General features: G+C 41.1%; 1 protein-coding gene and 1 non-coding gene across 9 annotated transcripts; both read left to right on the top strand.

The window, feature by feature from the left end:
* The first annotated feature begins 5,194 nt into the window (after positions 1–5,194).
* On the top strand, positions 5,195–98,355 carry KDM6A (lysine demethylase 6A). 8 transcript variants are annotated; one of them, XM_075263996.1, is made up of 30 exons: positions 5,195–5,806; positions 6,034–6,097; positions 31,623–31,731; positions 38,519–38,568; positions 48,424–48,482; positions 48,993–49,113; positions 57,345–57,399; positions 59,323–59,357; positions 61,104–61,197; positions 61,978–62,104; positions 64,952–65,050; positions 66,001–66,220; positions 66,742–66,876; positions 67,325–67,480; positions 67,809–67,901; positions 73,105–73,209; positions 73,309–73,704; positions 78,247–79,022; positions 86,979–87,108; positions 87,196–87,301; positions 87,961–88,166; positions 88,316–88,380; positions 89,297–89,371; positions 90,423–90,571; positions 90,817–90,931; positions 92,519–92,706; positions 92,828–92,969; positions 95,352–95,478; positions 96,345–96,515; positions 97,793–98,355. In XM_075263996.1, the coding sequence occupies exons 1-30, from the start codon at positions 5,640–5,642 to the stop codon at positions 97,820–97,822; spliced, it is 4,365 nt and encodes a 1,454-aa protein (XP_075120097.1). In that variant the 5' UTR covers positions 5,195–5,639; the 3' UTR covers positions 97,823–98,355. The 8 variants fall into 8 exon arrangements, with proteins under 8 accessions (XP_075120097.1, XP_075120098.1, XP_075120101.1 ...); XM_075263997.1 differs by having other exon boundaries at positions 73,312–73,704; XM_075264000.1 differs by lacking the exon at positions 67,325–67,480.
* LOC142196353 (U6 spliceosomal RNA) lies at positions 37,459–37,563 on the top strand. Its single transcript, XR_012715197.1, has one exon. It is a non-coding gene; the product is annotated as a U6 spliceosomal RNA (small nuclear RNA).
* Positions 98,356–118,092: the final 19,737 nt, after the last annotated feature.

Genomic DNA, 118,092 nt, shown 5'->3' on the forward strand with positions numbered 1-118,092 from the left:
ACGAGCATCTTTGTCGTTTCAGGGGTGAGGAAGGAGCGGATTCAGTGAATGTTCTTGAGTTGGAGGCGGCAGGAAGTGTTGAGGGTTTGAACGTGTGACTTGAAGGATGGGTCCAGGGTTACCCCAAAGCATTGGGCCTGTGGGACAGGGGTAATTGTGGTTCCATTAACTTTGATAGATGGGTCAGGTGGAGGGACCATAAAAGGTGGAGTGAAGATTATGAACTCTATTTTCTCCATGTTGAGTTTGAGAAAGCGGAAGGAGAGGAAGGAGGGTACAGCTGCTAAACAATCTGGAACTCTGGTCAGCAGGGAGGTAATATCTGGTCCAGAGATGTATATTTGGGTGTCATCAGCATAGCAATGGTATTGAAAACCATGAGATTCTATGAGTTGGCCCAAGCCAAGGGTGAAGATGGAGAACAGGAGGGGTCCTAGGACGGAGCCTTGGGGGACACCTACAGAGAGAGGGCGAGGTGAGGAGGTGGTGTGCGAGTGGGAGACGCTGAATGTGCGGTCGGTGAGGTATGAGGAGATCCAGGAGAGGGCCAGGTCTGAGATACCAAGGAATGAGAGAATTTCTAACAGGAGGGAGTAGTCAACTGTGTCAAAAGTTTCTGTTCTAACTTGAACATAATTTATAGGGAAAAAACATACATTTATTAAAAAAACATATTTAACCATTTTAGGTCAACAGAAAATGTTTTCAAATAAAAAAAAACAAAAAAACCCCTTCTTTTCCCCACCAATTTACTGCTGAAACAATGGTGTTTAACCAGGTTTACAAGCAGCTGGCACGTGATCCCTGTAGTCTATGGCCTCAGCAGCCATATGCCATACTACAATCATCATGGCTCCCATGTGCAGTACTGTCAACAATGCTGGAGATTGTATATGACAGCTGTAGCCAACCAGTGCCATCTTCTTGTGAACAAGACTGGGGGACTTATGCAGCAGAAGTGCTGAACTGCCAAGAGAAATAATGTTAACATTTTGGGCTGTTTTTCAGAATTTTTTTTTTATAAACCAAATTATACTTTTAATTATAATGCAATTACAATAATGTATATTATACACCGTGTGACTATAATATAATTATAATGTGAAGAAAGACAATTTAAGTTTCCTAACGACAAAACAAAACATAGATTATATATGTAGAGTATGACTAGACTCTATCATAGTGTCCGTTGAAAATCACCAGACGAAAAATTCCTGTAAGCCCTACTTTTTGCTTCGGCGATTTTGATTCCACTGGAATGGAACAATGGAAACCCACCGCTAGTGTGAACCGAGCATCACAGGTATAAAAGAATCTTGCCTGGATAGAAAAATCAGTGGATAGGAATCACTCATCATGTTGATATTTGTATATTAATAATGACAATTTTTCCACTCCAGTCTTTCCAGGACATCACTTTCCAAATCTGCTTTGGAGTCTCCATAGGAAACTCCGCTGCAAATTCTGCCTAAAACTGGCAGAGAGAAAAGGACTTTTTTTTTATATACTGAAATTGGGGGAAACTCAGCAGACCCCATTAAAGTCTATGGGGTCTGCGGTTTTCAGCGGGTAACCACTAAGTAGACAGGGTCTCCGTCCTTCAGATCCTCATGTGGACCTGAACAACAGAGACCAGAACGCTAGTGTGAACCTAGCATAAGCAGCTACATTTCTGGGCAGTCACATGTAAGTGGAAGGTTTGTGTAGAGCAGTATGAGGGATGTGTATGCACACTGAGAACAAATACAGTAGAAGTCAAATGTTTGGCCACATCTTTTAATTCCATGTTTTTTTTTCTACATTGCAGATTTGTGCAAAAAAATAATATAAAAAAATTCCAGCATGCCATTATAAATTGTAACTTTTAGGGTCCATTCACGTGGAGTAAACGCACGCTCATTTTGGCAAAATCCACATGTAAAAAATACAGTGTAAAAATAAGACTCCCATTGACTTCGTAAAAAAACATGTCAAAATACACGTGTAAAATGTCATTGAAGTCAATGGGAGTCTTATTTTTACACATGTATTTTTTACATGTGCATTTTGCCAAAATGAGCACACGTTTACTCCGTGTCAATGGACCCTTACTTAATCAGATTAAAAAAACATCCAATTGACGAGGATCCAAGACATAATGAAATCAAATGTACAGCAGATGTGATTAGCATCTGTAGTCTGAAAGTCATTGTACAAGGAGGGGAAAGAGGTAAAGTATGATCAACATCTACTATAAGTGATGGATCATGTGTTATTTATCTACAGGTGCTACCTATTATTGTAATCCTAGATGTGATGATAACAAGATGAATGTGATCTCTACAGAACAGGAAGTGTCAGCCTACTGTTTAGAGGCTTAGCAATTTTTCTTAAAGGGGCTCTATCAGCAAAATCATGCTGATAGAGCCCCACATATGCGTGAATAGCCTTTAAAAAGGCTATTCAGGCACCGTAAATGTTATATTAAACTACCCCCCCCCCCCCCCCCCGTTTTACAATAAAACCCTAAAAAAGAATGTTATCTACTCACGGATCGTGCACTGTGGGCGGGCATTCAGAGTGTGTCTTCATTTTCATCCACGCCTCTTCTTCCTCATACGTCCTCAGGTCCCGTCCTCCCCCGGCGCTCGCGAGCGGACACTGACATAAAAAAAATGGCCTGGGTGCCTGCGCAGTAGCCGTAGTAGAAGCCGCATTCTACTGCGCAAGCGCCCAGGCCATTTTTTTTATATCAGAGTCGCGAGCGCCGGGGGAGGACGGGACCTGAGGACATCGGAGGAAGAAGAGGCGTGGAAGAAGAAGAAGACACACCCTGAATGTCCGCCCAGCGTGCACGATCCATAAGTAGATAACATTCTTCTTTAGGGTTTATTTTAAAACGGGGGGGTAGTTTAATATAACTTTTACGGTGCCTGAATAGCCTTTTTAAAGGCTATTAACGCATATGTGGGGCTCTATCAGCATGATTTTGCTGATAGAGTCCCTTTAAGTATAAATAGATGCATGGTGAAAAAACACATGCAATTCTGTTTGTAACTAAAATAAAAACTTGTCAGAAGGAGATGATATGAGACTGCTAAGGGACAGTATTTTTTGCCTCCCATTCACTTCATTGGGAGTTATCAGGTAGGATATGCCTGAAAACTGACACTTATTTTTCCTGCAGCTGAAAAAAATCATCTACAGCAAAAATCAGCATCTGACTCCCTTTAAAATTAAGGGAGGCTGCTTCCACCGCACAAGTGCCGGAGGTATGGGGCATGTGCACTGAAACTGAGGTGTACTCTAGCTTCGATGAAGAACTGCACTGTGTGGGGAGTAAAGCGGCTGGGTGAGTATAAAGCTTTTTTTATTTTTATTGCGGGCATAAATGGCTTTATTACTGGGCCTGTCAGTGGTTTAATGTTCCAAATCGACCTGAAAGATTCCCTTTAAGGCTAAGGCCTGGTTCACATCTGCGTTTGGTATGTCGTTCAGCGAGTTTGCTTTGCTAGTGATGGCGAACCTTTTAGAGTCAGAGTGCCCAAACTGCAACCCAAAACCCACTAATTTATCACAAAGTACCAACATGGCAATTTAACCTTAATAATGTGCGGATTCACAATTGCACACAATTAAAGACCTGCAAAATATGGTCATACGAATGGAGCTTTTTTTTAAATGTAGATTGTAAAACCCATATAGGGATCACAATGTACATTTTTTTTCCTATCAATATGTCTTTGTAGAATGGGAGGAAATCTACACAAACACAGGGAGAACATAGAAACTCCTTGCAGATGTTCCTGGCAGGATATGAGTGGGGCTTCATAGAACTGTCTGCTCCACTGTGACCCCCACACAGTATAATCTGCTGCACAGTGGCCCCCACACAGTATAATCTGTTCCACGGATGGGTGCCCAAACAGAGGGCTCTGAATGCTACCTCTTGCACTCTTGCTATAGGTTTGCCATCACGGCCATAGACTATAATAGGGTCCGTGTGTTTTCTGCATGAATCCTGCGGAGAGAAAAGTACTTCAAGCAGCACTTTTCTCTCCACATGATTTGTCCGGACACCACACAGACCTCATAATAGTCTATGGGGTCCGTGTGGTTTCATTGCTCACTGCTTTTTAATGAATTTGATATTCCATATTATTTGTTCTACTTAGGAGATAAATATGGAGTCACCTATCCGCCCTTCCCAACTAAAATAACACGTACGCTTCTTTTTTTAAGGGGGCGTTCATACTACCGTCATTGTCCGACAGGTAGTGTCCGTTCAAAATCTCTCACGGACATTAGGAGCGGACACTAGCTGTGTCCGTGACACTTGTCATTCATTTAAATGGCGATCGGGTGCGTTCTTTTACACTCCGTGCCCTTCCTTCCCTGTCTGCATGTAAAGATGTCCGACTTTTCAAGCAGACAGAAAAAACCTACATGTCGGATTTTTCTGTCCGCTTGAAAAGTCGGACATCTTTACAAGCGGACAGTGAAGGACAGGCACGGAGTGCAAAAGAACGCAATGTCCGTGCGAGATTTTGAACGGACACTAGAAGCGGACACTACCTGTCGAACACTGACGGTAGTGTGAACGCCCCCTTAGCCAAAAAGTTTAAAAAAGAATGAAGACAAATAGGTGGTGAAGGCAATGGTTCTCATGTGTACAGACAACTTCCCTCTAGGGCCCTTTAATTGGGGAGGGGACAGAAGTGACAGCAGGAAGTCCAGAAAACAATCCCTTCCCCTGCATGACTTTATCTCCACAGGTGACACATGCCACTCAGCTCTATTGTACTAGGGCCGCACTACAGCCCGGGTCTTCTTCTACGCCTATAAGTTTTGCACTGTCCATTGACAGCAGTGATACCCTCCCACATGCTGTACATACAACTCACACCCTAACATGCTGCCTTTGGCTTCTTTCCATTGGCTTTTCTAGTGATGGACAGCACGGTCATCCAATAGAAATAATAAACGTCATGGCCACGCCCCAAAGTAAAAAACAGCAGGAGCCTAATTAGAGGAAAAAACGAAGAAGTTGCTTGAGTCCCGGGAACCTCAGCGGGAGGGAAGGAGGGGGCTATGACGTAAGTCAACAAAGGTCACGTGTTAGCAGCGCCCGCACGCTAGTGGTTGCGTGAGGCGGGGCGAGGCCTTTGGCAAGAGGAGAAAGTGGGCGGGGCGAGAGAGGAGCGGCGGTGGCGGCGGCGGGTTGTGAGTGTGCGTGCGCGCTGCTGAGCTAGAGAAGTGCGTGTGTGCTGCGGGCTGACACCATTGCCACAAGTTTGTGCTAATAATCCCGGGGACTCCGCTCTCAGTGCGCACACTCCCGCGCCCGGCCACTACGGCCAGTGTGGCTGCACGCACTATGTAAAACTACACAGAAAGCACAGTGTAAACAAGACCTTAGTGATGAGAGGTCTCCAGCATGAGGCGCCCCGCTGTCTCTAGTCACGGCTAGCTCTAGGGGGATGTGGAGGTAGAGCCACAATAAGGCGGTGTGTTTACACGGCCGGGCACACACACACCCGCCCGCCTTCATCATTGACACGCACGTTGTGTGGTCTCCGCTGGAGGAGGAGGAGGGGGTGGCTGGAGTGCGGCTCCTCTCCCGCTGCTCGCCGTGTGACTGCCAGTGACGCTGCGTTTCCATGAAATCGTGCGGAGTGTCGCTCTCCGCCGCAGCTGTGCTCTCTGCTGCTGCTGCCTCCCTCGGTGATGAGGAAAAGAAAATGGCGGCGGGAAAAGCGAGCGAGAGCGAGGAGGACTTCCCTAACCTGACAGCGGACGAGCGAGAAGCCCTGGCCGGGCTCGACAGGTTGGCGGCCTTCTTGTCTACTTCTCCCTCCTTCCCTGGCTCCCCTAAACCCTGGCTGACCCTTCCCCCCGCTTGCCCGTGCCCCCCGCTTTCCGCTGCCCCGGCCCAGCGCTGTCCCCCGTGTGGCGGGGCTTTGGCTTTTGGCTCCTGTCATAAGTTTATTGGTGTTTATTGTGATTTCTGTTGCTTTTTCCCCCGCTCCGGGATGTGCCGTCCTGCTGCTGCAGCCGACTCTATGGATTTCTGAGGCTTCATGAAGATGGCGCCAGAACGAAGGCCTTGCTTTCTAAGGTAAGATGACAAGAGGGAGGGCGCGGGGTCTGGAGAATAAAGTGGCCGGGCCGGGGGCTCGCTGCTGTGCGGGCACTTTGCACAAGTGTTGTGGAGTTGGCATTGTGCCTTTGTCATTGGTTGTGCGGTGACACACGAGTGTGCGGGCCTGTGTGTGTGTGTTTTGTTCTCTGCTTGGCCTGTGGGTAACAGCATATAAACAATACTGAGTGAGGCTGCCCCCTGTGTCCTGTGCGCTGCCCACCCTGCTCCGGCCGGGCACTGGGCTCATCTCCCCGCCGCTGGGCTCTGCACGGGGTGCAAGTTGCTTAGTTTTGGGGGTGAGCGCAGCCCAGGATCGGGGTGGGGGTTGGGAAGCAGTAGCGCTGCCAGTCTCTCCAGGCGACGCCGCTGCCGTGTTGTTCTCCTAGCGCCATTCTTATCATTGCATTCAAACTTGGCTGCGGCTCTTCGCCCTGTTGTACATCCCCCTCCCTCCTCTGTCATTTAGTTTTTAAGTAATGGCTGCTCCTCCCGGCCCAAGATGGCGGGACAGGGAAGAGAGAAGAGGGGAGGGGAGAAAAAGAGAGAAAGGAGTCACCAACAATCTAGTGACTGTGACTGTGGCTGTACGATGTGTACAGGGGGAGATGAGCGCCTTGTGGGGGCCACATCTGCCATCCCCTCCATCAACCTGTAGCTGCCCGGGGAACAAAGCTCCTGCCTGCCCGCTGTGTGCACCAAAGTCCTGACGGAGTTTGACACATGTCCGAGGCTGCTGTGGCCAGGCCTGGGCTCGGGGTGTGGGGCAGATCTGTCACCATAGCTAGTACTAGTGGGAGATCTGTCAGTGTGCATGCTGAGGCCATGCTCACACTCACAGCTAGCAGTGCCACATGTTATGTGCTTATAGTAAAGGACATGAGATCTCCTGTCTATTCTCCTAAAGCAGGAGTGCCGCCTTCACCCTCTTGTTTTTGGGCATTACTTTCATGACATTGATGGTTAATCTACCAGGAGAGTGCCCGCTCAGTGCTTTTGCAGACTTGCATATTACATAGGACAACTCTTCCGTATCTCCCTACTGTCTCTCCAACTGCTATCATGTGCTGTGGCCTTTCCACACTTTTTCCCAGTGCCGTAGTGTTGCATCTTTCTGCTCTAGAATTTAATAGTTCATAATCACTTCTTTCTCTACGATTGACAACCACAAATAATGTATTTGGTTTAAATGTCTAAGCAGAACGTACAATAGCTAAAGTTGTCACTTAAAAAAAAATAAATGGCTGACACCCACCACCACATATCAGTAGTTCTTTCTAGCATCATTCCATCTCAACTGCTTACCAAGTGCCATATTGTTATTAGAATAGGTTGTCAGAGTGTGTAATAAGTGAATTTGTGGAGCTACAAATAATATAAAATGAAAGCTACTCACCAGGGGTTTGCAGGAATGATGACACATTAGCCATGACACCAGACGTACAAGGTGTGCTGTCTGGCTGCAGCTCTGTACACTGTGCCATTCTAGAGCAGTGGACTGTTGTGTGGTCACCTGGTGTCAGCCCCCCACAAATCTAATATGGATGGCCTATCCTAATGATCAATAACCTCTGTGTAGATAAATCCCTGTTACCTCTAACACCAGTGCTGCTATGGGGCCTTACTTTCTGGTAACCTCACCTGACTTGGTGCTGATAGTAGCATGTACAGTACATTGTCAGACTTCAATGCTCCAGGCATTAGACCACTGGAGTGTTGCTGCTGGAGAGATTGAGTTTTTAAAAGGTGAGTAAAGATGGGTTTGTTTTTTTATTTTATTTTAATAAATGTGTGTGTAGTCCTTATAATTGTACATGGTAAGAAAGTGACAGTATCTTAACATTCGCTGCACTTGTAACCTCCACTTACTCTTCTAAAATTAACAAATACGGCTATCTCAATGGCATACTAAAATTCCAATATTTCTATATAAAAGTGCATTGTTCTGTATTTACCTATGGTTCTCACTTACTTGGGGCGCTGCTTCTGGAGTTGGCTTATATTGGACTCGTATATAACCATATCCATTGGTATGATGACTCTTCAGGGTTCTTAACACCATTTATAATGGGTTTTGTATCTTGACCTAAAGTTTTTGCCACAACTTGAGTGGGCGAGTTAATATGTTGTGTTCCGTGCATGCTGAAGAATCTTCCTATGGAAAGTTCTCTGCTGGAAATTTTTAAATGTGTTGAAACTTCTGTGCATGAAAATGGGCTTAAATTGCAGTTGCATCACTCTATGCAAAGAAAAAAAGAATCTAAGTTGTAAGATCACGTTTTTTTTTTCCCCTAACAAATAAAGTTGAATGACACACTGCCTGTTTGAACCCGTTACTCCATCTTAGTAGCACATCAGTAGATGTAAGCTGCCATAAGTGATATCTGTGTCATGCTGTGATATCAGTGCGTATAGAGCAGCAGAGGTGAATGTGCAGGATTACATGGTCACTATATGTACAGTAAGGGCATTATTCTACTTGCCAACCAAGTGGGCTATTGATTGGGCATGGGCACCCTTATGTGACCCAGTTATCAGGATCTGCAGTTCCTAGTAATTGTCCTGTGGGAAAGGGCCTGGCCCATGTTATAGGGGACTTCACCTTCATGTGACCCTTTTGTTTTTCCCAAACAGGGTCAGGTATGTGAATTGTTTTACATTTCTATAGTCTTTAATTCACATGTTGCTATTCAGTCTTTATACAGTACGTGAGATAAAATGTTGATTGGAGTTCTTGTAATTAGCAAATCGGGACTTTGCTCCCATAGAGAAAAATTAAGTCATCATGAAGCCTTATCCTAGAACAGCTGTTGGGTGCACGTGCCATTCATTGTGACGTCACTTTGCCCTAAATCTTCTTTACAAGCCCCTTTTGTTTATAATCGTAAAGGCCTGAAAAGTGCAAAACTGAGAAAGCTACAACACAAAGGGGTTTCCTAATACAGACGTATACGGCTTAGGGTGCATTCACATCATGGTTTTTATATCTGTTTAACTGATCCAAATATTAATGCACACGGATGACCATCTGTTTACAGTGTCAGTGCAAAAAAAATCAGTTTGTCATTTGTTTTTTATCGATACGATATGAGGTATGTTATGTTACTTTTTTTGTACTTGATAAGCTTTGTTTTTATGTAAAGAAATGGCCATCCATTATTTTTTATTTTACATCCGTTAAACGGATGTAAAAAAACCAAAACCCCCCAAAACATGTGAATGAGTTGAGTACAATCGTATTCACTTTGCTAGGGCTGTAAAACATTGCGTTCTTTTCTGTGACATTTGGGCCAATTAGAAGTCACGATAGCACAGAATGATGTCAATGAGGTTTATATACAGTATATAGAAATGGAGTGGGGGTATTGAGATGTGAAAAATGGGAAGCTTCATAATAGATCCATCAATTCTCCTTGTGGGATAGCAGCGGAATATGTTGGCGCTATATAAATAAATTAATTGATTAATTAAACCTATGCAGACTTTCCAAAGGTATATAAATATTGGCAAAGGAGAATAATAGGAATTGGAAATTACTTTTAAGGTAGAAAAATAAAGTATATGGCTTTATTCACACATCAGTGTTTTTGTCAGTGGTTTGCATCAAGAGTGGGTCGAAAAACACTGATGCAAATCCATGGAGTTTGCAGTCCTGTAGAATTTTGCACCAATTTGTTCCACCACTGGAGAATGGAGTATAGAATACTCAACTCGCGTACATTGGCTGCTGATCGTCAGTGGATAATAGAAGAGTTTGGGCACAGAATCCTAAATGTACGAAATTGGTCGAATACGCTATTATAGTGATTTTTTTTCCCCCCTACATTTCCATAGCATGTGATAGCTTGATTTTTTTCAGGAACAAATTGTACCTCCTGTTGGCACCATTTAAAATTTTATATGATGTACTTGCAAGCCGGAAAAAATTCTGAATAGGATGTTTGTTCTTTTTTTAATAAAAAAAAAAAAAAAGGCAGAACAAAATATTCTTTGCATTGCAATGTTCTGACCGCATACCTTTATTGATATTTCCATCTACAGAGCTGTATAGGGGCTCGAGTTTTGCTAGATAAACTTTCGTTTTTATCGGTACCAATATGGGATACATACATGGCTATCACTTTTTATTCACTTATTTGGGAGCTGGAGAAATGACCGGAAAATGTTGACTTGATTCCTCACAAGACCCCCCTCCCCAGTTACAGTGTTTCAGTGTATAGGATAAATACTTTAAAGGGAAGCTGTCACCCGGGTGAAGTATATTACACCAGCAGCACAGTCAGACAGGTCTGGCTCCTCTGAACATGTCACTCTTTTCCCCATTAAAATTTTTACCTCCATTGCCGAGAGATTAATTTATTTCATAATATGTAAATGAGCGATCTGGGGCACTGAGGGCGACTCCAAACCACTACATTCCGCACTCCCCTAATATGTTCGTCTTCCTTTCTCTTTTATGAGTGACAGTACTAGGGAGTGTTGGTGAAATCTTGCCTGGCCTTGTCTTCTCCTTCATGTCAGTGTATTAGTTTCTGTGTTTTACAGTATTTAATCTGCCTATAATATGGTTGTTACAAATTGTCAAAGCTACCGCAAAGTATCAGTATCCAACATTTTGTGTTTGTCACTGGGGGTGTCTAAACATATATTTTCAGGTACATGTGTATATAGCGATGTTGTATTACAGCAGCTGTTGGTTGGATTGAAGGATCTGTTTGTAGTGTTGCTTGTTACTGCTCTTTTATATATGGTGGACACATTATTTTTCCCAGCTGTTTGGTTGACTGTGGAAACCATAATCTGGATCCAGGTAGAGTGGCAATAGTGGAATTATATAGCATAGTTTCATCCCACCGTTGGGTCTATGCTCCAATCATGTAGAGCCCTGTTCCCTAGAGATGATATCTCCCTCCCCATCTCTGATGTTCCCTGTATTAGGTTTCTCTGCTGGTCTGTCTCCTGGTTCTTTCAAACAGTGGCGAGAAGCAGGTAGACAAAGGGCCGTGCACTTATGTTCTGCTGGTCACTGGTTGACTCAAGGTACCTACTCAATACATCAGACCTCCCCTCCTTGGGCCCATGGAGAGTCCTTCAGCTCACTCACTTCCTGTCCTCTTCCGGATTCTCTGGGGTTTGCCTGACCGCTCACTCTCCCAGCCTATATGGTACAATCCATGTTGTCTGAGATGGTGACCCCCCCAACCTTGAGAGAGCAGAGGTCAACCTGAGATCACATTTTCAGATAGAAAGTAATTGTGTGTGTGTGTGTGTGTATAGGGGGAATAGATACACAATGAATAAAAAAAAATACAAATCTGGAGTACGTCTTTAATTGTAATTAAGACAAGATGTTTAATATGATTTTTTTCTAAGTCTTAATCACCCAGTTCTGGTATATTTGGGACTCTGTTGTATGGTAGTATTAAAGAAATGGGAACCTGCTCTACATTAAAATTAAAAATATTGTGTTAACCTAGCTTACGTACATAAACAATCCAATAACTTTTATTACACCAAGACATGTTTTTACTTTTAAAGTATTGTAACTATAACTATCCCTTGTCATTTTTGACAAACTTGATCATGTCCAGCTTTTGACAGTAAAATAGATATTTAAAATGACACTTCTCACCAGACAGAAACCCAGGGGTGCCTCGGAAATCTGGCAGGTGGCCGCGGCACTTTGATTGGAAAGATGATCACATCCCTTCATTCAACATTATTTGTGTTGTCAGTTCGATTGTTTCTCTTTTGGTGAAATGATTTGGTAAGGGTGTCCTAAAGAATTTTTTTTTTTTCTAAATTATTATTATTTTTCACAGAGGTTACATAGTAGATGAGGTTGGATAATGATTAGTCCATCAAGTCTAACCTATAATCCCTACAGTGTTGATCCAGGGGAAGGCAAAAAAAACAAACCATGAGGCTCATGCCAATTGCCCCATTTCAGGGGAAAAAATTCCTTCCTGACTTCAAATCTGGCAGTCAGTATAAAAACCCTGGATCAACGTGTCCTTAAAATCTAGAGTCCATAATCTAAAAAGGTTGGAAACGCTGATCTAGATTAACCACAGCAAATATGTCATGACTTGGCTTTGGCTCAAAAAAACGGAGCAAAATCTGCAACAACAAAAAAAACAACAAAATTTTCTGTGACAACGGGCCTCAGATATTTATTTTAACCACTTCAGTACCGAGCCAATTTGTGGTCCAGGACCAGACACATTTTAGTTTTTTTTTGTATGTGTGGTTTTGAGGGCTGTAACATTTTTCTCGCATGTCTTATTCAACTAATTTTTGCGTCTTTTTTCGGGAACACATTGGGCTTTATTTTTATGTCTTTATTTTCAAATGTGTTTCAATTCTATCCGGGAAAATCTAAACATAATAGGAGGGAAATTGTGTCTGGTTTTCACTTTATTTTATTTTTTTTATTTAATAACACAAAGTGCTACTGAAAAACGTTATAAAATTTTTCCTCTCAGTAACGGTAATTTTTATTTTGTATGGTGTTGTCAGGGGTGGGGTATAACCTTTAATAATGGCGTTTTATTAGTGTATTTTATTTTATTTTTTTTAATTGTCCCCATAAGGTCATAAGAGACCTTTGGGGACATCTGATCACTTTTTTTTTTTGTTTGTTTTTTTTGTTAGGGAGGCTGATTTCCCCTATAACTGAGGCTGCTACATTTAGCCTCAGTTGCAGGAGGAATCCAGCCTCCTGCACACTGTTCTTTACACTTACAGAGCTGATCTGGGTCCTGTAGGACCCAGCAGCTCTTGTAAGACACTGAGCCCGGCGGATCACGTGACCACTGGGTCAGAGGGCGGCCGCATCATTGAGTGATCGAGAAGGCAGGGAAAGGAATAAATCTTTCCTGCCATCTTTCTGGGAGCTTCGGCTGAAGTTCCAGCCGGCTCCCAGCTTCAGCAGCTGCACAATCTCCGTGCAGCTGCTGTGTTCTGATTGGATATACCGGTACGTCCTGTCAGAAATAGACAACCACTTCCCGGATGTTTATAGTCTATGGGCGGTCCGGAAGTGGTTAATGCAAGGTTAATCACACATGCGCCTTACTACTCCATTCAACGTATGTATGGCCTGTGTAAACCTGAATAACTTTGCTAAGACTAATTGAAATACCCCTCTATAAAAATTCTGAGCTTATTTTGTAACAATTTTTTTTGTTGAAAAAACTAAACAAAACCCCCCCACCAAAATATGTTCCTAAAAGAAATCTTAGGAGCTGGGTCGTAATTGTCTAAAATGCTTAATCTTTCTTTTTCATTTACTGCTTTTTTTAAATCTATACAGTCAATTGTACGCTAAGTCTGTGCTAGCATAAGAGAATCTGAAACGCTCTATTGTACGTCGCTACAAGAATGCGCAAAGATGATTGTGTTTTTAATACTTTTCTTTCATTTGTTTTGTAAATTCTGTTTGTTACAAAAATGTTAAATTTAACAAATCATTATAAAGTGAGCAATAACCTGTTTATGTAGCATCTGTGACACAGCTTTGGGATAAATATAAAACCAGAATGTAAACTGTGGCAATTACTTGTTGGTTAGTATTTGTGCTGTATAAGAATTAAAAAAAAAATCAAAAAAAAAAAATCCATGACCGCCTTTCAGATGTGGCAAAATATTCCTCTTACATCTGAAATTGGGAGACTCAAATAGGTAGTAATATTATGTAGCGGAGAGTGACGGAGGATGGAAGGTTTCTCTTTGGGGCGAGCAAAAAGTTGCTAATTCTAGCTTCATATTAGAATGTTTTCTCTGCAGTTATTAGTATGGTGGAATTGATGGAGTTTATCTCTGCACCATAGGAATTCTATTACTGGCTTTTTAATCAGTTAGATGACTTTTACTGCTCTTGACTGACCATAGCTGCCGTTTGATTTGCTTGGCCTACTGACTTCACAGTCCTGCCCCTTATTTTTGGTGGATGCATGCTGTCCTTGTATGGATTGCCATTCATGTTAATGGTTGACAGGATGCAGTTACAGAGAAAATGCCAATTATCTACTGGTAAAAACAGGTGGGGGGGGGGCGCAGGACAATTAGCTCTTCCCACTGGTGTTTTCGCAAAACGGCTCCTTTACAGCCACAGTCATTATTTGGGTTTTAATTTTCATTTCACTCCCCACCTTCCAAATGTCATAACTTTTTATTTTACTTAATTTTTTTGCAAGACAAATAGTACTTTATAATGATACCATTTAATAAACTGCATTGTCCTGGGAAAGCTGGAAAAAAGGTGGACTGAGGTGGAATTGGCGAAAAATGGCATTTTGTGCGATTTTCTTATGGGCTTTGTTTTTACAACATTCACCTGTATTTTATGGTTTGTACGATTCAAGGGTTACCAAATTTATTTTGGGAGGGGGGATAATAAATTTTAGTCTCCATATTGTGACACTTTTTATTTTCCTGCGGGGTCAGATATCATCTTATTTATAACAATTTGCACATTTTATCTTCTTTTGATATTGCTTGTCATACCAATGTGTGCCTGCCAAACCTTCAATAGGCGTCCGTTGTTTGGGTATTTACCGTAATAGGAGCACTGCAGGTACCCTATATTCCTGCTATACTGAATTCCAAGTGGGGGGAAAACTCCCCAGTCCTCAAGCTCAGGGAAGGGGCAGACAACCAAAACACCCCCTCCCCTTACCCAGCACCCAGCATCTACTGCACCTAAAAATTCCGGCCATTTTAATTTTTGAAATTTTCCAGTAGCTGCTGCATTCCCCCTAACCGCCCCCCCCCCCCAACCCCTCCACCCCAGTTTATACTCAAGTCAATAAGTTTTCCCAGTTTTTTTGTGGTAAAATTAGGGGCCTCGTCTTATATTCGGGTCGGCTTATACTCGAGTATATATGGTCCTTCTGCACATTGGTTAAAACAGAATGACCATGTATAATTGTCCTAGTTCACGGGATCGGTATACGGAAAAGCTGCTTGTAGAAACCTTCACATTTGATGGACATTTCTACCAGTACAATTTCCAAATGTAGGTTTGATGGGACTTGGCTGGTCATTACTCAAATAACTATAAAACCTGTATTTTGCTGCAAATTTCTTTGAGAATTTCTTTGTTCCCTGAGAAGAAAGCAAATGGTATGCTGCTCCTATGTGTACATTTGGCATACACTCAAGCAGTTTCCCAACCCATGGGCTAAACTTAGTGGTAAATTGTTTTAATTTATATAGCGCCAACCAGAGGTTGCAATAACTCCTCTTCAGGTGGTATACATATCTATACGGGCAATTTAATGCGTTGAAAAGCGTCTCATTTGTATCAATATGGAATAGAATTTTCCTTGCACTTGTTGAAATTTGTTTTACATGTTTGGTGGGTGCTGGCACTCTTTAACCACTTCAGTGCCTAAAGTCACTCATTTTCCAAGTTGGAATAAAATGTCTTCTTACACAGGCTCTGTACATGGAAATATATAAAAAATTACGGGTATCCGAGTATGCCGACACAAACAAATGTCGTTCAAAGTCTTTTTTTTTTTTTTTTTTGTATTAAAACATGAAATAACTTAAAGTAGCATTGCCATGATTGTACTGTGCAGTTGAAAAATGTTCAGAATGGCTGAATCTCTGGTTATAGAATTGGCTGAATTAATAGGCTATTTATGTAGAGAGAGACTGTTTTAGTAGTGATTTCCCTGTGTAAACTGCATCCTCTTATTATTATGCCCATGTATTATTTATTAGCAATTTTTTAATTTAATATTGCACCTCAAAATAGAGTATTTTTTACACAGCCTTAACCCCCCCCCCCCCAAAAAAAAAAAAAAAAAAAAAAAAAAAAATGGAAAGAAACTTCTATATACGGTGCATACCAAACGTTTCAGGGCTGTGCGAAGATTTTCATCAGTTTCCTTGGTCCCTGTTTTCTTTGAGGTTAACAATCTAAATTGCAGATGAACTCATCATTATGGTTTTTTTTTTTTGTTTGTTTTTTTTTTTTTAAAATGTAGATTGTGAGCCCCATATAGGCCTCACAATGTACGTTTTTCCCTATCAGTATGTCTTTGGAATATGGGATGGAAATCCATGCAAACATGGGGAGAACATACAAACTTCTTGCAGATGGTTGTATGCCCTTGGTGGGATTTGAACATCACGACTCTGCAGTGCTAACCACTGAGCCACCGTGTGGCCCCCCATTATGTTTTCACATGTGCGAGAACAGCCGAGTACCTGGAGGAAGCTCACACACTTTTCAAGCACTTTATACTTCATTTTGTACCTTTCTTCAACATCTAGGCAGAAGTGAATGTTCCTCTTCACAGACAACAAGGTGATCTTGGATACTGGGAAAGAAATATTCTTATTGAGTAACTTTCCGGAGAGCTTTGTAGGAGCGCTGCATTGCTTCATCAGTTTGTTACACAGCAATGTTATTTCTTTGAGGGCCATTTGGACCTGCCTAGGGACTCTTATATGGGCTATTATGTATTATGATTTTTTTTTAACTTTTAATGGCCCTAAAAAAAAAATCTGCAAATGCATCCACAGCAGTGCTCAATACTCACTTTTCTTCTGCACCCTTAGCTTGGCTTTATTTTACTTGCTGCCCCTAGAATCACTGTTATTACATGTAATAACTCTGTGGAAAAATAAATTTCCCTTGATTCCTCTGCCTACTCTCACACTGTACCTCTCCCTTTTCCAATCTGCCCTTTGTGGGGACATCCAAGTGAACAAAGAAGGGAGAGATGTCTCTATCAGTACAGCACTTTTTCTGGGAGTTAGAGAAATACAATGTACCCTTTAATTGAGCTGAGCGGACATAGGATTCCTAATAATTTACGAACTTTTTTTTTTTTTTTTTTTTTTTAATACAAATTAGTCAGTTTTCCATTCCTTATCAATCAGATGTTAGATCATTTTGCAAAATGTTGTAAATAACAGACTTTCTTGCAGTAGAAGTTTCTGTATGTTTTGTATGTCACTTTTTTTTTAGTTACACTTTGGTGCATTTCTTCTGATAAATGTGCCAGTCTATAAGTTATTTTTTTTCCCTAGTTATAATTTTAAAAAATATAATTATGTAAAAAAAACAAAAAAAACAACCCAGTCTGTTTATTGATCTTAATGTGTGAGATTTTAGCTCCTAGCTATAGGGCCTCCCATCATGTAAGAGCTATTACGTCATGGTATTGTTGGTTTACGTTTGAAGTCTGAAAGTCCCATACAGCAAATATTTTATTACCACTATAGTATTGCAATATAATTCCTTCACAGTATGACCTAAATATACAGCATATGCCAGGCAAGCCTGAAGATGGCTGAAGGATAACAAGTACCGTATTTATAAATCTGATAGCAAGTAAAACTTGTGAGCGGCTGGAGGTAACCAAGTAGGTAATGGCTGGAGGTTACTTTCTCTCCTATTGTCAGACTTGATTACATTACTTTGTGCTTACTGTATAGCTGGCTTCTAATAAATGGAAGGGCAATAGTCCGTGCTCTTAACACTTTTTTTTTAATTTTTTTATTTTTATAGACCAGTAGTAATCTTAGTCCCTTTAAAGGTATTTTGTGAAGTCCAAATTTCCTCCCAAGTAATTGTGCCATGTTAGGGCCTTTATTAGGAGCTGAAACATCCCTCTGTGGCCACAAGCCAATGATGATCATCTTTCTATGCCTACAGACGGCTGCAAAGGCTTCCTCTCTGGAAATCCATGCCCAGTTTCTCTCCTTTAGCCTTGAGTGATATTTTCATTCTCCGTCTGCGTCACAATTATCTGTAGGAAAACTTGGTAATTGTGACTTGCCCCCGATGCACTTGCAGGCAGATTTGTATATGTACAAATATGATTAGAATTGAGGCAACACGGTGGCTCAGTGGTTAGCACTGCAACCTTGCACTGCTGGAGTCCTGGGTACAAATTCTGCCAGAGACAACATCTGCAAGGATTTTGTATGTTCTCCTTGTGTTTTCGTCAATTTCCTCCCATACTCCAAAGACATACCGATAGGGAAAAATGTACATTGTGAGCCCTGTATGGGGCTCACAATCTACATTAAAAAAATATATATATATGATTAGAATTGATTTGTGGCTCCAATTAAAGGCCCCTTACATGGCACTATTTGCTTTAACCTCTTGTCCTTCTAGGTAGTTGGCGCTCGCCGCCATGCATGTACCACACATAGTTAAGAGGCTGTAGAGATTCACTGTAGTAATACTACCATCATAGACAGCAACTAATTGGAGTGATCCCTGGTGGCCGCTGTGATTGGTTAGTCTCATTGAGACAGCATGAAAGACTGAAGAAAACAGGATCACACAGTAGTTCCTTCCCACTTGCTTGGAGAGATGGCAGAGAGCGGGTTCTATAGTAGACAGAACCCAATCTGTAATTTTACTATTAAAAACTTACACTACTAATTCTGCCGTGATCATCCTCTATCGTATTCCCTGAGACCCCTCCCATCATCAGGCTGTGATTCCCCCCCCCCCCCCCCAACTGTACCACCACGCCCAAAAACACCCCCTTGTGTGTAGTGAGTTTTGTGTAGCATGTACTGTATAATGTACATTGTACACAATTCATATATGATTAACTCTTACTTTTCAGTACTCTATGTAACTGGTAGTATGACTTTCTCTGCATGTTGGCTTTCAGTGCGCCATTACATAGTTGGTAGTGCATATTTTTGTGCTACAAAATATTGCCTCCCTGTGTGTTTCGATTGGGGCACCCCAATAATCCACATCTTGCCCGTTGAAGTGATCTTTACTTTCTTATATTTGTTATACATCTCAATTTGCAGTGACCAGGGTTCCCACCTCTATCTGGATAATTATACCAGTATACAACTCTTCAAGTCTCGCTATCAGAGATACTGAGGCTTGTGTCACCATTAGAAACTCCCCTCCACCACCACATTGTGACATAGATGACAATAGGGACATGGGAGGAGTGGGGAAGGTGTGGTGTAAACTGGCATCATACATATGGCACTGTGCAATGCATGTGTTACATTGATGTGCAGGCCAGACTGTAACTTTCTTGGAATTTGAGGAGGTGGATATGACTATTTGGTAATCAGGTGGAGGTAAGTACTTCTGGAAGCAAGGACACACTCGTAGCGAGAATCTTTATTTTCTGAAATGGCCAGGAAGTGAAGAACCGTGCTCACAGCGATATAATGAAGGACTTTATATACCACTGCAAGACCTGCCCGGGACAACCTTGACCCAGATATTCCTCATATCCCTGGAGTTTATTTTATTGAGTACCCTGATGTGCTCTGTACAGTGTAAATAAAGCTGTACCTTCCTTCCCCAGCCTTCTATGTGCTAGTAAATTGTCACCCACATGTCTCTGGAATCAAAATGCTCAATATAACCCTTGGCAAATTTGTTGAGGGGTGGATTTTCCAAAACTGCATAATTTCTTATGGGTTGAATTGTTCTAGGATGTTTGGGTCTCTACAAATATTGGGGTAAACTTTCAAAAATTTTTGTAAATTTAACTAAATTTAGAATTCTTTTTAGTAAACACAAAGCTCAACAATCAAAACTGGTAATAAAGTACAGTGTATTACAACATACAATCTTAGAATTACTTGGATATGTAGTTGCATTATGAAGTTGCTGCATAAAGTGAAAGATGTCAGATATGTAAAAATTTGAGCTTTAAATCCCAAACTGTCTATAGGCCATGGCTCCACGTGGCGGAAACGCTGTGGCAAAAATCGCAGCTTTTTACAGCCACTGCAAAGTAGATGGTGTTCAAGAGAATCCCATCAACACAGCGGGAAACGCTGCAAAATCGCAACATGTCAATAATACCTATGGAAACTCTTGCTGGTTTCCCTACAGGTATAATGGACGCTGCATTTTTTTAATTTTTTTTTTTTTTTTGCTGCAACTCGCAACGTGGGGCCTTAGCTTAAAAAAGGGTTAATGGGAGCCTGTCTTAACCTTGTCTTATTTTTTTGTCTTCTTATCTAAGCAGCCATAACTATCATTTTCATGACATGGCATGTTATTTCATTTTAGAGGAATTTTTTTTCATGCTGTTTCAGAGCGCATATTAATCACAATGTAATTTACCTAATTTTTTTTTTTCCTGGTGCAAAATGTAAAATAGCAATTTTCATTATAGTGTTTTTTTTTATTTTTTTTTAATCTATTTGCATTTTGCATTGAATAGCACGTTAAATTTACTCTTCAGTTTATTATGAATATGTAGTTGCCTAGTTATCAGAGTTTTCTGTAGTATATGCAAAATAAAATTAATTTTATACTAAATTGTTTATCTTTTTTCATTAAATTTTAAATCCCATTAAGAGATTTCTCAGTTTATATATTTTATACTTAGTGGGGCATTAGCTAACTGTGCTAGCTCAGTGTTCAGTGTGTCCATTTTACTATGGTCTAGCTGCTATAGACAAGCTTAAAGGAATTCTGTCATTAAAACTGCATTTTTTTTTCTCCCTAACCTTGCAGGCTATGTGCTCTGTTCACTTCCTGTGGGTTTTTTTTTTTGGTAAATTGGTGGGCGGGGTTTCACTTGCTGTCTCCCAGACAAAGCCAGCTCTGCTATCTCTCTTCATAGCAGTACATGTTTGCAGTCAGTAATGAGGGATGGTTGTAAATAAATTAGCAAAGTATTACTGGAAGATGTACAATATGAAGCTGATGTAGCAGAACTGGATTTGTTAGGTGATGTGAATCCCAAACTTACATGCTACAAGATCAAGAGTCAACTTGCAATATACTCACTTTTAGGTCTGTGTTTAATGGACTCCCTGTCTCAGCCCTTATCATCAAAACTCAATTAGCCGACTTTTAACTGTAAGAGCCGGAGATAAACAGCTCAGAAATACAAGCACAGCTCCCCCTCCCCTCCCTGAGGGCAGGGGGCTACTTCACTTGTCCTGAGCGGAGAGTTAGCCCCGTTCACGTGGGGCATAGATGGAGGATTTTGGTCCTGATTCTAACACAGGAAGCCGCGTCAGAATATGGACAAAATCCGCCTGCCACGACTTCCGACAGTTGCGGCACTCCGGTCCGGCATAGGCCCAAATGAATGAGTGTGCTACCACGAGGCAGACGCCGTGGCTGAATCAGACACTGATTCCGCCCGAAGAAAGGGCAGCTCGTTTCTTTTTTATGCTAGCGGCAACAAGAACGCTAGCGGTCTTCATAGACCTCCATCGTGAGGGGGCAGATTATGACGTGGATTCCGTGCCAAAATCCGCCCCATCTGAACGGGGCCATAAAGAGCTCAGAAATACAAGCACAGAGCAGTCAGCTCTCCCTCCCTCCCTGAGAGCAGGGAGCTATGTCACTTGTCCTGGGCGGGGAGATAAGACCATCCCCAGGTCCATGGTTATGGAAACACAGTGTAAACAATGAAGTGAATAAATTAAGATAGTGGCCAAACAAAGCAGCTTTGCTTAAAGAGGACCTTTCATAGGTTTGGGAACAGGCAGTTTTATATACCGCTGAATTCAGCGCACTGTCGGCTTTCACGATCTGTGCCCCGGGTGTAGAGCTATCGGTAACGGTACCATAGCTCTTCACAGTCAGAAGGGCGTTCCTGACAGACTGTCCTTCTTCACAGCAGCGCCTATAGCTTGTACTGTGTGAGTGGGGAGGAACACCCCCTCCCTCTGCTCATAGTGCTCGTCCATAGACGAGTATTATCAGGAGGGGTGGAGGCGTTCCTCCCCACTCACACTATACAGCGCTATAGGCGCTGCTGTGGAGAAGGATGTTCCTGACAGACTGTCAGAAACGCCCTTCTGACTGTGAAGAGCTACGGTATCGTTACCGATAGCTCTTTACCAGGGGCACAGATCGTGAAAGCTGACAGTGCGCTGAATTCAGTGGTATATAAAACCCATGAAAGGTCCTTTTTTAAGCAATGTATTTAGGAAAAGTCTTAAATCCACATAAACTAGCAGTATAGATAGGATACTTGAGGTGGGACAACCCCTTTAAGAAAGGCTATTCCTCTTCTACCTTTAGATGTCTTCTCCGTGCCACCGTTCTGTAGAGATCCCGGTTTTCACTGGTGCTTGCAGTCCCCAGTGCTGCAAGAGAACTCTCCAGAAATGGCCTCTTCTTTCTCTGGAACTCCCTCTCTGCAACGTATTCTTCAGATGGATTGCTCTGGCTTTAAATGAAATGCATGATAGAATAATGATAGAATCCCTTTAAGATCAATGTGCAATGCCAGGCACTGGAGAACTGTAAGACACTTCAAATAGACTTCTGAAAACGAAGGGCCTGTGACTGGAACTTAAAAGCTTATTCTAGGTTTTATTTTTTAATTTGTCTGTAGAACACAATTATTCAATTTACTAATGTACATGTATTTAAAATTCAGCTCGTATTTAATAGCGCAGACTCCTTTTCTGTGTTGTTGAATGGTATAACCCATGATTTAGTCCTGTGTAATGCATTTGTGTGATAACACAATAAAACTAAACATGGTGTCAGTCGTGACTTCTAGTGCAGGCAATATGTTGAAATAACTAAATAGGAATAATGGTGGAAACACATCTATGTTCTAAGTAATTCCCTGGGTGCGTGTTTACTACATGGCTGGGCTGTCTCTAGGTTATTTGTAATATAACACATTCTAGGTGGTGGTGTCATGTTAAAGCGAGCCTGTCAGCAGGCAAATATGTCAAGTCAATGACAATATCTTGTAGGGCTGCTTCTTCACTTACCTTATGGGCGTCATTGAAACCATTGAAATCTCCCGACCCTGATAGCTTCTCGGGGATTTATTATAAAAAATTCTCTGATATCTTGTCTCCTCATTTTGTTGACGTGTTTTGGAGAGCGGCGGAGGACCAACAATTCCCGGAGGAGATGCTTTCCGCAACTATTGTTACCCTCCGAAACCAGGCAAATCTCCCACCGCCCCCGCTAACTTTAGACCCATATCACTTTTAAATGTGGATGTCAAACTATACGCTACAATTCTAGCTGGACAGTTGTTACATCTTCTCCCTCAGTTGATCAAATCTGACGAAGTGGGATTTGTCTTGGGTAGGCAGGCCCCGGACGGCACGCGCAGATTTATAGATCTCATTCAAAAAGCTGAACGTGATGGGTCACCGTCCCTGCTCGTCTTAGCCGCTGAAAAGGCCTTTGATATAGGGTCCATTGTCTCTACTTGGATAGCCTATTGGATAAATTTGGTGTGGGCCCCGCCTTTAAGTCGGCAATATTGGCCTTATAATTCCTGTCCATCTGCTTGCGTGCTGTTCTCAGGCTTACTGTCCGATCCATTCCCCATCCCTAACGGTACCCGCCAGGGTTGTCCCCCTCTCTCCCATAATATTCGCGCTTGTAATGGAGCCGTTGGCGGAGTACATTAGGTTAGATAAGGACATTGCGGGTATCATGGTTGGTCACAGTCAGCAGAAGATTGGCCTGTATGCGGACGATGTAATTTTGGCATTGACTTCTCCTGGCCCTTCTCTACGGGCTGCCACTGCCACCTTAGAACGATTTGGCAGAATATCTTATTACAAAGTGAATCCTACTAAATCCCAAATTTAGCTATCATTATTCCCCCATCTCTGTGGGAGGATCTCTGACTTAACTTCGCCTACTAATGGAAGGATGATTGTATCACATATTTAGGCATCACCTTGACTGCCCCCAGTTCTAATTTATTCTCTGTGAATTATATCCCGCTTGTATCTAAGGTATCCTCCCTGCTGGCTAGCTTTGCTAATTCGATCCTGTCCTGGGCGAGCAGGATCGCTATTGTTAATGATGGCACTGCCTTTGATTTTATATCTATTCCGCACTGTGACCATCCCTATACCTGACTCCTGTTTCTCTAAACTTCAGCGCATACTTTCACAGTTTATCTGGGAGGGTAAGAGATCCAGGATCTGATTTCAGGTGATGTCTAGGCCCTTGTCTTCTGGGGGCGCCGGAGTCCCTGATATTAAAAAGTATTACGCGGCGGCGACCTTTGATCAACTCCGGGTTAGCTGGAGTGATGTGGCTAATTGGAGGTGGGCGGAGATTGAGGAGTCTATGCTGGAGGCTCCACTCATGAGTATATTACGCCCCAGGGACCTAGGCCCGCAGTTTCATCAGGCCCCATTGGCGAGTATAAAAGCGTCTGCATGGGCGTGGCGATATTTCCTGTCACATAACCCCTTAGAGGATTTGGTCCCCCTAGCGAAACTCCCACTGTTGTACGCAACCGCGTTTCTCCCCCAGTTGAGGATTCGCAGTTGGATAGCGAAAGGTCTTTCCAAAATCTCCCATCTCTATGAGAACGATCACTTTAAATCCTTCTCTGTATTGCGGGAGCAATATGATCTCCCTCACAAGGATTTTTTTAAATTCCTGCAACTTAACCACCACCTTCAAACCCACGGAGCATCGAGGCTTGTTTTCCCAGGCTTGCATGGAGACTGTGGAGACGAATTGCACCTCCTAAAGGTGGCATCTCAGCTTTTTATACTTTTTTTTTCTCCACCCCCACAGAGCGGATCAAACCTCTATGCCTTTCAAGGTGGGAGGTGGACCTTGCCTAATCTATTTCTCTGCCTGAGTGGTATGAGGCCTGTGGGTTTGTTAAGCGGGTGTCGATGGGTGTGGCCCACTGGGAGAAGGCTCAAAAAATCCTTCTACGCTGGTACAGATCTCCTGTACAGTTGGCGCATATTGATGCCTCCTTCTCGAGACTCTGCTGGCGGGATTGGGAATGCCCCCCGGTTCAGGCCTTTTGGACCGTTGTCTTCGGCTTCATGTCCTCTGTAGCTGGTCTCCCCATCTCCCCCTCTCCAGGGCTAGCATTATGCTTTCTAGACACTGGGTCTTTCCCCATGGGTATGCATGTGGTGCTGTGTCAGATAATTCTAGTGGCCAGATCCATGATAGTGAGGCAGTGGAAGTTTACACCCTGTATAACAATAAAGGAGCTGATCCATCCATCATTTTTTGCTTTCACCCTGGAGCGGATGTTGACTACCAAAAGCCATACCTTCTCCAGTTTCTGCTCCAGATGGGCCCTCCGGTCCGCTTTTATGGAAGATAGGAGAAATCCCCGGGCCAAGTTGCTCTTAGATACTTATTGACTTTATTTTGCCAAATTTGTTTTCATTTTTAACAGTTTGTTTTCATCCCCGCCCTATTCTTCCATGCCTTCCCTGTCCCTCTCAACTGAGTGATCAGACCTCCTGATATGTATGTGTGTATTAAAGAATAAAAAAATGTAATAAAAATATTAAAGAATTAAAAATTTGTATCATTCTTCTTTCCCTAGAACAAACATAAAAGTGCATAAAATACTGTGAAATGCATCACAGATATTCCTAATCCTTCCTGTCCAAAAACACCTGATCTAATGCTTGCAAATGTTTTTCCCGTGCAGTGAATGCAGTAGTGGGGGGAAAAAAAATGAAAGGTGTCAAGACTTTTTTTTTTTTTTTTTTTTTTTATTCAGGATTATTTTTTTTTTTGGCAGTTTCACCCCTGATGAAATTTTTTTTATAAAAAGTGATAACAGTACATTCTTCAAAATGGTATAACTAAAAAAAATACATCTGGCCTAGCAAAAAAAAGCCCTATACATCCCTGTAATAGAAATACATTTAAAAAAAGGTTATGGGTGCCAGAATATGGTGATTTATAATTTCGGCTGCATAGTGAACGCAATAAAAACAGCCCATAAGTAAATCACACAAATGCGCTTTTTCTCCAATTGAACTCCCATTCTGAATTTTTATTGCAGCTTCCCAATACATCATACAGAATAGTAAATGGTACCGTTACAAAGTACAATTTGTCCTGCAAACATTAACCCCTTCCCGACATCCACTGTAATAGTACGGCGGACGCTGGGTGTTTAACTATGGCGGCCGCCTGACTCCCGACGGGAAGGGGTTAAACACACATACTTCTCTGTGAAAGGAAAATTAAAGAAGTTATGGGGTTTCGAAGACTGGAAAAAAATAAAATTGAAAAATTCCTGCGGCGGGAAGGAAGATAACTGCTACCCAACTCCACCCACTTCAGTGACATCTTCCACTTTGTCACACTTGTAGTTAGGGATGGTTATCTGGAGTGGAGAGCAATGGCCACAGCAGGAGAAGACCCGTTCCGAAAGCCCTTCGTAGCTAATTTGCATGAAAATATAATACTGGTTTTCATTAAAATGGAGTTGCAATGTTATATTAGAAAGACATCTTTGGAACGTTTAGAAGCAGCCCTACAAGGTACAGTCTTTAGTTTGATTGTTTTGCTGACCGACTCCTATCGACTGAAAAAAAATAATAATAATAATTCAACTAAAGAACTCTGGAGACACTGGGTGACTAGATATGATGCTGTAGTAATACTTTGTGTTCTGCTCTTCAATATACTTCTGGACACTTAACCAATTGCCAGGTGTCATCTGACTTCTGTGAGGGTTACATGACTGACACCATGTTAGTCCTATAAAATATATTGTTTGGGAAGCTGAGTGGACATACTACTACCATGATAAAATAAAGATGTTGGAGCAACATACATATGTTAGAAAAGTATATGATACAAATCGACTTCTGAACGCCAGAGGACCTCTTTAACTGAGCACACGGCAACCCTCTATGCAGGAATCTGCAGCACTGGTGCCAGTGCCCTGCGTAGCCAGTGGCTCCCTGCTCCACACTGCAGTGTTATGGCTTCCTTCTCAGGACCAATGGGGGATGGTGGAAGTCTACTGTATATAGCTTTGCCCTCAGCCCCTTCGAACACCTTTTAAACAATCACTCCATCAGAAACATTTTTTTTTCTCTAATCCATATTCACACTTCAGTGTTTTGTTCAATGATTTGCATCAATGATTTGTTACCCAAAGCTAGGAGTGAAGACTGAGCAGAAGTAAGGAGAAGTTCATATAAATATTTGCACCACTTGTGTTTTTCAGCCCACTCCTGATTTTAATCACTGATGCAAATTATTGACCAAAACACAGTTATGTGAATAAGTTTTTATCTAGTCAGTGAGTCACATGACCTGGCATAAGGGAGATTCTGATGGAAAAGAATACTCGGGAATGGGTACATAAATAAGTATGGTGAGCTGGCCAGGGTGAAGACGTTGGATATCTTTGGTGTAGTCTTCCTTGACCTTCCACCAAGCCTTGATTGCAGTGATAAAACATGATCATAGCTTGTGATGGGGGAGAAGGCCGGGGTAACATATTTCAGATTCTGGGGCGTTGCAAACATCAGTTTCAAGATTTTGATTAAAATCCAAATTGTACTTCTATGGAATGGCAATGTAATTGATTGAATTTGATGAGTGGACTGCTGCCTGAGGCAAGTTGGGATGCAGACCACCTAATCCAGCGTCACGGTCTGACCTCACAAATTCCCACAGACACATTTTAAAATCTTGTGACACGGCTTCCAAAATTAGCGGAGGCTGTAAAAGGGGGGCTGACGCCATATGAACTGCCTGCTTTTGTAACTGGATATGCAACAAGTTTACGGGATTGTCACACATTAGATGTGGCATATATGGTGTAAACAAAGTCTGAATTGCCAATAAACTTTATTCTAATATCCTTGGATCTTTCTTTTCTAAAAAATGTGAAAAACACATCACAAGTTTGGCGCATAGTATGTAGTCCACTAGTCTCATCAGAAGTTAAAAAAATAAATTCACAACTAAATAGTTTTGTGTGGCATTTGGTGTGTTTTTTATGTGTCTTTGGTAATCTTTTATGTTTCATTGTATCCCAGAGGGCAGAAACACATTGGGAAAACATTAGCTGATGTCACTTACCAAAGGAAAATAAAGCTTAGGCTGGGCCTTGTCTAATCTCATGACTGGGGGGGGGATAATTTGATTGCCAGTATCATTAGATATGGTGATATTATTGTATACACCATTTTCATTGAGTTCTTCTTTTTGTGTTATTTGGGCATTTGGTTATCTCTGACCGCCAGGTACTGTTCCAGGTTATAGTGGTGGTGTGCATTAAGCATCTTAAAGGGCCACTGTCATTTCAGTTGACAGTATGTTGACAAGCAAGTTGCTACTCATACTTCATGCTTCACAATATTAGATGAAATTCTATTCTATTTCCCTTGCATGGTTTGTGGGCTTCGTCCAGTCTTCTGGTGTGTGTGGTGCTGCTTTGTCCCAGACATTGTCAGTCATGTCTGGAATAGAGCTTCTCCATCGCTATCAGCACACACTGTATTGGCAGAAAGTGCAATGTCACCTCTGTTCGCTACAAATTTTGAAGACAGGAGGGCAAACAAACTAATACTGCTTTAACTGTTAGTGCAAAGTTATACTAGTCAGTCTTGGACACTTTGGAAATTCGGGCACAGTTTAAAGGGGTTACCTGGGCAAAAATGGGCAACCATTTTAATGTATCAAGCACTTGGGGGGGGGGGGGGGGAGCATACTCTCCTGTCTGTCCCCAATGCTCCAATGTGCTTCCACGCGTCCTGGATCTTCTGCTTTGTTGCCATCTCCCAGATCTCTTCTGGAGTTTCTCTGATTGGCCTTAGCGGTCACATGGCAACAGATCAGCAAAGGACCTGCAGTGTCACTACCTGTGACATGACTGTTCCTCTTTCCGCAGGCCTCTGATTTGCCTCCGCAGAACTCCAGGAGAGACCGCTGGGGCATAAGAATCTGGGCATGCCGGGAGGACAACTGAGCATCAGCTCCTCCCCCCATTTAACCACCTCCACTAACTTCTACTAGTCTATTGATGAGTACTGTCAGGGGGAGGGGGCGTTCCTCACCGCTCAGCGTCATGGCTGGATGATAAGGAACACCCCCTCACAGTACAGAGCTACAGACAGACTGTCAGGAGGAACGTTCCCAGTTACACTGTCAGGAACACCCTTCTGATGGTGAAGGGTTATCGGTAAATGAACAGTTACTCTTCACCCGGGGCAGATAACTGGAAAACAGTGCGCCAAATTCAGCGCACAGTCGGTTTTCTAGTGGTATATAAAACTGCATGTGCCCAAGGACATGGAAGGTCCTCTTTAATAGGTGCCACTCCTCAGATTCTAGCACAGTTGGAATTTTCTCTTTGGCTCCCACCATTCTTGAGCAACAAGCGCAGTTAGTTTTGATGCCTGATGTGCCATTTAAGCTCTGTAATTTTAGAAGGGCAGTGTAAGGCCGGGGGATGTGATTCAGAGCCCCAATCAGAGATGGGCAGAATCTCACCCCTTGTCTTCTGCCTGACACCACCGTTCTGATAGTGTCTAAGTAGCAAATTAATTGCCAAAACTTAATGGCATTGATTGCTCAGGAATGGATTAGGCTGTGCCAGAATCAGTGGAGCAGCAGCTATTAAATGATGTGAAGAGCCGGAACTTGTTGGGGGTGGTGAAAGGTCCTCATAGAACTTTAGCGCAATTTGTAAAATTTTGACATTGACCGTTTTAGGCTCGGCTTTGAATGTTAAACTCCACCCTTTACAACGGAGCGAGACGCAGAAGCGATTAGTGTCAAACACAAAAAATTTAATACTTTTTTTTTTTTTTGGGGGGGGGGGGGGGGAGACAAATTACACTAGAATTCTGGTGCGTATTTATTAGTTTTTCTGCCTCAAAATATTAGACTGGCTTAATGCAACAAAGCTACAGCTCTTACAGCGTATTAGTTATTCAGAGCCTCTTATTAGTAGCCTGGCAGAATGTGGCAACTCCAATTTTTTTTCATTGTTACAATTGAACTACCATAAAAGTAAGTTTCACAGAGGGTGCTCAACCATTCCACCTCAAAGCAACTCAGAGAATTGAATGGTGTAAAAATTTGGTACAGTCATATTTGTAAAGACCCAAAGAATGCCGTAAAACCTACTCTCAAATGTTTGAGGGTCACATGTTGACATTAGTTTGGAGCTGAGGTGCCAACAAAGTATACCAGCGATGTGGATGACCGGGTCAAGAGGACTGTATAGACTGGTTCAATAAACCCTGAATGTGTTTGACTATAGTCTAAAAACCAAAATCCTATAACTGGATTATTTCAAGATGCAAAATAAAAAAATTCTACTAGTAAATTGAAGGCTTTTGTACACAAGCTGCAATTCTTAGTCACTGTACATTTAATATTGCTACAGCTTATGTCAGCATAGGGATATGGCTGATCTGTTTGGATTTAGCACCAACATCCCCCACTGCACTTTACAAATCAGAAGGTTCTTGTACAGACAAAATCAGACATTACAGCCTAACAAAATAATTATCATGTCAAACAATAGCAGTGGGCTCAGACTATAAAACTATACCGCATGGTGACTGCCGAATTGTTGCAGAATGATGACAATTTTTGTTTTTAACTCAACTTGCATTTTTTTTTAACACAGTAAAATATGAAGAAAACTATAGAAGCCAGCTCTTAGAAGGTGTAAAGTTAGACTAGGCAGTAAAAACATACGGCAGATTTGATAAATCTTGTATAATGTAATACAGTGTAATGTAAGTTTGCCCTGTCTGCTTAACTGCTGTGAGCAGCAGAATCCAACAACCCTCTCAGTTTGAGGAGAGTCCTTCAGCCTCCCACCCAGGCAGTGGTTACAATGTGTTGGGGTATTATCCTGAAGGGCTTTTCACCTGGTGGAATTTTATTTCAACCAAATTTGTTCTCCCATTGAAAATGGTGAGAGACAATTTGTTACAGAACTCTGGGAAAAAAAAACGTCCTGCTTTATCCAGCTTGGTCCATGTTTTGAGACTCTCCGCTGAATAGACCTTTTCGGTGCATCAGCATATTGCTGGGGAGTTGGAACAGTTTTCCTTTTATTTTCTGCTGTGTGAGTATATGGTGGCTCAGTGGTTAGCATGGCAGTCTTGCAGCACTGGAGTCCTGGATTCAAGTCCTGCCAAGGACAACATCTGCAAGGAGTTTGTATGTTATCCCTATGTTTACATGGGTTTCCTCTGGGTACTCAAGTTTCCTCCCACACTCCAATGACATACTAATAGGGAATGTAGATTGTGAGTCCTATATGGGACAGTGACTGTTAATGTCTGTAAAGTGCTGTGGAATAAGATGGCGCTATATAAGTATAATAATAAGGCGGCAACTCTGAGGCTGCTGCCACACAATGTACTGAAGAAGCTGTAACTGCATTCAGTTTTGGGGAACACCAGTTGGAGGGTCATAATAACTTGAAATTAAGTTGCACACTTTTCATTGCTGAGTAACGTGTAGGCCAACAGTCTGATGTTTATGGGTCATTGTGATTGTTCCCAATAGAATATATCGCAAGTGTTGTACCCCTAGAAGTTTCTGGCAATGGCTGGTCACCTTCTCTCTAGAAATTAGCATGCATGCTAGGGCAATGTGCAAATTTATGTGGAAGCCAAGACATATGACTAAACTATCTTGCATATGGTCAGCAAATACTCTTATTTGGAAAAAGTATAGGGGTCTGATATAAATTGCAGGGATGTGGTAATGTGTATGAAGTCCATTTAAGAACTTTTTTCTTTTATTGTATTTTAGGCTGTCCGTTGCTACGAAGCTCTAATCCTGAAATCTGAGGGAAAAGTAGAGTCCGATTTCTTCTGTCAGTTAGGCCATTTCAACCTGTTGTTGGAAGACTATCCAAAAGGTAAGAAGAATTTTTTGTGATTCGTCCATACTATTATACATATTTCCTGCTTTGTTACTGGGTCCAACATGCAATAATGTATGCAGTTCCTTGAAGGTTTGCAGCAAATAGAGCACTCTTGTTTGTCTCCATTCTATTTATTGAACGTCAGTCACTACTGTCTTCTTAGTAGCACGGCTTATTGAGTACATCTCAAGATTTATAACCAAAATTTAGTTTACTCTCCTGTAAGGTAATGGATTAATAATGACAAAATAAAGGTTATAATAAAGATTTTAGATTTATAGTATATATAGATATAGTCAAAGATAGACAACCAACCAAAAATAAGCAACCTAAAGTATATGCGTAAATGCATGGGTTCCTTTAAACTATACCAAGCCCTAAAGAAATCTGTGTCCTCACCATACACATAAATATCCACAAGAAAAGCAATCGTGAGTATGACACTTAGTATAAAAGGAATATATTACACATCCAGTCTTGGTCAATAAACTTGTCATAATTTTATTTATTACATAATACACATATATAAAAGATGGACATTAGAAGGGGAATCTACAAATACAAACTGACTGGGTAAAAGTGAAGTGCAGCAGATGGTATGTGGTCCCTTTAAGTATTTACATACAATGGAATGCACATGGATTAAGCTAATGCCAGAAAGGACCTCAGCATTGGAGTCCTTTATACACCACATGTGGACATTATATACACACAGAAATAGTATCAATAGCCGCTGAGGTATATATCATGAGTGGCGACTAAGTTGTACACATTGCCACAACAGCTCAAAGAAAATGCTAGAGGTTTAAAGTTACCATGTGGTCCAATATATGTCTCCTATCCATTAAAGTAATAGCATTGATACACACACATTGGTGACTATAACAACATAGGTTCACATGTATCCTATACCACTATATACAGGTTTAATAGCACTGTGGCTTACCCATGTTGCCAATAGGAGGTATACAAGTCAGGACAGGCACTCACTCCCCAGTACCTGACGCGCGTTTCGGCTATGCAGCCTTCGTCAGGAGGTCCTGGGGGGGGGGGGGGGGTATTGAGGAGCATATAATACAGTGGGTGGTGGTGGTACTGAAGAGTATATAATACAGTGGGGGTACTGAGGAGCATATAATACAGTGAGGGTGGGACTGAGGAGTATATAATACAGTGGGGGGTACTGACGAGTATATAATACAGTGGAGGGGGGACTGAGGAGTATATAATAGTGTTTTTGTTTTTATGATTAATCACAAAGTTTAATTTGTTTGATTTGTAGCAGTTAGAATACATGATGCATATCAGGTATTTACATTCCAAATCATAACTGTAGCAAAATTACAGTTTTGAAGTTGCCACCAAAATTATTATTTTTTGGTTTGGGGTCACCACAACATGAGGAACTGTATTGCGGAGTCACGTCATTAGAAAGGTTGAGAACCACTGACGTAGATGGTTACTCATCATGCAATACCATCAGTGAAGGAGCCGACTCGCTACAAACGTATTCTGTACTAGGCAATAACCCAAAAGATTAAGATGATATGAAGAACTATCTTCAACGTAAAGAACAAGTGGTCCTGAAAGTGCTAAATAACAGGTGATTCTACAGTTTCCAAGTATACTTCTGTTGTTCAGACTAGGAGCCCCATTTTCACCTTTTTATTCATGTACAAACAAGTATTTTAGAGTGTTCCTTAGCCTTAGGGGGCTTCTGTCCCTGAATCAGCTTAAAAATTGTGGGTAGAAACGTCCTGCAAACAGTATTTTTCTCTCTGAATTTTTCGGGCAGAAACCTGACAGACCTCATTATAGTGTATGGGATCCACAGGCAACTGTAATACCGCCCCTGCTACCTCTTGTGTCACCCTCTCTACCTCATAGATTGTAAGCTCTTGCGAGCAGGGCCCTCAGTCCCATTGTGTGAAATGATTTTCTTTGTAATGTATCTGTCTGTATTTGAACCCTACAAATTGTACAGCGCTGCGGAATATGTTGGCGCTATATAAATAAAATGTATTATTATATTAACTGCCTTTTTAAGTAGATTAGAATTTCATTCATGTGGAGGGGACCACAATTGGATCCTCCAAACAGAAACCTGAACGCAGGTGTGACTCTAGCGTTAGCTTGCTTGAGCTTTGTTCTTAGCTCTAGAGTCCCGTGCGAAAGCACATTTCTCATTATTTGCATATGAATAAAATGATGATTTGCAGGTAAATGCGGCTTCAATACTGAATTACAGATGTGTTTGGAAACGCGAGAATCCCCTCCTCAAGGTCCTATAATTTAGGTTTATAAGAATGTAACAGATTTCCTTTAAATATCTAATTTAAGAAATGTCTCCCTTTCCTCTTATTGGTGGTATCCCTGCTCTTGCTGTAAGACAATTTTTACAGTGAAAATCACTGCTATAATAATCACATTACTCAGACTTCTCTCTATACAAGGCTATGGAGAGAGGGAGGGTGGAAGTGAGGGAGATAATGCAAGAGAAACAGGGTTTATACTGCAGCCTGGACCCTGCATGATGATCCTGGGGACACAGATATATAAAGCAGATGCCTCCTTTATTCACTGTATAGGGAGTGTGGCAGCTAGTGTCCACCCACCTGCTCAGGGAGAACTGCAAACCCCATCTACATCATGCCGAGGGGAAACTACTAAAAACTGCACAATGTAGATCATATAATGACCTGCAATAGTAGTATTACTAATTATGTACAAATATTGTACCTTATCCTGAAAAGATAAATGATATGACAGATTTGCTTTAAGGATAGTGGTTTTGTTTTTTTTTATTATTAATAAACAAACCTGTGAGTACAGAAAAGCATAGGGCACAGAAATGTGGAAGGGCTGAATTGCTGGTTCATAACGACTTGTGTTCAAAATGCACTTAACAAGTTCCCTTTAAAGCAAACCTGTAACATTGTTTGTGAGCATTCACACGGAGTAAAGTGGCCCTGATTCTGCCACGATAACTCGCGGCAGAATCAGCCCTGATAAAGACTCCCATTGACTTCAATGTGTACCGCACGGAAGACAGAATCCCTTCATCTCTAAACTCTTGGAACGCCTGGTTTATTCTCGTGTAATCCGCTATCTCTCTGCTAACTCTGCTTGACCCCTTACAATCTGATTTCCGCGCTCTGCACTCTACTGAAACTGCTCTCACAAAAGTCTCCAATGATCTCCTGACGGCTAAATCCAATGGCGACTTCTCTCTTCTTATTCTTCTGGACCTCTCTGCAGCTTTTGACACTGTTGACCATCATCTCCTCCTCACTATGCTCCGCTCATTTGGCCTCAATGACACTGCGCTCTCCTGGTTCTCCTCTTATCTCTCAGACCGCTCTTTCAGTGTATCATTCGCAGGCTCTATTTCCTCCCCTCTTTCCCTTGCTGTTGGGGTTCCTCAGGGCTCGGTCCTAGGCCCCCTGCTCTTTTCTCTCTACACAGCCCCCATTGGACAAACCATTGCCAAATTTGGCTTCAGGTACCATCTTTATGCTGATGACACCCAATTATACACATCTTCCCGTGACATCACCCCTGCACTCATACAGAACACCAGCAACTGTCTCTCTGCTGTCTCAAATGTCATGTCCTCACTCTATCTGAAACTAAATCTCTCCAAGACTGAACTACTACTGTTTCCACCATCTAATAGATCTGTCCCTGATATATCCATTGTAGTCTCAGGCCTTACTATAACTCCTAGGCAGCAGGCCTGCTGCCTCGGGGTCATGTTTGACGCAGACCTTTCCTTCACCCCTCATGTTGAATCACTCGCACGTTCATGTCACCTCCACCTCAAAAACATCTCCAGAATACACCTTTTCCTCACCAGAGATACACTAAAGACACTTATTGTCTCTCTGATTCATTCTCGCCTTGACTACTGTAACTCCTTACTAATCGGTCTTCCCTTCACTAAACTCTCCCCTCTACAATCTATTCTGAATGCAGCGGCCAGGCTCATCTACCAGGCTAGACGCTACAGCGATGCCTCGGGTCTGTGCCAGTCGTTACATTGGCTGCCTATTCATTATAGAATAAAATATAAAGTTATCACTTTCATCCACAAGGCTCTCCATAATGCTGCACCTCCATACATTTCCTCCCTCATCTCTGTCTACCGCCCAACCCGTGTTCTCCGTTCACTCAATGACCTAACACTTACATCCTCTATTATCAGAACCTCCCACGCCATACAAGACTTCTCCCGAGTTGCACCACTTCTCTGGAATGCTCTACCCTGGACCATCAGATTAACTCCCAATTTCTACAGTTTCAAACGCAAACTAAAGACGCATCTTTTCAGACAGGCCTATCACAATGTCTAATGTAAACCCTTAACCCTCCTCTGTCCCCGCTCCCACATTTCCCCACATGATATGTCATCATCTCATGCTAACTTTATAGGTCCAAGCTCCATCCACATGTTACAGGACACGACTGTTGACGGCTCATAAAGTCTTATGTCTATGTAATGACAGTCACCTCTATTACAGAAGTGTCTGACCTCTGCATAAGCAATGCCGCCCCTGCTACCTCTTGTGTTACCCCCTCTACCTCATAGATTGTAAGCTCTTGCGAGCAGGGCCCTCAGTCCCAGTGTGTGAAATGACTTTCTTTGTAATGTATCTGTATTTGAACCCTACAAATTGTACAGCGCTGCGGAATATGTTGGCGCTATAGAAATAAAATTTATTATTATTGTCAATGGGAGTCTTTTTATCATCGCTGATTCTGCCGCGAGTTATCGTGGAAGAATCAGCGCCACTTTACTCCGTGTTAATGCCCCCTTACGTAGCAAGAGTTTGTAGTCCCAAACTGCTATATTCTACTCTACTGATACCCTCAACAGTTGAAGATCCCTGGTGTCTAATGAGGGACTTCGGCACATTCACATTGCTGACAGTGAAGCCAAAGTCTGTACATTGCTTTGTGTCAGAGCAAGTTCTTCAACCTTTGACTGTGGCGGTAGGTTATAGTGGTTTGAGACCCTAATCCGCATAAGCTTAACATCATGACATCATGCTGGTATTTTAGTAGTCCCAAACAACCTGAGTGGTTCTGTTTAAGTCATTCATGTTAAATACAGAGCACCCCCCCCCCCGCGGCCATCCCATTCTAGAGATATTGGTGCTGTTAGTTTGGGCTACCAATATCATGTGATGGCACACTGCCTCTACTCTGAAGAGCTGTTGAGCTGTAAGGCCATCCCTTCTGACAGTACAGTGATATTGGTAGTTAAAAGCAATGGTACTATTACCACTAGAGAAGAGATCTGCAGGTTTGAAAGTGTACTCTGTGTGGTGTATCCGCAACTTTGTAATGGTGCATAACATACTCTGTCTTAGAGGATATGAAAGGTCCTCTTTAGAGATGAGTGAATACTATTGGAAACAGCCGTTTCGAATAGCACGCTCTCATAGAAATGAATGGACGTAGCCATTCATTTCTATGGCAGCGTGCTATTCGAAACGGCTGTTTCGAATAGTATTCACTCATCTCTAGTCCTCTTCTAAGCAACTTGCTTAGGCCTAGTTGCCCCCCTTTAATTGCAGGATGGTGTGGGGCCATATTCCCAGGTTTCAGCACCAGGCACATTTATTTTATTTAGTGTTTTTTTGTTTTGTTTTTTATATGGTTTAGTTGGCTTTTGGATTATTCAATCATTTATTTATTTTTATAAGTGATAAATAAGGTGTGCTCGCTACGACAGCACATATACTAAAATTGGAACGATACAGAGAAGGTTAGCATGGCCCCTGCGCAAGGATGACACACATTCGTAAAGCGCTCCATAGAAAAAAGACTTAGTGACAATTATTGTTGCGTTGGAAAGTGCAGGGTTAGAACCTGTGATGTGGGCATGTTAGTGTTTATTTAAATGGAAGAAACAAACATTGTGTCCTTCCTTAATGTCATCATAGACTATGGTGTAGGGGAGGTGCGTTTTAACTTTTTTTTTTTCTTCATAATTTTGTTGATTTCTCCTGTCATCAGGAAGGCAGGGACAGTAATAAACAGATTAAATAATAATTTAAAAAAAGCTGCAATTTTAAATTCTGCAGCCAGCTTTTAATTTAAAGGGGTTTTCCAGCCCCCGCACAGATCTGCTCTAGCAGTTTCCAGTTTTCTGGTCCAAAAACGGCTCCCATTGACTTCAATGGGAGCTGCTTGCTTTTTTTTTCCCACTAGCTAGTAGCGGAAAAAAGAAGCGAGCTGCCCTATCTTTCCGCAGCTGACTCAGCTGTAGCGCGGGGCTCCTTCCTGATTTGGCCCATTCTTCAGGCCTAATCCGGAGCAGAGTGCCGCGATAGGATGTTGGTGCACTGCATCGGCGTCACGGCTAGCCACGCAAAAGTGTTCACACACGGATTGCAAATTCCACCGTGTGAACATACCCTTAAATGCTTAAAATCCATTGTAGAAAAAAAACAAAACTGCAGTGTATGACAGAAGAGGGTCTAAAGAGAGGAGCGCACCTACTGTAGTGTGTAGGAATATCACACTTAGTGTTTGTCCACACAAGAGTTGTAGATGGAGAAATTGGCACAGGAAAGATGTGCGGACACGAGAGCTGGTGAAGATGTGCAGGCCTCACACCCAGCATGTGTTACTAGGACAGACTTGCCCATATGGGAGAAGATCTTGAGTTAGAAATACTGCACTGTCCATTGTGTGTCTAGCCTTTACACTTGTTTGTTTAGCATCTGATACACATTGTGGAACATGCCTGTAATATATGCTTGCTTGTTTTCAGCATTATCTGCATACCAGAGGTACTACAGTTTACAATCAGACTACTGGAAGGTGAGTAGAACTTCAGCCATTTATTTCAGAACTTATCTTTAATATACCTATGCTTTACAGTTTCTTTGAAGTGCTCCTTGTACTGTAGCATTAAATATAACTTGATGCTGTTGCTGAATGAATCCATTTGGATGCACTGTATTTCGGGGCGCTGTTGCAATGGTTAATTACTTCCTAGCCATCCATTATTCAGCTGTGTTGTGGTAACCGTGGTATATATACATGTATTTTCATGACCTTATGGACACACAATGCATAAAAGGAGAATAAATAAAGAGAAACAACGCTTCAACTTCTAGCTCCGCCCTCTTTGATTTTTATAGTTTATCAGGACAAAAAAAAAAAGTCCTAAACTTAAATAAATACAACCTCAGATGAACAACACATACACAACTGGGCCATTATTAAACAAAACATGCAGAAGCAGCTTGTGAAGCATTAAAGGTGGTGGTGGTGGTGGTAGGGGGGTGTCTTGGGAGATATAGTTTACCTTCATAGTTTACCTTTTCGTGATAGATCTGTGGGTTCCAGCCTGGTTCCAATCCCTGGACCGCGTGACTGGATCTAGCCCCTGACCCCCAGGCTGCTCTGCCTCCTCTCCTGAACTCACAAGTCCTGCCGACTATAATAAAGGGGTCAGGAGCTTGTTCTGATCACATGACTGGGTGGGTCGGAACCCAGCTGTGACCATTGGGTCCTTCGTGATGAATCTGCCAGAATTAACATCTTTAATTACACCGTTCCTGCCTCCATGCGGTTTTTAATTGCAGTAATGTGTAGCATAAGCAAAGTTTACATTTCATGGCCATAAGCATGTGGGTGATATGCATTGTAATATATGCTACATCTGGTGAGTTCTGAATGCCTCCAAAACCACTAATCGTGCCATATAGTAATCTTTATAGAACTAACAATAAACCTTTGTGGCCATAAATTATGAGATAATGATTTTATTTTTTTAAGCCTATGTAAATCATCCTGCAAGTCCTTGGCTGCGGGGTCTGACATACAGCTGAAATACAGGGGGTGGAAATATTATATAAACGAGCACCAATACCTGTATGTAAGCAAGTGTTGCCGATTAGTCCCTCACCCATCCACTTGCAGCCAGATTTGCATATTCATAAAAAGATGATCTCAGTACAGATCATCTCTGTATTGATTGGTTTGAGAGGTGTTTGGGATCTGCCGGACTTCTTTTAAGAGGGCAGGTAGCAGCCAGGTGCTGCCAATGAAATTCACTTGATTGATCATCAGCAAATGTGACCACTGCTATAAAGTCAGAAGCTTTAGCAGTTTGCTAGTCTGGGATATTCAGGTGTGTTAACATCATGGCAAGAAAGAAAGACAGACATCGGCATGGATTTTGGAGAGGTAATTTTTGAATCTGGAAAGGATTTAAGGCCATTTTCAAAGATTTTGAAGTTATTCATTCTACAGTGCAAGAGCGTATTCACAAATGGAAAACATTCAAATCATTTGAGAATCTTTACAGGAGTAGATGTCCCAGCACATTCACTCCAAGGTCCAACTGCAGTGCTCAGACTAATTGCAAAAAAGACCCCAAATCCAAAAGCTACATCTGATGCTCTATTGGTTGCAGTTAAATATTAGCACATGACTATTAGAAAACTGCTTAACAAGTATGGCTTGTATGGAAGGTTGCCAGGAGAAAGCCTCTCCTTTTGGAAAAGAACATTTGTCTAAGTAAACGATAGGAATTTTTGATCAATTTTTTTTCTTTTTTCTTGATCAATTCATCAATCCTTTGTTTTCTGCTGTTGTGCTGCACATTTGGAGCAAGACCTTGCTTGCCTCATTGTGTGAATATGAGTGGTCCGGCCTGGAAAAGGGATCCCAACACTTTCATTATAACTTGTGCCAGTTTTCTGATGTGAGTGATAATGGAAATCTATGCCAGTTCTTAACTGACTTAGATTTCCATTCTAGCGCAGGAAACATCCAACTGATTTATGAAGAAGCTGCGCCGCCTTCATAGATTTCTTGGTCCCTGTGCCAGTCAGACCCTTTATTAAGGTTGGAGTGAGTTACGCCGGTCTTGATAAATCTGCCCCACGGTCTTTGGACAGGCCAATCTTTAAAGAGGACCTTTCACCACTTTTGGGCACATGCAGTGTTATATACTGCCAGATCGGGCTTTCCCGATCTGTGCCCGGTGTAAAGAGCTTACGGTGCCGGTACCGTAGTGCTCTATGGTCAGAAGGGCGTTTCTGACCATTAGCCAGAGACGTCCTTCTGCCTCGCGGCGCCAATCGCGCTGTACTGTGGAGCCGGGAGGAACGCCCCCTCCCTCTCCTGATAATGCTCGTCTATGGACGAGCTGTGTGAGCAGAGGGAGGGGGCGTTCCTCCCCGCTCCACAGTACAGCGCGATTGGCGCCGCAAGGCAGAAGGACGTCTCTGGCTAATGGTCAGAAACGCCCTTCTGACCATAGAGCACTACGGTACCGGCACCATAAGCTCTTTACACCGGGCACAGATCGGGAAAGCCGACAGTGCGCTGAAATCAGCGCACTGTCGGCTTTCTGGCAGTATATAACACTGCATGTGCCCGGATATGGTGAAAGGTCCTCTTTAATACACAGCACCAGAGTTAGGAAAAACCTTGTCAAATTGTAATAATACATTTATTAGAGCACCAATTTATTCTCCAGCATTTTATAAAACGTAGGGTACAGACTAAATGAGTCACTATAGTAATAAACCAATTCACCTAAGGGCTAGTTCACATGGGGCGTGGATTGGCGGATTTTGGTCCTGATTGTGCTGCGGCAAGCCGTGTCACAATAGAGCCAAAATGCACCTGCCACGACTGTTGCGGCCTCCGACATTCACGGTTTCCCGCTCCGGAGTAGGACCAAATGAATGGGCCTAGTCCGGAGGGTGCTGTCGCGAGGCAAATGCCAGGGCTGAATCAGCGGCAGAATCCGCCTGAAGAAAAGGCAGCTCGCTTCTTTTTTCCATGAGCGGGAGCATGCTGCTCACTGAAAAAAGTAAGCTAGCGGTCTACATAGCCCTCCATTGTGAGGGGGCGGACTCTGACGTGGGTTCAGCGCCAAAATCTGCCCCTTCTTGCCCCATGTGAACAAGCCCGAATAGGAATGAGGGCCCTGCTTGCAAGAACTTATCTATGAATCCCTATACTATGCTTGGTAGCCTGTAAGTAAAGTAATGACAAGCCTGGGAGCGAGATTTCCATAGACTTCCCTGCTTTCATGTTAATGTATCGTCTCTTATAGATTTTGTTTTGGTAAAATGGGGTCTCAGCCAGGTTTGACCAAGGCATCTGAAGGGTTAATGCCTGTGATCAAGAGTTGCCGACGGCCTTCATTGTATAATACAATGGAGACCCTGTGACTGACTGGCTGCTCAGCTCCCTACTGGTCACCATAGCTGACATCCATTGCATAAGTACAGCCAATATTGGGAAAGGGTTACTAGCTGGACATCCTAGCGAAAAGGCAGGGACTGTTTTACGATGCCTAATATGTGGACACTTTGTATAGCTATGGAAGTCTCCATGATGCGGCTTTCTCACAGTCCTAGAGGACCAAGATCAGCCCTGCAGTAGGCCATATTCCTCCTGTAACTGGGGCTAAACAGGCCCAATAAAAAGTTAAAATTCCCCTCAATGCCCTACTATGGGAGATAGAATATGTAAAAAAAAATAAAAATTAAGATCCAAAAGTACTACTGTCACCCCTATATCGCAGTCCTAGTCCTGCCCCTGTAGGCAGGACAACTGTGTCGCCTACATAAAAAAAATCTTTATAGTGGAGAAGTAAACTAGTTCACAAATATTTTAGTACCAATTTAAAAGTAAAAATAGAAAAATAAAGCCCTATGTTATCACTAAAGAAAGACGTAATAATTAATTGTGAAAAACCCAAATAAAAAAAAAAAAATCCTTCAAGGCGACATTTACTAAAAAAATAATCCAGGATAGCGTTTAGTTGTAAACCAGGGAAAGTAGCTTGAATATCAGCCTTTGCGGGGTAACACATTGGTGGTCTATAATGGGTTAAATCAATCATTTTAATGATGTGCTTTAATGAGTTGAGCGGTGCAGTGTTTGTAAATGTACCTAATATCCAGGAATTTACTGATTAGGCTTGAATTCAGTTTGATTTCCCATTGTTAGCTGGAGTGCGAGCTCTCCAAGACATAATAGTAGAAAATCAGATTTCCAAGTCTGTAAAATAGCAGAACGGCGAACGTGACATAAGCGCGTCTAGTGAAAAGGCTCCTGATTACTAGTGTTGATTATTGACAGTGTGAACCACATGCCAATTACTGCTCGCACTTCTGGGCTCCGTCACCTTGCTAGCAGATGACTCCTTTATTGGGTGAACTCTGGGGTCCACTTTTACTTGCTTTTTTGTTTTGCCTTTTTGAGAGAATGTCAGTTTTGCACTTAAATGTTATTTGAAGTCCACCTTCAGACCAGGTTTACATGTTCAGGCTTTTAGATGCAGCTTTTAGAGCCAAAATCAGGAGTGGATTTGGAATAAAAAGTAGATTTTGTCCTTTTACCTATTCTCTACCTTTACGAACCTTAAAGGGGTTCTGCCATCTCAGTGTATCAGTCAGGCTGTATGCCGTGTCTGCTTCTCACTTCCTGTATTTCTCCCTCTCCCCCTCCCTTCTGCTGAACGGGCAAACACTTCTGCAGGCCAGATAATCTACAGATTCTTGTACAGAAGGACTCCGTGTTATCTGTGTGTTTACATAGAGAGATAACAGACCAGGCTTTATCAGCAAAGTGCAATTATCTGAAGGGATTGTCCTGCTGGCACTTAGTAAGTGACGTCACTTGTCCTATATCCCAGGTCCGTGGTTATAGCAATCCTGTGTAAACAATGGGAGGAATACATTCACATAGCAGGCAAACAAAGCAGAATTGCTAAAGCAAGGCTTCAATGTACATAAGCTTCCAGTATAGATAGGATCCTTGAGATAGAACAACCCCTTTAATCAGTTTTGACTTCAAAACTACGTTAAACCTGAGTATAGAATCCTCTTCACTTTCCAGCTTGTAAACCTACCCTTAGGTTAGATTCACAGCACCGAGTTTTACCCATGAAACTTGGTCCGTAAGTGTGCCGGATTTACCAGTCTGAACATCATGCCGTGAGAAGAATTCATAGTCCCCCTGAACTGAAACCCTAACACAGATGTGTATGGAGCCTTAGTAATTGTGTTCACTGTTGTACAGTTCTTGAGCAGCTTGTCATACTCTTGTACTGTTTCACTGTCGTACAGCTGGCCACATAGCTGTTACACTTTTCTGTGTCCCCACACTGTGTTTGAGTACTGATTTGGATGGTCTATGCCAGACCAGGGCAATGTACGGGCCACATTCAGCCGTCTGACTGGTTCTGTCCGGCCCGCATAGCTTGTGGGATAAAAGTAGATTGCGAATAGTAACTTCACTAAAGGACCTGCGATGAAGTTATCACAGGTCCTTTAGCTCCACTAGGATAGGCTAAGACTCGTTAGTGGGCAGCGCCAACAGGACAGTGTGGTTGCTGTTACACAGAGCAAGCTGCCATGAATGGAGAGAAGAGACAGCATGTGGGAGTAAGAGGAAGGAACTGGGGACAGATGTAGGGGCAGTTACACTGAAGGCAGATGGAGGGGGTACATTCAACTAGGGGGCAGAAGGAGGGTGATATTAAACTGGGAGGCAGGTAGAGGGGGACATTAAACTGGGGCAGCTGGAGGAGCATATTAAACTGTGGCGAGTAGCTGGAAGGGGACATGTCTGCCTCTATTTGCCCCCCAGTTTAATGTTCCCCTCCAACTACCCCCACTGTTTAATGTCCTCCTCCAGCTGCCCCAGTTTAATGTCCCCTCTAGTTTCCCCCAGTTTAAACTGTGGCACTAGTAGAAGGACTTAATACTGTGGGACATTTGGAGGGAAACGTTATAATGTGGGGAAATATAATATACAGGTGACTGTAGGAGGATTATACTTTGTGGGGGCACATGGAAAAATGATTGAGCGGAGTCAACGTAGAAGTGAGTGGAGCTAAACTTTCCGCGGCGCGCATAGCCCTCTAGGACGGGTTCAATCTCTCATGCGTCTTCATGGGAAAATTAATTTCCCAACCCTGGTGTATGGGCAATTTCCCTAGCTGGTGCTAATTAAAGGGGTTGTCTGGGATAAATTAAAACTTTTCCACTAATCTAAACCCCCTCTCCCCTGCCTAACTTCTAATTTACTTCCTTTAAAAAAAAAAAAAAAAAAAAATGTATATATAGCCATTTGCCTGGGTTGATCGTTTGACCGCCCCGGGCACATTTTCTAATTTCTTGGTGACGTTCCGTTTCGGCATTTCTGAAGACGGGAGGCCACCAGTACTCCTCTCTACCCCCTTCCCCCCCGTCCCCCTCATACTCACCAGTGCTCACTTCCTCTTCTGCTGGGCGTCGCTTCCTTCACAAGGAGCCGGCGTTTGCACAATAGAACGCCGGCAGAAACAAAAAGAAGCAGCGTTCTATTGCACAGGCGCCGGTTCCAGGGCAGAAGAGGGGACAACGGCTCCTCAAAGTAATTTCCGGGACAAGAAGACAGGTAAGTATCATGGGATGGGGAGGGGGTTGGGCGAGACTGAATTAGGTAGGTAGATAGAGCTAGTAGTCTGCAGTTGTGAGGGAGGATCTGAGTGAACTGCAATGCATCATGATAGTTGTAGACTAAGACAATAGGAAGCTGCACATGCAAAGAAATGCAGAGGATACCAGGAGCTCCCAGAGAAGGCCAGAAATCACTCAAAACACTGCCAGTATTTGGGCTCACATATATTAACCCATTGATAGCATGAACAGACGTTTTTTAAAAAAAATATTTTGCCTTGAAAACCCCTTTAATAGATGTGACAGGGTAATACCAGGAATGGCACAGATTAGATAAGAATAAGATGCTCTAGATTAGTATTATATTTTACAATTATTTACTTGTCAGTAAAGGTGACAGGGTGCATGCAAACTGCTGACTATGGCAAACTGTTGTCTACCTAACAATCTCTGGCTTGGATTGGAAGAATACATGCATCATGGCCGACTGAATTTGGTCTATTATTGGCCAGTTTGCACTGACTAGATATATGAATGATCACACTCACAGCTGGTTTTTATCCAGTGTGTGTGACTTGCCTAGGTTTTGGTTTTCAGGTTTTTGTGTTGTCACACATGTAAAAGTTATGGGGCCTCAGAAGTGAAATCTAATGCAAGTGGAATCAGGTCACCAGTTTCATTTTCTAACCAGTACAAAAAAATAAAAGTTGTCGTCTGTTGAGTTTCTCTTCTGAAACCTCCACTTGATAGCAGCGGTGAGAATGTGTATGCCAGGCAGTGATCAGAGCCAAACGGGATGTTTTGTAAGTTTATCAAAAACCATTTTGGCAAGCTTGCTTTGTGTCCCAGCTTTATAACCAATACCACTGTTGAAACTATGAAACACCATGGTGATCTTCCAGACCTGTAATGGAAAAAGAGCTTGGTTTACATGTAGTGCCCTCCTACTCGGTGGATATGGAATGGATCGTCCATTCAGATGTGCACACACTGTGAAGAAATCTTTTGCAGATATTCTCAAGCGACCTCCAGATATCCAAGCAATGATCCTTGGATTCACTTGGTGGGGGTGTTTACCTGGCACATTGGACATGCCTTTTACAGAGAGTCTGTCAACAGTAAATTGGCTATCTACAAGGGGAGTTCGTAAAAGATTTCCCCTCGCCCACTTCTGTTTATCACAGGATGCTTAAACTGCACAAGGAATGATATACACTCACCGGCCACTTTATTAGGTACACCATGCTAGTAACGGGTTGGACCCCCTTTTGCCTTCAGAACTGCCTCAATTCTTCGTGGCATAGATTCAACAAGGTGCTGGAAGCATTCCTCAGAGATTTTGGTCCATATTGACATGATGGCATCACACAGTTGCCGCAGATTTGTCGGCTGCACATCCATGATGCGAATCTCCCGTTCCACCACATCCCAAAGATGCTCTATTGGATTGAGATCTGGTGACTGTGGAGGCCATTGGAGTACAGTGAACTCATTGTCATGTTCAAGAAACCAGTCTGAGATGATTCCAGCTTTATGACATGGCGCATTATCCTGCTGAAAGTAGCCATCAGATGTTGGGTACATTGTGGTCATAAAGGGATGGACATGGTCAGCAACAATACTCAGGTAGGCTTTGGCGTTGCAACGATGCTCAATTGGTACCAAGGGGCCCAAAGAGTGCCAAGAAAATATTCCCCACACCATGACACCACCACCACCAGTCTGAACCGTTGATACAAGGCAGGATGGATCCATGCTTTCATGTTGTTGACGCCAAATTCTGACCCTACCATCCGAATGTCGCAGCAGAAATCGAGACTCATCAGACCAGGCAACGTTTTTCCAATCTTCAATTGTCCAATTTCGATGAGCTTGTGCAAATTGTAGCCTCAGTTTCCTGTTCTTAGCTGAAAGGAGTGGCACCCGGTGTGGTCTTCTGCTGCTGTAGCCCATCTGCCTCAAAGTTCGACGTACTGTGCATTCAGAGATGCTCTTCTGGCTACCTTGGTTGTAACGGGTGGCTATTTGAGTCACTGTTGCCTTTCTATCAGCTCGAACCAGTCTGGCCATTCTCCTCTGACCTCTGGCATCAACAACGCATTTCCGCCCACAGAACTGCCGCTCACTGGATGTTTTTTCTTTTTCGGACCATTCTCTGTAAACCCTAGAGATGGTTGTGCGTGAAAATCCCAGTAGATCAGCAGTTTCTGAAATACTCAGACCAGCCCTTCTGGCACCAACAACCATGCCACGTTCAAAGGCACTCAAATCACCTTTCTTCCCCATACTGATGCTCGGTTTGAACTGCAGGAGATTGTCTTGACCATGTCTACATGCCTAAATGCACTGAGTTGCCGCCATGTGATTGGCTGATTAGAAATTAAGTGTTAACGAGCAGTTGGACAGGTGTACCTAATAAAGTGGCCGGTGAGTGTAAGTCTCTATAGGTTACGTGCCAATTTGCAACTCGGAACTGATAACGGTCTTGATTTTTGAGGTGCTGAAGTGGTGTGAGGTTTGATAATGGACCTATTGGAAAACAGAGCAGTCATAAATTTCCTTTACAGGAAAGGCCGCACACCAAAGGAGACATTCGATGTGATGAAAGAAAAACATAATCATTTTTGGGGAAAAAAAGTCTAAAATTTTAAATTGCTCCCAAAATTCCCAAACTATAAAAATTTATTCCATACAACGGACACCATAGCAGAGGAATTTTTTATTTCCTTTTTCATGGTTTTGCCTACCCTGTACCCCCAAAAAATCAAATCAAATGGTCAAAACACATTCTCCAAAATGTTAAGAGTTAAAACTACATCTCATGCTGCAAATAAATAAATAAATAAAATCACTCAGTGAATTTCAGACACTTGTGGTGCTGGAACATAAGGATCCACACAGCACAGGAGTGACTGCAAGTAAGTGGGAGACCTGAAGCAATCCTATGTTTGCACTCAGGATATAGGGTAACCCAACACAATTGTAGCTCTTTCATTTTCTCTCTCCCTGCCCAGGTATATATTGAAAATGACTGGTTTGTTGTGTGTATGGGCCACATGGTTTCTGTAATGCGTTTTTCTAAATGTAGTTAGCAACGCCTCTGGTAAGATGGCAGCCCTTATAAACATGTACGGGAAATAAAGTTCACAATTATCAAAATGACATCATTGGTTAGAATTGACAGAAATCTGTGACATGTTCTGTTTAATGAGATGTTGGTTTATATCCTCTTACAATAAATCTTGTCCTTTTTCAGAATGCTGCCTTTCTTTATGGCCTTGGATTGGTCTACTTCCATTACAATGCATTTCACTGGTAGGTATCCTATCCTTATTGCTTAGCATTTGTATAAAATACGGTGCCATGTGACAGCTGAAATGTTTAGACGTACGGTATATAGAGGAAATTTATTGCTGTAATTCTGGGCATGAATCTTAGCAAATAAGGTATGTAAGTGTGCTCGCATCTGTAATCGGGCTGACGTGGCTTTATGGTAGATGAACTAGAGCCTATGTGCTCTGCAGTTAGATAGGGAGCTTCTATTAGATAAATACAATTTACAAGTGGGTCTCACTTACCCCCCCACCCCGTCCAGCTTCAGTAGATGCCAGAGATGCTCTGAGAATCTAGAATTACTTTTTGGTTCACTTGTCTATTCAATACGGGAGATATAATTGCTAGTTCACTAAAGGCATCACTGACTTTTTATTTTTATTTTTTCTATATATTTTTTTTTCATGTAACTCTGTTTATGCTGACTTCATCATGTGCTGTTTTCAATATAAAGCAAATTGAAAATGTCAGTGTTTCATTCTGTTATTTTAGGGCAATTAGAGCATTTCAGGAAGTGCTTTACGTCGATCCCGGCTTTTGTCGCGCCAAGGAAATCCATTTACGACTTGGACTTATGTTCAAAGTGAATACGGACTATGAGTCAAGTTTAAAGGTAATAACCAGCCTTTGTGGAGGTTTCCAGTAGTGCTGTAAACAATGCATACTCTGTGTGTATGATTGGTTGCATTGGGTTAGTGTCTGTGCTATTTCATTGACCCCTTTATACTCTGGTGGATTTGATTTTACCAAAACCATGTTCATAATGGACTAAATAATTTTAAAGAGCACGAAGTGTTCATACAGTATTTGTGACCAAAGATACCGGGCAGAATAAATAATCCATGTAATGTTTTACCTACAGCTGACCTGTCTATTAGGGTGTTACAAAAAAACCTGCCATTTTGATTGAACTTGTTCTTAAGTTTAACACAGATTTTTTTGTGGCCTGGGCTTTTTTAATTGATATAATCGTTTTGCACCATGCTTCAAACAAACATCACCTATCCACCGGGTAAAAAGTGATTAGTGGTGGTCTGACGGCTAGACTCCCACTTGTGAAATATGTTCTGGGCAGTTTGTTCTGTGACTGTTTAAGCCTTCATACATTACTTCTTATCATTTTTTTGCTGCTGCTATATATTTTCAATATGGCAGAAACACATTTTAAATTTGTCTCTGAGGCTGTGGGCGTGTACACTAAGAAGCCGTCTGCTCCCCTATCCGTTACTGATGCTACTGGTTTCTGCCAGTAGTAACTGTACAATAGCAAACAAATAGCCAAGCGACCATAACATAGGAGTTTCAGGAACACTGGACTGCGAATACAGGACAAATACACACACAAAAACCCAGGAATAATATATATATATATATATATATATATATATATATATATATATATATATATATATCTCTAGCTATATATATAGCACCCTTTATCTTGGACTTGGGCCTTTGGCTTAATGTGGTCATTGCCGGCCACTCTACTGCACTGATGAATGTAGTCCAAGAATCACATCTGTTTACACCACACCTTGATCAATAGTGAGGATTGAGATTTGTGATTTCCTCTCTGGTGTCAGCTGTTTTTTTGATATTGCATGTCTGGGATGGTATGCCCCATCAAAACCTTTTTATTGCATAGGGCTCCTCCGTGTGGGGCTACTCGCCACGGTTTCCACACTGATGCTACCTCACAAATTGATAGGTCAGCCCTGTGATTTGGTTTTCAATAGAGTTACAGAAGCCCAGGTTTTATGTTGTGCATGCAGAATTGAAGATTTAGGGATGTCTCTAAATGCCCATAAAATGCATAATTTTATTAACTGTGATTTTTTTAGCTGACTAACACTGATGCAGAGTACTGATGAAATCTACATTGTGTGAATGAAACCTAAGGACATCTTCTGCTTGTATAAAAGTTCTTTGCTGATTCTGTATTTGCTGTACCCTTTTGACGCAAGCATTGGCCATATGCTTCAAGAGGACTGTTCATGTCCACAGAGATGTGCTATGTGATATTATACTTCTACAAAGTCAGTGTGCTGATTTAGCGCTTTGTCAGTTTTCCTGGTATGCATGCACTGATATCTCTCCACTGTCAGAAAGGCAGGCCTTAGAGTCTAGCGTTATCACAGGACTCCCCTTAACAGTACAAGGATATAGGGGTGGGGTTCCTGACAGTGGAAAGATATAGGTGCTGAAACAAATGGCACAGATATCAACAGAGCAGGTGAATTCAGCATGCTCTCCACTTTCTAGTGATATGTAAATAGTGCACCTCAAATAAAATTTGAAGGGATTTTCCGGGCATTTTTTTTTCTCTTTTAGTGTTTTTAGTGTTACTAATGGGTTAAAAGTATGCATAATTTTAGCAGTGTTTTGAGTGATTTCTGGGTTTCTGTGGGAGTTCCTTACATCTTCTGTATTTGTTTACGGGTCATTCCGTGTCAAGTGAACCAATGATTTTTCCTTCTATATTTTTAATTCTTTTGAGATTTTGTTATTTGGTAATAGTGTGTCAGAGAATGCAAAATGTGAAGAAAAAAAAAAATTCTAAAAATTTTTTGGGATTTTTAATTGATTTTCAAAGTTCAGAAAAAGTGCGAATTTCTGTGTTGCCTGCCTTTACATTTCTCCTTATAACTTAGGCTAGAAAAAAGATAGAGAAACAAAATAAACGCCATTCTACTCAGAACTATACAGGCTTTCACCAAATATGTCACAAGAGTATCTTTGTTAATATTTTACCCATGTGAACGCAAACGCAAAATTTTAAAACGCATTTCCGAAAAAAATGTTTTATTTAAAAATTTCAAAAAAATGCACATGGGCCTGCTATGCCCTTAGCCACATCTGTACCAAAATTCAAGTTGGGATCGCGATGGGATAATATTTTAAAATATAACTATTACAGTGTCATTCCGAAAATCTTGAATTCAGATCTGTCCTTCTGATCTGAAGGAGAGTTTAGCAGAACCCATCCAAGGGACTCAGCAATACCACACTTTCATTCCACATAGTGAAACAGAAATAAAAACAAGGATTTTTTCATTCAGCAATGACAGTGAAGTCCATGAAGTGGTAGAAGGCGGCACAAGATTGGCAATGGATGACATAACTGGTTATGTGACCTGTGAATATGATCGGCGCTGGTGGCTGGCCAAAGATTGTGAAAAGGAAGACATAAAATTGACTTTTTTGCATCCTTCTGGTCCAGCACCATCATTTGTGTATCCAAGAAAACCAGACATTTTACAAGTCAACAAAAATCAGATATTAACTCAGGTGGAGCCTAACACCATGACAGGCCGTACATACTCTTTGACACAAAAGGAAATGGCCATTGCTAGTAAGCGCGTATGGACAAGATTACATTTCACTCACTAGAAAGGACAAATTGATGATAAAAGGCCAGTAGTTTAAAAATGTCCTATTAATTGTTTGATTAGTTCATATTTTAGAGAATGAGGATTTATCTACTGGTCTATTTTTCTTAATAAATTACATGTTTAGTGATATAATAAAAAACAATTGTTACATGTAGAAATAGGTGTTAGAAATATTGGTTCTTGTACTCTCGTTAACATATAATTTAGAAAATCGCACTTGAGGATATGAACAGCTTTTTTCTTTCGGTTTGTTCAATGCATTCAGGTTGAAAATGCTGAACAAGTCGTGTTCTGATGATGACGCTAGGTTCACACCTGCGTTCATGTCTCCGTTCTATGGTTTCCGTCTTCTGCATGCCAGAAGACGCAAAGCACAGACCGAGTCCGGCTGTGAGCGGCGGTGAGCGTTTTATGGTCTTCGCCGCGAAACCAGATTTTTTAATCCGGACACAGAGTACTGCATGTCCGACTCTGTGTCTGGATTATAAAACCCGGTTTCGCGGCGGAGAGCGCAAAACGCTCACCGCCGCTCACGGCTGGACAGCTTTCTCACCCAATCAAATGAATGGGTGAGAGAGACTCCTGCAGGTTTCCGTATCCTGCTCTGTTTTATGCAGGAAACGGAAACCTGCACAACGGAGAGGGCAACGCAGATGTGAATGAGCCCTAAGATGTATTTGTTCTTTGCACTTACAGTATTTGTTGTTTATGTTTTTTTATTGTTGCATATAAATGTTGAATTCAGCAAGTTGTAATTTGAAAAGAAAAAAGTTAGAAGCTCACACAAACATAAAATCAGATGATTCAAGGCTTAAAAAAAAATTGATCCCAATTTGGTCCCAAGTTGAAAACCTGTACAAATATAACCAAGAACACAAGTAACACAAATGCATTTTTTCCACAATTTTAAAACATACGATTTTTTCACAATTGCGCATCAAAATTTTGAATTTGATTTCTCCAAAACAAAATATAAAGAAACATCGTCTTGTAACATATCAAATGAAAGCCGGTACCGCTCTGAGAAAAATGATGCCTCTCCCACCTATTTATCTTAATTCTAGCCCAAGATATGTTAAAAAATGTAAAGCCATACCAGGCCAAAAATCACACTTTTTCAAAACTTTAGAAGTCTATAAAAAATTAACTGATGAAGAAAAAAATTCAAAACTTTTTATTTGTAATTAACTTAAGTTGTACTTCATAAAAAAAAAATCTAAAGACGTCAGGTAAAAAAAAATATTCCTATTTGGATCACTTGATATGGAATGACCCTTACTTGGTGTTGGCTTCTTGCTATGTAGCTTCCTGTGTACCTTCCTGTCACCGCTCCCCTTCTTCTCTCTCACTCCTCCCTCCCCCCCGTCTCCCTAGCTAAGCTATCCCGCCCACTACTAAGTATTATTTACTATCAGATCCCGGACACCCCCTTTAACTTACTCAGAGCAGCCCCCCCTCCCCTCCTCCATAGATGTGAAATACAGAGACAATAAACAGCCCTAGTAAAGTTAGAGAGTATCTTTCATGCCCTCATGCGGTTTTATATAGCACTCGAGTCGACAGTATACTGAATTCACTTAGGGCTAGTTCACACAGAGGGGGCGGGGAGCCGCGTCTCTCTCGGGTCAAAACCCGCCTGTTGCGGCTCCCCCGTCCGGAGTCGGTTCAAATGAATGGGCCGACACCAGAGGTTGCTGCCGCCAGGCGGACCCGCGGAACCCGCCTGAAGAATAGGGCAGCTCACTTATGGAGAACGCTAGCGGTCTCCATAGACCACCATTGTGAGGGGGCGGATTATGACGTGGATTACACGCCATAATCCGCCCCCTCTGTGCCCGTGTGAACGGGCCCTAAGGCTTTTCCGTTATGTGCATCAGGGCAAGACATATCAGTGCCGTTACCGATCTTTGCCCACCATCAGAAGGGCATTCCTCACCACTTAGCGTCATCACTGGGCGGTAGGCAATGCCCCCCCTGATACTACAGTGCTATGGACGAGTTCTGTCAAGGGGCACTTCCTCACTGCCCAGCTAGACTGTCGGGAACGCCCTTCTGACGGTGGGCTGAGATCGGTAATGACACAGATATGTCTTGCTTCGGGGCACATAACGGGAAAGACGACAGCCAAATTCAGCGCACTATCGGTATATAAAACCGCATGTGCAGGGCATAAAAGGTCCTCTTTAAGGATTACAGCAATTTAGTAAGTGAAGGAAACCAATATCTTTAATGAATATTCTAAAGTCTAATATTCACCTGTACTATTGAATTCTGAAAGTAAATTACATTTTGGTAATTGGGGGTATATGGTACGCCTGAGCCTCAGCTGGACTCCCCCAAACGTGGGCTTGTTCAGCGTTTAATTAACCCCTTTGTTCTCAGCAAGAATTGTACTAAGATATTTGTCAGGGCGTTTTAGGAAAATGCTGCAAACTGACAAACCGAGAGGGCAGCTACATTTCTTGCTTTTAGCATTCATTTTTAGGTTTAGTGTTCCTTTAACTGCTATGTTCCTCACTGCAGAGGAATTTGTTTCGGCAATTAGACGATTGCCATGGAAACTTGTGCAATGAGTGATGTCATGGGATACCCTGCAGCAGAGGTATCTGGAAAGCCATGTAGAAGAGACATGATCCGTGTACAGCTCATTGATAAGTGATCCATTGGAATATTTCTTTGACGTCGCTATGACATTTTTGCCGATAAGAATATATATATATGTATTTATATGCATTACTATTCTGAGCCACAGTGCTGTACAGAACAGTAAGAGAAATAATGTAAAAAATAAAGTGTATCACTGTTTTGACTGCATATAGTTCAGGTTCTGGAGAGGATGAGACCTAATTCCCGGACACACAGAAAACTTTAGTCATTTGTGTTAAGGCTACACGCACATGAACGTACCCATCTACAGGTCTGTGGGAGAAAGGCATGGCTAGGCACATGAATAATATCGGTGTGCCATCTGTGCCCTCCTCAGACTCAGTCATTTCATGTAGTGAGCCTGGGCAGTATAACATTGCCAGTGCACTGAGGTGTGCATGGAGCATGCATATGTCATTTTTTGCACTGATTTGTGCACATTTTGCTGTCTTTACTGACCCACCAAGCTTCTGTTGTAAAATTGTACGTTCATGTAACCATCTTATCTCCGTCCCTACCCTCTTGGCTGTGCCAGGTCACCATTGATCGTTGTGTAGAAAAAGACAAGACCAAAATACAAATGTACTGTAGAGGAATTTCACAACTTTCCCAGGATTAGACAATATGCCAGTCTCTTGGCCACAAACTGCAAAGGCTCTCCTATACTTTGCTGTGTGGTTAATGCCCCAACCCCTGGTGTGTTTGCTTTGCTTCAAGCTGCACTCTGGCAAAATGTTATTCTTTTGTCTGTTAGTATAGGGTAAGTGAAATGTAAAGGACATTGAATGTATTCACCTGTCTGATAAAGCCTTCATGTATGGCCGCTCCCCCCATATTTGATCTGGCGTGCAGATTCACACATTGACTGTATGTCACACATACTTTGTGAGTCTATAGCTCCTCAAATCAGGGCACTCATAGACTGGCATATAAAAGTAACTTCAGGCTGCTGTGTGAATTGATACACCTATCACAGGACTGGGCTTTCAGTGTTGCAATGGGCACCAAAAGGAGCATGTAAATTTGATTCTGCCAAAGGGGCCAAGCCATTAGCCCATTATCTTGGTGGTGTGGGTGGAAAGAGTTTAAAGGGGTATTCAGGAATTATTATATTGGGTCTATTGTAAGAATAGGTGATTGGTAGGGGACCAACACTTGTGACCTCCACAGATCAGCTGTTTGACCGCAGTTTTTGAGTGCGTGTATAGGGGCAGTGTCTAGTATTCCAGCTCACCTTATTCTCTGATTATATGACAAATGGGCATTCTGTCAGTGGCCTGTCACGTGGGCAAGGGGCTCACATGAGTGCTGACATGTGCAGTTTATCTGTGACGGTCCCAGGCATTGGACCACCACTGATCAGATATCGATGACCTCTCGTGTTCTGCCATATGGCGTAGATGTTGTAGAAATATGATAGGGTTAACAGACTTTCTGTAACTACATAGGAGAGAGCTGTACATGTTTGTCTGAAATAGATGAGGCATACAAGGAATTCTAGTGAGTCCTTCATCCCATGGATAAGGGAACGCTTTCTGTCCTGGTTTTAATGAGTATTAAAGTGGTAAAAATAGAAATGAAAATCTAGGGGAAGTAGCAATGTGGCGGCATGGATCCAGCTGATAACATGCCCCTTTGTATGATGGAAACGTATATCATTTCTCAAGACGAGTGCTCTTTAAGATTCAGGGCAGCGCTTTCTAGGTAAATCCTCTTACTGTGAATTAGAATTTCTATAGACTGCTGTCTGCCTTGAGGTATTGTGTGTCGTCTCTGAACTGCAGTGGCCTCTCCTGCATAATAACCATTTCACACAGCAGTAGCCAGCTTCAGTACCGCAATATTTGTATGAGGTGCAGATGTTTCCTCGCCGCCGCCGCTGCTTGTTGCAGACATCATTCTCAGATTAGCCCGGCTTTTTTCTTATTTTTCGCCATTGGTGAGTGTCTTTCTCGATTTCTCTCTCTCATTGTGTTGCCGTCTCTCTCATTACATCTACCTATCGCTTGGTTTTCTCTGTAGCATGAAGATATCGAGCAATATGCCCGGTAACGGAGCGCAGACAGGGTTGCTGCTTTTTATTGCTATTTTTGGGCTTTACTGTTAGCTTTGGGTGGAAATGTCTAATTGTCTCTTTGCACATGATTAGTTTGTAAGTAATGAAGTGTTATTGGGGTTGAATGGGTTTTGGGGCAGCATGTTTTATTCTCCGTGTAATTCCTTCATCCTGGGTGTCTATTTAGGTCACTTGTTTGGAGATAGAATTGGATGAGGGGCTTCTCACAGCATTCATGTCACCATTGCCTACTCTTTGTAATTGGGGCTAGATTGTGTACTGTTCGGTGCGGCGGGGGCATTTACATAATGGGCTGCCATTATCTCTGCTATTATTTATTTCATATTTAGTCATTTTCAAATTCCCCGAGTAACATTTCCATGGTAACGGCCCCTTGACAGCCCCATCTAGTCATGTGCATGAATACACAAAGGAGGGGATGAATTTATACAGGTGTGTGCGGTGAATCTGTATGGAAATGATCCCAGCCACGTCCTAATGCTGCCGTAAATCATTGCTAATGGTAATATTATATACATGTCCCTGCATCTATGAAATCAGCTGAATATTGCAGCCACGCTGTCTCTTCCAGTATGAATCTTTATTGTTGCCTTTTCTGTTTTTTGCACATCTATATATTGTTTGCTTGCATTCAGAAATGGCAGCATTGTTGTTCACACTCCAGTTTTGCAGTTTTTAGGCCGTCAGTGCAGCCTTTCTAAACTTGACTTATTTCTCTTTGTTTTGCAGCATTTTCAGTTGGCTTTGATTGACTGCAATCCCTGCACTTTGTCCAAAGCTGAAAGTAAGTACAGTAAGAACAAGGTTTCATTTTTTTTTTCATGCATTTTTAATTCTATTAACCTTATGTGATGTCTTTGGTGCACACTCTTTCTATGACTTATAGCACCCCCGAAGTGTGTGTGTTTTTATAAATACTTGTATTACCCATGAATTTGTCCTGTTCCTCTATTATTATTGCTACAAGTGTCTGAATCAATAGACAAGTGGGTGTTGCCTTAGTCAGATGTGTGTCCCTGTGACACTGATCAGTCATAGTATTACACGCTATAGTAGGCATAGGCAACCTTTTTTGTTCGGCATGCCGATTTAGGTTTAAAAAAAAGAAAAAAAAAATCACAGATGAGGTCCTCGGAGTGCCCCCCGCTCTATAGGGATGCATCCATTGAAATAAGGTAACTCTGACTTAATTTATTCAGAAATTTTTAGTAAAAGAAAAAGGGATGGCACAGTGTAGAGTTATAATAAGTGTAGATTATAGATTAGGTATTATATAATCTGTTCTGAATAGAGGTTTAATATCTATGGTTTTTTGAGTCTTGAATATTGCTGACCTGTTATTACGATATACCAGCAGTATCAGACCAATAAGGGGTCCAACACCTGGCACCCCAACTCATCAGCTGTTCAACATGGAAGTAGTTCTTGTGTAAGTGACATCACTTTCTTTGGTCACATGGCCTGTCTGCAGCTCAGTTCTGTGTAACTGAATAGGGCTGAGCCGTAGAACTCGGCATAGCTGCCATAGTGTGCTCATCTGAATGCTGTGGTCTCTTCAATCATCAATATAATCCTGGGGGGAAATCCTTCAGTTTGTGGTTGGAGAGCGGTTGAGTTCCATTTTCTGTCCCAGTGTTTTTTTTTTGGACTTTTAAATTTTATTTTTTACTAGTGTATAAAATAATGGGATACTAAGGCTTAGCAATGCATTCCCTGCACCTGTTCCCTGGGTCCTGTTTATTACTTTTGGGTAGGGCAGCATATAGAGGCTTGTTCCTCTCTCTTATGCCTGGGGTCACAGACCCTTCTTCCTTCGCCCGCAGATCCATTGATTAGAGTAAAGTCGGTTATGTGACTGAGTCGGAGCGTCTTCTGGGGAGCCAGAGGAACGAAAGTTCCTGTGCGCCCCATCATCTTTCCGCAAAGGTAGTACATGGGACTCTGGGGCATTGGGGTATACATTAGTAATAAAGTTTATAACCACCTTTAAACATAGTCTTCAGATCTTGCAGACTCTGGATCCTCTGGCGATTTCCTTTTTCTAGGACTGTACATGAAGGTTAATGAGGAAATAAACTTTCATGGCTATGTCCTTCTTACACATTGCATCAGTGTGTACTATGACCACGGTCCAGGAAGAGCTAGCTAGCTTAAGACGGCCATACACTAGTTATGTGAGGGGGCAAAACTAAAGAGAATTTATATCACTCATTCAACCACTTTTGTGAAATGATAATGTTACAACTTGTCAATTTTGAATAATGTGTGATCGTGAATGGTACTTAAGACTTTACAGAGCTATTGTGTGTATGTGACCAATGATTTGGTAGGTACATGGACAGCCTGTGACATATACAACTATAAAGCCATAAAGTGGTATTTTTGCTTTTCACCTGATGTTGATAACTCCTATAGTACATGGTGTGTGTTTATGCATAGATCTATATAGTATAGACATGTGTAGGCCAATGACAGAACACATACTACAGATAGATAATGCCACCAGTTGCCATTGTTTTGGTGAGAAATCAGCACAGGTCTATTACATTAACCTAATGTGCCCAGTGTCCATGTATGAGGGACTATCAGTCATCTATAGAGTGTGGCCACTTTGTTGGGACAGCCCCTAGGCTTCTTTCATTTTTTTTCTACTCTTATTCCATCAGATTAACGGCCTCTAATATTATTTTTTTTCCTCTTTAAACAGTTCAGTTTCACATTGCTCACTTGTACGAAACACAGGTAAGATGACTTTGTTCCCTATGAGAAACTTCTTACAGCTTTAGCCAATAAATCGGATGTGCTTACAGCTTTTGGATCTACGTTTATGGATATTTTGACGTTAGATAAATTATAGTACCTTGCTGTTCCTCCCTGTCTGTGGCCAAGAGCTTAAAAGCCTGCCTACTGAATGCAATGTTAGTTTCTTCAACTATAGCGAAAAAGTCTGTTATTTCGGAGCATCTAATCTAATGAACAATACCATATATTTTCATTTTAGTTTATTCTTTTGGGTGATGCTTATGGTAGATCATGCCATAGTGTAACTAGTTGGATGGTATGTAGATGAAATATATATACCCTTTTATATGGCGATGTACTCACCCACTGTACCGGTAAAGGTATTCATTTACCACTAGCGCGAAGTACATACTTACATATAGGCTGGTTCATACACGGTGTTCTACTGCCATTTATGTGTTTTACCTTGAATGAATTGTAATGTATGTAATATACTTTATTAATCTAGCAAACTTGCTTTTAATAGAAAAAAAGATAAAGTGCCTATAAGCAATGATTAAACTAGGCAATGCCAGAGACATTGTCCGTACACATGTGGCACATACAGATGAAGCATTTCCCAAAGGCGATGGTCATGTCAAATGGCTACGGTATACCTTTGGTTTTATACCACCTAAAAATGCTTCTGGTATCTTAACGCTGAGATATAAGAATTACTGCATATTAAGCTGGTTCCTGACTCTGCCTTTCACTAAGGATATCTCAGACTGTTATAGCTTGAGAATCTCAGCTTTCTTGTGATTCCAGAATCCTTGTTCTATGTAGTATAAAACTGAAGATACAGCCATTTGAAGGGATTATGCCCCCTTAAGGAAATATGAGCTGAATAATTTGCCGCTTTCCATCTCAGTTTTAGGGTTGCCAAGAATTACAATATGTTTTATAATAAAAAATTTAGATAGCGTTATAGAGTATATTGCAAAATTGGTCACCAAACATCCCCTGACACAATAGCAGGGCAGAAAGGGGAGTTACACTTTAAAGTAAAATACAAATATCTTTTTAGGTGATAAAAGAATGTTTGATCTCCATTTAACATAGATACCAGGAAACTTCCCTATGTCCCCTTGTACTGAACATAACCATACGGTTATATTGGCTGGATTTTTGTTCCTGGTTCATGAAACATCTGAGGTGGTTTCTCAGCTTCCAATACTGCACCCACTGCAGGAACATTGCCTCTTAGGGGGCGTTCACACTACCCTCGGTAGGTTTTTGCTGTCCGCTTGAAAGGTCGGACATCTTTGGGAACGGACACATAAGGATACCCATGGACAGTAAAAGAACGCACCCGATGTCCATTTAAATCAATGCAAAATGTAACGGACACAGTTAGTGTCCGCTGCTAATGTCCACACAAGATTTTGAACGGACACTAGCTGTCAGACACCGACGGTAGTGTGAACGCTCCCTTACCTCTCGCTGAGCCCCCCGGACCCTAGGTGACATGGGCAGTCCACTGATATCTGTCCATATGTAAACTGTTACATCACTAGAGCTCTCCTCATAGTTCCTGTGACAGGTCCATTTGTGTACTATTTTCTCTGGAGCATAGGAGAATCTTGGAATGTTAAGATTTAGAGAGATAATGTATACCAACAGAAGGTATTTCTTGCCATGTGAACATAGCCTTGCTATATGTATCAGACGAGTTTCAACAACTTTAACTTTTGTTTCCATTAACAGAGAAAGTACCACTCTGCTAAAGAAGCATATGAGCAACTTTTGCAGACTGAAAACCTTCCTATTCAAGTAAAAGCAACTGTTTTACAGCAGTTGGGTAAGTAAACCATTAACGCTGGATTGTGGCTAAAAGCTTTCTCTTATGTGTGGCCATAGGATTTGTTGAAATGTTTCCTCTTAATACACTTGCAATATCCAACAAGCTATTCAAGCATAAGTATATTAGTGGCAATAAATGTGTTGGACCATAGTGGTCACCAGTCTGAGACCGCTGTGGAGGGGACACATCTCATTAATTGACTCTTGTTGCTGTCTCATCGTTCAGGTATACAGCATTCGTTTGTCTGTAACACACACACACACACACACACACACACACACACACACACACACACAGCTTAACCACAGATTCTCACTAAATGAATTATATCAGACATCAACAGGTTTTGCGCTAAGATCCAGTTACAAATGCTATTTTTTGGTAACGGGATGTGTTCCAGAACCGTATTTCCAAAGTGGTCTTAACATCCCTGACTTAAGAAAAAGTCTTTTGCGACGAAATTGTGTACCATTTCCGTGCTGCACTCAGTAGTTGTATTATTTCAGAGGACAGCAGCCATGTCTTACCCAGCAAGTATTACCCATTCTACATAGTAGGTGTGCTATGAGGTGGTGTTTATGCAGTCTGGACTGTGGGGCTTGTGCTGGATAAAATGTAACTTGGGTCATTTAATGTCTTATTGGCATAAGTTATTGGATCAAAATATTCCTTTGAAACGCTAAGATGGTTTTTACTGTGCTTGGAAATTGTGGCCTCTATATATTTTCCATATTTTGCTTGGGCTCTGATTTTTTTTTGTTTCTTACATTTTACTAGGATGGATGCATCACACTGTTGATCAGTTGGGAGATAAAGCCACAAAGGCCAGCTATGCTATTCAGTATCTGCAGAGATCGCTAGAGGCAGATCCCAACTCTGGTCAGTCCTGGTATTTCCTTGGAAGGTAATAATTTATTTTAGATTCTTATAAATGCAATAATTTTTGCTTGTTTTATTTCTACAATTATTGTGAACAGAAAAGAGGTGTTTCATGAATAGTAATCGTAGTATAGGTAACCATAGGAATTACGCTTTACTATTATTGCACAACGCTCCAATTCAGCTTTTTCCCCTTCATGGATATTCTGTTTGGTTCTATTCAAATCAATGCAATAATGGAGGGCCAGGAGTCAGTGGTCAATTATTACAGTTCCCTCTTTTATGTAAACTTTTTTTCCCCCATGTTTTTTTTTTTTTTAATTTTTTTATTTATTAGTAATTACAGGAGTTTATTGCATAGATTTTTGTATCATATTGCTAGGTGAACAGTACAGACTACCATGATATTCACAATAAAGAAGTCGCAGCTCTCCCTTAAAGGGGCTCTATCACTGGGAAACGTCATTTTTAACTAATCACATCCTTGCATAGGCTTTAGAAATGCTACTTCACACCTACCTTTAGTATGTAGATGGCCTCAGTGGTCTCTGAATAAGTCCGTTTTTATTCATATGCTAATGAGCTTCCAGCCAGCACAGGAAGTTCCCAGCAGCACTCGTCTCTGCTATTATCTCATATGTGTGTGTGTGTGTGTGTGTGAAAACAGGAAGCTGAGTCATCAGCAGCAGCCTGTGCATAGGAAACAATAGCGAAGGGGGTGCAAGATGTATTTTTGCACCAGTCTAATTAGCATATGCATAAAAACGGACTTATTCAGAAACCACTGAGGCAATCTATATACTAAAGGTAGGTGTGGAATAGACTTTCTAAAGGCTATGCAAGGATGTGATTAGTTGAAAATGAGTATTCCCAGTGATAGTGCCCCTTTAAGCCAGGTTCACACAGTGAGTTTGGGCTGAGAAACGGTCCGTACAGTCATGGCCAAAAGTTTTGAGAATGACACAAATCTTCTATTTTCACATGATCTGCTGCCCTCTGGTTTTTGTGTGTGTTTGTCAGATGTTTTTATCACATACAGAAATATAATTGCAATAATATTATGAGTAACAAAAGCTTATATTGACAGTTAGAATGAGTTAATGCAGCAAGTCAATATTTGCAGTGTTGACCCTTCTTCTTCAGGACCTCTGCAATTCTCCCTGGCATGCTCTCAATCAACTTCTGGACCAAATCCTGACTGATAGCAGTCCATTCTTGCACAATCAATGCTTGCATTTGGTCAGGTTTGTCCACCCGTCTCTTGATGATTGACCTCAAGTTCTCAATGGGATTAAGATCTGGGGAGTTTCCAGGCCATGGACCCAAATTTTCTATGTTTTGTTCCCTGAGCCATTTAGTTATCACCTTTGCTTTATGGCAAGGTGTTCCATCATGCTGGAAAAGGCATTGTTGATCGCCAAACTGCTCTTGGACGGTTGGGAGAAGTTGATCTTGGAGGACATTCTGGTACCATTCTTTATTCATGGCTGTGTTTTTAGGCAAGACTGTGAGAGCCGATTCCCTTGGCTGAGAAGCAACTGCACACATGAATGGTTTCAGGATGCATTACAGTTGGCATGAGACAAGACTGGTGGTAGCGCTCACCTCGTCTTCTCCGAATAAGCTGTTTTCCAGATGTCGCAAACAATTGAAAAGGGGATTCATCAGAGAAAATGACTTTACCCCTGTCCTCAGCAGTCCACTCCCTGTACCTTTTGCAGAATATCAGTCTGTCCCTGATGTTTTTTCTGGAGAGAAGTGGCTTCTTTGCTGCCCTCCTTGAGACCAGGCCTTGCTCCAAGAGTCTCCGCCTCACAGTGCGTGCAGATGCACTCACACCTGCCTGCTGCCATTCCTGAGCAAGCTCTGCACTGCTGGTAGCCCGATCCCGCAGCTGAAACACTTTTAAGAGACGGTCCTGGCGCTTGCTGGTCTTTCTTGGGCGCCGTGGAGCCTTTTTGCCAACAATGGAACCTCTCTCCTGAAGTTCATGATGATGCGATAGATTGTTGACTGAGATGCAATCTTTCTAGCTGCGATACTCTTCCCTGTTAGGCCATTTTTGTGCAGTGCAATGATGACTGCACGTGTTTCTTTAGAGATAACCATGGTTAACAGAAGAGAAACAATGATGCCAAGCACCAGCCTCCTTTTAAAGTGTCCAGTGGTGTCATTCTTACTTAATCATGACAGATTGATCTCCAGCCCTGTCCTCATCAACACCCACACCTGTGTTAATGGAGCAATCACTGAAACGATGTTAGCTGGTCCTTTTAAGGCAGGGCTGCAATGATGTTGAAATGTGTTTTGGGGGATAAAGTTCATTTTCTAGGCAAATATTGACTTTGCAAGTAATTGCTGTTAAGCTGATCACTCTTTATAACATTCTGGAGTATATGCAAATTGCCATTAGAACAACTGAAGCAGTAGACTTTGTAAAAATTAATATCTGTATCATTCTCAAAACTTTTGGTCATGACTGTACATCTGCTGGAGTTTATTGTACTTAGTACAGCTTAAAGGAACTGAACAATATGCAGAGCTGAGCCAGGTTCGGGCCAAATAATCCAGCTGATACAAGAATAAATTCCCTAGCCCAAATTTGCAGGTTGAAAACAAGCTTACTGTTTACCTGCACAGCAATGCTTCTGCCAACTACTGTCTATTCCGTGTTGTATTTCTCCTGCACAGCAGTGCTATTACATGTGAGTTGTAACCCAGGATGGACCTTAATTCTTGTTCTTGGGTTTGGTTGAGGCCTAGTGGTTAGACTACTGTAATCCCTTTGGATTGATAGAAAACTTTATTTATTTGAAGAATGTGGATTTCTTTTTGTTTTAATGACATTTGTATATTTCATATGTTTTGATAGGTGCTACTCCAGTATTGGCAAGGTTCAGGATGCCTTTATATCCTACAGGCAATCTATCGATAAGTCAGAGGCGAGTGCGGACACATGGTGTTCCATAGGGTATGTGCCAGTTGTCTCTTGCTTCTATATGTAATTTACACAATATGTGTTTTGCTGCACATAGCACTCTTACAGTGCTTTTCAAAAATGAATTTATTATTGGTTGATATGAGTAACATATCAACCTTTAACCCCTTTTCACCGCGGGAATTTTTCGATTTTTGTCTTCTGTTTTTGACTGCGCTCTTAGAGCCACATGAGGTCTTAATGTTTACGGGACAAATTGTTGTTCATGATTAATTACTCTGTAAACTATACTGGGAAGCTTTTTTTCTCCAAAAGTCGCCATATTCTGACACCCGTAACTCTTTTATACTTCCATGTATGGATGCATAGGGTGTATTTTTTTGCGAGACCAGGTGTACTTTTTAGCGATACCATGTTGGGGAATTGCTATTGCTTAGATCACTTTTTATTAATATTTTTTTATCATAGATTTTTAGACCGAGTGTTTTTTTTTTTTTTTTTTTTTTTTTTTTTTTTTTTTTGCATTTATTAGACCCCCTAGGGTGTAATGTATTGCAAAATATCATCATTTCTATTGCAGACTACATGGAGCAGCCTGCAATAGAAAGTATAGAATGACAAGCCTGAGAGCTTTCACAAGGCTCCCGGCAGTCTAAGGGCACAGGCCCCGGATCTTGCTCAGAGTGCCTGCGATCGCCGGAAAAATGGCGGTGTCCAGGTACCGCTGGTAAAATGGCGCCTTGGTCAGCTTTGACCAAGGCGCCAGAGGGGTTAATGCCCATGATCGGTGCGGACACTGACTGCGGGCATTAGCGCTTGGTGTTTGCTGTATAAAACAACAGACACTGGGAAGCTCTGGTGGCCGCCATAGTTAAACACCCGGCATGCGCTGTACTAGTACGATTGATGTCAGGAAGGGGTTAATGTTAGAATACAAACCATAGTCTTGTAGAAGTCATTCTAATGCCGATCTTGTTTTCCAGTGTGCTGTATCAGCAGCAGAACCAGCCTATGGATGCACTGCAGGCCTATATATGTGCTGTCCAGTTGGATCATGGCCATGCTGCGGCTTGGATGGACTTGGGCACATTGTATGAATCATGCAACCAGCCTCAGGATGCCATCAAATGCTACCTAAATGCCACACGGAGCAAAAATTGTAGTAATACCTCTGCACTTGCAGCACGGATTAAGTATTTACAGGTATACCATTTATTATCACACCTCTCAGCTGCTTTTTGGGGGGGTTTTTTTTTTTTTTTTTTTTTTTTTTTTTTGAGACCTTGAATCATGTCCATTCACCATAAGAATGTAAATCAGAATGCAATCTCCTGAATTATCTGCCATAACATCATTTCATTGCACACTTCATTCTGAGGCGTGCACTAAGAAAGTGTGGCCTAACTATTCCAGAAGTCACTTCATCCATTCTGTTCCCGTATCTTAATGTGCATTGTTTTTGTTCAGTGTATATGTAATTGCCATAGACGTGGAAACCACAAGGCAGGCTTTACTGACTTGTGTTGCATTCTTAAGTCTCATGAGTTAACTTTCCACCTATTTTAATTTCTACTCACAAAGGTTATGTCCTGGTTACCCGATTTAATTTCTAATTTGTGATGGTTTGCTGCCGGGAATCACTCGGCACTTTAGGAAGTTGTAGTGGACATGCTCGTGATAAACTAGGCCTGTGTTAAATTTCCTTTTTACATAATTTTTCCTAGGCTCAGTTGTGTAACCTTCCACAAGGTAGTCTACAGAGTAAAACTAAATTGCTTCCTAGTATTGAGGAGGCATGGAGCCTACCAATCCCCGCAGAGCTTACCTCCAGGCAGGGTGCCATGAACTCAGCACAGCAGGTGAGAAGTTGGGTTATTTTCTGCAAACGCCCAGCTTGAAAAGTTACTTTTGCTACTTAGCAAGTTTCTTTTACTTGAGCATATCAACTGGTTGTGTACATACGCACGTAGGCAAAGGCAAACACACACAGGGAGAGATTAGGTTAGAAGCCCAGGTCATTTTGGGTACCAACTAAGAACCTTTGTGGATCATCTTTGAACCCATTACACCCCCGTCACATTAGACTTTTTTTTTTTATCACATCGTGTCATTTTTTTTTTTTTTTCTTTTTGTCAATGCTGGTATTCACTAACCAGAGCCAGCAGTCCTGTATGTGGAGCGATATTTTTGTCTTTTACTTTTGTCCAAAGGTGGTTTAAAAGGTAAAAAAAAATAAAATAAACCCAGATTCCCATTGGGAAAATAATACGTACTGTACAGAACTATATTTTCTCTTATAATTCGTAGGCCTGTAAACCTCATCATCAGAATGCTGAATCTGTACTAGGCCTCAGTCAAACACCAATTTCACAGCAGTCCTTGCCACTACATATGATTCCTTCTAGCCAGGTAGATGAACTGTCAAGTCCTGCCAAGAGGAAAAGAACTTCTAGTCCTGCAAAGGTATTTCACATGGCAAAGCAATGTATGTGGCTCATGCTGTGTTTTTATTTTTGTTTTTGTTTTTTAAACCATCGCATTCACATACAACATAGAGGATGTTTGCCTTTCCATGCTTTTACATGATAGTCCTACATTTACTGGTTCAGTAGGGAGGGGATGGCAGGCCCAATTGTTTTCTTTCTTTTTTCTGCATATGTTTTAATATATTAATATATTGCATTTGTGTAGTTTGTGCATACTTTCCATGTTTTCTTTATGGCATAATGTGTGTATTCTCATGTTTGTTTTTTTTTGTTTTGTTTTTTTCTTTTTCCTCCTCCGTGCATAGAACTCTTCTGAAACTTGGAGTGGTGGCCATGTAGTGTCACATACCCCAGCTCAACAACTACATTCATGGTCTTTGCCCCCACAGAAGTTACAGGTATCAAATCCTTTTCTAAATTGTAATATGAAGCATGCCATTTGGTTCATATATTTTTAAGGAACATTGTTTAATAGTGTTTTTCTTCTAAAGAGTTTTCCAACCAAACACCACTATTGCCTATCCATGTGACCAAGTAAATGGGGTCCTCAACTACACATTACTACATTGCATTAGTTGGAAAACTTCCTTTAGGCCAGGGCCCCACGGGACGTAAACGCTGCGATTTGCCCGAATAGATGATTATTCAAATAACAGGGTTGTCCGCCTGGGCGCAGACCATTAATGCAACGGTTAGCACGAATCTGCGTGACTGACCCGTTCAGAAATAGAACTTGCGTTTTCATGTCTTTGAGAGATATGTGAAAATGTATTACACTCTGATGTATGCTCTATTGTGAAAAAGTACTATTTTTCACGGTCAAGTGCGTAGCAAGGTCTAGCGAATATGCACTAAAAGGGTCCCCAGTGTCTTCCTGATTGTACTCTTTATAATTGATGTACGTTATAAAATTGACTTACTGGAACTGACTCCTACCTAGTGCACGGCTTCTATGCAGGGTCTCTAAAATATTTTCTGTAGTGCAATACCAGGGCTTTGGAGATCGTAAATGTTTTAACCTCAGCCTCAAATAAAATATAAAGTCACAGAAAGAGATCCCATTCCATGACATTCTATTTTTCTCGCATATTTTCATAGCACCTTGAGTATAGACCTGGTCACTAGCAGACAAACACTAGGAAAACGGATGTGGTTGACTCCACCTACACAGTCTATATCCTCTCACTGCACTCAGGCAGTTTTGAACCTAATGTCGTAGGAGGCAGACACGACCTGAGTCAGGTCTTCCTGTCTTAGGGTGAATTCACACTGAGTAAACGCTAGCTTATTCTGAACGTAAAACACGTTCAGAATAAGCGGCGTCTAAAGCAGCTCCATTCATTTCTATGGGAGCGGGGATACGAGCGCTCCCCATAGAAATGAATGTTCTGCTTCTTTCACTCCGTGCAGTCCCATTGAAGTGAATGGGGAGTGCCGGCGTATACGGCAAGCTCTGCTCATGCCGGAGCGTACACGCCGGCACTCCCCATTCACTTCAATGGGACTGCACGGAGTGAAAGAAGCAGCCCATTCATTTCTATGGGGAGCGCTCGTATCCCCGCTCCCATAGAAATGAATGGAGCTGCTTTAGACGCCGCTTATTCTGAACGTGTTTTACGTTCAGAATAAGCTAGCGTTTACTCAGTGTGAATGCACCCTTACATTGTTTTTATTTTTTCTTCTTTTTCAGGGGCAGGGGGCTGTCAGTGTACATGCCACAACCTATAGGAGGATGACTTAGTCCGCTTGTGAGAATGGCCCCCTTGCAAGCGTTCTTTTATAGAGCGCCTCACAGTCACCCAATCCCCATCCTTTACTTGCTGCATCGGCGGCTGGAGATTCCGGTGACCGCACTACTATGTGCAAGGTATCACCGATGTTTTGACCCTGCTGTGCTTGAAGACACCAGATAGGTAAGTATGTCAAGGTGGGCTCCTGCTGGATCCTCCATGGTGTTTTTGGCGGCGCTTTTTTTTTCAGTCTGTGGCGATTTCTGTGGAGCGGCTGTCTGCCCAGATTGTGGCGCAGTCAGTTGCTGTTTTTGAAACTATCAGGGGTCGTTGCAGTCCCAGGGGCTGTTCTCACAAGCGGACTAAGTCATCCGCCTATAGGTTTCGGTCTTCTTCTCCCTCTCTTGGGCATTCTCCAGATAGAGGTTCTCCACATGGTTCCTCCAGGACAGGTGGATCTAGGTCGCCTCCTGCTTACTCCGGTTCTTCTAGGAACGCCTCTGACTCCAAACCGGAGCTTCAGTCAGGCACATCAGTAGCAGCTGCTACTTGGGAGCTTGTCCATGCAGTACGAGATACCCTTCAGATATAGGAGAACCCGGATGCTGTTGCTCAGGAGGACATCTCCTTCCGCCATAGCAGTCGTCCACCTTTGGTTTTTCCAAATCATGGGGTGTTTCACCATATTTTGAAGGAACAGTGGCTTCATCCGGATCGGCCCTTCTTCTACCAGGAGGTCGGATGTTCTTTTTCCGTTTCCTGAGAAATACATTTCTAAATGGTCCGAGCCTCCAGCTGTTGATCCTGCCATTGCCAGGCTCTCCAGAGCCACCATTTTGGCTTTTTCAGCAGCTGACTCTGCCTTGTGCCCCTCTATTGCTTCATCCTGGGTTAGTTAGGCCTGCATTGCCTGGTACAAACAGCTCAGGGCTGGTCATTCTGATAAGACAGCTTTACAGGACAACCAGCTTCTGGTGGATCAGATTATAAATGCTTCTAAATACTTATGTGATGTTTCTTTTGAAGCAGCTCGCTGTTCTGCTAAGGCCACGGCTAATATTGTGGCTATGCGTCGCACTGTTTGGATCCGTTCCTGGAACGCTGAGCCCATTTCTAAAAAGGCTGTGGTTGCTCTTCCTTTTTCTCAAGGTGAGCAGGGAAGCTCTTCGGTAGGGGCTTGGAAAGGCTCATTTCTGAAGCTAATGGGGGTAACAGTCCTCTTCTTCCTCAGAGACGTTCAAGGCGTCAGCCTGCTGCTTTATCTGACCGTTCTCAGCATTTTTGGGTTTTTTTCAAGGTGGTTCTTCCCATTCTAGATTGGGATCTTAACCTCGTTCTTGAGGTACTTTAGGCTCCCCCTTCTGAGCTTCTAAAGGAAATTTCTCTTTGTTTTCTTTCCTGAAAAATTGCTTTTCTTCTTGCTATCACTTCTATTCGTAGGGTTTCTGAGCTGGCGGCTTTGTCGCGCTAGTCTCCCTTTTTGGTTGTTCACAAGGACAAGGTTGTTCTTCGTCCTCCACCATCTTTTCTTCCTAAGGTGGTGTCCTCTTTTCACATCAATGAGGACATTGTCTTTCCATCTTTTTGTCCTGAGCCTAAGCATCCTTGTGAGTGTTCCCTTCACTGCCTGGATCTTGTCTAGGCGGTCCAGTCTACTTAGCGCTCACGGATCCTTTTCGCCGCTCTGATGCTCTTTGTTCTTCCAGAGGGCTCTAGGAAGGGCTTGTCTGCTTGTAAAGTTTCCATCTCTAGATGTATTCGATCTGTCATTAAGGAAGCCTATCGGCTTAAGGGTAAGGATCCGCCCTTCTATGTGACTGGTCACTCTACCAGGGCTGTCGGTGCCTCCTGGGCTGTTCAGCATCAGGCTTCTGTTTCCCAGGTCTGCAAGGCTGCCACCTGGGGTTCTATGCACACTTTCACAAAATTTTACCAGATCCATTCTGTTTTATGCCAATGCCAGTTTGGGTCGCGAGGTTCTGCAGGCGTCAGTGCGGTGATTGTTTGCATGGCTGTCTGTTTTTACCCCCCTCGGGGACTGCTTTTGGACGTCCCAAGGTGCTGTGTCCCCAGTGAAATATGCAAGAAAAAGAGATTTTTGTACTTGCCCTTTTCTCATTGTTTCACTGGGGGACACAGGTGGTGTTGTTTTTCTGCACTGGGTTTTTTTGCTTCTTCACAAGTTTAGGATTTGTTGGTGGTTGTTGGTTCCGTACTCGTTTTTCTTGTTTTTGAACTCTCTCCTACTGCTGTGGTACAAAACTGCCTGAGCGTACTACCAGTGAGAGGGTATAGCCTGTGTGGGCGGAGCCAACTGCCTTCGTTTTCCTAGTGTCCGCCTCCTAGTGACCAGGTCTATACCCAAAGTGCTGTGTCCCCCAATGAAACGAGAAAAGGATTTTACGGTGAGTACAAAAATCCCTTTATTCAGGATCCCTATATATACCATCTGTGATTTCTGAAATTAAATATAGATTTTAATGAAAAGCCTTATATTTCCTTTTACTACAGGAAATTGTTACACATGAGCAAGTTACATTGGAGTGTGAAAAAAAATATTCAGTAGGAAGTTCGGTTTACTGACTCCAGTTACTATCACTTTTTTTTTTATATATATATATATATATATATATATATATATATATATATATATATATATATATATATATATAATGAATTTATGATTAGACTGTGAAGATCAAGGTTTTGCCCAGTGAAGGCGAAAAATCCCAAATTGTGGAAAAGCAGCTTTATTTTTTTTATTTTATTTTTTTTTAGTTTTTGCTGCAGTTTTTTGAGCCAAAGCCAGGAGTGTATTAAGCAGAAGGGAGAAGTACCTCCTCTATATTTCCCATTCATTTTGTAGCCACTTCTGGGTTTGGTAGGTCTCTTGTTAAACTACAGTAATCTCATAAATAGTGCAAGGAAGTGAAATAATCTGCTGTAATCCATTTATCTGCTGTATACTTGCTGCTACACTAATATTTTTTCAGTTCTTCCAACTAGCTTAAAGAGTAAACTTTAGCACATCTTGATTTTTTGGCAGTATTTGTGGTGTTAATAAATATTTTGTAATATACTTATTAATGCATTTAGGATCCCTTCTGTGAAATCCTGCATTTTTTTTTCATTTTCCTTTGCATCTGTAATAAGAGCTATCCTTGCCTTTCACTGTTACTTGAATGGAGTAGGGGGCTGTATAAGTTGTAAAGATTATGAGGGGAGGGTCACTTCAAACAGTTATATCTCAATTATTATAAAATGTTCAAACCTGGTGTCATATGAAAGAGGAGATTCTCCTCTTTCATATGACTCTAAGGTTGCAGTGCTATCTACATTATTTCCAGAGATATCACCGGTTGAAAACCTGTCAGGGAATAAGATTTTGATATCCCAGTCTCGGCATCAGTGCCTTGTCCCCTTTTCCACCTATTTGCATAACTACTGTCACGTTCAATCTTCCAGTTATTTAAAATAAAAATAAAAAACTGAAATATTTACAGTAGATACATAAGGTCATGTTATTTGCGCTTTATTTTGATCGGTATTCATAAGCTAAAATCAAGTGTGGAGCATAAATTGACAAAAAGTTTAATAGAAAGCGGGGCCACACGGTGGCTCAGTGGTTAGCACTGCAGCCTTGCAGCTCTGGAGTCCTGGTGTTCAAATCCCACCAAGAGCAAAAAAAAAAAATCTGCAAGGAGTTTGTATGTTCTCCCCGTGTTTGCATGGATTTCCATCCCATATTCCAAAAAGACATACTGATAGGGAAAAATGTACATTGTGCGCTCTATGTGGGGCCCACAATCTACATAAAAAAAAAAAAGTTTAATAGAAAGCTTATTTAGTTATGATGCTCTTTTAATTCCAGCAATTGGAACAGCTTCGAGCAAACAGGAATAACTTAAGTCCTGCACAAAAAGCGTTGTTGGAGCAATTGGAGGGTCAGTTTGTCTTAATGCAGCAGCACCAGCAGGTACGGACCATGTTCATGTTTTCCAAGACAATACAAAGTATATAACTACTCTGTGGTATACACATTTGTGACTGCTGGTTTTTTTTCTTTATACTAAAGCAGATAAGACAAACAGGAGTTGCACAGGTACGACCTACTGGAATTGCTAATGGGCCAACAGCTGACTCATCACTGCCTACAAACTCTGTCTCCGGTCAGCAGCATCAAGTTGCGCTAACCAGAGCGCTCAACGTCACTCAGCCTGGAATCCGTCCAGCTTGCCCTGTGCAGCCTGTGGCTAATGGACCCTTTCCTGCAGGACTAGTTTCCTGCAATACCACAGGGACGATGGGTAGTACAGACACTATGTTAGGCAATAATCACATAACGGGAAGTGGAAGTAATGGAAATGTGCCTTACCCACAGCGAAACGCACTCGCTCTACCTCATAACCGCACAAACCTGACCAGCAGCGCAGAGGAGCCGTGGAAAAACCAACTGTCTAACTCCACTCAGGTAACTGGACATACGTTTTTTTTTTTCTTAGCTGATACACTAGCTTTCATCTTGTATTGATATCAAATCATTATGGATTGTGAGTTAGATCTGCACATTAGTTTACTTATGTGTGACTGTCTTTGGGCGCGTTGTGCCGTGTTTTTCATTATTCATGCTACATGCATTGTGTACAGATTGATTTATATGCATCTGTGTATCTGATGGTTTACAACTGTACATTTAGGCTTCCCGTCCCACTGGGCACTTACATTCTCACTTTTCTCTAGATGAACTTCTTTAGTCTGCAAGTCATTACCTACAAATTCACCCAATACGTCATTTAGGGATCATTTTCCTCATACAACTTTTCAGTAATTCCAAGGGTTCATCATCTGAATGTAGTTTATATGTTCTCTTTGTGTTTGTGGGGATTTCATCTGGGTGCTCCAGTTTACTTATCACAAAAATATACTGATGGGTAAATTGGCTTCTTGTAAAGCAACGGATCCTTGTGTATGTTGGGGGTGAGCACCCGTAGGGCAGCCACTTACACCCCACTCCACCATACTCCCTACTTTTTGAGTGTGTCTGTGAGAAAAATGCATTACAGATTTGTCAATGGGAGCATTTCACTTTGCAAATCCTCAGCACAAACTGTAACAATAAAAGTGCAAGTCTTACACAATTATTACACCTTCCGGGAAAGTATTGAGAGGTGTGGACATGAGGAGGAGTTGGTTATTAAATGTGGTAACGTTTTTAATTAAAATATTGATCTTTAAGAATGCGAGCATTGACGTGTAGGATTTTATAAAATAATATACTTATCTGAATGGTATGAAACTCAGTACTTCTGTCACTTTCATCATCTTAGATCTTCATGGTGACTTTGGCCTAAGCACATGTTTTGAAGCACAAGTAAATGCGGTCACATTGTAACTCACAAGTTACTGTAACCTGATGATGGCCATGGGATCTACCCCAATGAATTTTCTGCATTTCTGTCCATATTGTAGCAACTTGCAAGATACAACCTAGATGACTAAAATACAGGAGCTGTTTTTACTTCTGGAGAATGAGTATGTGTGTGAATAGAAGGCTTCCACTGCTTAATAATAATGAATAATAATATTTCTCTTGGTAGTGCTGATATATTCTCCAGTGCTTTACAGATAGTCAGTATTACGTATAAAAACTCATCCTGGATGATACCCTGCCATATTACAACTTTGAAGAGGACCTTTCACGTCCTCGGGCACATGCAGTGTAATATACTACAAGAAATTCCACAGTGACCCAAATACAGCACATGATCTGCTTTCCCGTTCTGTGTCCCCGGTGAAGAGCTATCGGTGCCGGTACCGTAGCTCTTCACTGTCAGAAGAGCATTTCTGACAGTCAGTTAGGTATGTTCTTCCTCACAGCAGCGCCTATAGTGCTGTACTGTGAGAGCGGTGAGGAACGCCCCCTCCCCTCCTGATAGTACTCATCCATAGACGAGTACTGGGGGTAAGAGAGCACGTTCCTCACCGTTCAGTGTCATCGCTGTTATACATTTTTGGAATGAATATATTTCAAAGTAACCCAAGTAGTGACAGGGAAAAGGAGCAGCCTCTGCCTAGTCACAATGTCCACTTGCTTGCTCATACCTCCTGGCCATGACTGACATCTCCCTCAGTCTTCCAAACGTCACAAGGGAGATGTCAGTCACACCCAGGAACTTCATAGTCTAGTGAGTTTGCTTGAGGCTTCCGTCGCACAGCTTTATCAGGCCATTTTTTTTTTTTAAATTTATTTATTTATTTTAATAATAAAACCCCTATATTTCTTAGCATATTGTGGATGTTATTATGAACGCACTGTTTTTATGTGTTTTCATTTATTTTTTGCTATAATGAAATCTATAAGAAAATGCGTTTTATAAAAAAAAATTCTGCACTTCCAATATACCAGATAATGTGAGTGTCTTCATAATGTGTTAATAAATAGCATATAACATCTGGCTATGATTTTTCTCAATGAAAAGCGCAGCTAAAACACCAAAAAGTACTGTAGTGTAAAATACCCCGAGGATGGATTTCTGACCGAGTCCGATTTATGATTTTGCTCAAGGTTGTCTGTGGAATTCTTTTGCATAAGGAAGCCATAAATTCACCCATGAGTTACGGTCATGCTGTATCATTACCACCATGTGTAGTCCCTGGGTCCGTATCCTTATCCTATGTTGTGGTTATTGACAATATGAGGAAATGAATGCTGAAGGAAGATCTGGTTGTATAATCGCTCTGAATTACATGGTTGGGCCCCATAGAAGTTGTTGCCTAAGAACTGGGTTTGTTTTGTTTTGTTTTTTGTTTTTTTTGTGGAGCAGCTTGTAGAATGATCGTAAAGTATAAATCGTGATCTAAGACGTTCACATCTTACGTTCATATTTGTAAATTTTACTTGCAGGTTGAAGAAAAAGATGAAAGTGATTTTATAACAAAACTGCAATTTATTGGGCAAAATTATAGTGACCTTTTTCTCAGCAATCTTGTTTTGTGTGAACGCTGCTGGTTATAATGTTTAATGCAGCACTAAGTCTTTATTATTTTCTGAGGAAAACTGCTAAATACTTTATGTGGGCAACAACATGACTGCAACTGAGATGATTATTAACTACTTCAGTACCGGGCCAATTTGTGGTCCAGGACCAGACACATTTTAGGTTTTTGGGGACACATAGGACTTTATTTTTATGTTTTGTTTTGTTTTTTGTTTTTTTTTTCCCTTTTTTTTGAATGTGTATTAATTTTATTATTATTATTATTATTATTATTATATTTTTTTTTATATCCGGGAAAATATAAACAAAATAGGAAGGAAATAGTGTCTGTTTTTCACTTTTCTTTTTTTAGTTTAACACAAAGTGCTACTGAAAAACTTTATAAAATAGTTTTTCCTCTCCGTTACAGTAATTTTTATTTGTATGGTGTCATCGGGGGTGGGGGACATCTAAATCTAAGAGACCTTTGGGGGACATCTGATCACTTTTTTCTATGATGAGACTGATTTTCCCTGTGACTGGGGTTGGTACATTTAGCCCCAGTTGCAGGAGGAATACAGCGTCCTGCACGCTACTTACATCTTATAACGCTGATCTGGGTCCTGTAGGAGCCAGCAGCTCTTGTAATATGCTGACACCAGTGGATCACATAACCGCCACATCAGAGGGCGGCCCCATCATGGCGGTGCGCATAGCTCTTTGAGTGCTGTATACACAGCGATTGAGAAGGCAGGGAAGGTAATAAATTTCCCTTCCTTCTCTCTGGGAGCTCCGGCAGAAGTTACAGCCGACACTCAGTATCAGCAGCTGCACGATCTTCTACTGGTATGTCCTGTCAGAACACGGCAACCACTTTCCGGACATAAATAGTCTATGGGCAGTTCAGAAGTGGTCAAAGGCTATACACACCAGGGACATTCTGCAGCATGTATTGTAGGGCAGGGGAGATAATAACACAAACTATCTCTATTTTTACATTGGTTTGGCTATTGCAGCGGTACTATAGATATCATCTTTGTGCAGTTTTCACTGATCCTAGTGCCCTTGAACTTGCTTTCCGTTCTGCAGTAATTTGAAAGGCCATAGAGTTCATGATCTACAATTTGATAATGTGCACTTCTATCCCCATGTTAAGGGTCTGACTGCTGAGCCCCTCACCCTGTCCTAACATTCGTGTGTGTCCATGAATGGAGTGGAGGTTGAGTGTGCTTTGCTGCCTTAGGCATTTCTTTGGGACAGCCAAAGAGGAGCTGAATAGAGCTCTTGGGTACTATCAGTGGTTACATAAATATGAATGGAGAAGCATTGCACATGCTCAACCACAACTCCTTTTATACTGAGTGATATTTGAACCCAGATCTGTGTATAGGCATTAGCCATTAAGCACATGACAGTGTGCTGGCTGTGTTTTTCATGGCTAGCACACTGGTCCTTTTATTTCTATGGCGCCCTACACACGACCGTGTATGAGACTAAGAGCTGGGAACAAAACTCAGGAAAGTTATGGTTTCTGTCTGTATTGCAGCCTACACTCAAACATCTCAATGAATGGGGCCATGGAGGCACAGGCCCAGTGACACACTGTAATGTTGCCTTGAAGAGAATCTGTCAGCAAGAAAATCCGTATTTATGAGTATCTTGTATGGCGCCTTCTATATTTCCTGAAGATGCCTTTGATTCTGCATTGCAGTTCCATTTAAGGAAAATCAATGTTTTATCCTTATGCAAATTTTGCTACTTTTTTTTTTTTTTTTTTTTTTTTTTTTTTTTGAGCCAAAGCTCCTCATTGCTTAACTTAGTCTGCAGTTAAGGGCTGTGATCTGGAGTGGAGAGGGGGAATAAAACAGTGATTTTCATGAAAATGGAGCTGCATTGCCGAATAAGAAAGGCATCTGTGGAAAACGTAGAAGAAACACCACTCTCAATGGCTTTTCTGCTGACAGACTCCCTTTAACACCCTTTTATGCATATTTTAAGTCACTGTATTGCATTAATGTGTGTTGTTTTTTTTTCAGGGGCTTCATAAAGGTCAGAATTCACATTCGGCAGGTCCTAATGGTGAACGACCTCTTTCTTCCACTGGGCCTTCCCAGCAACTCCAAGCAGCTGGCACTGGTATACAAAATCAGGTTGGACATCCTACCATGCCTAGCAATTCAGTAACACAGGGGGCTGCTCTCAATCACCTCTCCTCTCACACTGCTACCTCAGGTGGACAACAAGGCATTATTTTAACCAAAGAGAGCAAGCCTTCAGGAAATGGATCAGTGCCTGACACAAGCAGGCTTTCTGAAGGGACACCTAACAGCACTGCCGGTATAGAGGGACTTCCTAATCATGTCCATCAGGTGACGGCAGATACTGTTCCTAGCCCTAGCCATGGAGATTCTAAGTCACCAGGTTTACTTAGTTCAGACAATCCTCAGCTCTCTGCCTTGTTGATGGGAAAAGCCAATAACAATGTGGGTACTGGAACCTGTGACAAAGTCAACAATATACATCCAGCTGTTCATACAAAAACTGAGAATTCTGTTGCCTCCTCCCCTTCTTCAGCCATTTCCACAGCAACACCTTCTCCGAAATCTACTGAACAGACTATGACCAACAGTGTTATCAGCCTTAACAGCCCCCACAGTGGACTTGACACAGTCAATGGAGAGGGAATTGAGGACTCTCAGAGCCCCACAAAAAAGGACCCTCCTTTAACTACCCACAAACCAAGTCCTAAGACCATACCATCCATGTCAGTCTCCATATACCCCAGCTCGACAGAGGTTTTAAAAGCTTGTCGGTAAGTCCATTTTTGTTGTAACCCCTAATGCAACATATACCTTGTGTAAAGAGATGATTTCTATGTTTGTGATGTCACCTGTGTATGTTTGCTGGCTACAGTGCATGTTCACATGTGAATTTATCTCCTGCATTTTTGCCTGCAATAGTTCAACCTGTGTTGCCTGCTAAGAAAGGGGTGTGGGGCGGGGGATTATCTTGGATTTAATTTTTAATTCCCTTTTTCCTTTTTGAATATATCCGCAGCAGTATTCTGTTTATTATTTTGCCTCGTATTCATTTACAGATAGAAAGAGTAGTAGAGAGATTTATTTATCTTCAGATACTGGTGCAAGATCTGAATTCTGCCATGTGAACGTATGCTTATATGCTAATCCATTGGAAATCTAAACTGTTATATGGCCACAGTAGGGTACAGAGTTGTTGCTGTACTTTTATATGTTTTTCATATTGGGGTTTTTTTTTGTGTGTGGGATTATGTAAAATTGAGAACACACTTTACTATACCCCGTATTAGAGAGTGCTCCAAGATGTATACGTTCTATTGGGAAATATATTAGATACATCATACACCTCCAAGGAACTCCTTCTGCTTCCTAGTTTGCTTCTGTCCAGCGCTCTGCACACTGCCATGTCATCCAGCCCCAGCACCTGTAACTAAAGAGACACAAATGTTTCCTTAATCTCAAAGACAAATAGTACAGTTTCCTAATATATAATCTTGTGTACCTCATAAATGGAAGCTCTTTGCTACATTTTTCGAACAATTCAGAAAGTATTCTAAAAATGTCCCACTATTTAACCATTAAAAATTGTATTTATTGCGATAATCTTATTATACAGGATAAAAATGAACATTGTATGTTATTTATGTGATATACTGCAATCTCATCTACTGAAGAGCTTTGGCATTTGCTTATAGTTTTGCTCCACCTGGTGGTCAGTCTGCATAGCGATATGTAGGTCCACATGCTAAGCTCCAGTGTTATAGTGGACACACGCGGAGTCATCCTGCATACAGCCGGGGGAGGGGCTATAATTTCAGAGGGGACCGGTAGAAGAAAAATGCTCCAAATACTCCGTTAATTTAACCCTTGGTATTAACAGCATTTTAGATTGGTTTTTGTGAAGACGTGTGAGTATTCTTTCTTTCTTGCTGGTTATAATAAAGTTACACTTTGGTACAAGTATTAGTACGTACAATGCATGCGGGTACCATATTACTATTTCTCAATAGTGTTCCAATGAGCATTTTATGTATTTAAAAGACTGAATGCTTTTTTTCCCCCACGTTTCTAGTTCATACGGCTGCCTTTGCAGCATGGTTGATAAGGCTGGTAATATACATTACATAGCTAAAAGATTGTTCCCCAATACTTAGTTCACACCGGAGAGGGGTACACTTGCTTATTTCCTGGGGGAGCATTAGAGCAGCCAGGCCAGCCAGCTGACATTTATCCATCTCCAGATGGATCCTTTAGTTGCTTTTCCAGTGCTTTGATCTTGTTTGGTAGCTGTAGTAAAAGCAATAACACAACGCCTTTTTGTATTCTCCATGTACCAAGCCACTCTCTTATGTAGATTGTCAAAAGCCACCTCCAATTCATTTACAATGTGCCGGGTGATGTGGTCATGTGACATCGGCAGCCAGTCGTTGGCCTCAGTGATGACATTTCCTCCAATGGCTCTGCTGTGGCCATTCAATCACGTCATTGCCGAGACGTCATCACTTCTGGCAGGGGAGGCACAATGGGGGGCATTTAGAAGGTGACCAATGTTGGGGCTCTTTAGAGCTATACCATTTTCTGCTGCTTTGCCATTTTTAAATGTGAGGGGAAAGACGTTCCTAGCCTATTACTGCCTTGTACAATCCCTGGTGTCCCTAGGGGAAGAAGCATGGACTTTAGATGAGATGTTGCTAAAGAGGGGTAAAATGTGCTAATGCATTAAAACACTTCAAAAGCCATCTTAAAAGGAATTAGCAGATGATTATCTTCATATGACCACTGGCATAGCAAATTAGTATGTTGTTAAGGTGTGTGTGAGCGTTTATAAGGCTCCGTTCCCACGGTGTAACGCGCTGCCCATTCAGACACGTATGCACGTGTCAGAGTGTGAGCGCTCAAAACAGATCCCATTCACTTCAATGTGTGCCGGATTACGGGCGCTACACATTGAAATCAATGCGTTAAAAAGCCTCCCATTGATTTCAATATGTAGCACCGGTAAGCCGGCACACATTGAAGTGAATGGGATCTGTTTTGAGTTCTCACACTCTGACACGTGTATATGTGTCTGAATGCACGGCACGTTACTCCGTGGGAATGGAGCCTAAGACTGGGTTCACATCTTCATTGTCTGTTTTTCTGTTCCATTTAAACAATTTAACCACCCATTGGTTTGTGCGTGTTCAGACTGCTCAGGTATCATCCACTTACCAGCCTACCCCTGGCCCCATCCCTGCTCATTTTCAACTTTGACTTTGAGGAGGATTTGGGAATGTAAGATTCTACCAGGACTGTGGAGTCAGGAGGCAGAGTCAATATGTTTCCACAGCCTGACTCCAACTTCTTCGTACGTGGTTGACAGCCATGGTCAGTGGCGAGTAACCATAGTAAATGTGTAACACATTCTGCGTCTAATTATACAATACTTAGTTATATAATATTTTAAATAATAGTTTACATGTCTGTAACTTTATTCTATCACAGACTCCACCCAAAATTGGCTCTGACTTTCACTGCACAACTCGGACTCCACAGATCCTGGTGTCTATATTGGTTATATTTTTAAATAGAAACGTGGATTTATTTTTTTTTTCCATCTATTAAAAAAAATCCTACTAAATCCTGCAGTTTTATTTTGACCAGTAAGCCTAATAATAGCATGGCACTTCCCACTTCTGTAGGGGTATACTTAAGAGCAGTCACCTCATTTACATCACAGGACAAGCGGGATTACAATAGAAGATAGCACCGCTATAGATACCAGTGACTCATTAAAATAAAGTGACAGTAGGTGACAATAAATGTCATATCTTATCTTCTCCCTCCCTCCCTGCATGCCTAGAAAATACATCCATAGACCTCAGTGATTTTTTTCAGTCTGCTGCTGCCTATGGCCACGAGACTGCTGCAAACTAGATCACTAAATGCTCACAGATCAGAAACCACAAATCACCTGAAACTGGTTTGTGATGGTCGTTGCTGTGTACTCTTTAGATGCAACTGAGACATCTAAACAGTGATGGGGAATGGGCAACCGTACTGGACTGGAACATCATGAAGAGCGGGGGTCTGGCACTATGTATTGTAGGCATCTTCATTTCACGTGCCTGCTCTCCTAAATCTCAGCATATTCTGAAGTGGAGTATATTCTATAAACAATGGACAATCGGACTCCCTAGGGTTCAAAATATATACCGTATTTTTCGGACTATAAGACGCACTTTTTTTCCCCAAAAATTTCGGAGGAAAATGAGGGTGCGTCTTATAGTCTGAATGTGGGTTTGCAGCATGGCCGCGCTACTGCCACCGCTGGTTTTCTTCAGCGGCAGTAGCGCGGCAATCCGCAGGCCCCGGCAGCTAAGACAGTCCCCGGCATCTGCTGTAATATCTGTTCCGATGACAGCCGGGAGCCTAATGAAGGCTCCCAGGCTTGTCATAGATATATATTACTATCGCGGCTGGTCTATGACCCTCCGCGATAGTAATGTATAGAATCTCCCATAGACGGCAATACACTTGTATTGCCGTCTATGGGACTTGCAATCAAATGATTGCAGGTTCAAGCCCCCTAGGCGGGGGATATTAAAATAGTAAAAAAAAAAAAAAAAACACTTAAAAAAAATATAATAAAAAATAAATAAAAGTTCACCTCCTTTCCCTAGAATACATATAAAAGTATAACATTACTGTGAAACATATACATTAGGTATCCCTGTGTCTGAAAATGCCCGGTCTACACCTGGCCCCACAAAAAAAACGCCCTATACGTCCCCGTACAGCTGCAGGGTCACCTGTCAATGTGGCCTTGCAGCTGTTCCAAAACTACAACTCCCATATATTAAATATTTTACCATTTTTTTGCCTGAAAATTTTTTTCCCTATTTTTCTCCTCTAAAACCTGGGTGCGTCTTATAGTCCGAAAAATACGGTATATACCGTATATTCTCGCGTATAAGCCGAGGCCCCTAATTTTACCACAAAAAAACTGGGAAAACTTATTGACTCGAGTATAAGCCATGGGGGGCGATGCAGTAGCTACTGGAAAATTTCAAAAATTAAAATGGTCGGAGTTTTTGGGTGCAGTAGTCCTTTTTGCAAGGTTTTTTTTTTTTTTTAAATCCTTTCCTGAAATGAAATTTTGCAAGATAAGTAGGTGGGACAGTGACTAAATTTGGATTACGAAAATGCAAAGTTACCATTAAACCAAGCAGGAAAATGTAGAAAAATTTGCACAGATCCTGTTTGACAGAAATACACTGTGTAAGGCTAAGACCCCATGAACACGACATATGTTCTTCTGCTGTGAGGGTGAGTTTGCAGTGGATGCATTTGGATGATATGCAGTGACATGTGACTGTAAGCCATGATGCATTCATGTCTATGGGGCTTCTGATTCACTATGTTCCAATTACATGGAACAGGACTAGGACTTGATCTATATTCATCTTTTGATAGTGGAATGGCACTAATGCATTAAAGTCATTGTGGCTTGTGTAGCTGTATCCCACTAACATACAGCAAATGTACGTTTTCCCTACTAAAGTTCCTGCTTGCCCTGTGAATAGTTACCAAAATAGCATGTGTCATTTGTGTGTTACTAAATCTGCTGTATAAAGCCTGAGCTCCACAGCGCCATCTGGTGGCCTGATCTGCAGTTATCTTACACAACTTGTATCGATTTCCATGGTATAAAATAAAGGACTGTAGCATTTAGTTCTGCTGTAAATGTACATTCCCATTCAAGATCTTGCTAAAGATATGCCAGGGGAGACATTTAGAGATGTGTAAATGGTGTTCTAGGTATCTTTTGGTGAATTGCTGTGATGCATATGTTGTATTAGAGGCTTGTCATGTTTTTCAGTACTAAAGGCATGGCATTACCAGCCTGTGCCCAACATAACCAGGCAGTTTACTAAGTGAAGGCTGCAGAATAGGTGGATATTTGTGCGTCATTGCCTGGTATTCATGTGGAATATACATTGTGCTCAACTGCAAAATGAGAATATATTCTATGCCTGCAATTGTTATTGCTGCAGGTAGCTGAAGTGGGTGCAGTGAAATAAATGCTTCAGAAACCACATCAGAAAATCCACATGTCCTGCTTTCATATCTGAGCTGCTGCTTTACCCAGTTTTATTGGTCACTGTAGAAGTAAAACAAATATATCTACAGGCTTGCCCAGTAATGGACTTTAGGGTTTTATTTATTTACTTACAGAAATCTCTATAAATTGACTGTCAATTTACATGTTTGATTTGCAGTTTCCCCATCAGGGTGTTTGCAGGTTTATGCAGTTTTTTTGTTTTAATTGTTTGTTTTTTTTGTTGTTTTTTTTTTTTATTTTTAAATCAGGCTACGTTCACATAAGCACTTGCTGTACGTTCAGGGTTTCTGTTCCTGAACCATCTTAAATAAATGCTGAACAGCACTTTTATGTTCTATGGGGTCTGCAAGTAACCACTTTACCGCTTCTTAACCACTTCAGTACCGGGCCAATTTGTGGTCCAGGACCAGACACATTTTAGGTTTATTTTGTATGTGCGGTTTTGAGGTCTGTAAAATTTTTCTCGTATGTCTTAGTCAACTAATTTTTTTCGGGGGCACATAGGGCTTTATTTTTATGTTATTTTTATTTTCAAATGTGTTTTAATTTTTTTTATATCCAGGAAAATATAAACAAAATAGGAGGGAAATTGTCTGGTTTTGAATTTTATTTTATTTTTTTTTTATTTAATAACACAAAGTGTCACTGAAAAACTTTATAATATAGTTTTTCCTCTCCGTTCCGGTAATTTTTATTTTGTATGGTGTTGTCGGGGGGTGGGGCTATATCCTTTAATAACGGTGTTTTATTAGCGTATTATTTATTTATTTTATTTACAGTTTTAAAAAAAACTTTTTTATTATATTTTTATTTTATTTTTTTTTTCCAGATGGTGTCCCCATAGGGTGATAAGAGACCTTTGGGGACATCTGATCACTTATTTTTTTGTACTTGAGGCTGATTTCTCCTATAACTGGGGCTGTCACATTTAACCTCAGTTGCAGGAGGAATCCAGCCTCCTGCACACTGTATACACAGCTTACTGAGCTGATCAGGGGTCCTGTAGGACCCAGCAGCTTTTGCAAGACTCTGCTCCCAGTGGATCACGTGTCCGCCGGGTCAGAGGGCAGCTGAATTATGGCAGCGTCCATAGCTGTGTATACAGTGCTCATTGAGCGCTGCGATTGAGATAGCAGGGAAGGGAATAAATCTTCCCTGCCATCTCTCTGGGAGCTCTGGCTGAAGTTACAGCCGGCTCACATTGAAAGCAACTGCACGATCTCCATGCAGCTGCTGTGTTCTGACTGGACGTACAGGTACGTCCTGTCAGAACAAGGCAACCACTTCCCGGACGTATATAGTCTATGGGCGGTCCGGAAGTGGTTAAGCAGATTAGCGCTCCATTTTTTGGCTCTCCAAATGGACCCAAAGAACAAAAAGCCAAAAACTAGTATGAACCACTATGCAAAATAAAGTTGGTTGGACATGAAGTTTTAATATTGTTTGGTTCCAGGGTGGTCATCGTAAAATGAGAACGTTGTAACACTTCATGTAAAACTTGTAATTGGTTCTAAAGTTCTGTAAGGTGTCGTGGTCCTTCTTCATCCCATAAAAATGGAAGAAAAATAAACATAACTAGCACCCTCATGTCAGAAATGGCTGCTGAATGCTGTGTTAAGGACTGGAGCTTCATCAGGGTCTCTCTTCCGTATATAAAATGGAGCTGCTATCACCTGGTGTTAAAGGGCGCCCCCATCTGGTGTAGAGCTTTACAAAAACATGGTGTTGTATGCTATTCAGTGTGTGTCCGCTGCTTTAGAGAGCCGCCTGTTTGTGCGTCGGGTGCTCTGATGCACCAACAATCAATGCTAGGGTGTACATGGCAAGATACAGGGGTTTTGCTAGTACCAGTGCCCAGTCAGATTCACCAGAAATTCCAGTAATGCACCTGAGCAGCAGGGCAGGTCTATGGAGTCGGTAGGCCAAACGTCTGACTCCTTGATGAGCCAGAAGCAGTAAAAATCCTCTTCATTAAAAAGCAAGTGAATGAATTTCTATGAAATTAATCCTATAACAAACTGTACATCAAACATGAAAAAGTCAGGTTTGCGGTTGTATTTGGTCTGACGATTCTGACAGAACTGTTTCAGATGGACACTGCACAGATATGACCCCGCCTGACAGATGCAATGTAATTTGTTACATTCCACTTTCTCTCTGACAACAATTACCTTATGTTTTCTAAATGATATGAAATTCTGATTAATTATTGGTGAAAGGGGATTCTTGTGTGCAAGTGTCTTCCAGAAAAGACTTTGTATTGCTAGTGTGTCTCTTTTCTACAAGTTAGACCACAAATCCATGTTTGTTTATCCCGAAGTGGCCTAACCTACCTCCACATTTCTATATACATCCATTAATGACATATTGGTTGTGCCTTCAGTGCTCTGTCTTATAAAAGCCCAATACTGGTCACTTTGGCTAGCCGGTATTATTGGTAGGTCTAGAGATTTACATTTTCATTACTGGTTTCCCATATGGCAGAAACTGAACAGCCTGATCTATAGTTTTCTTCTAAAATAGAAGATTTTGTTGTTTCATCTGTTTGGTTTTCCTTGTAAGTCTTTATAAACTGCCTTCATAGTAACAGGTCTTGTAGTGAGATAATTTTGTTCTATTCCATCAGGAATCTGGGTAAAAATGGTCTATCAAACAGTAGCATCTTACTGGACAAGTGCCCACCTCCTCGGCCGCCTCCACCACCATATCCTCCTTTACCAACAGATAAACTAAATCCTCCAACACCAAGCATCTATGTGAGTATGGCTACGGTGGACGAGCCCTAAGTGTATCCTCCCAGTATCACTTGCTGTGTCTTATACGCTTATTTTTTCTTTCTACAGCTGGAGAATAAGAGAGATGCTTTCTTCCCACCTCTTCATCAGTTCTGCACGAATCCGAACAATCCTGTTACTGTTATCCGTGGCCTTGCTGGAGCACTTAAATTAGGTACATGCACTTGTCTTGTGTGTGTTTTTTGTTTTTCATGCAAGGTTGCCTGATATTGTTTGCCATATGTTCTTATTCCATTCCCATATATGTTTTTTCTGGGAATATATCTATGTAATAAAACCTTGCTCCTTCCCCAGTGGATTCAGAATCTTCCTTAAGCTAAGGCCCCACATTGCAGAAATGCAGCCTTTTTTTGGTTGCATTTTTTTGAGCCAAAGCTAGGAGTGGCTGCATCAAAAGAGTGTATTTCCTATACAAAAAACACAATTAAATCTGCAACAGAAAAGCTTTGTTTCCACAACGTGGAATCTCAACCTTATGTTTAGTTTGTGAAACTGCTTCCATATTGTTGTGGCATTATATGACGTGGCCATGTGTAGCCAGCCCTCACTGCGGATAGTCAGTGCACAAGCTTTGAACATGAGGTTTACTATAGCCTTAAATCTCTGATCCATGTAGTCATTGCAATCTCTGCATTATCCTACAGCAATTGCTTATTGCTACTCATGGGGAAGTGGTTTGTGGATCTTGGACATATTGTTATAAAATATTAATGCTTATATTTTGCGATATTTTATATTGCGATTTTCTATATTTTATACTTGGCTAGTATAAAAGCTGTGGAGTCTGTCACACTGGTTTGTGCTTTTCTTCAGACCTTGGTTTGTTTTCTACTAAAACACTGGTAGAAGCAAATACCGAACACATAGTCGAAGTGCGGACACAGTTGTTACAGCCTTCAGATGAGAACTGGGATCCAACTGGAACAAAGAAAATCTGGCGTTGTGAGAGTAGTCGCTCACATACTACCATTGCAAAATATGCACAGTATCAGGCTGCTTCATTCCAGGAATCACTAAGGGTAAGTAGCATATATGGGAATTATAAAGAAAGCACGAATACTTTTCCCTACAGCCAAATCAAAATACCTACAAAAATCTGCTACAAGAAAAGCAGCCTTCCAGCAATGTGGGGCCTTAGCCTTAAAATGTTTTCATTATTTGTTCTTAGGAGGAAAATGAGAAGAAAAGCCACCACAAGGACCACTCAGACAGTGAATCCACATCTTCAGATAAGTGAGTAGTAACATGTATTGTTTTTATAACTTCTAGGCTTCTTGTATGACAGGAAGACCTGGGTGAATCCATGGAAAAAGAAACAGACCTGCATGTAGATGACATCCGTGTGCACTTTGTGTGTTTCTCATGGACCTTGTCATTAGACTAGATGAACCAAGCTGCAGGTCCCCACACTCATCTATGTCTATATGAAGCCATTGAAATGTATATGTCCATCTATTATCTGCATTACGGGTCCACAATTGCAGATATTGTACGCTGAAAAAAAACAGTCAGCTTTTGTTTGATCTTCGTTCATTAAATTTGATCATTTAGGGCAGATCACATCTGCGCCCAGTGTCCGGTTTGGCCAATCCGGCTGCTTTCTGTCTTCTGCCCCAAAAAACTAAACGGGACGGAAAACCCGGCGGTCAGTTTTCAAACCCATTCACTTGAATGAGTTTGCAAAGTTACCGCCTGTGTGCATCTTCTGCCCGTCCGCGGGGAAACTGTGTTTTTTTTTGGTTTTTTTTTAAACCAGACACAAAGTCCTGCTTTCCGCACGGTCTCTGTACAAGTGGTCAGGAAAGTAGATCGTGAATTACTTTTCTGCCCGCATGTTCTGTGTGGAAAGTACATGGACCCCATTATAGTCAATGGGGTATGTGTGCTCTCACTGCACACCACTTGCCAATGTGTTCGGAAGTCCGTTCTGAAAACCTCTTACTGACCTTCTTTGTAGGGTGGTATTTCGCATTTTTGTATATGCATCTATTCTACTTTCAGCCCCCCAAAAACAAAACCTGCTCATTATTAGAGCCAAGGAGAGGTTATTCTGTGATAGTCTTACTATTTGACCTTCTGTATAGATGTAACATGGTAATATTTGTAATACTGGTATTTTAATGTACTTTGTTTTTTTTTCCTTCCATAGTTGTGGTCGGAAAAGGAGAGGACCATTTAAGACCATTAAGTTTGGGACCAACATTGACTTATCCGATGAAAAAAAGTAAGATCTTATATCAAAACCTACAAGATACTACTTGGTAGTGAATCACAGAGAATCTGTGCCTAGAATATTTGAGTATATGTGAGCCTGTGTTTGGGAGTAGTACAGTATTTCATTTATTGTGGTAGATAACTGTAGGTAACATTTGTTTTCTATTAATGCTGGTTAGTCTTAGTTAACGGTAAAGCTTCATTAGGAGTTATTCATGAAGTTCTACATTTTGCTTTGTTAAATGCTAAATATTTTATATATTTAATATTTAAATAATGGAAATAATTTGTAAAAAAAATGTATAAGGGTATGTTCACACAGGTTTTTTTTGCAAGCTGAAAAAAATCTTCAGGAATTAGGAAACTTTTGGGTTTTTTAATTATGCTTTTTGGGGGGTCACTGTTTTTGCGTTTTAAAAACACTTGCAGTGTTTGCAAAAAAAAAAAAAAGTCCTCCCATTGATTTCAATGTGTTTATCAAGGTTGAAACAGCCTGAAGGAGTCTTTTATTTCCCCTCCCCTGTAGCTGAAAAAATCAGCTAGAGGGAAAAAAAAATGCTACTAACTCTTATTGAAATGAATGGAAAGAGCGTGAACAACCCTAAGTATTATTTACTTCATCACTAAGGGTTCGTTCACATCTGCGCCCGGGGTCTCCGCTTTCAGGTTTCCGTTTCCTGCAGGAAATGGAGACAAGCAGGCATTTTTCAAACCCATTCAAATGAATGAGTTTGAAAAGTGTCCGGCCGTAAGCGCTGGTGAGTGTTTTATGCTCTCTGCAGCGAAACCGGGTTTTTTTTTTGTTTTGTTTTGTTTTTTTCTTAATCAGACACAAAATTGGACATGTGGGGCTTTGTGTCCGGTTTAAAAAAAACACAAAAACTTTCGCCACGGAGAGCACCAAACGCTCACCGGCGCTCACAGCCAGACACAGTCTGACAGGTTTCCGTCTTCTGCCTGCAGATGACGGAAACCTCAGAACAGAGACCCGGACGCTGGTGTGAACCCAGCGTAAATATTAAATACAATCTAAATTTTATTCATTTTTTTTCCCTTTAAAGGTGGAAATTACAGCTTCATGAATTGACCAAACTTCCAGCATTTGCACGTGTTGTATCAGCTGGAAATCTCCTAAGTCATGTTGGTCATACCATTCTAGGAATGAATACCGTTCAGCTCTACATGAAGGTTCCAGGAAGCAGAACTCCAGGTTGGTATGACATAGATATAGAAACACACATATACATACATAAAATAAAAATATTATATATAGATGTGTATATATATATTTTAAATATATTTAAAATAAACTTCAGATTCTGGTACATATTCCTGTTTTCTAATCGGTTTCTCTGTTTATAGTTTTACCTTTTTGATGTTTCTGATTCTACTCTTTTCTTATGTATGATCTTCTCTGATTCTACTTTTCTTATGCATGATCTTCTCTGATTCTAGGTCATCAAGAGAACAATAATTTTTGTTCAGTGAATATTAATATTGGACCTGGAGACTGCGAGTGGTTTGTTGTTCCAGAGTCATACTGGTGTGTAATGAATGAGTTTTGTGAAAAGTAAGTGAAATATCACCTAATTTTGCTTTGTTGTCAGTCGTGTTGTCAAGATTTGCTCTCCTATTAGTTGCTATCTAAAGTGGAAACAGACCTTGGATAACATTTAGGGTCAGTTCACACGTGAACTGCCCGTGCGGGTTTTGACACCGAGAGAGACGCGGTGAGCCGCGTCTCTCTCTTGTCAAAACCCGCCTGCCGCGACCATCGCTGTCGCGGCTTAACCCTCTACTGTCGGCTCAAATGAATGAGCCGACATAGGAGGGAGCTGCCGGGGGGCGGAAGCCGCGTGGCTGAGCCTGTGCGGCTTCCGCCTGAAGAAAGGACATGTCCTTTCTTTTCTCCGCTAGCGGCAGCCCGCCGCTAGCGGAAAAAAAAAGCCCGGTGGTCTACATAGACCACCATTGTAAAGGGGCGGTTTTTGAAGCGAAATCCGCTGTCAAAATCCGCCCCTTTGTTCACGTGTGAACTAGCCCTTAGGATTTTTTTTTTTTTTTTTCTGATAAAGTAGATCCTCCTTAAAGGGATTTTCTAGTCCTTTTCCTTTGGATGGTCTTCAGTCGAAGAAGACCTTGCAGATAACAGGCCATTTGACATCACATTCGTCGATCTCATGGCCTGTTCGGGGCACGGGGAAGAGCTGTGATACCAGTCACAGCCACTGTACAAAATATGGTGCTGTGCTTAGATTTCTGTGAAGAGGCCGCAGCACTCACCTGAGTGTTAGATCCCACCAAACAATCCCTGGTGTTAGACCCCACTGATCTCTACTTATAGCCCAGAAACACCTTTAATGCTAGGGACACAAATGAGCGTGTATGTGGACAGACTTCTTCAGGCACATGCCCTGAGCTTGTGTAAAGTGTAAATCTTGTGGAAAAAGTGGGTTTCTGGGCAAATAATGTTTGAGACAGTAAATGTGGTATAGTAGTGGGTGAGTACTGAACAGTCCTCCCCCTATATATTGTTAATAAGTATGCTGTTCAGTATAGCCATTGTATAGTCTTTCTGAGCTTTCCACAAGTTCCAATCTAGTAGGGGCCATTCACATGGCCAAAATCTGGCACAATTGAGGCGGACTTTGACCTCAGACCTCCAGCTCTCTGGCTCCCTTTGACATGATCAGGCAGGGCACTTATTTTTCAGCATCCTAATTTGATCTCTGACTCCTATTGTATATAATGGGAGGCAGATAGATAGCGAAATCAACCTCAAAATCACCTCTAAATTTCTACATATGAACATATGAATGGAAAGAGTAGGACTGCTTGCAGCATTACTCTATCTGTCAACATAGCAATGCAATGAAAACTAAACTAAAATACCTATTTATATGTCACTAAGATTCTAGAGATGGCAGCGATCTCTGTGGTGCAGCATGTAAGCCACAACACACTGCTGAGTAAAGCCTCACTACAGATACCACCGGCACCTCAAGGAAATCAGGACTAGAATGGAATATTGGAACTATGTTTTTTGAGATGGCATCGTAGCAGACTTCTTTGACAGCCAGTTTTCTAAGTTGGCCTCAGGGTGCGCTTAGTGGAATTGTTGTTGAAGTCTTATATTTTTTTTTTTCTTCCTTTACAGAAATAACATAAATTTCCTGTTGGGATCATGGTGGCCAAATCTTGAAGACTTGTATGAAGCAAATGTTCCAGTATATAGGTTCATTCAAAGACCTGGGGACTTGGTTTGGATAAACGCTGGCACAGTTCATTGGGTTCAGGCAATTGGCTGGTGTAACAACATTGCGTGGAATGTTGGGCCTCTGACAGGTATGTGGGTGCTTTATGCAGTTTAAGCATGACATACATGTACAAAACTGTGACCATATGAAAAGGACTTTTTCAAGTAGAGATATATTGTAAAGTATTTTTTATTTTACGTCCTTTTCAGCTTACCAGTATAAACTTGCTGTGGAACGGTACGAATGGAACAAACTGCAGTGTGTAAAGTCTATAGTACCAATGGTTCATCTTTCTTGGAACATGGCAAGGAACATTAAAGTATCGGATCCAAAACTGTTTGAGATGATAAAGTAAGTTGATGATCTTATGAAAAGATTTCTTTCATAGTCCCAGCTCCAGTTACGGAAAAAACATTCCTTTAAAGGCTTTATCCAGATTCTGAGGATAATGGATACCGGTGACCTAAATGCAAGTGAACTCTGATCACAGGCATTAGCTTCAGGTCTCCGCTGACCTGAGACTTGGTATCTATGGTGACCGCCATCTTTTAAGACCTGGCCTCCGCCATAATAGTAGAGCAGATGGACGGGAAGGGGTTATAGGGTCCTATCAGCAGTATATTGGTTATATACATAACTCCAGTACCTTGTACAGGTGATTTTACAGTTTCCAAATATGCCCATGTTGTTCAGTTTTGGAGACCCATTTTCATGTAAATCGCTGTTTCATTTAAATGCAAATGAGGAAAAATTAGCTTTGCCCAGGATTAGAGAGCGGAGACCAAAACTCAAACGCTCCTCTTAAACACTGCTTGCCATTTTACTTATGTGCAAATTTGGGGAAAAGTGCTCTTGGGGGTGTGTCTTAGCTTGCCTGGGCTTTAGTTTCAGTCCTAGATTCTTTCTCTCAATTGCATGGGAACTAAATAGGGACTCACAAAGCTGAATAGCGGGCTAAATTTGGAAACTGTAGAATCTCCTTTACAAGGTGCTGTGATTAGGTTTATAACCAATTTACTGCTAACAGACTCCCCTTAATAACAAGTTGGGTTATATTACAGTTGTATTGTTTAGGCAAGGAAAGCAAGAAAAATACAGAAACCTACAAATCTTCTATTACGTTTCAGTTTATTTTATGTAAGCTCCAATGACAGAGGATAGAGCCCAAAGCTATGAACACCCAGGCTCCCATAATCTAATCTTAAATTCACACCAGCGCTCAGTCTCCGTTGAGGGTTTCCATCTCCCATTCTGCTTAAAAAAATGCTGAGAGAAGGGGCAACACAGTGGTTCAATGGTTGGCACTGCAGCCTTGCCAACACTAGAGTCTTGGGTTCGAATCCTGCCAAAAGACAACATCTGCAAGAAGTTTGTATGTTCTCCCTGTGTTTAAGGGAATTTCCTATCATACTCCAAAAAGACATTCTGATAGGAAAAATGTACTTTGTGAGCCCATTATAGTCTCTGGGGTCAGCAGGTTTCTGCAGGTAACTGCTTTTTAAACAGATTAGGTTTCTGAAGTCTTGTGTGAACCTAGTTTATGAATGTACGTCCACAAATTGCAGGCATTTATCCACACCCAACACACCAACGTTTCTTCGTATATCAATACCATAAAGCCACAAAAATAACACTCAAACACCAACACAACCAAAGATATGTGGCCAACATCAAATAACCAATACCAGGTAAAATACCAAATATTTATTATTAATGAATTATAAAATGACAGCAGATGGTAGAGACATAGAACGAACAGATAAACACCAGGGAATATACAGGGCAGGTCCAGTCATGATTAAATATTATGTGAAATACCATGCAATTAATACAAAATTACAGATATGCCAGGTAACAAACTATGTATGCACAAACTATCCACAGTCTAAATAGTCAGTTGCTGAAAAAATGTGAAGATATATAGTGTGAAAAGAGAACACAGCCTATTTAGAGTGAAATATACACACTGAAAAAGTTTTACTCACTCCAAATATGGTTAAAGAAAGAAATATAAGGATAAAGTCAAATAAAGAATAGATCTATTTTTCAGTGTGTATATTTCACTCTAAATAGGCTGTGTTCTCTTTTCACACTATATATCTTCACATTTTTTCAGCAACTGACTATTTAGACTGGATAGTTTGTGCATACATAGTTTGTTACCTGGCATATCTGTAATTTTGTATTAATTGCATGGTATTTCACATAATATTTAATCATGACTGGACCTGCCCTGTATATTCCCTGGTGTTTATCTGTTCGTTCTATGTCTCTACCATCTGCTGTCATTTTATAATTCATTAATAATAAATATTTGGTATTTTACCTGGTATTGGTTATTTGATGTTGGTCACATATCTTTGGTTGTGTTGGTATTTATCCACACCCATACATGATGCGTAAATTGCCAGCAGGCATCTAGGTTAGGCTATCTGAACAAGAGCGAAACATTTTTATTTATTTTTTACAGATGTATTGTGGCAATTACTGTGATTCTCATTGATACTCGTATGAAACAGCTGGATTGAAATTGATCAAATACGTTTTTCAGTCACATAAATATCTGTAGGAAATTTGCAGCATGCAAACCTATTATGTGAAGGCCAGATTTCACACACACACACACACACACACACACACACATACATATTACAATTATAATACTATATAAAAATGTGTATGTTGCACACAATATGTATATCAATGTTCTATTCCTTTTTCCCTTACACTTAGGTATTGCTTACTGAGAACACTGAAGCAATGCCAGGCACTAAGAGAAGCTCTTGTTGCTGCAGGAAAGGAGATTTTGTGGCATGGAAGATCAAAAGAGGAGCCTGCTCATTACTGCAGCCTCTGTGAGGTTAGTGAACACTGAAGCCTGGCTTCTTTTTATTGGGTTGGTTCCTAGTTACAGTTTTGTCTATTTTTATGTAATGGTCGTATTTGTGGTATGACTACAGTTTTAATGGAGCGCTTCGTAGTGTGAGATTTCCTGATACTGTAGTTGTCAGTCGGAAGAGGCACGTTTGCTGCAGTCAATAGGGTAGAAATGGGTGTAATGCTGCTGCCAAGGAGCGAAGGGTGGGAAGAAGGACAATGTAAGTGGGGAAAGAATGGGAAGGGGGGACAATGATTCTGCAAGAAGTACTTTGGTATTGTACATTGTAGAGTGGTATTTGGTCGGCCATGCAGGTGAGCAATTTAAATTCTGCACATTAGTATGTGGCATTCCTGTGGAGTCCATTTTTAGGAGTAGCATTTCATGGCTAGTGAGGAACCGGGTATCACTATGGGGTTGGTGAGGTCTGAGTACTGCTACCCATTAGTTAGTCTAGTGGATAATGGTAATACTGGCAAATACGTTTAATTTTAATTGAAAGTTTTACCTTTGTTGAAAAAGTCCAAAGAAAAAAAATACTGCTCATTAGAGATGAGCGAGTAGTATTCGATCAAATACGACTATTTGATCGAATACTCGTATCGGTCAAATACCACGCGGAAAAAAATCCATTGAATTCAATGCAAAAACCTCCTTGTGCTCCTCATCCTGCTACTTCCGGAACTTGGAGCATCCAAGGTGTCGAACTTTGGTTTCCATGGAAACCGGAACAACATTCCCGTTTTTTCCCATAGACTATAATAGGATTCGATATTCGAACGAATACTACTTGCTCATCTCTACTGCTCATCATTGCATATGGTTTTAATGTCATCTTGTCATTCTAGGTGGAAGTCTTCAACCTGCTTTTTGTAACAAATGAAAGCAATTCTCGAAAGACGTACATAGTTCATTGCCATGACTGCGCACGAAAAACTAGTTCAGACCTGGAAAACTTTGTGGTGCTAGAACAGTACAAAATGGAGGAGCTAATGCAAATATATGACTTGTTTACATTAGTAAGTATGCCTGCATCCCTACTACCATGACACACAATTGGTATTAGAATTAAATACTGACCACAGCCAGGGTGTGAGATATGATACAGTGGGCTCCTGAACAGCCAGATTGCTACAATACTGAATAGACAAAGCTGTGAATAATGTACAGTATATAGCAGCACATGAGCGGTTCAGGAGCTCACTGTACAATACACTACAATGCTCTCAGTTCTATTTCACAAGCCGTGAGTTAGTTCAGTAAACACAGCACACACAATGTTCTATAGTCAGAACGCGAACATGTGTAAGCCATCATGGTTAAAGACCAAGATGCCAGTGTGAATAAAGCCTAAACTGCAAAATGGTATTCAAAGAAGGATATAGTCCTGAGCTAATTATAGTAATTTCTCTTCTTGACTTGAGCTGTCTATATTGCTTGCAATGTTAACTTAGTGTTTCATGATGATTCCTAAGAAACAATACAATCTGTGAAGGGGTTGTCCCATAGTAACAGCTTATTACCTATCCTTTGCCTGATACCTGTTGTTGTGATTGGTTGGACCCCCAGCTTTTAGACACTTTATCACCTACCCTGTGGATAGGTGATATGTTTAGATTGTGAGACCACCCCTATAATGTGGACTGAAATTTTCAAAGGGAGTCTATCACCGCCCCCAGCTACTTTAAACCGCTCCCATATTGCTGTAGATACTGTTAACAGAATAAAAGCAATACCTTTCGTATGTTTCCGAGCCCCAGGCATGTGATGAAAAAGCACTTTTATTTTTTAATCATGTGAGGATCTTGGAGCACATGGGGAGTTTTCTTCAAGCACTGAGCATTACCGTATCATCACAAAACATGCCCTGCCCCCCCACCCCCACCCGGGCGGTGGTAGGATCAACTCACACTGTGCTGAATGCAGAATAAGCCTGTACTGTGATGATGCAACATTGCTCAGTAATAGAAGAAAACTCTCCCTGTGCTCCAAGAGCCTCGTTTGATTAAAGAATAAAAGTGCTTTTTTTCCCTGTGCATTCCTGGGGCTCTAAAACATAAGAAAGGTATTGTCTATATTCTGCTACCAGCATCTTTATGGAAGCAGTGTATAGTAGCTGAGGCAGTGATAGACTCCCTTTAAGTGCCCAGTACTATTAAACATTTCTGGAATGCTATGCTGAAGTTTGTTTTGCAGCAATGTTCCTTTTAAAGAACAGTATTTTTGGAAACTATAGTTAAATGTTTTTTTTTCTATATTTACTTGGGTTCTAAATTATTATTTTTTTTCCCTTCAGGCTCCTCCAATGCCTTCACCATCTTCTTGATGTTTTTCAATGGACAGTAAATGAGAACATTTCTGATATTCAGGAAGCGACCCAGTTCTGTACCACTGTTTTTTCCCTCCTACGTTTGTTTGTGTTTCCCCCCCTTTTCCCTTACATTATTTTTATTAGGTAGCTGTTCCATAAGGCTGCTGGCTGAAAGCTGCGTCTATGCAACCTTCCAAGTGCGGAGTGTCAACCAACTGGACAGGAGAAGTGCTCCTACTCCAGGACTTTACTATAAAATATGCTGATCCAGCTGTTCATAAAGAAGAAATTCATGTTTTGTATATATCTGACAAGACTGGCAACATTATACAGACTACTGACTTGAAAATCACTTTAGTTCTCTTGCTTTTTTTAATTTTTTTTCTCCTCTTCACCTTATTTTTGGCTGAAAATGTTTCATTCATTTCCATGCCTCATCCCTTCTCAATTTCATTTTTATTAAGTACTAACTTTAGCTAGTCGTCTTTGTAAGGTAGTTAGATATTTTACGTCTTTTGAACATTTTTTTTTTCTTCTTTTTTTAAATGTGAAAGGTGATCTTTTATTTTATTTTTTGTTTTTCCTTAACCCGCTTTAAGTTTCTTTTTTTTCTGTCTTGTTTTGGAAAAAAAAACAAAAACAAAAAAACCATGACGGTTACAATTTATGTTTCATAAAAATAAAATGAGTAAATAAAAATAAAAAAAAAATACAAAAACAAACAAAAAAAAAAACTAACAGCCAAGTCACAAAGATAAATGGGTTGCACATAGACTAAGGAATAAACTTCAGATTTGTGATTTTTGTTTCTAATCTTGATGTAAATTTACACTATTTATAAATACATATTTATTGCTTGAAAATATTTGTGAATGGAATGCTGTTATTTTTTTCCAGATTACCTGCCATTGAAATTTAAGGAGTTCTGTCATTTGAAACACTACTCCTGTTACATTTTCTATGTGTAAATAAAACTGCTTAGCATTGTACAGAAACTTTTATTAAAATTGTTTAATGTTTAAAGCGTTTTTGTTTGAATTTTACCAGAATCAATGTACAGTGCTTAGTCTTTTATTCATGTTCAGATCTACTTACATATATATTTATATATACACTTGTGTGTGTATATATGTAAATAAATATCGATTATTGTGTGGGAGGGAAACTACATTTTATATAAGGTCTATATCACTAGTAGATAAAAGTTGTCTACTGTAAGTATTGCTTACGAAACTTTTTTTTTTTTAAATATATAGTATGTGAACATGATCTGCAGTGTCCTTCAGATTTGTTTTTTTTATGTTTAATGGTCAATGATGCAATAAAACAGAAAACATTTGTTAAGCTCTGCTATAAAACAGATTGTTGTCCATTAAGTTACAGGCAAGCTTTGTTTTACTTGGCATGAATGGAAGATGTGATATTTCTATACACACATTTCAAGATGCTAAACATTCTGACATTCCAAATACGACGTTCGAGCAGGTAAAGGGCAAATGTATCGAGGGCGGCTCCTTCAAAGTATACCTATTTTTCTAAGCTACAGTGTATCCCAAAGAAACTATTGTGTAATAAATTTCTCACCTGGTACTAGACTTTATATTCCTCATTTTAAGGTGGATTTCTGTGTTTCCATGCATCACTCATAATCGACATTGAACATGACTGTCATTAATTGTAATCTCATCTATCGATTGTTTCCAGTCACTACGTATGAAAAACAAATGATTTTATTTTTCCAGCCTGAAACACAACACAAATAAAAGGACTGCATTTTCATTTGATTTTGCAAGTTTGTGTAGTGTTTTATGTGTTTCGCTAGCTATATAAAAATCTATATATTCATCCTGCATGCAGTATATTTAGGGTTATTGGAAGCAATGGTTTATATACTCGGGGTACTTTGTTCATAGGATGGTGGAGATAAATTGTTCAGGTATTTATGGTATCATACTTATGTCACTCTTAGAAAAAAATAACATTTGTCATAGGTTCTAGTGAATAAATTTAATATTTGGTTAGGATGAACTGAGAAAAACTTCAATATTTAGTATTTTCAGTTCTGCTTTGGTATGTTTATTCCTGTGCAGCAGGTGAGTTGGCTTTGCAGCTCAGATATTAGTTAATGTAGCTGAGCAGTTTCTACCCACGTACAAGCCCTGTAATGTTATAGCTGTTTATTGTTTAAATCCTTTCCATATTGGAAGCGCGCGTTAACTGTTATAATACACAGTGTAATTGTGGTTTATGGCGGGTGCACCTAACAAGAGTCATTCAACTGATAAATATGACTGTTGCATGAAAACTTAATCTCGCTGTTTATCCTATTGTTTCTATCCTTGCGTAACTAGCCCTCCTACAATAAGCTCCATCCTGTGCTGAACCTGTCCTATCTTACACAGCAAAGCTAACAAGTAACCTCCAAAATCCTGGAAGTGTCAGCCTAATGTGGCTGCTCTGATGACCAGTTAAAAAAAAATAAAAAAAAATCTAGAAATATTTGAGTTCTATTTATGTAAAGGAATATAGAACATAGGGCTGTGCTGTTATGGACACTTATTCACTATCCACAGGAAAGGGGAGAAGTGGCCGATCCCAGGGATCAGAAAGGGGGAACAAAGATCTACCACCTCGTGAATTCCGCCTCAAAATCCTGACCAAAAAAACTGTGTGAACTTAGGCTGAGTTCAGATGGGGTTTTTTGGTCAGGTTTTTGAGGTGGAATCCGCTTCAAAATCCTGACCAAAAAACACCTCCCATTAAAATCAATGGGTTCCTTTTTCCGCGAGCTGTTTCTTGCCGTTCCAGGAAAAAGGAAGCAACATGCTCTTTCTTCAGGCAGATGCCGCGGCCAGACGTCCGCCTGAAGACACTCCCTCCCAACTAGGCCCATTCATTTGGGCCTAATCTGGAGCGGAGGGCTGCGGTTGGATGCCGATGCCGCGGCTACCCGTTTTTTGGTCTGGAATATGAGGCAGCCACTGCGTCATATTCCGGACCAAAAAACCCGTCTGAACTCAGCCTTAGGCTTGGCTAACATGTAGAAAAGTTCCTGCATAACATCCCAGAGGTCTGTGTATGGTTGTACATGGTGTGAGACAATAAATGTCTTCCTCCTGTCACCTCTGTACACGGAACAAAAATGTAAACTTTTTCATGTAATAAAACTGTGCATATTTGGTATCTCCATTCTAACTTACGCTAGGTTCACACTAGCGTTCGGCAGTCCGTTCTGCTTGCAGAAGACGGAAACCTGTCAGACCGGGTCCGGCCGTGAGCGGCGGTGAGTGTTTTATGCTCTCCGCCGCGAAACAGTTTTTTTTTTTTTAAACTGGACACAGAGTACTGCATGTATGACTCTGTATCCGATTTTTAAAAAACGGTTTTGCGGCGGAGAGCATAAAACGCTCACCGCTACTCACGGCTGGACATCTTTCAAACCCATTCAAACGAATGGACGTGAAACATGCCAGCAGGTTTCCGTCTCCTGCCTCTGTTTTGTGCAGGAAACGGAAACCTGCAGAACGGAGACCGGGCGCAGATGTGAACAAACCCTTACAGAATATGGTTAACATCTTATTTATACTGCATGATGGATGCCAAAGTTTTATGCAAAAATAAACTTTTGAATTACTACTTTTCCATTCTCCCCGTGGAATGTTGTTTAAATGAATCCCTAAAATTTGTGTACCCTAAAATGCATTTTAAAAAAAATGCAACTCCCACAAACATAAGTCCTCCCATATGGCTGTAACAGAAATTGGCGTTTGAAAATAAGAGGGGGAAAAAAAAATCACATTTTTAATGCTTAGTAACTCCTGATTTTTCTGGCTAATAGTATTTTTTTAACAGTGGCTCAAATGCACACAGGCTCAACTGTAGTGAAATAATTTATGATGTGAGATTTTAGAAGGTTGCGTGCTTAGTTCTTTAAACTGGTGTAGGAAAAGGTACAGCAATTACCCCTGGAAACCAAAAATCTTCCATAGCTCATTTTTCAGAGATTTTATGGGAACTGAAAGCAGCGACCTAATTTCTTTGTCGTGAGCCAAATCTACATCATTTCACAATGTTTTCGGCTGCCTCTTCAATCAGTTGACGGGGGAGTTTACTAACAGTTAGTTCCAACCCTGCTGCCACCCCCCTCCTTCCCCTCTGAATTGATTGACTACCTAGGGATATTAAAAATTCCAGACAAAACAAAACACACTTATGCCCAATGGTGAAGGTCTAAACTAACATCATTGATTTTTTTTTTTTTTTTTTTTTTCCCTCTTAGAATGATTTTTATTCAGAAATGTGTTAAGAGGCATCTGCCATGGTAACCATTTTGTGTTCACCTAAATCTTGATATTTTTTTTTTCTTTTTTTTTAATAAAGACTTCCGTAGTTCTCAGTAACCAATGGAGTTCAGTGGGTAAAAGGATTTTTATCATTAGAATCCCTTTTTGAGATAATACCACGTCGGAATAGCCTTAAAAAGGCTACTCATCCCCTACCTATCCCCTAATTCTGCTCTGCGCTGCTGTTCAGTTGGTATTCCAGTTTTTCCTGGTATGCAAATGAGTCTCCAGATAGCACAGAGGGCGTCCCCTGTGCTGCCTGGAGACAGTATAGCGACGCCTCCATCTTCTTCAGCCACACCTCTCCGCCACATCCTCCATGTCATCATTGCAGGGCTGAAGAAATCCTGCACATGATCAGTTGGCTCTGCCATCGAGCATTAGGCAGAGCTGACTGCACATGTCTGTTACTGCCATTTTACTATGGCCACTCACACAAGCGTACTGTTCCTGCAAGTGGTCACAGTAAAATGAGCAAACAAACATGCGCAGTCAGCTCTGCCCAAAGCCCGATAGCAGAGCTGGCTGAGCATGTGCAGGACTTCCATCCCGAACACAGGCTCGGCCCAGCGATGATGACACAGAAGATGCTGCGGAGAGGCAGGGCTGAAGAAGATGGAGGCATCACTGGAGAGTCTAAAGGCTGCACAGGGAACGCCCTCTACGCTGTCTGGAGACTCATTTGCATACTGGGAAAAACTAGAATATCAACGGAACAGTGGCGCGGAGCAGAATTATAAAGGTAGGGGACGAACAGCCTTTCTTACGGCTATTCCGACGTGGTATTACCTCAAAAAGGAGATTCTAATGATAGAATACCTTCAACAACATTCGATTTCCTGAGTCAGTGATGTCATTGTTCCGTCCAGGTTAGGAATTTGGGGATTCAAGTGGTAAGCAAAGGCCTTGTTATCCTGATCAAGTACAGCATGTGAGGTTTAATTTTCCTCCCTAAGAGCATCTCACCTACATGCAATAAAACTATAGTCCAGTTAATAAAACGGGAAGAAAAATATTTTTTTGCTGGCTTTAGATTCAAGGAAACTTCAATTTTCAATTTCATCATCACCAGAACCGATTGGGTAGAAGTAGTGAAACAAAGATGAAGGGGGTTAATAAGTGCAGCTTGTACTAAACTATTGCTGAAGACTAAAGTTGTTGCATACCCTGTTTCCTCGAAAATAAGACATGTTCTTATAATTAATTAGCTAACGAAATATATGACCTCTCTTATTTTCGGGGGATGTTTTATGGAGCGGGGAACAATCGGCAAACAAAGCGGGGCACAATTAGCGGAGTGCCGGCATGACTTCCGGTTGTATGTGATCCAGAAGGTGAAGGGGGGTCTTATTTTCGGGGAAACAGGGTAGCTGTCAAGCCTATAATGCCTCACAGAGGTAGTTTGTTGTCCATTATGTGGATATTTGAGATCACTCAAGATGTAGAAAGTATAAAATGTGCCTTCACAGGAAATGGAGATAAAGATCCTTTTAGATTGTAGGCTTTTTAAGATGGCTGATATTGACCATCTTATGGGGTTCTTCTCCTGAATTCTATTCTGTCAATAGAAGGTGAATGTTAAACATTATTTTCTCAACATCCTTGCCTCCTCTGCTTTTCACCTGATGGGATACTTTCTATAATGCTGCCATTATTCATACCCAATGTGTTCAGAATATCTATAAAAGCTGGCTGCCTTGCCTGAACCAACTGGTGGTGGAGAGCATAAGTGATATACCTTGGATATTGAAAAAGAGAAATGCAAATATCTCCAAAGAACAGAATCCTTTAGAGACAGTTCATCCTCTTTTCAGGTCCTCACAAATCCCAAAGACACCCGTACAAGAGCCGTGTAAGGTCCATCGTAGGTTCGGAAGGTGATTTCATGAGACATTTCAGCACCAGAGATAAAGAATTGGCGTTAAAGGATCTTGCGTTTAGTGGATAATGAAAAAATATACATTCTGTCATAGAAAGATATCTCAAATCTGGAAATGATCATGCAAGAATTGTAGAATATAAGGAAGATCAATAGTTGAGAATTCTGATGAAGGAAAGCATTTTGAGAACTTGTTCCAAATCTTTTCAAAGGTCTTTTTAGACTCCTTGCAAGGTGACAAGTGTAGAAAGGACAGGAGTAGAGAAGATTTTGTCTGTTAGTCTTGTAATAGGTTAAAAAATACAGATGGATTAAGCCTGGGTTATGAAGGCCCTGCTGAAGCAAGAAAGGTTTGGATAAGGTGGAAATTTCAGAATTTTCTTATCAATAACTGCAGTAACAGTAGGAACTAAGCCCTACAGGGCCAGAAGGGGGCTATTAGAATCATTCTGATGTACCAGTGCAAAACTGCTAATAAGGCCCCTAGCTATCTACCTTGTGTCATTCAGAATAGTGCTATATTTTATGTGGCAGAGGAACCTTTCGAGGTGTAGCGGGGATAAACAGATGACTTTCAATTCCATGAAGTAAGTTTTGGAACCGTCTTCTACCTGTCAATTTCCCTGGATCCAGGTGTCTAGGAGGTTAGTACCACAGCCCTACACTGAGGCATCCATGGTGATGACGACATTATTTATGCACTGGAATTTGAACCCTCTGCGCAAACTTATATCCAGTAGCCAACAATCCAGATCCTATTTTGTTTGAAAAATATCCTCATCTGGAGTTTGTTGGGGTTGTGGTACCAAGTTTTCAATCCATTAAAAAAGCAGATAACATGGAAACCACCTCAGGGTATAACGGCATAAATATGGCTACGTGTTTCGGGACACGTCTCGTCCCTTCCTCATGGCATACTCCAATGTTAACCAACACTCCTTAAAAACCCCTTCATACCTTACAACTCCTCCCATAAAAACAATTAACCCGTTAATATACCAACCAATTGCTATATCAACCTATATATCACAAATTATTCAAAAATTCATTCGCTGCATCTATTTGCTTAGCCATATTCTTACACGTTTTATATTTCTTTATATTCTTTCCAACAATCCTTAAATTCCATCTATCCATCTTCCCAATCACACCCACTTAATAGATCTTAAATCACACACAGGACGTTACCCTTGCGTTATTACACACAAAAAAACTTTTTTGTATATTTATTCCGATTGTTATGTTTATCCAACCGTTTTTCACAGATCTTCAATCTTATTATAGCCTCAATAATATTTCAATCTCATAATTACCTTACTACGTCCTGGATCCACCAGTTCTATTCTCATAACACCTTTTAATATACTCAAGTGGGTTTCCTCCCGATCACATGATCACCCACAATGCACCTCTGATATCTCACATAACCCGTCTTAATGATACTCAGCGCAACCTTGTCCGATCATGTGCTAGACACATGACCTGCAAAGGAACATGGGACTTGTAGTATAACTCACTTCAAAGATAGAATCTGGATTTAACAGCCAATCCACTTGAGTAGTAATACCAGAACAGGGGAAGAAACCTTTTATCCAGGTAAGTATTAATAAATGTATGATAAATCTGAACGGATATTTAAACCCAACGGGTATCTTGTACCTAGAGTCATTATCCAAAATGCTTCTCTAATTAATAATTTTTTTCTTCTGTCTCCACCTCTAACTGGTTTTGGAATTTGTTCGATAGCATAAAATCTCATTGTACTAACATTTCCCTTATGTACCATCAAAAAATGTTTCGATAAATTTGAAATATTTTCTTCATTTTTTACGCTATCCGCAATGTGTTCCGAAATGCGAGTTTTTATGCTCCGAATTGTGCAACCCACATATAAGAGTTTGCACAAAGTGCATTCCACCACATATATAACATACTGGCTGTTACAATTTAAGTATTTCTTAATATGGAATGTTTTAGACTGATCCACATTTTTAAAACTACTCTTTTTTTTTACATATTTACACGTTACAGCGGCTCATGCCGCAACAAAAAAACCTTTTTGTATTAAGCCAGGTATCAGATACTGTTTCATTCTGAACAAATAAACTTGGTGACAATCTACTACCTACTGAATTACCTCTCCTAGCCACAACCTGTATCCCCTTACTAATAATTTTGTGGGTTATTGGATCCTGTTGTAAAATAGGAAGATTTTTATAAAAAATTCTTTTTATGGCCGAAAATTGATTACTAAAGGGAATAGAAAATGTCAGTCTACCTTCTCGTTTCCCCTCCTCTTTATGTTTGTCTATTAACAGTGATTCTCGTGTCCTACTATTCACCATCTTAACCGCCCTTTCTAAACTCCACTCTGGATATTTTCTTTGACGTAATCTATTCAATGTAGTTTTCAACTGTTCATTATATGCTGTCTTGGTACAACACGCTCTTTTCGTCCGAATAATTTCCCCAACTGGGATCGATTTTTTTGTATGGTTTGGGTGATGGCTATCGGCTCTCAGTATTGTGTTGCACATAGTACTTTTTCTGAATAAACAGGTTCTATTCTCCCTGTATCTCCATTTCCCGTAAAACATATGTCCAAAAATGAAATTTTAACTGGATCATATGAAAAAGTAAATTTTAAACCTATAGGATTAGAATCAAAAAATGAAATAAGGTCTGGTACGGACGCTACAGGACCACTCCATATGATGAGCACGTCATCTATGTAGCGCCCGTACCAGACCAAAAAATCAAAAAAAGGATTAACAGATGAAAAAATATGTGTCTCCTCCCACCATGCTAGCGTAAGATTAGCGAGCGATGGTGAGAAGGGCGACCCCATAGGGGCCCCTTTGACCTGTAAAAATTTTTTAAAGAGGATTGAAAATTTGGAAAATATCATTATGGAAAGAAAGAAGAAAAAATTCCTTAGAGATTCCAATGATTATTCCAACGATACGGTATATCTGAAAAAGTCCACACGACAAGAATACCTGAGACCGATTTTGAAATATAGTAAAACACCCAGCGGAACAAAACACAAGGTATCTTTTTCATCCTCAGAACAAAGTTCAGACCAGTCTGGATTTACTCACGGAGAAGATTCTCATTCAGATACTTCAACTATATCTACATCAAGGGATAGAAAAAGACAGAGATGGGATAAAAAAAAAAGAGCAGAGTCAAAAAACGACTACGGAGAGGGGGGCGGAAACACAAGACTTCGGTCAAGATATTTTACCCGCTCCAATCAAAGGGGTCATCAGGATTAAAGATTAATGACTCTGAAACTGCCTCAGACATCTTGGATAATTATGAGAATGTGGTAAACTTATCCTCATATGTATTATCGGAGGATGAATTGAAAGTATTGTCGAGAGGACTAGGATTTGTTCCAAATGAAAACTTCAACCTCTTTAACACGATTTTGGACATTAATAAGTTTGTCAGACTTTTGACTGTTAAGAAACATTGTTTTTCTTCTGAGAATGAAGATTTGGATAATGTTCAATGTCGTGATGTGATTAAAGATCAAGAAAATATATTTGTAAACTTAGGATTTAAAGAACAAACAGCTTTATTAAATTTGTTACAACTGCAGGAGAGTAACACTCCATACAATAATCAGCAGATACATTGGGTGGGAGCTGAGGGCTCTAATCCCTCCTTTTATCCCTTGGGGTCCCGGGCTCCCGCCTATGCCCTGTTTCAACAGGCCATGGAGCGGGACCTCGGGACCCTAAGGGATTCCGTTCAGCAAAATAAAGAACATAAAAAGAAAAGTAATATGTCCAGAAAAGAATATGAAGCAATGGTGAAGCTTAGTGAGAATAAGGATTTGGTCATCAAAAAGTCGGATAAGGATGGGAAGGTTGTATTAATGAACAAGATAGATTATAAGAACGCTTGTCTAGATATATTAAAGGATGAAACTACTTATAAACAACTTACATCAGACCCAACAGAGGTATTCTTGGGTATTCTAACTAATTTAGTTATGAAAGGAGTTAGATTAGGCATATTCTCAGAGAGTCAATCTAAACATTTGATTCCACAATCCCCTATCTTATCTATCTTCCACGGACTCCCCAAAACGCATAAAAATTTGGAATTTCCCCCCCTCCGTCCCATAGTCGCAGCCTTTGGTTGCCCGGACTCCGGGTTATGTACTGGATACGAAAATGCTGTTAACCCCTTCCCGACATGCGCCGTAATAGTACGGCGCGTGTCGGGTCTGTAACTATGGTGACCGCCCGGGAGCCGGGCGGCCGTCATAGCCGCCGGGTGTCTACTGCTTCAAGCAGTAGACAACCGGCTCTAATGCCTCCGATCGGTCCCCGGACCGATCGGAGGCATTAACCCCTCCGGCGCTGCTGTCAAAGGCGCCGGAGGCGCCAATTTCCCGGCGGCGCATGGGCGCCGCCATTTTGGCAGGGATCGCCGGCTCCTGGAGCATGCTCCAGGGCCGACCCCCCGTTGCCATGACAGCCGGGAGCCTTGTTAAAGGCTCCCAGCCGGTCTGCAAATTCTCTCTTTTGCAGGCTGGTGTATACAGTCTGCAAAAGAGATGATGCTTTTTTGCAATGCATTGCAATGCATTAGCATTGTAATGCATTGCATTAGTGATCAGACCCCCTGGGGTTCAACACCCCTAGGGGGTCTAATAAATGCAAAAAATAAAAATAAAAAAAAAATATAAAAAAATATAAAAAGTATTAAAAGTTCAAATCACCCCCCTTTCCCGAGAACAGATATAAAAGTAGTTAAAAACTGTGAAACATATACATGTTAGGTATCCCCGCGTCCGAAATCGCCCGCTCTACAAATCTATACAAATATTTTTCCTGTTCGGTAAACGCCGTAGCAGGAAAAATAGTCAAAAGTGCCAAACCGCCGTTTTTTCACTGTTTTAATTCTGATAAAAATTTGAATAAAAAGTGATCAAAGCAATAACATTTCCCGAAAATGGTAGAACTAAAAAGTACACCCGGCCCCGCAAAAAAAGACGCCCTATGCATCCCCGTACACCTATGTATAAAAAAGTTACGGCCGTCGGAATATGGCGACTTTTAGAAAAAAAAAATTTTAACACCGTTTTGGAATTTTTTTTAGGGGTCAAAATGTAAATAAAACCATATAAATTTGGTATCCCTGGAACCGTACCGAAACACAGAATATAGGGGACATGTCATTTTGGCTGCACAGTGAACGCCGTAAAACCAAAGCCCGTAAGAAAGTCGCAGAAATGCATTTTTTCTTCAAATCCACCCCATTCTGAATTTTTTTCCTGCTTCCCAGTACATTATATAGAATAATTAATGGTGGCATCATGAAGAAAAAATTGTCCCGCAAAAATTAAGACCTCATATGACTCTGGGAGCGGAGAAATAAAAAAGTTATGGGCTTTAGAAGGAGGGGAGTCAAAAACGAAAAACGAAAATCAAAAAATGCCATCGGCGGGAAGGGGTTAAACGTCTTTGATGATATGGTATGGAGTGACAAATATACATGGATTACAAGTGATATACAATCCCTTTACTCTAATATACTGCATGTATTGGCATTGAAGGCATTGTCATTTCACCTAAAAAAATACAGTAGATACTCAGATGTTTTATGTGAGTATATACTGGAAATAACGGAATTTTTGTTGACTCATAATTTCTTTTTATTTGATAAAAAATTTTTTTTACAGGTCAAAGGGGCCCCTATGGGGTCGCCCTTCTCACCATCGCTCGCTAATCTTACGCTAGCATGGTGGGAGGAGACACATATTTTTTCATCTGTTAATCCTTTTTTTGATTTTTTGGTCTGGTACGGGCGCTACATAGATGACGTGCTCATCATATGGAGTGGTCCTGTAGCGTCCGTACCAGACCTTATTTCATTTTTTGATTCTAATCCTATAGGTTTAAAATTTACTTTTTCATATGATCCAGTTAAAATTTCATTTTTGGACATATGTTTTACGGGAAATGGAGATACAGGGAGAATAGAAACCTGTTTATTCAGAAAAAGTACTATGGGCAACACAATACTGAGAGCCGATAGCCATCACCCAAACCATACAAAAAAATCGATCCCAGTTGGGGAAATTATTCGGACGAAAAGAGCGTGTTGTACCAAGACAGCATATAATGAACAGTTGAAAACTACATTGAATAGATTACGTCAAAGAAAATATCCAGAGTGGAGTTTAGAAAGGGCGGTTAAGATGGTGAATAGTAGGACACGAGAATCACTGTTAATAGACAAACATAAAGAGGAGGGGAAAAGAGAAGGTAGACTGACATTTTCTATTCCCTTTAGTAATCAATTTTCGGCCATAAAAAGAATTTTTTATAAAAATCTTCCTATTTTACAACAGGATCCAATAACCCACAAAATTATTAGTAAGGGGATACAGGTTGTGGCTAGGAGAGGTAATTCAGTAGGTAGTAGATTGTCACCAAGTTTATTTGTTCAGAATGAAACAGTATCTGATACCTGGCTTAATACAAAAAGGTTTTTTTGTTGCGGCATGAGCCGCTGTAACGTGTAAATATGTAAAAAAAAAAGAGTAGTTTTAAAAATGTGGATCAGTCTAAAACATTCCATATTAAGAAATACTTAAATTGTAACAGCCAGTATGTTATATATGTGGTGGAATGCACTTTGTGCAAACTCTTATATGTGGGTTGCACAATTCGGAGCATAAAAACTCGCATTTCGGAACACATTGCCGATAGCGTAAAAAATGAAGAAAATATTTCAAATTTATCGAAACATTTTTTGATGGTACATAAGGGAAATGTTAGTACAATGAGATTTTATGCTATCGAACAAATTCCAAAACCAGTTAGAGGTGGAGACAGAAGAAAAAAATTATTAATTAGAGAAGCATTTTGGATAATGACTCTAGGTACAAGATACCCGTTGGGTTTAAATATCCGTTCAGATTTATCATACATTTATTAATACTTACCTGGATAAAAGGTTTCTTCCCCTGTTCTGGTATTACTACTCAAGTGGATTGGCTGTTAAATCCAGATTCTATCTTTGAAGTGAGTTATACTACAAGTCCCATGTTCCTTTGCAGGTCATGTGTCTAGCACATGATCGGACAAGGTTGCGCTGAGTATCATTAAGACGGGTTATGTGAGATATCAGAGGTGCATTGTGGGTGATCATGTGATCGGGAGGAAACCCACTTGAGTATATTAAAAGGTGTTATGAGAATAGAACTGCTGGATCCAGGACGTAGTAAGGTAATTATGAGATTGAAATATTATTGAGGCTATAATAAGATTGAAGATCTGTGAAAAACGGTTGGATAAACATAACAATCGGAATAAATATACAAAAAAGTTTTTTTGTGTGTAATAACGCAAGGGTAACGTCCTGTGTGTGATTTAAGATCTATTAAGTGGGTGTGATTGGGAAGATGGATAGATGGAATTTAAGGATTGTTGGAAAGAATATAAAGAAATATAAAACGTGTAAGAATATGGCTAAGCAAATAGATGCAGCGAATGAATTTTTGAATAATTTGTGATATATAGGTTGATATAGCAATTGGTTGGTATATTAACAGGTTAATTGTTTTTATGGGAGGAGTTGTAAGGTATGAAGGGGTTTTTAAGGAGTGTTGGTTAACATTGGAGTATGCCATGAGGAAGGGACGAGACGTGTCCCGAAACGCGTAGCCATATTTATGCCGTTATACCCTGAGGTGGTTTCCATGTTATCTGCTTTTTTAATGGATTGAAAATAAAGATGTGAAATTTTAACATCGGGAGTGCTGGATATCTTCATTGTTGGAATACTTACAGCTGGTTGGTCCGCCAGGCTCCGTGCACACCGATTAAAGATTAAAGACAACTGATGGGTTGAGCTGAATATTTATATATTTTTGTGGTATCAAGTTGTCAACATTCCCTTTTGGAGCTGTCTTATATGTGATTTGACCAAAGGCATAGGTTCCATAACTGCACAAAGATGACCAAAAGACTTCATGACTCTTTGTCTTTATGAGATGACAAACCTCCCCTGACCTAGGGTGAAAAAAAAGTTAGGTTTTTGGTATCTACAAGAAATCTGAGAAACAACTTTGCCTGAGAAGAAACTGACCAGGAATTTTCCCAGTTGACAATGAAACCCAACTTTTTGCTGAAAGGTCATCTGAAGATATCTATGAGAAGCTGGACTGATGATGTGACAATATCCAGTCATCCAAATAGGGAAATATTTTAATTGACTGGAGACGAGGATGGGCAACAATAACTGCAACTATTTCTGTCAAGATTATTGGCAAGTCTTTGGGTTGATACACATGTTTTTTTTTAGATCTTATGATGCCATGACCTGATGTTGTTGCAGCACCACCATTACTTACAGCATCCTCTTACAGATCTCCAGGCAGCATCTGTTTGTCAGCTTGGGAAAGGGAAAGATTCTTGAATAGACTCCTGACCTGTCTTCCAAGACTGGCACAGGTTCTAAGACTCGTTTTTCCAATAATTCCTAAAGCAAAAAGTTGGGGCTCATCTAGAAATCTAATGGCTGAATTTGAGTATTTATCCTCCTTCCACAATACATATTACCCTTTTGTCTAATGCAGTGCTTGGCCAGGCTTGACAAAATTCCTTCAAACAACTAGCATTTTTTTTTTGAAGGGGGTCGGAAAAAAAATTCAGAATCTTCTTCTGTCCGTTTTATTATAGTCATTTCTTCTGTATTTCCCAGTTCCAAAAAAATCTTGGAAAACATTTTATTTTTTGAGATAAGAAATGACTCTTTTCCTTCTTTATGTGGCTCAAGCACTTTGTTCATCTTCTCTACAAATAATCTTAGTGGTTTCAATGGAATGGCACCTAAATTTTCCAAGATTTCTCAGCCAAAAAGATCTATGGACAAAATGGGCACGGGATACATTTTCGGAGGCTCTCTAAACACATCTACAGGTAAATAATTTTTTAAAAATGTAGACCGCAGCGCACTTTCTTCAGCAGTGTCTGCTTTTCTATCCATTGGATCTTTTAATGCCGATGAATGTCCAGCTAGAAAAAAGGGCTTTTGGGATAATCCTGCAACAGTCGGATAAACTTTCCCCTAGAGCTTCCCACGAGTCAGGCTCAGAAGGATCAAGCTCGCCTTTGGACAGTTTTTTCTCTTTTACTTTAGGGGTCATAATGAAAGGGTTAATACCTGCAATCGAACCTGGCTCCGGTATGATGCAGCAGAGACCCCGTGGCTACGGCAGATTATTAACTAGTTAATTAATTTACCACCTCACTCTGTACATTGGTAGACACTTATCTTGCAATATATAGCTCTCATAGAGCAGTATATGTTTGTTTGTTTTTTATCCAGCAGACCCCCTTCTCTATTGTCCATAGACTTCTATACAAGAAGTAACTCAGCTGATAAGTAGAGAAGGAATTATATTTCTTTAATAAGATATATTAGGATATATTCTCATCATAATACCAGAACAACAGACTAAAAAAAGAACAGAGTGATGGATGGAGATAGAGCACATTCTGTCTACATCTGCCATCATTCACTATAATGTAGAAAATCAGATGGTAAAGTGTCTGTCTTGTGCTCAGGCCCCTATCTTCTGCTTTATAGCAGTTGATGGCGGATGCAGACAGAATGTGCTCTGAATATTTTGTTTGCTTTTTAGTCCTTTGTTCTGACCCTATGACCCAAAAAGAAGCCAACAAGTTAGTTTTTAGACTTCCAGTATAGCCATTCATGAGAATGAGCTTTATTATTGGAGCTGCTATATAAGTAATATTGTTTCAACCTGTTTTCATGGGTATGGGTCAAGGAACCCAAGAACCAAGTCAAGAGCAAAAATGAATCCTCTATTGCAGGGGTAGGGAACGTACGGCTCTCCAGCTGTTGCAAGATTACAACTCCTAGCATGCATACTTGCTCTGCTGTTCTTGGAACTCCCATGGAAGTGAATGGAGCATGTTGGGAGTTGTAGTTTTGCAGCAGCTGGAGAGCCGAAGGTTCCCTACTAGAGATGAGCGAACACTGTTCGGATCAGCCGATCCGAACAGCACGCACCCATAGAAATGAATGGAACACCTGTGACGCTGACTTTGCCGGCGGCCGGCCGGCGTCACAGGTGCTTCCATTCATTTCTATGGGTGTGTGCTGTTCGGATCGGCTGATCCGAACAGTGATCGCTCATCTCTATTCCCTACTCCTGCTCTATTGCCTCTGATCCAAATATCCTGCCTGAGATTTACAACAAATAGCAGAGTAGGAAACGTCTCCTATACCGACATATACCTAGGTTCACAACTGGCAAACTGCTATAGAGGAAATATGGAGCATTGTATATATTTAACAAATCTTGTAACAAAATCTAGTATGGATTTATTGAGCGCAGATCTTTTCTCCCATTAATAGTGTCAGTCACAATGTATTTAGCATATGTAGGAGAGAACATCAGCTTAGGACTGTTTATCATTTACACTTCATCAGTTTTGCATCCAGTTTATTTTCTCGCACTCCAGACATTATAAATGCATATTTTTATTGTATATGATTTGAATAATTCCCATCGATGACTCTGTCAAGCATCAGATATTCACATTTCTTGTGTGTTACTCCCTTCACAACATTGACAGACAGGAATGTAACAGAAATTAATATTCTACGTCATTCAAAAAGATGTTCAAAAATATAAAATTATTACCTTAAAATGAATTTCCATATTTGAACTCAGTTTTCAGATACAATGAATGGCCATTTTATTAGAGACATAATAGAGAGTTCCAAACCTCCTTGGCCATTAACATCAGCACAATAAGCCTGTGTGCCAGCCTCAGGGTCCCTGTATTATAGCCCACCCCTCAATACAGCCAGCGAGGACTGTACAGATTTCAGGTCTCAGGAGAATAACAGGAAAAAGATTTTTATATGGTAGATTTTGCTTCAGCCTTAGTCTGTATTACAGCACTGACAGGTATGTGAGACCTTAAAGGGGCTCCATCAGCAAAATCATGCTGATAGAGCCCCACATATGCGTGAATAGCCTTTAAAAAGGCTATTCAGGCACCGTAAATGTTATATTAAGCTTACCGAACGTGCACAGTGGGCGGGCATTCAGGGTGCACCGTCTTCTTCATCCACGCCTCCTCTTCCTCCGATGTCCTCCAGTCCCGTCCTCCTCCGGCACTCGTGAACTGACATTGCTTAAAAAAATGGCCTTGGCGCACGCGCAGTAGCATGCGGCTTCTACTACGGCTATTGCGCATGCGCCCAGGTCATTTTTTTAAGCAATGTCAGTTCGCGACCGCCGGAGGAGGACGGGACCCGAGGACATCGGAGGAAGAGGAGGCGTGGATGAAGAAGACGGTGCACCCTGAATGCCCGCCCACCGTGCACGTTCGGTAAGTTTATCACATTCTGTTTTAGGGTTTTATTTTAAAACGGGGGGGGGGGGGGGGGTAGTTTAATATACCATTTACGGTGCCTGAATAGCCTTTTTAAAGGCTATGCACGCATATGTGGGGCTCTAGCAGCATGATTTTGCTGATAGAGCCCCTTTAAAAGATACAGATGTCAAGTTAAGGAATAAGAATTAGGGTTTACTTGGTATAAAGATATATTTGGCACTCAGCAGTTCTTAATCAAGCATTGCCTGGTATGCTACCCTGCTTTCTCATGATCCTGAAAAGCACATGATATGGCACATTTAGGATTTATTTAGATAAATGTAGTTTTCAGGATTTCCTATCACAGCTTCACAGACTATGCTACCTATTGTTGCCAGAACCCTGAAGTAGAAGGGTAGAAAGCAGGGGGATTTATGGAGATTTCTTTAGGTATTTTAGTATTCAGCAATTGCCATTATTGCATTACCATGTATGTTACCCAGCTTTCCCAGAATCCTGAGAGCAAAAACATGGCAAGCTAAGGTATGATTATAGTGTAAGGGGTTAGATTTATGTAGATAAATAAAATATTTAGTATCCCTTTTTACAGCCCCACATCTTATATGACACTAGGTTCGCACTTGCACAGTTCACATTGTTTTTTGGGTCTGTTTAGGGACCCAAAAAATGGAAACCCAAATGAATGAACTTTTCCAAGTGTTTCTTTCTATTAATGTTGATGATTATGACTTACAGAAAACCCAAAAGTCATTATCTCAGAAAATTAGAATATTATAAAAGACCTGGTTCACACCTGCATTTGGTATTCTGTTTGGGAAGTGCGCTTGGGAACCCCCCGAACAGAATATTGAACGCATTAAAAAGCGGTGAGCAATGAAACCACACAGACCCCACTGACTATAATAGGGTGTGTGTGGTTTCCGCTCGGTGTCAGTACAAATCATGCGGAGAGGAAAGTACTGCTTGAAGTACTTGTCTCTCTGCATGATTCATGCCGACACCACGCAGAAAACACCCAGACCCCATTATAGCCTATGGGATCTGTTTGGTTTCATTGTTCACTGCTTTTTAATGCATTCGGTATTCCGTTCAGGGGGTCCCCTACACAACTTGTCATGGATTTCAGCATAAGGCCGAGGCCCCACATCGCACAAATGCAGATTTTCTTTGCAGATTTTTCTGCAATTTTTTGAGCCAAAGCCAAAATCCACTCTTGGCTTTGGCTCAAAAAACGGCAAAAAAATCTGCTACAAAAGAAGTTGTGTTTCCGCAACGTGGAGCCTCAGCCCAAGACTGTAAAGTAGTAGAGAGCGGCCTGCAGCGTTAGATAAACCATGCAGGCTACAGTGTAAACGAATGTTAAGGTTTAATAAAGAATAATTGTGGGTATACTGCAATGAAAAAAGGTCCACAACGGTGTCCATAGTTTTCAGCTCCAAACATTTTAGATGTCCTAAAGGACACTTAAGGTTCATTGTACAAAAAGCTTCTTTTGATCAATGTCTTTGTTCTTTGTCAGTCTTTCATTTCTGAATTATAAAAAGCAATTGACTATCCAAGCTGCTAAACATCAATGGCAATAGACCAAAGAGATGATACTTAGAGCAGCAGCCGACTGCACTTACACCCTAAAGGGAGCTTAGCAGACCAATGACGTCCATTTATTTCATTCTTGTCATCTCTACCATTTTACTGGCAACAAGATTCAGACACTTGCACACTTTAGGCCTTTTTGTATGTCCCCACCAATCCTATAAGCAATAATACAATTCTTTTTTCCATATTTTCAACTCCATAATCTTGGTAATAACAAATTTCTTAATAATTATATTAATAAAACTGGGGCGGCATAGCAGACAAAACATTGTATCATTGTCTGTGAAGTTGCAGTTGAGTTTTAACTATATTTTGTTATTATGATGTTTGTCACATACATCCATAGGAAAGTCACCACAACGAATTCATGTCACCATGTAGTCCAACCTAAATCTAATAAGGTCAGTTTCATGGCTGAATCTTCTAGTGAACACAAGAAGACTGTAGGTCGTGTGCATTGAATCAGTAAGAATATAGTAAGTTAATACCCCGTGTTCCTGTAGACTCGTGATATTATACTTTTTTTTATTCAGGTTGTGGTACTCATTCCCACATTTAAAGGGAGTGTTGCCAATGGGAGACCACCAGCTCTCTATATCTCGGTGTAGTCCTGGTGTAAGTCACAGCTGACCTGGTGGGTCAAGACAAGGGTGTAAAGCATCAAGGGATCAGACACAAGAGTAGTTAAGACCTAAGTCTTAAGTCCGCTTGGGGACCCCTTGAACGAAAACCTATTCACATAAAAAAGTGGTTACCTAAGGAAACCTGCAGACCCATAGACAATAATGCAATCTGAATGGTTTCAGCTTGGTTTCTGCACGAAAAATGCAGAGAGAAAAATACTGCTTGCAGGACGTTTCTCTCTGAATATTTCATTCGGATAGGGGAACGTAATGGCCCAAACGCAGATGTGAACTGGGCTTTAGATATGAGCTGAGGTGATGGCTGGTAGAGTTCACAAATAGTGATCGAGCCAACAGATAAAGCAAGACAAGTTCAGAGGTCAGGATAGAACAACCCAGGGTACACATAAAGAACAGAATGTAAGTCAGGTAGGATGGA

This window comes from Leptodactylus fuscus, chromosome 2 (assembly GCF_031893055.1).
Source record: "Leptodactylus fuscus isolate aLepFus1 chromosome 2, aLepFus1.hap2, whole genome shotgun sequence".
NCBI classification, from domain to species: domain Eukaryota; kingdom Metazoa; phylum Chordata; class Amphibia; order Anura; family Leptodactylidae; genus Leptodactylus; species Leptodactylus fuscus.

Bases quoted from the DNA above. Each gene is read 5' to 3' on its own strand.
- KDM6A (XM_075263996.1), top strand. From the start codon at position 5,640: ATGAAATCGTGCGGAGTGTCGCTCTCCGCCGCAGCTGTGCTCTCTGCT. The intron at 67,481-67,808 runs GTATTTCACATG...CTCCGTGCATAG, and splicing joins GAACTTCTAGTCCTGCAAAG to AACTCTTCTGAAACTTGGAG. The intron at 87,109-87,195 runs GTGAGTATGGCT...TTCTTTCTACAG, and splicing joins CTCCAACACCAAGCATCTAT to CTGGAGAATAAGAGAGATGC.